The sequence below is a fragment of the Amphiura filiformis genome, chromosome 17 (genome assembly GCF_039555335.1).
Source record: "Amphiura filiformis chromosome 17, Afil_fr2py, whole genome shotgun sequence".
In the NCBI taxonomy this organism is placed as follows: domain Eukaryota; kingdom Metazoa; phylum Echinodermata; class Ophiuroidea; order Amphilepidida; family Amphiuridae; genus Amphiura; species Amphiura filiformis.
The window spans coordinates 26,925,825-27,040,331 of NC_092644.1; the positions used below are offsets into that span (position 1 = coordinate 26,925,825).

At 37.5% G+C, this 114,507-nt stretch overlaps 5 protein-coding genes across 8 annotated transcripts; 3 read left to right on the top strand and 2 right to left on the bottom strand.

Annotated features, from left to right (window-relative positions):
- Nucleotides 1-1,902: 1,902 nt before the first annotated feature.
- LOC140137550 (vacuolar protein sorting-associated protein 52 homolog) lies at nucleotides 1,903-25,802 on the bottom strand. Its single transcript, XM_072159260.1, has 16 exons — nucleotides 25,724-25,802; nucleotides 20,306-20,434; nucleotides 18,798-18,941; nucleotides 18,050-18,225; nucleotides 17,228-17,378; nucleotides 14,135-14,235; nucleotides 13,291-13,423; nucleotides 12,765-12,822; nucleotides 11,181-11,314; nucleotides 10,501-10,656; nucleotides 9,518-9,636; nucleotides 8,169-8,292; nucleotides 6,894-7,097; nucleotides 5,297-5,474; nucleotides 4,409-4,527; nucleotides 1,903-2,117 (listed from the first exon to the last, which is right to left on the bottom strand). Exons 1-16 carry the CDS (start codon nucleotides 25,772-25,774, stop codon nucleotides 1,971-1,973), a joined length of 2,124 nt encoding a protein of 707 aa, XP_072015361.1. The 5' UTR covers nucleotides 25,775-25,802; the 3' UTR covers nucleotides 1,903-1,970.
- Nucleotides 25,767-35,505, top strand: LOC140137549 (small ribosomal subunit protein uS13). Its single transcript, XM_072159259.1, has 5 exons — nucleotides 25,767-25,862; nucleotides 27,245-27,343; nucleotides 31,702-31,788; nucleotides 34,144-34,337; nucleotides 35,086-35,505. The coding sequence occupies exons 1-5, from the start codon at nucleotides 25,824-25,826 to the stop codon at nucleotides 35,159-35,161; spliced, it is 495 nt and encodes a 164-aa protein (XP_072015360.1). The 5' UTR covers nucleotides 25,767-25,823; the 3' UTR covers nucleotides 35,162-35,505.
- A 9,313-nt stretch (nucleotides 35,506-44,818) lies between these two features.
- LOC140137551 (FAD-dependent oxidoreductase domain-containing protein 1-like) lies at nucleotides 44,819-64,007 on the bottom strand. Of its 2 annotated transcripts, none has more exons than XM_072159261.1 (10): nucleotides 63,876-64,007; nucleotides 59,497-60,006; nucleotides 58,315-58,425; nucleotides 56,553-56,671; nucleotides 55,004-55,098; nucleotides 54,177-54,364; nucleotides 53,262-53,552; nucleotides 51,412-51,534; nucleotides 46,622-46,721; nucleotides 44,819-45,273 (listed from the first exon to the last, which is right to left on the bottom strand). In XM_072159261.1, exons 2-10 carry the CDS (start codon nucleotides 59,911-59,913, stop codon nucleotides 45,119-45,121), a joined length of 1,599 nt encoding a protein of 532 aa, XP_072015362.1. In that variant the 5' UTR covers nucleotides 59,914-60,006; nucleotides 63,876-64,007; the 3' UTR covers nucleotides 44,819-45,118. The 2 variants fall into 2 exon arrangements, with proteins under 2 accessions (XP_072015362.1, XP_072015364.1); XM_072159263.1 differs by having other exon boundaries at nucleotides 63,880-64,006.
- A 100-nt stretch (nucleotides 64,008-64,107) lies between these two features.
- On the top strand, nucleotides 64,108-85,621 carry LOC140137552 (uncharacterized). 3 transcript variants are annotated; one of them, XM_072159264.1, is made up of 8 exons: nucleotides 64,108-64,320; nucleotides 68,951-69,177; nucleotides 71,670-71,738; nucleotides 74,942-75,093; nucleotides 76,175-76,235; nucleotides 80,464-80,586; nucleotides 81,681-81,817; nucleotides 84,042-85,621. In XM_072159264.1, exons 2-8 carry the CDS (start codon nucleotides 69,019-69,021, stop codon nucleotides 84,526-84,528), a joined length of 1,188 nt encoding a protein of 395 aa, XP_072015365.1. In that variant the 5' UTR covers nucleotides 64,108-64,320; nucleotides 68,951-69,018; the 3' UTR covers nucleotides 84,529-85,621. The 3 variants fall into 3 exon arrangements, with proteins under 3 accessions (XP_072015365.1, XP_072015366.1, XP_072015367.1); XM_072159265.1 differs by having other exon boundaries at nucleotides 68,955-69,177; XM_072159266.1 differs by lacking the exon at nucleotides 64,108-64,320 and having other exon boundaries at nucleotides 69,056-69,190.
- Nucleotides 85,622-104,471: 18,850 nt separating this feature from the next.
- Nucleotides 104,472-113,644, top strand: LOC140138372 (isatin hydrolase-like). The gene is made up of 4 exons (XM_072160279.1): nucleotides 104,472-104,593; nucleotides 110,761-110,989; nucleotides 111,660-111,801; nucleotides 112,249-113,644. Exons 2-4 carry the CDS (start codon nucleotides 110,808-110,810, stop codon nucleotides 112,783-112,785), a joined length of 861 nt encoding a protein of 286 aa, XP_072016380.1. The 5' UTR covers nucleotides 104,472-104,593; nucleotides 110,761-110,807; the 3' UTR covers nucleotides 112,786-113,644.
- The last annotated feature ends 863 nt before the right edge of the window (nucleotides 113,645-114,507 follow it).

The following is a 114,507-nucleotide window of genomic DNA, read 5'->3' on the forward strand; positions in this document are numbered from 1 at the left end:
AGGAAATGAGTCAAGGAATCCCATGGTGACGTCAGATATGTTAAAAAATCTCGAGTTTTTGAAAAAATCACAAAAATTCACTTTTTTACCCCATTTTTTTTGTGACAACTTAGAAAAAAATCCGTTCGGAGTAAAAAAGAATCAGTTAGCTTTTCATGAAGAAGAGACATGAACTTAGGGAAGGTTTTTTATTTTTTTGAAATTCGTCTCTTTTTTCTATATTTTTTAATAAACATGTGAAAAAAGCAATTTTGTCACTCTATTAAGCTAATAATTGCACATAATGGTGTATATTTTTGTTTAAAACAAATATTTAGAAAAAATGAGAAAATCTTCCCTAGGCTTTGATGTACTCTAAACGATAGTGCAAAAAGTTTACCTTTTGCTTGCATATTTTTCGAGTTATCTTGTCACAAAAATCATGCAATATTGCCAAAAGTGAACTCTGAGAAATCGACGTTTTAGTAAAAAAATGTCAAAATTATGCACAAAACGTCCTTATATTTTAAAACGGTACGACTTTCATGCTTGGAAAAGCTGTATCTGGTGCATGGTCTAAATATGCATCTTTTTGCACCAATAAATCTATAATGTCTGCTTTCAGTGCGCCAAAATTCAAAATAATTAAAAAATCCAAGTGGCATTTTGACTGCAAATTGTTGTTTTGTTTACACCACATTTGCTGGCGTGAACAACATACCGAATGCGCCTTTTGACTGCGTTGGAAATACGCCGCAGAGAGTTAGCGTCAACAAGCGATGGCGCCGCTGAATCGCGCGCTAATCACAATATTTCGCATTCTCGCATTTCTGACTCATTATTTCCTGCCAAGTTACTAAGCTGTCTTGAGCCATGTGACTTTTTAGAGTTGAAAAGAGTGAAACAAATCAAGTAAAAATACGAGTAAATATTACAAGTTGTATTTTATCAGTTTCAAGTGAAAGAATACATGTTAGTGTTGATAAATATCAAGAAATCTCAAATTCGGGCGTGAACGAATGTGCCTTCCATTACTCTGGCCTTAAAAGATTGGTATGTAGAATTCACCAAAATTAAAACTTTCAGGTGTGTTCTTCATAAAAAAATACTGTTTGAGGAATATTAATTTAGCAACAATTAAGTTTGAGGCTAAATCTTAAACCAGTATTGTATAGCTCTGTATGTACAACGCATTGTCCATTTTAGTATAGAACTGTATGTGATATGACCGACGCATCAACATCATTATTTTGTCTAATCTATCTCCCAACAAGTAATATGTGTTCATTAAACTATAAATATAAAATTACACATGGAAGTTTTCCTGACTTGGGTATTTATTAAAATGAGCAATGACCATGAATGACTAGACCATGAAATGACTTGACTCGTCAAGACTGCAAAAGAGTACAATGCATGTCCCATTGTGACAACAAGGTCAATGGAAATGTATTCACATGGGACAAGGTATAGCAGTCAGTTGTTCGTTTCTCAAATGAAGCTACATCAAACAATATAATTATATTTATATTGTGTCTACTCCCAAAATTTAAAAATAAATAAATTGCCAAGTGCAAGAACATCTTACATGCACAGGTATGAAAATATTTTTAAAGAACCTACTTTTAGGTTAATAACTGCGCATTAGTTATTTGGAGAGCATTGTGAAAAATCTAAACATTTTGCCTTTGGAACCGAGGGATATTCCGAGGAGGTCATTGACCTTCGCGCCGGTGTACGTATATCATCTAACGAGCAATTTAATTGGAACGCACATATGGTGTGATACGCGGAGGTTATGAATTCCTTGTTATCACATATCAATAAAAAAATTTAAAAAGTTCAAATTGAAAAAAAAAAAATGGATTGGGTTTCCCAGGATACCATACAGTGCAAAAAAGTAGCTATTCAGTTTAATTTACACAAGATGTTCTTGCACTGGCTCATCGAAAAATGAAATTTACAAAATTCTGTCTTCTCTTCTCCAATTCTTAAAATGCTGGTTTATGTTTCTTGACCTCCACCATCAAATGATGAATATTAATGAGATCTCCTCTTATAGCCATATTTTTGAATGGTGCTTGTGAGAGGACCTTCTGGAAACGATGGTAGTACTGGATCAGTTGGGTAAGTGCCCCCTGCGAAGGAAAATAAAAGGTCAAGGGTTAAATACATTAGAGGTTTAAACATTTTACAGATCAAAAACATTCAGATGTCAATTAAAATATGATGCATTGTTACTGCAAATTGTTCAGGCCTATGGACGAGGTGATACGTGATGTTGCCCTAAACATTTTGTCAGCATTTGTCATTGTTCTTTGCCTTTGCATCCTATTTTATTGAGGATATGTGGTTATAAAACTTATACCTAAATCAGACAAAGGGTTAAAATGCTACTGAAAAGTGAAGTGGTCAAATGCTGTTCATTCTAAGTATATCAATAGACCAGTCAATTTGCCTTTGTTATAATAATATTTATTTGAATTACTTGCAAAATACAAAAGTACATTTCTTACACATCGTTATGAATACGGCAGACGGCCGAATCCGGATTCGGCTTTTGGTAAATTCATTTTACACATGCATTACATTTGAATTCGAGAACAAGGGATCAATGCTATATCTATAGAGGGCAGCATATCGATTTTTAACGGTTGCTGTCGGTGACCGTACTGTGATGCATGCACCGTCAACTAACCTTGTATGCCTTTCTGGGAACGTGAACTGTTGTTCAAATACATGCCTTCTTGTACATTTTACTCCGAATTTTACCCTCGAATTTTTTTGATCCCCCTCTATTAAGGACTGAATTTTTTTTTTTTTTTTTTTTTAGGATCCAAATCCTAGTTATTTTACATTAATTTAGTTCCAAAGATTTGAACTGTTGAAGTTTTTCCAAAACAATATGCAACAAAAAAATTATTTCCTTGGCAAATCAATGAAAAACCTGCTTTTCTGGGGAACGAATCCTACTTATGCTATATTCATTCCTGTCACTGGCGTTTAGTTTTATTTATCAGTTATCGTCGCAGAAAGTTCGCAGAAAATATTTCACGAGTGATCGTGTTCACAGAATATTTTCAGAGCTTCAGAAAAATGATATTCAAGATTATTTTTCCCGTCTTGATTTTTTTCTGCGACTCTGAATATTTTTCTGGGAACGCTGGTACCACGATACCGGTGATTTCGTAGCCCTGTATGCCGCCCTCTTTTGACTACTTATTGTGCTGTTATCATCTGATCTCCGTTAAAAAATGATATGCTGCCCTCTATCATGTACAGCATTGATCCCTTGTTCTCTAATTCAAATGTAATGCATTCGTAAAATAAATTTACCAAAAGACGAATCCGGATTCGGCCGTCTGCCGTATTCATAACGACATGACAAAAGCAAGTAATTTAGGATGAGTGAATGGGCTGAAAAGTCCAAACACAGAAGTGCCCACTCATCCTGTTTACACACACTGCTATTACCTCATCTATAGCAAAATTCATTTACTCCCATTTCTTCCATATGCCACTTCCTCCACTAGTCTGGAGGTGCACAATTCAGTTGCCATGTATACAGGGTTGCCAAACCCGGGATTTGGTAGCCCAATTGGGCAACTTTTGAAGATTTTTCCCGCGACTTTTGACAATTTCCTGTCCCATAAAAACCAATGGTTAAAAAAAAATATGGGCGACTTTTCACCATTGGCTCCTGCAACTTCCGATAGTTTCCTGCCCCATAGAAACCAATGGTAAAGAGAAAAATTGGGCGACTTTTCGATTATTTCACCAGCGATTCGGGCTGAAATCTTTTGGCAACCCTGCATGCATATTGGGCTATATACACCCCCAATGGATGACATGACTTAACTCTTCCACACAGGGAGTATGCATTTCAAATGAGTTTGCCTGAATGAGTAACTCCATTTGAAATCTGCCCCTCCTGTATAGGAGAAATACTCACTCTTCCTCCAGAAGTCTCTGAGTAATTAGAGAATAAAGCTATTGTTTTTAGCCACTGGAGTGCATCTATCGTCTCATATAACACGGGCGACATCATTATTTTAAGTAGAAGCCGAGTTGTTTTACGCCAAAAATAATGATGTCGCCCGTGTTATATGAGACGATAGACGCACGACAGCGGCTAAAAACAATACCTTTATTCTCATTCTTAAACACTTCAATTCAAATAAAACTATCATAAGTATTTCAAATTTTAATCAAATTAAATCCTACAGTTTGCAAGGAATTATACCTAGGGCTTAAAATCGATCAGTCCCGTTGTTGCTATGTGCCTCCGATTGGTTCAAATAGCGAGTACGCGTAGCGCGTCGATGCACATACGCTGACCCGTGTGATATCGTGTCATATCACACCGGTAAGAACCAATAAGATTGCAGGAACGACCTCAAGTGTTTAAGAATGTGTTTTATAGACTCACCTGTAATATACTGGTTCCATTCTTGAAATTAGTGAATGATCTCATGATTTCTTGGTTGATCTGCTCTATGGACTGCTTCCATGAGGTAGCAAACCCTCGAACTAACTTCTCAACATTACCTGAAAATAACGTAAAAGAAAAACCCATCAACAAAACTATCAAAAAGTAAACTTAACTGTTGTCAAAGCCACCTTTTCATATCTTGCTACATATTATAAAAGAGCAGGGGAAGCTATATATTTGAGTGTTGTTATTATAATCAGCTCAGAGAAAAATAATAATCAAGTAATTTCAAAGTACATTGTATGCTTGTTTGTTGTTGATGATTTTACATGATTTTGTCATAGTTGGTAATACTACACTTGCTGTAATCCAACCCTGATCTGGGGTAAGAGATGTAAAATTCATTTCCACTAAATATCCAGCACATCATGCCGTATCAAATATTACAATTGATTAAACTTTCCTACCTTGCTATGTATTGCTCAAAACTAGGATAGGGAAACAACAAAAGAGCTATTCCAGTTGAAATCCATACATCCCCTATGGGAAGCCATGGCCTTAAACTTCCACACAGGGAGTGTGAATTTTAAATGGGATACCTGAATGGGTGAATCAATTTGAAATCTACACTCCCTGTGTGGGAGATTAAGGTCATGTCTGTCATAGGGGGTGTATGGATTTCAACTGGAATAGCTCAATATGGGTCCCATTACACTGTCATTGGAAAATTCAAATATTTATTAAAGTACTAAAGATTACAATAGACACAAAAAACAAAAATGAGAATGAGAATACTAAAACTGACCAACAACATCCTGGTAAGATCAATTTTAAAATAGAATATATATTATGCACCCAAAACTTTTCTCCCCATCCTATTCGTACCTTCATAATGTTTCATTTGGTCGGCCTGCCCCCTTTCAATCCTTCCTTCTGCTTCCTTGACAAAGTTCATCATCCCTCCAAAGTGCGGTGCCAACACCTCCTCTATGAACTCCTGGGTGCGGGCCTCCAGGAGCTGACGGAAACTTTCTGATTCTCGGGAGTCTTCTGCTGTTTTTTCCTGCAATTAGGATTCAGGAAAAGGTGAGTAAATAAAATCAAATAAAATTGACAAAATATAGCAGGTTTAACTACCCTTCCTCCTATTACACCAAAATGTTATTTAACTTGTTTTGTGTAATAAGTGTTTGCAATTTAATTCAATTTATAATTCAGCTAAACACAAAACAAAAATGATTAAATACACAATTATTCAACTTCTGCAATGAATAGGTTATTCGGTTAAAATCCATACACCCCTTTAGAAGAGGAAGTGGGGTATGTGCGGGGTGTGTTGGGGTGTGGGGGTGTGTGTGTAAGGTGAGGAAAGCCAATCTCTTTGCATTTATTGTTTATCGTAGTATTAATTTTTACAATTGTAGGTCCTTTATTTATTGATGAGTGAGTGGGTGATGCTTGTGAGTGGGTGTGAATGAGTGAGCAAGGAAGGTTATTAGCATTTAAAGATATTTATATTTAGGCCTATATGTCATATATTGTTTTTAACTTATGTATTTTTATATGTGCAATGTATAGATGAGTTGACTTCGGACGTCAATGCCTGGCAGTATGTGCACGCATCATCACAATTTCCATTGTTTTTTTGCCTGGCAGTATGCGCGTGCATCATATTTTGTTCAGGGCTTGTGTTTTTAAAACTCCCGCCACATCACAATAAGACTATTGAACAGTGTAGTGGTTGCATGGGGTTTACTCAAGCAGAAAGATATACCGGCCCCTTTCCTTTGTTGATAAACATTGAGGTCAACTATAGATGAGTTACTCATCTATATATTTCAGCCTTTGTCTGCGAAATGCATTTTTCTAATAAACCTTGAATTGAAAAAATTGAAAAAAGACACACAGGGAGCATAAATTTCAAATGGGGTTACCTGACAGGGTGACTCTATTTGAGTGGAATATTAAGATCATGTCTTCCATAGGGGTGTATGCATTTCAACTGGAATAGCCCAATGTCATCCCACAAATCCAATACGATGAAGGAGAAACAGCTTTAAATAATTTGTTCAGATATGTGAAATCCCTAAATGCTTCTTACCAACATTCACAACGCAACATGTTTAGTAGAATTTGAAACCAACCGACTATAATAATTTTTAACAAACCTACTCTAACACCACAGTGTAGGCCCTATCATGGGACAGTCACAGTCCTGTGAGAGGGGGGGGGTCTTCCTGTCAGTCTGAAACACTGTCAATCCGAAACACCGTCAGTCAGAAAATCTAAATGAAGTTAGGGTCAGGGTTAGGATTAGGGTTAGGTTTAGGGCTAGGGTTAGGGTTAGGGTTATGTCTTTTTCAATTAGATTTTCGGACTGACAGGGTTCGGATTGACAGAGTTTCGGACTGACGGGGTGTACCCATGAGAGGTACCCAGGTACTATTGTGGTTTATATCTGCAGTAAATCCATTTTACTTACAGTGATAACATTCAACATCATATCATAGTTATTGATGAGGAAGATGAGTTGCTCTTTTCTTGGTGGAAACTCAGCTGCCATCCTGAGGATGAAATTCTGTACCTCCGTCTGTAACCTGGCTAACTGACGATTCACACGCTCATCTGGGAATGTCTCGTTTAAACTCACAAGCGCACCGGAAAATTCAGCGTACCTACGTGTGATCTGTGAAAGAAAAATAATGCCTTCTTTAATCCCTAATCTTAATTTATTCTAGTCCATTTGGCTTCATCTTCAAGAGAGTGACTTTGTCGGAGTTACTCTGCACTTGTACAGATACACTGTCTTTGATCGCATGTGTAAACACGCCAGTTCTTTGAGTCAATTTGCGCAATTTAATACTATGCCCACTGATGCACACACTAACGTCACTCATCTTGAGGAAGCCAAATGGACTATAGATAATCACTGAACATGCAGTAATTTAGGGAGTTTGTAAAAAAATCTAAAACCAAAATTTGTTAAACCTTAACATGGATCTTGACACAAAGTATTGATCTATATGTAGTCAATCTCAAATATAGAACTTTTGCCCATGAGAACTTATTGACACGGTCATGACACTGTTGATCTTATTAAGTTTTGGTAATTCCATGGACAAAATCTATGATTTACTGAATAATTTATTGATATTTACATCTTGATTTAAGTGTTCAAGAATAATATTTCACGGTACATATTTAGCATCCGCCTGCATATATCATCCCATAAAACGAGTCGTGATGAGTTTATAGAGTGCATAATTCTCTTGAATTAGCAAACAGGGGATCAGATATAATAGAGCCAGAGGACAGGGCTGTATGATCTCCTGATCTAATCATGAGAACTTATGTGTAACATGAATTCAACAAGAAGACAAATCAAATTACCATTTGATTCAAACACTTTGTCAAACTCATAACAATATTATACCTTTCTTTTTGCCATCATTGTTTCACTTAAAGATAATAAATGCACAACAGAGGCTGAAAACAATGCTTTTTTACTCTACCTATCACACAATTTAGGTGTAAAGTAGGTGTGACCATGGCTCGAATTTCAGGGAGGCCACAGAGGCCATTGCCTGCCCTTTTTCAGTTTTGACCCTAGTGCCCCAGATTTTTGTCAACTGACCAAGGCACTCTTCATCACCTTATTGGCCTTGGTGCACTTCTTTGTCTTTGCTCAGTGGCTTTGAAAATGGGTGCCCCAACAAATTGAAATTTGAGGCCAGGGTGTAACATTAAAAAAACTTACATAGTGTGGTCTGACATCAATGGAACCTAATCTCTGTGGGTCAGTCTCCTGTACACTGTGTATATTTAACTCCAGTATGTATTCAAATCTTGGCCATAGCATTTCTAATAAGGTCTCCCAATATCTGTGATTGAAAAAGGAAAAAATAATAAGTATTAAATGAATTGATAAATATACCGTATTTTGTCAAATAAATGCCCCCAGGGGCGTTACATTTTCCCAAGGGGGGGGGGCGTTTATTCAAGGTCAATTTTCGAACCATAATTCCCGTTAAAATCATTAGGTAAACTAAAAACACACGCTACAATGACGAACTTAGAACTAGAAACACTAACTTCTGGCTCACTTCCGGGTTTCTGATCCAGATTTTCGCCAATTACTGACGCTATTATCGACCATGTGCGCAACTTGGTAAGCTTACTACACAAGATAGCATGGAAATATCGGCATCTTTGAAACATCTTGGTTGAAAAAAGTGGTGGTGGGTGTTTATTTGAGGGGGGCGACTATTTGACGAAATCGGTAAGTATTATGGACAATCTTATGATATAGTTTTGCACTCCAATAGATGTTACATATTTGCTTCATTTAAGAAATACTGTAAATGTGATTTGTGTGACTAATTTTTTGCACTCTGCTGATTTCCTACATTTTAACTTGTTCCTAATTTCGTTAATTTTTGTGCCCACCAAACAAAGTTTGGAAAGGGAATTATAAAGCAAGCTCTGATGTATGACTGTGTGTGCAGAAAATGTTAACATATAGAGGCTGTCAGCTTTTCGCCATCTTGTGGGTACAAATGATCTGTGTGTTCATGCGTCGGACACTACGCGCAGGGCGCAGCTTGCCACGCAGCTGTTACCGCGCATCAACGCAATGATTTTGCTGTTCACGCATGGAGATCGAATGACCATCACAGCGTGTACCCACAAGATGGCGGCATATGACGTCACGCTGACGGCCTCTATTGCATTAACCCTGGCTTTTGTTAATTTTTCCCATATACTGATGGGTTTCAATGGAACTTGGACACGATGACCTTTGGGTGCATTGACATAGGCAATATCAACAGCTGTTAGGTCAAAAGGTCATCTAGGGATCACTTGAGTTTTTTTGCAAATATGTTAATTCCCCCCCCCATTTTTTTCCCTTTTTTTTTTTTTTTTTTCTTTATGAACCATGAAAGCCTGAGAAACACCCTTCTGGCTGGGACATATTTACGCACCGTGTAATTTACTAATCTACTTTTTCTATACATACACTTACAATACACACAAGTAAACAGTTATGTATGTTTATTATTTCGAGCAAGTTTAGGGTGAGCAAAAATGTTAGACAGTTTACCCTACCTGTCTAATGCTGGTACAGCTCTCTTATGCATGGTGAGTCTATAGCGCAAGATGATGTGAATACACAAGTACACAGCTATGGAATCATAACATTCACTCGTGTAGACATCCATATGTTTCTGCACATGAAGATACAAATAACAGATCATTAATAGGCTTACAGGCAAGGGGTGGGGTACTCTCAGCAAGCTCTTCCCCAGATTCCAGACCTCAAACAGAAAGCACACAAAGGTCTGGAGTTAGCCCATATAAACAAGTTTCATTTTTGGTGTAAAAATATCAGTTATTTATCTGACCTGAATTTTCAACCGATTCCTTGATCCAGGCTAATTTTCTGCTGCCCTGAGTGATCATTATCAAGATTTTCAACTTATTGTTGTGAAATACAGCCATGTGGAAAGAAGTAGACATTAAAGGGCATTTCGTGATCCACAGCCTCATCCCCCACTTTTCCCAAAAAAGTTGAGATTTTTACACCACTGGATACCTCTGGCTACATAATGTTTATGTACCAAATATTTCTTGCAGATTAATTCGTTTAGCAAAAATATCGCTAAATTTGAATTTCGTTCTGGTGCACCAGAACGAAATTACAACACATTGTCTATGGAGCAGTGTAATACACATAATCATGCATAACTCGCAAACGCAAAATCGGAATCAACTGAAATTGTGGAAATAAGCTTTTTTCATGGATAACTACTGAAAAATGTCATAAAAAGAGGATGCTAGGATCACGAAATCCTCCTTTAATGTTACATCCCTTGCCAATCCCCATAAATCACTGTCAAATCATTAAGAATTCTTGTGCTTTCAAGTGAGTTCCAAACATTCTGGTAGGAAGGTAAAGGGATTCCCAGTTAGGTGAGGTATCACACTTTCTGTCACAAATCAGTATATTATAATGGTTTCATTCTTAATATAATATGACCAAGTGTTATCTAATACTTCTGTTCTCACTCATTAAGAACTAGCAAACTTACCAGAAACATAGAGAGAGTCTTTCCTAAGATGGCATTAAACAGATCCTGAGCACTGTTTGAGCTGACCATGAAGAAATCACACACAAATAAGTACTCCCGGCAGCAATTATCTAGCAGAGCATAGTGCTGACTGCGGAACAAACTCTCAAATGTGTGCTGCCAGATGTAGGGGGAAAACAAGAGAAAACATTATGTAAAACCCATATATTATATAATATACATGGCTGGAAAAAATAGGGAATTCAGGAAGCTTATTCCTGAGAAGTTTTGTAGTATCTGGAGGGAAATTTTTCTTCCCTAATTAAAGCAATTCATACAGATCTGTGGGAAACTTTGTTTGCTTCCTGGGAAATAATTGTTTTTTTTCCAAGCCTGATTAGTGTATAACAAGCAATATTACATATAAACATGTGCAACAGAATATTTTTTAATCGCCAATTTGTGGTATGGTCTTCTCAAAAAGTTTTCTTGTTGTTAGCCAATGTTATAAAATGAACGTCAACCTACTTTCGTTTGCACAATACTATCGATTCAGAAAAAAATAATTGCCATAAGCAATTAATTTCTACAGGTATCTAATGGGGGACCAACAAAATTTATGATCAAAAGCTGTGTCCTTCCACCAATTCATGAAATGATCTTGCAAAAATAACTTATTATAAAAGATTGTAAATTCCTACCTTCTTTTCATCTTTCTGAGCTGTATGTGGTATAATGATAGGTGACTCCAGCTCTGTTGTAATGATAGAGCCTCTATTACCAAGAGTGAACACAGTGGAACGGTTCTTCAGGGACGGCTTAGCGGAAAAGAATCGTAAGTATCAGTTAAGGAAGGATAGCAATTAGAACAAGTAGACCGCCTAACGTATCGTACGCTATTTTGTGCGGTTTGTATTGCAAGGAGATCACTGGCTTGTGCAACGTTATTTTGTGTGGTTTGCATAATTCATTGACCTACAAATTACTCATAGACTAATTTGCAGTCGTTTATAACTCTCAATTTATTTACTCAGAGTATATTAGTCAAAGACATAACAAAAGGTGCTAATAACATGTACACACAGAGTGTGTACTCAATTGAAAAATCAGGAACAATTATATACAGTGTTTCTAAATCAATGGTATAGTTTTACAGTTTCTCTCTACTAAAAGAAACTTTAACCATTAAAACCAATTAACAAACATAACATCAAAAGTAAAACATAATCCGATATAATTTTTCTGTTGAACAAACTTATTGAGAAATAATTTTTCACAATGAAGGAAGGACGGACGGACGGATCTTCAGACGGAAGCGTTCTTATAATCTTTACTCTATTCCATGGCGTACGATAATAAAATATGTAGATTGGGGAGTCAGGATAAGTAACCACAAGGGGTGAAGAGGTACACCAGTGGAAGGGATTTAGACTTCTTCCCTAATATCAACTAAAATAAATTTCACAAGTTCTTCAGAGTTCCTGGTGTGCGATGATAATTATCATTGAGCGTGTAGAAGAGGTGAAATGCCCACCCCTACTACATGCTCAATGACTATTGGGTTAACCTTCTGGATGTCATGATTGTTAATCAACCAATCAGCGTGATTGTTTGAAACTTCTGCACGTATCGTTTAAGCTTGTATAAGCTTAAAACTCAAAATGGTCATAACCTTCTTCAGTATAGACCATTTGACATGTGACGTCATTGGCCGGCAGTATGCACGCAAATTATGGCAATTTCCATTGCTCTTTGCCCTGCAGTGTACGTACGCATCGTAGTTTGCTCAGGGCACATGCATTTTAAATCGCCCACCACATTTCATATAGTACAAGAAGGCCATTGAACAGTGTAGGGTTTGTTCAAGCATATCAATAGACCAGTCCCTCGCCATTGTTGATAAACAATGATGTCAAGTGGTCCATACCTTCATATGCCATATTCTTGATTAGGTATTGTGCAGTACAATCCCTGATACAGACCTGAATCAATGCTGTGCAGAAACAAGCAGGCGGTGTTCTTGTAAGAAACAAACTTTGACCTGAATTCTGATATTTTGAATTCAATATTTTGGTACATTTATAATATCTTAATGTGCTTGTAGTAAACAGGGATGGAAACAAGCACTGGCATAATTTCCTGAAACTGCTTTAACATTTTCTGAAAATGTGTATTTCCCTATACTTTGTACGGGGAAGCAAAATTTCCTGAAATCAGGAAATATCCTGAAGATTTACATCCCTGAGTAAATGAGTATCAAAAATCCACTATTTAGAAAAGGATATCTTTTTTGGCATTGTCTTCAATCCCCATCAAATCATCTTTGTCAGCAACTTCATCAAACTGAAAAAAAGAAGCAAAATGATGGAAATTATAATATGATATTGCTGCCAATAACCCTACCTCAACATGTATGCTTGGACAATCTACCTAAATATTTCTAAAAAGACCAATTCCAGTATATGCATTCTGATTTTGGCAGTCTTTTATAACCAATATTATTTTAACAAAAACAACAGTGAAGTGGTATTTTTTAGCCTTTATGCATGATTTAGAGAATTAAAGGACAGTTATTATTAAAAAAAATGTACAACATAATAATAATCTGAACTTTTTATTCTAAAATTGATTAAATATGGAAATTTTAACTTTTATTACCAAATTCGGTTGGGCTAAAGGGTCAGAATTGAGCTATGTTTCATCTGGCAAAATAAGATACTTCTTTTTAATAACCCCCCCCCAAAAAAAAAAAAGTACTTATTATTCTGGAATTGGGGGTAGGTCATACAGAGTAATATATTGTACACATACCTGTAATTTCATGAGCCTTCCTATATATCCCTTGAAATAGGAGTAATACACTTTACTCATTGTGTCCACGTATTCATCCCTAACCTCCTTGGCAACATGTCTCTCATTGGCCAATAGGAACTCAAAGAAAAACCTGCAACCAATCAGAGATAGTCTTGTATATTAAGTTTGTTTAAGTCCTCTTTAAGTTAATGCAGATAATGACCACTAATTCTTCACTACTGCTCCTCCCATTATCAGTGCCTCAACTCTCATCAATTAAATTGTTCATATACCTACTAATTTTATATTCTATTTCAGCTGAACACTATTTTAATATTTGTACACATATGAAAAGCTTGGTTCAAACCATGTTAAGTCCACAAAGACATGTTTCTGATCTACCTGTGCTATATTGCAATGGGTTGTGATGCTATAGGTATTATAATTTCAGTTGGATGTACCATTACAAAGTAAGCAGTTGATGCACTGTAACAATACTGTGCGAAACCTTTGTTTCCCAAATGAGAACAATAGTCTTTATATTGTTACGCAGCATTGTTGTGGTAAATAATGGCTTGTTGATGGTACAACTCATTGTTGCTAATGTCAAACTTGTTGAAGTAATTGTGATTGTATCACACAAGTAAATGAGAAACATGTGGTTGTGGACTTAACATGGTTTGGAAACAAGCTCTTCATATAGTGAAGAAATACTGAACTACTTAATCAAGTTACATGTGACAGAACGTTAGCTTCAATAGCAAATCAAAACCCATCTGATACTTTGTTTCTACATGTTTGTCTTTTCGTTTGTCTGTCTTTTCTTGCCTTATACATCACCTGATAACTATTTGCTACTCACCTATATTTAAGCATAGCATTTTGTTGTACTTGATAATTTGTCATGGGCTTCTTCATTTGATTCACTTTTTGTAGCAAGAACTCTCGGATTTTGGCTATAGACTGTACCAGGAGAGAAGAATACAAAGAGTAAGAGTTAGTGCTAATATCTTAACTTCAACTTGTTCTATTTATTTTGTTCAGGGTATAGGAAAAGAAACTCTTACTTAGACCATAAGGTAAAGCCACGAATTTTCTGCTTTACAAATGCTAAATTCCGCTTTTCTCCGCTTCGTAATTTTAGCACATTTCGGACATAATAAACTTTCACAAGAATCTTGTGACGATCATTGCGATTTGCAAAGTTGGGATGGGTGATTGGGTATCATGGCTGCAATGGGAGGTAGGACAGGCGTTGTATGCGGTAAATCTGTGACGGATTTTACTTTATTTTGATGAATTTTGAAGACCCATTTCATTTTTTTTTTTCATTTTTCTAGGTCATTTTTGCTTATATTTTTTATTTTTTTCTCAGAAATGCATTTTCCGCTTTACCTCCGAATTCCGCGATTTTCGCGGAATTTCCGCAACGCGGAAAATTCTTGGCTTTACCCTAAGGGTCATTTTGATATGCTACAAGCCTGGTAAAATAAATATTGCTAGCTGCTTTTAGCAATGGTAAAAGTTGAAGTAAGGTCTACGTAATAAGTGGTCAGCACTGAGTGGGAAAGGAGTTACCACTTATAACATGGTCCGTAGTGGACTTCTTAACATAGTAACTAAATCACAAATTTAATGCTAAATCAAGGATTACATCAAGACTGTCATTGTATGTGAAATGGAATAAAATTGTTTCTTTAAAACATAATAGTAGAAAAAGAAAAAATAATATAATCTTGTAATTTGTGGAATCAGGAGTACTTGTTAAAACACTGTGGAGTGATTGATGTACCAGTTTCTGATGATGGTTTCAGCAGTAAAGAGTATTAAATAAGAACATGCACATCAGAATGAACACAACCCCACAGAAAATGTTCAAATGTTGGGTTATGTAAAGGGTGTATAAAGGGTATAAAATGTTTCATAACATTCAAAAACATTTTTTTTAAACTAGCTGCCAAATATTCTACCATAATGTTATTTAAATGTTGACAAGGTATTTTGCAAAATATTTTGAAAATGTTTGCAAAAATATTTTTTCAATATCTGATTTGACAACATTTAAAACTAGAAACGTCGCGGTTTTCGACGCAAGGCGTCGACTGGGATGCCTCCACCATGGGGCGATTGGTAATTTGACCTCAGATGACCCCTGGATGACCTCCAATGACCCCGAAAAGACCTTCCAAAAATTTAACTCTGAATGTTGACTGTACTCACCAAGTTCCATGCCCATATGACAGTTTTCATTAATTTGACCTCAGATGACTCCTGGGTGACCCCAGATGACCCCAAAATGACCTTCCAAAAATTTGGCTCTAAATGTTGACTGTATCCACCAAGTTTCCTGCCCATATGATAGTTTGTACTCATTTGACCTCAGATGACCCCTGGATGACCTCCGATGACCCCGAATGACCTTCCAAAAATTTGGCCCTGAATGTTAACTGTACCCACCAAATTTCATGCCCATACGACAGTTTTTACTCATTTGACCTCAGATGACCCCTAGGTTACCCCAGATGACCCCAAAATTACCTTCCAAAAATTTGGCTCTAAATGTTGACTGTACCCACCAAGTGTCATGCCCATAGGATTTGAACTGTTCATATGAGACCAAATTTACAAGTTGACCTCAAATGACCTTTGACCTCAGTATATGACCTTCAACCCCACCCAATAAAAAGTATCCATGGTTTCTGACCATGACCCACCTATCCTGAAAATCTGAAGTCAATCCGCCCATCCATGCCCGAGATACAGCATCCGGACGGAAGCACGGAAGGAAGCGCGGAAGCACGGACATTGCAAAAACAGTATACAGTATGCCTCGCGGTGGAGGCATAAAAATGTTTTTGTACTGTTTTTTCATACAAAACCTTTCAAAACGTTTTCATGACCTTTATAAATCACAACATTTTAATATTATTTACACATTTTCACCAGGGACAGACTTAGGTTTCAGTTTTCTACTGGCCCTCCGGGCCAGTGAAACGGCAAATCTACTGGCCCTGCAATAAATTTACTGGCCCCACTTTTTCAATATCTTCTACATGTACTACAAAAAGTGCAAATAATGAAGCATGTTCCTATGCCCGTAACCAGGGGGCAGGTGGTGAACACCCCCCTCGCCAAATGACCCATTCACGAGCATAGTGAGCGAAAAAATAAAGGTTTTCAGTCCTTGTCGATCAAAAAAGGTCCACATTTTGAACAAAATTCCACTTTTTAAAAATCCTGGTTTGCCTGCACGTTCCAATGCGACTTTTAAAGTTATAGACTACCAATTAGACCTACCAAACTTGACACATGCATTGTGTGTTAACATTATTATATTCTGTGCCACTATGGACCCTAAAAATCTTTTTCCAGGATCTATGGTGCCACTTTAATTCAAGCAAACCTGAACATTTTAAATTGTTTTGTACGGTACTGAGCATAATATAGAGAGACTAGTCACAAACACAAGCTCAGTCAGTAGTCCTTCCTTAATCTATAGTTCCAAAGGTTTACAAAAGAAAAGGTTCAAGTATGAGGTATTTGCGATATCGCTATCATCATCAGATAGAGCATGAAAGAGCTTGGAAATAGTACGTAGGCCTACATCGCCGTAAAAAGCGGCCGTATATTTCCAACTTGCTTGCAACGCAAGGATAAGAATAAAGAGACAAAAAAAATCATGAAATAAAAATATAAATTACACACAGGTGACAAGTGGAGTAGAAACTGTGTCCATCACTGATTATATCTTGCCTCAGTCATATGAGTTATGTCAGGATCAAAAATCTAGTGGCCCGCCGGGCCAGCATTGTTGGAAGTTTACTGGCCGGAGGCAAAATCAACTGGCCCCGGGCCACCGGGCCACTGCTTAAATCCGTCCCTGATTTTCACCAAAACCAAAATCGAAAATATAACCTGTTTGAAAACTTTTTGTGTTTGCTGAGAACACACTCACCTTGAGTTTCAATTTCTCCAATATGTCCTCTACATCTTGACATGATATAGCATCTTTAAATGACTGCTCCTTCACAAATGTGATCTTGTGATTCAGTTCATGAAGTTGCTCTAAAAACTGACGCTCTGTAACTGGCGTATCTAGAATATGGCTGTAACGTTAAAATGTGTGGGAGGAAAAAAAAAGAATTATATTTGGGAATTTCCTCTTGAAGTAGCTGTTCCCCTATATATACAATAATTTACAGTAAAATTGTTGCAAAAGAAGGACAGTTGGAGCAGCAACACTTCATCATATATTCTACCAGGAAGCTCCAGAACTACCTTATCAACTGATGCCAAACACACAAACCCTTGATCCTGGGCTTCACTGATCTGTATGATCCCAGAACCACAATCAAACATTGACGGTCATCAAAGATCTATAGCCCACGTGTGGAATGCTCTCCAGGTGTATATCCGGGTTATCAGACCTCAGGCCAGGTTTAGCAAGGAGGTTAATAGCCAACTGTCAGAAGTCTCTATAATTGAAGACCAAATTAAAAAGACTAGTTTGCCTATGACGTCCTGTCAACAAGACCAATCACGTTGCGCCTTTGCCCTGACGTAAGATGCAAACTAGTCTTTTTAATTCGGTCTTCAATTATATAAGATGTAACAATAATTATGAAATAACCTGTAATTCTTTCACTCTGTCATTAATTTGACAAATCTCATCAAACCTTTACTAAATAACATTTCACATGGCTTCAAGGTCACCTACTGGATCACAGACTCTGACACAGCCATCAAACTAAATTCACATAGCTTCAAGATCACTTACTTGATCATAGACTCCGGCACAGCCATCTCATCCACAAATTGGCTGAGTTCACCCCGGACAGCCTGTCTGTTCTTCAGTTTGACATTCATAGCTATGGATTGTTCCTGTAGGGTTTGAATCTCGGCACTGAGACTTCCAAGATCAGACTGGAATCCACTCAACATCTGCTCCATTCTCTGATGAAGGAAACAAGAAGTGATTTTACCACATTACGACATCTCAAAGTTGACAGTTTTCAAATTCACCTGCATTTTAAACATCCTCAAAAAGCCATCGATCGTGGCATTGTAGGCCTACTTTCTACCTGTAGCTATCAAAAATATTAAGTCCCCATGAACAGATTTAACATTCATTTTATTATCCTTTGGGAGATTGATTTATTTTAAAACTTCCAATGGGTTTTATATACCATTGTTTGAATGTACCTCTGTCATCCACATTTGACTATACCAAAGTTCATCGTGGTGATGATGCCTGTTACACATTGGAACTTCACACTAGACATAATGCTGAAGAGGTACTTTTTTGGTGCACGCGTTTGAGGAAACTATTTCATGCTTTTTCTTTAAAACTCAGTTTGAAAAGGTCTATATACCTGAAGTCCCAAGTCTTAAGGGGTTTAATCTATTCATTTGTCACACAGATTCTATTCAGGTCGTCAAATGCACATTTTTGGCTTTTATATGTAAAGGGATTGAAATACCAGCATGTAGAATATTAAAGATTATTATCAGAAATTAACTCCTACCTCTAGAATAGTATCACATGCTGCTATTTGATTGTGCAGACTAGCTATATTCTGGCTTTCTTTGATGTAATCCTGAATAGAAGCATTCTCTACCTGTTGAAGCTCTGCTTCCACTTGTTTGGAGTACTGCCGCAGGTCTACTCCCTGAAATATGACATCAACAAATACTCATTTTAATATGTTAGTGCAAGGAATGCCAACCCTTATTAAAAGCCGCAGAGCCACATTGATATTGTCAATCTTCTCAGTTCGAATGTACATTACAGATAGACATGCAGCCATTTGTATCAAAGCTGTATCTCTCTCAATGACCCCGTTTTTTGTATTTGTATTTCCAATTTCCTGTTTCATGTTATATATTGACACATTTAGAAGGATTTGCTCACTCAGTCCTGGCCTTTCTTGTTTGAGTCAATTTGCATATTTCTAACATGCTATTCAGGAATGGACTCTTATCAGTAACTAAATAAAATTACAATCTATTTCAAATTTCAATCAATCAATCAATCAGTCATATTTTTTAAGTGCTTTCAAAATATCTTAATACATATTTTAATTACCATACTAATCAATCAACAAACACAAAAACTTAATTTTGAACCATAATATGCACTACCAACAAAACAATAGTCTTTGTTTGGACTTGATTTATGAACAACAATCCTTCACAGGTCTACCAGTGGTATTGATTTCTTGTTGACATGGGGGTGGGGTTGGGGTGGAAAAATATTCTTGAAGTATAGTGAATACATTGTCAACAGAATAAGTTTTATAGTACAAATGTGCACAAAAATTTTGCCATGAAGCTATAAATGGTGAAATATGGTGTTAAAGTTGAACAAAAATAAAATATGAGAGAAGAGCGCAAATATTGGCACTTTTTATGCTGAAATGGCCAAATATGAGGTTAATATGGTCAGAAAGAAGTATCACCATTGGAGGATTGTATGGACCATGCTACTTTAGGCGTATGTAATGAAATTATTAGTTTCCCGTCACCCGCCCTCATAACTTTTTTTATTTGACCAAAACTTTCATTATTTTCATATAAAAGTCAATTATCTGAAAATTGAGATGGAAATAATCAAAATTGAAACTCTCAAAATGTCTTGACATCCCCTGCTGATCATAATCAGCAGTTTTTCTTATTTGTAGGTGTAGAGGAATTTGGAAAATAATGGAAATTTAAGGATTTACCTCATCATGTTTCTAGTGATTATCACAAAAATTGAAAATTTCTTTTCAAAATAAAAACAAAATCAAATCTTTTCTCAATCTGTTGCAAAATGTCTGTAATGATGATCTTAGCAATAATACCTGGTCTTTTATCAACAATATAGATAATAGCCATATAAATGAATAATGAAATCACAACCTCATATTTCACTGAAAAAAAATGTGATGGGAAACTAATTTCATTTCATTAGCCTTATCAAAATATTGGAGGGATTTACCCTTCCCCACCCACCCCCTGGGATTTACACCTACATGTACGACTCGACACCTACCGATTCTAAAGCTGCCTTGACTACTTCATCTTCCAAATTTTGTTGAATATGGACATCCACTTCATCCAGAATGAACTCATCAGATGTAAGGTCCAGAACACCAAGATTCAAATTGGCTAGATCCAATCCCTGTTAAAAAAATTCAAAAATGATTCAACAAACCAATGCAAAATAATTGCAAAGTACAAAATACTGAACTTGCATAAATCAGCTCATACTTACGGTAATACTTCTGTGACTTCCGTGTTTCTGATTGGTTAAGAGCTGGGCTTAAACAACGTTCATGCCCGGTGACCCGGTAGGGAAGATGAAGGTAAATCACTTTAAAAATTTTTATTTTATTTTTTTGATGATATACAATGTAAGAATTACAAAATGTTCTGGTAAGCATAAACAGGTTTCATTTGTCTATTTTCATGACTTACATGTAACTTTGCTCAAGTGCCCTCAGGCCACAAGGGGCCCTTAGGTATAAATTAGGGGTTCATTCATATATTTTCATGACAAAATGGTTGTTTATGCCCGAGGGGCTGCTTGCGGCCCGAGGGCATTTATAAACAACCGTTTAGTCATGAAAATATAAAATAATACTAGTTTCTCGAATCTCGATCATGAGAGCTCAATAGGCACGCAATGACAATTGCGTCAGCGTACAACGCCTACCACCACACACACTTTGGGTAGCGCTGCCTACATTTCCTGTGCGTGCACAATCGATCGCGCGTGCTTTAGTATCATGTCATTCCACTAACTTGCGACATTACACAGTGCACGCAGTACATTCATACTCTCATGATCAGAAATTATTATTTTAACTATAATAATAGTTCCATGGGAATGGGTGTGTACCGGGGTGTGTAGTTCAGCACGTAAACTTTGTTCGAAAATTTCTAACTTTCGTATGAACAACCGATAGCTTGTGATACGAAAGTTAGAACGTGGAAGGATTTGCGCTCATGTAACGTACCTTGTTTGGTACATGTACAGTTGTACACGGTTGGCATGCAGGTCCCAATATCATGCATATGAATAAAAACTTCTTCCTCAAGTTAATTATTGTCTCAAAAATATGAGGATATTATTCTTGACAATTAGTGACACCATGTGCTATATTCCTTCATCAATTCATCATGACTTTACTCACGAAAAACGTCATTTTGTGCCAATTTTTCTCGAGTGATCGCCAGACATCGCACAGTCCCCATTGTAAATAGGTGATCAACATGTGTAGTGCTGGGCTCACATGTTCAAGAACCGGAAGGGTATCACCATCAGTTTGCAATGACAAGTCAACCTTTGCAAATCGGGAGATGGATTGATTTGCCCAGTCACTGGATTTTCTCAAATCTTTAATCACCGACGCAGTTGGCAGTTGTCAAAACATCTTTGATCAAGCAAGGTTGCAGAATTAAACAGACTCATAATATGGTCGGAATATGTACTTTACAGCACCTGTGTTTCCGGTTAAAAGTAAGCAAACACTTCAGCCAAGATACATAAATGTTAGCCAAGCTAAATTGAAGCCAAACTGGACAATCTAAAAAATTGTTTTGCTGCGTTTTAAAACTGAAGACGCTACGATGACTGACCGTGTTATACTAGCAATCTCTATCTTCTATTCACACATTAACTATCGTGTCGTCGTGGATAGAAGATAGATTTCTCGATCAACGTAAACTTGTATGGCTCAAAATTCAGACCGCTCACCATTAAGTTTACTGATTTCTGTGTTTTGAAATTTGTTGATGTTTTAATGATCCCCGATTTCCGGTCGATTATTTTAGCCCGGTATTTTAGCTGTGTCGCGTCACATGCATGACACTGGTGGGTACCAGCCAAACTTCAGAAGAAAAAAACATGATCGGCGATAACGATGTGATGTGGGACTTACATAGGATTACAGTCATTACACAGAGATATTTCTTGCCAAAATTTGACCATTTCTAGGCAAGTTGGCCCTACTTTGTCTGTGTTATGAAAAAACAGTCTTAAGTAAGTATACGTGCAACTATGTTCAGCGAGGTCATGTCACACTTCCGTGTGACATGTCCAGAACTCAATACATTTTCGGAGCGACAGACAAATTGCAGAACAGCGTGCAAATTTAAGCTTCCTGTAATATCTATTGCACATAACATACGAAGTCACAAACTTACAAACTTCAATATGAACTTCAAATACACCAGACCAGCTGTTAATCATTACCGATCCTTCAGAACGTTTTACTCATGCAGCTGTTTGATGTAAAATGCGACTTCGCTATCTCCATTTTCCCTATCGAAACGTCAGGTGTTGTTTACAATTTTGCGGAAATGTGGGAAATCGCCAGGCCTTCTTCTGGAAATGCGCAAGGCATTGTGGGAAATTGTCAGATCTGTGCACGTTGTGTAGCCTAAGTTCCTTGGCCCCGATCTCGAAACAATAAACATGGTGGAATAAAATGACAGTGCGTAAGCAGTAAAGGGGAATGGTGGATCAAACCTATGTAACTCATCGGTCTGACAAGGTCAGGTCATTACGTATGCCTGGTCGAGCACCCTCACAGACCCGAACGTAGTGAGGGTGCTTGGTATGTCCGCCATGTTTCAAATCCATGGATGGCCAGCATAATGGCCTGCAAATTTAAGCTTTATGAGAAGCCTGTTTTAGTTGCAAAATGAGAACACAGAGTGGCTTATCTTTAACCCACATTCTCAATCTTTCATGCCAGAGGTTTAAATAAAACGATCCCTAACTAATTATCAAAAGATCGTAAATGTAATTTCTTGAAACGTGCCGGCGAAACGATTTGTTTACAAGTAACAATCCTTGTTCCGACACCGATACCGTTCATTCGGCAAACCACGTGATCACTCAGGTGAACTAGGATTGGACGATCGATTGCGTGAAATTTTATCCAGGTTACCGGGCCACGCTTAATGGCGATACTCGCGTCGCGCTTGGAAATATTTTTCAACCACGCTTGCAAAATGATCGGAAATACACCATCAAGGCGACTTCGATCGGTAAGCATCATTAAAACTAAGCAATATTTAGTATTTCTTCTTTTGATTTTTCCGATAAAATTGTAGTTTACAGTTTTGATTAGTTTGATGAGAGTGGATTTAAACACCAGTCCACTAGTAGACGTTGTAATTGACAGTTTGACAGTTCCGCCGGAGGATAATGTGAATCCATAAGATGTGGCGATCAATTTCACGATTAAAATCTTTCCTTTGGGGCGATTTCCATTTCTTGCTATCATTTTTAAAGCCTGAAAGCATCAATACTAAAGATAGGCTATCAGTCACTTGTGCAGATGTATGTTAACATTGGATTCCATTTCTTGTTTATTTTTCACTGATGGAAACGCCTGTTCTGTTGTATCTTGTATTGGTAGTATTTCCCACATATAGTCATTACGCATCATCAGAGTTGGTAAATACATCATCTGCTTAATTTAATATTCATAGCTACGCTTGAACCACTGGAATACATGGATTACGCCATTGTTGTAGCCGAGAGAGCAAGCGTGAGGTCTGGACACTTTTTGTGTTCTGGACACAAATTTGTCATAAATATATCGGCGATGTCCAGTATTTAGGTACCGTATGCTAGGTGAATTCAAATTTGCCATCAAACTGCATCATTTTATATATCAAATCAAAGCCCTTGAGTAAACAAAGCCAAAACTGAAAACCATTTGTTCATAGCACTTTCCGTAGCAAAGTTACATCTTGTCAAAGATTGACTTTCATCAAAAAGTTTCAGCTAGCAAAATTCCCCAAACGGCATTTCGGGGGTGTTTCTAGATCTTAGTCTCATTATGATAGCAGCTTTTTTTAATGGAACTGCTATCCAAATCCCTCTAAAATTACATGTGCGAGTGACTTATCACCATAAAAAATCATATATTTGGGTCAAGTGAAGTATAGAAAACATATTTATGTAATCGTTTCCTTCTTCGACCAGTTGTTTTAAATTTCTATGTAAATATGCATTGACATTGTCGGCGAATTTGGCTGACTAGAAAATGTGTTAACTAAGGTTTGCCTGGGTTACCTACAGTATTTAAGGGCACTTTTTACATACAGGTAAGTTTGCTTGTGATAGTGTAGATTCGATAGCTGTACAAATTGTACAAAATATCAATTTCATACTGACCTCAAATTGTTTACAAAAATATTTTGGCCCACACGTTGTGCTTGTATTCCGTTGTTTGACGTTTAATGTGCAACGGCCAATTGCAACGGCAACGGCCAACGCTTTTGATGTTTTGGGAGACTGTGAGGGATCCGAATAAAAAAATGACGGAGCCTATTCTTGAGTAATATTCCTTCAACACGCTGCTGTACGGTAACAGTCTTATATGATGGACAGATAGTATCAGTTTGAGAATGAGGACATCGTATAAGTTCCTTGCACTGCAATACCGGTAGTCACGATTATCGCACTTTCAGTTTCCCACGCGTTTGAACGGGAATTGGATTGCATACTTTTTCGATGTCTAGTGAGCAAATTTTTTCAATATTTTGAGAAAATGATGTCAAATTTTCTATTCTGTATTGTTTGGTAATAATGTCTTTTGCCAATAGTATGTTTAAAGTTGTAATTTAGTGTTTTTGATCGCAAAGATCGGATATTTTCGTTCGATTCAATTCTGAACCCTTCGCAAGGGTGCCGATTTCGCAGAACTTTGACGATAATTTTGCCTTTTGGACACTAAAATGCTTTCGATCCTTAATTTTGTTTCAACCGAGTCTTAAATTAGAAAGCACAATACGGTTGGTACCACTTTTATATACATTGATGAAATTTTAAAGATTTTTTTTCAAGTTTCTAACCGGCGCAAATCGTTAAGTGTGTATTTCCCATTGACATCCAAAATGGCGTAAGCCAGTCCTCAATATACATAGGTACGGCGTATATAGGACTCGCAAGCGAGTCTAACTACCGGGGTGTGTTACAACCACAGAGGAGTAAGATAAGACAGAGCGTGTACCACCAGTTAAAGTCTCTGCCTCATCCGATAATGAGGGCCGATTGTTCCATGAAATGCGACAGGCGAGACTGCTACGCAATTACCGCGTATTTTCATGGTCTATCGCGTAATTGTGTAGCAGTCTCGAAGGCACGCAGCGCTGGCGTGATTGTTAGACACTGCAAGATCGAACAATCGGCCCTCATGAATATGCGAGAACTTACCGTATACAATACACGGGGACTTTGACTGATGGTACGCGCTCTGTCTTATCTTACTCCTCTGTGGTTACAACTTACAAGTAAACATGAACTGAGTGACAGTCTTCCGAATTTTGATACCCCACAAAATTGTGATCTGTAGCTGCTGTAATGACTGCAGATTCAAACAGAATGAATCAGTAGATGGTCATCTTCCTATTCTTTTCATATACCCTTTTCAATTTATGCCAAATTTACCTCATCTGCATCAGCAGAAGCTGAATCTGCCACTCCTCCACTCGTCGCCATCTCACGAAAATTTAAACCGGAAGTGTCTACAATCACTTATCTCTGTTGCATGCTGGGACGGGCCTCTTTCGCTGAACCTACCAAAATGGTGAGATACGGTTACGGTAGTAGTCAAATAAATCTTGAATTATCAACACCATCGCTCAAGAAAAATCACACTTTAAAAGCTATATGATACAATGAGTAATTATTTTATGTATTTGTAGTAATTTAAAAAGAAAATGGTTGGTAAGCGTCCTGGAAATATGATAATTGGGGCTACGTTTTTCTCTGTTCAACCTGTGAATGGGATGATGGGTACTTGTCAAGCCATTGCATTGGTGAAGTATACCTGGTCTCATGTACCCATACCTAGTGTATGGGTACATGGTATAACCAGGCATTCAAACAGGCACGGAGAGAGCTGTCAAAGAGTGTATATTTCAAAACATGATAACTGCACCAGTTATAAAAATTCACACAAACCCATCAATCATTTTCAAAATACACTGAAACCCTGTTAGTGTTACTGTAATCCATTTTTGAAAAATATGATCCCTAATCAGGCTAATGTTTACTTACTTTTGTTCAGCAAAACCCCATTTCCAGTACAAGTAAGTCAAATTCTGTAACTGTACATGTCTCCATGTTTACATTTTGTGGACTAAAAAAAAAATAAATACCTGTTTCCAAATATTCCACCCAAAGCATGAAAGTGTTAAGTGCCAGACACATGTGTTTGGGCAAATAATATTAGAAGTCAAATCGCTATTTCCGTGATAAGTATAAATGCAAAAGCGACGGGCGATGCATCGCAAAATACGGCGATTGCTCATTGCTTTTCAAAAGCGTTTAATCGCAATCGCTCGGCGATCGAGTATAAATTCAGCTTTAGATAGGAAAAGTATACATTTTTGGAAAGCTTTTTACCCCAGGAATCCAAATATGCAGTTAAAATAAATGTAGGATACACTCTAAAGAAAATATCTTCAAAAATGTAATCAACATTTTGTGTGTGAAGTTACGTATATTTTCACACCCTGTATCACCACTTTGGTCAATCATAGCATAGCAAAAGTATACATTTTATTTAAGCTCATAGATAGTGTTGCCTGCCACAAAATTAGATAACATTTGAGGTATTCCTTATCAGCAGCAAATGCAATAAATTATGAATTTACTACTACTAGTAACTTTTTTTTTCTTTTTCATGATATCACCCTATATATTTTCTTACACACCCTGTATACCAACTTCATTTTTGCATAGTTGGATTCCTTGGAACATAAGCTTTCCAAAAATGTATAGTTTTGTTGATGTGAGATGTATAGTTTTAGAGATGTAACAATTTAAGTGAAAGGAGGACAAATGATCAAAATCAGTAACGCAAATGTGCCCCACCATATGACACATGACCAAAAACAAATCTGATAAATGTTTATCATTCCGTTTTAGTAACTACCTGTGAAATTCTCAAATGTTATCTTTCAGAGTCTTGTGATTCCAGAGAAGTTTCAGCACATCTTGCGTGTGCTCAACACCAACATTGATGGGCGAATCAAGATCATGTTTGCCCTCACCGCCATTAAGGTAAACAAATGGTTAGGGTTAGGGGTAGGGTTGGGGTTACATTTTTAGTTAAATTAAAGAACAAAAGAAAGACTTGTATTTTTCTAGGTTACTTCTATTTTAGGCATTGTAAAGTGCTACGTAATATCAACATAATTATGCCGATTCTAAGTAACATTTTTGGCTCTTAGCGGAGCTAGTGAGCCTTAGTCATTGTAGTCAGTGAGGACTGTATTTTTGCTACAAATTTTGGCCACTTGCGTTCTTGCTTTTTATGCTAAGGTTTCTTTTGTTAATGATATTTGGCTTTGAAATTACATTCCAAGGTTTGCTTAGTTATTTAGCAATCGATTGCACTCCTTTAGAAGTGAATTTGGGGTGGGGAAAGTACTTATTTTGAAGTGAGAAAAGTCAAAAGTCGTCATGAGAAACAAGTCATTTCTATCGTTTTGCTTGGTTCCCTGTATGCGCTAGAGATTATTTTGGTCTGAGTAATTTAAGTTGTGAGATCATGGCGGGAATTGACGGATTGCACTATTTTTCTTTGGGAAAGTGACCTTTTATCATGAATTTTTGCGGTGATCTCACATGGATAGAAACGTGATTGGATGATTCCTTTGTCCAGATTGTTTATTGAGTTCTCGGGAGTTTTGTTACCATGGGACAACACTTCAAAATATTTAGAGACCAGCGGCGTAGTAATTTAATTAAATGAACGCTAAATAACCAGGGTTGCCAAAAAAATTCAGCCCGAATCGCAGGTCAAATAATCGAAAAGTCGCCCAATTTTTTTCTTTACCCTTTGTATTCTATGGGGCAGGAAATTGTCCCGGGGAAAATCTTCAAAAGTCGCCTAATTGGGTTACCAAATCGCGGGTTTGACAACCCTGAAAACAACGTCTCGACAGCGAAGGTCACATCTGGCTATTCATTATCATTGTTTGTCTGGCACGCTTTCTACAGCGTGGGTTGGGAATTCTGAAAATCTGTAAAAATTACAATTTTGCGGAATATAGGGTGGGTTTCTAAAAAGCGTGTGAGCAATATATAATTATAAAGCGTAGGGGTAACGCTACCAATTGAAAAAAAATATAATAAAGTAATTTGATGATCTGTTGAAAAACATTCATATTTTCTTCATAAATCTGGAAAGAAAATGTCAAAAATAATTTGCTGATGTTTTCAATTCATACGACGTCACCTGTAGTAGAATCGACGCGCCGTGAGTTTTATGAATGAATATAATTTTCAGTCTCTACATCAGCCGCTTTGGCCCGCTTTCGCTCACACTAGAAGTGGAGCGATCCGAACCACAGCGGCCGTGTAGAGAGTATAGACTGACGTATTCATGTATTCAGGATCTCACAGGTATCTCAGCCTTTTGCCCATTTGCCCATGTGTTACTTTATGATAAACAATCTAAAGTCGTATCTTTTCGATGCAGTTGCAATGATGCAGTTTTGCCAACATTTAATATGTCGCAAATGTTTCAGATGAATAAGAAAATCATGAGTGTTTGATAGATGAGGATAAATTCTGCATCAATTCGGATTCTGAAATGGATTGATGGCGCAGATAATGATAAAATGGATCCGGAAGTGACTGTATGAAACGCCGATGTTCAGTCTTCCGAATTTGATAAAGTAATGCTGTAAACAATCTAAAGTCGTATCTTTTCGAAAGATGATTGCAGTTTTGCCAATATTATGTCGCAAATGTTTCAGATGAATAAGAAAATCATGAGTGTTTGATAGATGAGGATAAATTCTGCATCAATTTGGATTCTGAAATGGATTGATGGCGCAGATAGTGATAAAATGGACCCGGAAGTGACTGTATAAAACGGCGATAGCGCCTATGTTCAGTCTTCCGAATTTGTCACAAACACTGCATAAGGGTGGGGGTTCAATTTTTGATAAAAAGGGTGTCTGTCTAAAAAGTGTGGGGAAATATAAATGGAGGGGTTTGACCCCTGACAAACGCTCAAATTTGTAGCTGCTACAACTGATCATCACTATTTAATTCACTAGAATCTGTTTGTTTGTCTGTGTCTGCCTCTTCTCTCAGAGACTAGTGTAGTAGTAGCTCGCTTCACGTAGTGATTCCGTTGTCCCACTGGCCTACAAAACTTAGATTGCATGGCGATCGGAGTGTTATCGTCAGAGCACTAGCATAGTAGGGGAAGCATGTTCCTCAAACTTGGTGGGTGGATGCATCTTTTAATAGTACAACAAGTCACACATACAATATTTTCTCAATTCGAATTTTATCCTTTCTGGGTATGACTGATTTTGTTACCGTAAAATTTGTGTCAATTCCCGATATCACATAATAGTACCGTACACTATAAATGCACCACATTTTGTAGGCTCCAATTGCTGATTACATAAATGAGAACAACTGGTAACCAGCGGCACTGTGCAGTACCGGTCTGTTATTCAATTGCGTTGTGTGTGGGTTATGTGTATTTTATGTGTAAAATGCCTATGCGGCGCGGTGATCCACCCAAAAACAAAATCATCGTATAGATCCCTGGTACTAGGTGCATCTTGACCCCAGCATAAGTTTGTATTGGTTAGTGGGTCAAGGTCACCTGAGGTCATCCAGGGGTCATCTGAGGTCAAATTTGCAAAAACTGTTGTAGGGGCATGAAACCGTGGGTACAGTCAACATTTGGAGTCAAATTTCGGGAAGGTCATCCGGGGTCACCCAGGGGTCATCTGAGGTCAAATTACTAAAAACTTCAGTATGGGCATGAAACTTGGTGGGTACAGTCAACATTTAAAGTCAAATTTTGGGAAGATACTAAAAATGTCGTATGGGCATGAAACTAGGTGGGTACAGTCAACATTTGGAGTCAAATTTTGGGAAGGTCATTTTGAGGTCATCCGGGGTCACCTGAGGTCAAATTACTAAACTGTCGTATGGACATGAAACTTGGTGGGTACAGTCAACATTTGGAATCAACATTTTGGGAAGGTCATTTTGGGGTCACCCAGGGGTCATCTTAGGTCATATTACTAAAAAACTGTTGTATGAACATGAAACTGGATACAGTCAACATTTGGAGCCAAATTTTGTGGGGTCGCATGTTCCTCGAACTTGGTGGGTGCATCTTGACCCCAGGCAGAACAAGTTTGTATTGGTTAGTGGGTCAAGGTCACCTGAGGTCATCCAGGGTCATCTGAGGTCAAATTAGCAAAAACTGTCATATGGGCATGAAACTTGGTGGGTACAGTCAACATTTGGAGTCAAATTTTTGGAAGGTCATTTCAGGGTCAACCGGTGTCACCCAGGGGTCATCTGAGGTAAAATTGCTAAAAATGTTGTATGGGCATTGGTGGGCACGGCCAACATTTGGAGCCTAATTTTGTAGGGTCACACAGAACAAGTTTGTATTGGATAGTGGGTCACGGTCACCAGAGGTCATCCAGGGGTCATCTGAAGTCAAATTAGCAAAAACTGTCGTATGGGCATGAAACTTGGTGGGTACAGTCAACATTTAGAACCAAATTTTTGGTTTCTCTTTTCGGCGTCAGCCAGGGGTCACCTGAGGTCAAATTACTAAAACTGTCGTATGGGCATGAAACTTGGTGGGTACAGTCAACATTTGAAGTCAAATTTTTAGAAGGTCATTTCGGGGTCATCTGAGGTCACCATTTAGAGCAAAATTTTTGGGAGGTCATTTCGGGTCGTCTGAGGTCAATTTAGTTGAATTCTAATAGTTGCCAAGGCTTTCTATAGTTGTTGAAAGCTTCAAATACTAAAAAAGGGATTTTAAAATTTTGCAGAACAAATTATTCTTGCTGGTTCAGTAGTAATTTGCACAATAATGAATTATTTTCAGATTTTGCAACTAATAGTAATGCGGCAAAAAATAATAATGCGGAGGAGGAAGATTGACCACTGCATCGAGTTTCAAGGACCGTATTGAATATTTGTGGGGAATTTTTTCAAACTGAAGGTTTAAAAAATTGACAGACCTACCAACCTGTTGCGCATACAACTCCAAGAACAAGTGCTTACCCACAAAAAAAGCGTAGAGCCACAGCGCCATTGGTGCTCTTGTTATAACTTCGAAAGAAAAAGATGAAGACATTTAGTCACCATATAATTAAAGTTTTAAAAATTTGTGTTACCAAAAGGTGCTCACAAATTCAAGTTACATATATTTTCATGTACATGTATGATGCAAACTTGTAAATTTAATTAAAATTCAAGTGTTTTGACGGTGCCTTTGTGAAAATAAACTTGAAATTTGAAAGGGAAAGTAAATTTTTCAAATTTGATCACTTTTGTAGTCAAAAACCAAAAAATTTAATGAAGACTGGCCAGGGTTATGTAAATTTGATTAAATTTGAATTTGTTTTATTCCCCAGGGTGTAGGGCGCAGATATGCCAATATCTGTTGTCGCAAGGCAGACATTGATCTCAAGAAGCGTGCTGGTGAACTGACTGAAGAGGAGGTAAGATTGTACTTATTTGGAAAAAAATCATGTTTTTTAAAGTTGACAATAAGCTTGTATTTAGACTAAAATAGGCGGCAAAGTTGTAGAAATATTCATGAGACTAAAATGTATTCTTTACTAGGTAGTGTACACCAGATGTTCCAAATCTTTCCAAACTGGGGATCCCCAAAGATGTGTCCATAATCGCAAACTAATTATTCTTGGCTTCCGCCGTCTGTATTCCTGTCTATCACTTACAAAATATTTGCTTGCCCAAAATGTACTCTGTATAGTTTAAAAATCAGGTGTTACAAATAAAAAGGATCCTGGAAAAGGTGATTAACTAAGGTGCAACCTTGAAATTGTATTGCATGATTAATTTGATTTTACTCCAGGCCTAGGTTCTTCTTTGTCTTTTCTCTTTAAAAATAAATGACAACAGAACTTACACTAAAGCCTCCATTTCTCCGTTTTACAAAATCAAAATTCCGTTTTGCAATTTTGCCATTTTCCGTGATTTTCTGTTTTACTCATAAATCCCTATAAAAACACCTTACAAAGCAAAATGACAACATGAACTTGTTAGTTATTTGTCCTACCTTACTGAAGCCGACCTTCAACATCGCCATTGAAGTATAACATAAGTAATTCCTTGGTATGTTTTTCTGTGAGGCTCTCTCGTCGATCATCTGCTCTGTATTTTGCTGACAAAGTAGCACCTCCAAGTTTAGCACTACCGGTACCCCGACCACTAGCCGCCATTTTCATACAGAATAAATTTTAAAATTCCTGATAAAAACTTCCTACCAATCAGCGAATTGACTAAGAATGTTACACAAACAAATCGCACATGGCATGCATTCAGTCAATCACTACTGAAAGCGCACATTCCGTGATCCAGTTTCAGCCAGTTCACTGCTAATTATATGCACCACGAGGAGGTCATACGTAAAGCACGGTACGCTCGCACAGTAAACCAGTACAGCCAGGCCTGGAAATAAGTCGGTCTGAACCAGGAGCCAAACATTTGGAAAAGCGGCTCCTGGTCCTGTAATTTTCTAGTGAACCAGGAGCCATTTTTAAAGAGCCAGGAGTCGTTTTTCTGAAAGTATCAAAATGCTTATTTTTGTTATTTCTACAGCTTTCGATGCTCACCTGAGATGTTATCTGAACAGACTTTTATTTTATTTTATTTTATTTTATTTTATTTTATTTTATTTTATTTTATTTTATTTTATTTTATTTTATTTTATTTTATTTTATTTTATTTATTTTTTATTTATTTATTTGTTTTTTTATTTTATTTTTTTAAATATTTTTTTAAATTTAATTTTGTTTAATTTGATTTGATTTGATTTGATTTGATTTTCAATTTGGCTGTTTAATTTTATTTTATTTTATTTTATTTTCAATTTGGCTGTCTTTTTTTTCATGATTTTAGGAAAAACAATATTTTATTTTATTTTATTTTATTTTCAATTTGGCTGTTTAATTTAATTTTATTTTATTTTATTTTATTTTATTTTATTTTCAATTTGGCTGTCTTTTTTTTCATGATTCTAGGAAAAACAATATCTAGAAACACATCGGCAAAATTAAAGATGGCCGCCTTCATGATCGCGATCATCGTGATCACCTAACCAGAAAACAAGGCAAAATACTGCCAAAATTATGAGCCCTGAAGGCAAATATCAAGGAAAATTGGCAAAATATTAGGTAAAAGATAAGATTTGGCACTGCATTTTGTTGAAAATACATTGGAAATGGCCAATATTTTGAGTGGAAATGAGCTTGCCTGACGAAGTTTTACTGGGCCATTTCCTGAGCACTGAACTTGTCAAAATGGAGCAATAATGGTCATATATACCGGGCGCAAAATTCAGATTTTCTGTGGCGCCTGGGCGTGTAATTCTGGTTGGACCCAGGCGTCAAAACTCGGTAACCGTAGGGTAAAAATCGCTCGGCACCTGCTTGTTTCCAGGCTTGAGTACAGCACATGTACAATGTACATGTACAGTGTAGTACACAGTGTAGTGTTTGCGGTCATGAGCTGTCATGATCGACCTGGCCCATTTATTTTCCAACCATGTGATGCAACATCAACAGCGCACATGTACTGAGACAAGGGGTTGTATTGGGTGATTTAAAGTGAGTTGTTATGCTTGGAAATTGTATTTTTAGTTCAGCTATTTCATGTTTGACAAATTTTTGGATAGTTTTAAATATTTTTTCAAGAAAATTCTTACTTTTTTGTCAATTTTAAGCTTACTTTTTCCAAAATTCCGAAATTCCAATTTCCGTGATTTTTTCCCGTTTTCCGTATAGCGGAGGAATGGAGGCTTTAACTTACACTGATCATATTTATTCCCGCAGGTTGAAAAGGTGGTGACCATCCTGGGTAACCCACGCCAGTACAAGATCCCTGACTGGTTCCTCAACAGACAGAAGGACGTCAAGGATGGTAAATACAGCCAGGTGATGGCCAACACCCTAGACAACAAACTCCGTGAAGATTTGGAGCGTCTGAAGAAGATCAGAGCACACAGAGGTCTTAGACACTACTGGGGGTAGGTCTCTTGATTAACACTATTTTTAGACAATTGGATCGAAATTAATGGTTTGTTTTTGATATCACTAAAAATGTTGGGAATGATCACTGTCAGAGAATCTCCAGATGTCTTTCATATTGGTGGCACTAAGGTTCTGAAACAAAGGGTCAAAAATTTAAAATTTTGTGAAACTATGGATCTAAAATAATAGAAATAAAGGGTTCAAATGACACTTTAGCAACCACTAAATGGTAATTTTGTGCGCTAAAAGAATGTACCTATGACCCCATGACGCAAGTTAGCGCTACCCCTGTATTAAGAATGAAGTGATACAATGTTAAAACTTGAAGCAAAATCATTATTGCATATTATTACTTTAACTAATTTATTGTTGGAAAGAAAAAGAGGAAGGTACACCAACTTAATTTATTGTTGACAAACTGCTGCAATTTAATTTAAAATATGATTGTTTTCATGTTGCTTGAAACAAGATACGAGTTCATCATTTCATTTGGCTATAATCCATCAAAATTAATTGTGCCGCCAAATGAATCTTCTGCCGAGTGGTGTCATGATCTGACAGTATGATTCTGTCAACTGTACAGACAAACAAGAACAAAGTTCTAGTTTCTATAGTTCATTACTTTGTACACTCGCGAAAGGATGCTTCAAAGCTTTGGATTCAGTTCTTATTTACTAATGCATGATACCAAAATTTATGACCAGCAACTTATGCAAATTGCATGTTTTTTATTGCTTGTTTCAGCCTGCGTGTGAGAGGTCAACATACCAAGACAACTGGCAGGAGAGGTCGCACTGTGGGTGTGTCCAAGAAGAAGTAGACATCCACCTGTTCCATTCTACCAATACAACTACTATCATCATCACACAGCTATAGTTACCTTCACTACCGTACTGGACTTTTTGCTGAAGAACTCGGTTCAAAAGAAGCCAATGACTTGGTTACGTTCGGAAACAGTCCAAATGTTACAACAACTTGGTATACAAACTTTTTATGGACTGAAAGTTATCACCTTCTCATGGACAATTACCAACTTCATTTTGAGTTCTTCAGAAAAGTTTTTACTCAAAATGTCATCGCAAGAATCCACAATGATCTGTCAAAAAATATTTTGAGTAGAGATCTATTTAAATAAACCTGCTAAACACTAGCAGAGGACAAAAATACTGCTTTTGGTATTGTTTATTTTGTGTCAATATGATATTATGTGACCTAAAGATGGGCCCTAGGAAATGGTTATTTTTTCAAAGGTATTCAGGGGTCAATTAAACTAACATTTAGTGGTATCTTCAGTAAATCATCAAGTTATGAGTATCTTTTATTAGGGGTCGGTTATAGAGGGGTAAAAAAAGGGTGATGTTCCAGATTCCTTAGGGCTCAAGCTTATTTGATGCAGGATGATCTCCTGAGCATTTTGACACCTTTTTTACTGAAATCGGCCAAAAAATGAGAAGGTGCCGGCCAAAAAAGTTATTCGGACAGGGGGTCTGAAAATTGTAATTTTTCATCAAAAATACTATTCTATGCCTTATTCTATTGATATTGGTGTTGTTTTATAATGTTATTGGTGCCAAAGAATCCATTTTTTAAAGTTGTACAAGATTTGGAGCATCCATGTTCTCGGAAAGAGTCATTTTATGTCAAAATTAGGGTATGAGGGCGCTTTGCATTAAATTCGAATTTGCTCTTCCAATTGAAATTTTTGTTGACATAACTATAAAGATAATCATAGGTGGAACCTCCACAAGAAATTTGGGCCTTCAGCTTTTTTTCGTTTGACCATGGCACCGTTTTTTGTAATTTCATGAAGCCCTCCATTGAAATGTACACGGTATGAAAGTGCATTGACCCCTGTACACTTCAATGACAGTGTTCCATGAAATGTTCAAATGGGTGTTAAAGTCAAACCGTATCATGTAAAAAGTTCAAATTTCTTGATCAGGTGCCACTTATGATTATCTTCATAGTCACGACACTAAAATTTACAGCGTGCTAAGAGCAAAGCGCCCTCATACCCCAATTTTGACATAAAACGGTAGTTAGCAAGAATACGGATGCCCTGAATCTTATGCAACTTTCAAAAATGGATTCCTTGGCACCAATAACATATAAAACAACACCAATATCAATAGAATAAGGCATAGAATAACAATTTTGATGCAAAATGACAATTCTCAGACCCCCCTGTCCGAATAAGTTTTTTGGCCGGCACCTTCTCATTTTTTGGCCGATTTCAGTAAAAAAGGTGTCAAAATGCTCAGGAGATCATCCTGCATCAAATAAGCTTGAGCCCTAAGGAATCTGGCACATCATGGTTGTATAACCCAGTACTACTTTTATGGTTGTATGTACCCACTATAACTTGACAATGAGTTCCTCTTATAAATCCCTATTTGGGAACAACCCAAAAGTTTGACGATGTCCTATAAACGAAAGTGCTTTTGTTAGGAGGCTGACCCTTCTCTCCCTCAGTGTAACATTTAAGTGTAACCTCAAAAGATCAACTGACAGATATTTTAATTAGTATTTTACAAACATAATCAGACTTGTTGACCATCCTCCTCCTAATGAAAGGACTTTCGTTTACAAGATGTCATCAAACTTTTAGTTTCTTCCCTTAGGATGTGTGTCAATCAATCAAATTTACGATATATTATAACTTTTTATGGTTTAAATGACATTTTAAATGTTAGTTAAATCCACCCCAGGTCTCCCCTGTATCTACACTCCTCAAAAGGCTTAGAGGATCATTTGAATATAATCAGCATTTTTGAAAACATTGGATATGATGATGATGTTATTGATAATTGTGCTTGATCGTTCGTTATATCACTTGTTCCCTAAGGATGCAGACAAAATTCATTCATTACAAATATCTGCCATCACCCACATTGTGAGGGGGAGGGGGTAAATGGAGGCAAAATTTTCGATTTTAAAGCCATTTTCCAAAGTCACATTGGGGTGGGGTTGTGTATGTGACATGTGTGTGGGTCTATGCGTCACATTAGTGGGTATAAGATGTCCTCAATGTATCCCTGGGGTGGGGAAAGTCATTAATGTAACCATACAAAAGATGATCATCCGGTCCCCTCCTTGTTTCTCTTGAGGGTAGGGGTCTTAATCGTGATCATAAAATGGTACAGAACGACAGAACATAGAGAATTAATTTATGCATTATGTTGCACTACTAAAGGAGCTCAATTATGACCCCTACTCTCAGATATGTGAGGAGGGGGCCGGGAGATCATCTTTTGTGCGGTTACATTAATGTATTTCCCCACACTAATGTGACGTATAGACCCAAACACACATCACATACACAAACCCATCTCAATATGTGGTTTGACCTTGACCGTGGTGACGTTTGGAAAAATGGCTTAAAAATTTTAGCCTCCATTTTCCCCCCTCCCCTCAAGATGTGGGTGATAGCGGGTATTTGTAATGAGTGAATTTTGTTTACCACTTAAGGAACAAGTTATGTAATGAAAGATCAAGCACAATAATATTATCATCATATCCAATGTTTTTTTCACAATTGCTGATTATATTCAACTGGAGTGTATTATACAAACACTCCCAGAAAAGTCACTACTTTTGTCTTTGCGTGACCACAACTTAGAGCACACTTTATAGTTAGACAAAATGTGTACAAAAAAGATAACAGGATTGAATGGAATATAAATTAGTGTTGTTTACTCTAGAAGAGGGTAGGCAGCAATGGTTAGCAATCGTTTTTTGCTCTCAGAATTGAATAGACCATGGTCAGGGCTGCCTCGTGCTGATCAATCACCAGCCAATGTATAAAAGCTATGCAATTTCTTACTGCATAGTCTGTTTAGATTTGCAACTTCGCACTGTGTCGGCAAATTTCATTCATTCTTGATTATTTTGGTATAAAAGAGTTTAGTATCAAACTTTAAACGTCAATATTAATTTCATTTGGTGCTCAAAATAGTATTGGGGACTTTCCTCTCTGCAGGGTCCGAATTTTGGTGTGAATCAGAGAAGCAGAGATTCTCGTAAACAGATTTGCGTGAATCAAAGTTGATTCCTGCAAACGTTTGTATTTTACACAGAAGTTGATTTATGAGAATCAAATCATTCCAAAATTTATTCTGCAAGAATCAAGATTGATTCTCGCACTGTAAAACAAAATTATGACCCTGTTCTTGGATGCATTAACATTGTTGAATAATCCTTGAAAGACCAGCTTGGGCTGGATGCTTTTCAGTAAATGTTCTTGGGAAACATAAGCTTAATGATTCATGTGAGTGACTACTCCCCGTATCTGGAAATTCTGGGACTAAACTATATATAATTCAAATAAAATATCCTAATCCTTCAGTTAAAATTCAATCTAACTGGGAGCATGGAAATATAGAAATTATTGTGGGAGTGAGTTTGATTTGGGCCTTTCTTCCACTCCGGTATTCAGGAATAGAAAACGGGACTACATGAAATTCAGAGGCACAGAGCCATAATGATGAACATCAGGGGTCGATTTAGCCGCTGGCCCTGGCCAGTAGTTTTCTCGTAGGGCCAGGAGATAATTTTGGGTTTTTACTGGGGAGGCTGGCAAGAGTTCTGACTGGGGAAACATTTGACCCCCCCCTGGCAACGCCACTGCTAATTGACTGCTGTATTGAATGCTTGGACAGGATTGAAAACAAACTGCTATCAAGTTTTTAAATTTCAAGAACAGGGCAAAGAACAAAATTCAAAAATTTAGGTTAACAAATCAAGTAAACTACTCATGTCTTTTGCTTTCGCCATCTCGGATGATGGCTTTCTCAAAAGTGACTTAGTTCACTGATTCTGCCGCGGAAACCGACTGTAGCCTCATTCCCAGCGTGTGATGGTACAAGCAGTGAGTCATATGTGAGTGTATGAGCCTATGTCCAGGTTCATGGTGGCGGCCCCCTTTCTCCTGATCCATATGGCCTCCCTGACTTTTCTTTTGAACTGGTTTGCTTCCCTGTCAAGTATTGTAGCTCCCTCCCAATCTATAACATGAGCTAACATGGTTTAACGGCAGCGACATGGTCCGTAATTGCTGATTTGTTGAATTCTGTGGTAGATTCTTTCCATCTTGAACCAAGTCACTTTTGAGAATGCCATCATCCAAGATGGCGAAAGCTAAAGACGTGAGTAGTTTACTGGATTTGTTTACCTAAATTTACTTTGATAACCAAACCAATCCTACAGATGAAACTGTTCAGAAAATTCAAAAAGTGTATGATAGATGTTTTATTAATTAAATCATTTCATAAATTATTTAATCTTGTTTGGTTCAGGAATTAAAATACAAAAAATATTCTGATCATTTATTTCCGAGACACCATGACAGAGGCTGTTAAACAGTCCATATTTCCCATGTTGTAGAAAATGTGTCTGCTCACTGAGCAGTGCTTGGTATATGAATGAACCCTGGGGTGCAGATAAACATATGATTCTCCCTTCCAAGCAAATTAAAACACCAGTAGGTCAAACAATTCTTTGTTAACTATTCTATTTTAATTCAAAAATATTATTATTATATGGCACATATAGCAGCTGCTAAGGGACCGTTCACAAACACCTGTAAGGGGGAAAGGGGGGGCTGAAAAAAATGATTACAAATTTTTGAGGTCTGTAAAGGGGGGGCCCGAAAAAATTTTGCGATTACATTTTTTTTGCCTCGGGCAAATGTTTGTGAACGGTCCCTAAATATACATATAATGCTGGAAATTGAATACATCTTGAGTACCTCTGGAGACACTTGGGGTGTGTTTCACTATTAAACATAACGGTAAGTACAGCCAGATGCAGTTCGTCAAAAAATAGTGGTGCAAAAATTAACAAGAGGCAGTCTGTATTGGGTAAGCAGTCTTCATGATTTGATTGATTTCAGCAATGCAACCTCTTATGTGCATCATTTCTATACTGCGCCAAGAAAGTATCCTTACACTTGGAAAAATAATCACAATATCAAAACTGAACCATATTGGGGTGAATTTGTTTTTGTAATAGATGCACCATCTAATCCTGCACATTATGACACCACATTGAATCCCGGGCATTGAATCCACTGTGACCTCAAGTAGTAAAGTTACAAGCAATTGAATAGACAAAGGTCCAGTTCTAAAAGTGACAAACTGGCCTATACAAGGCGCAAAAAGATTCCAACAGGTGCAACAAAGAGACAACACAGTTTCTTCAATGAAGCAGTATTTATTTCAGCTCTGAACTTTTCATAACTTCCATTTTATTTGTCAGCTCTTTTGTTTCAGTCTTCTTTTGTTCCTTTTGTTTTAGATTAAGGGGGTACTACACCCCTCGATAAATGTGTGTCTATTTTTGCATTTTTCAAAAACTAATAACACAGTGGTAACAAAAGTTATGTATATTATAGGGGCAAGGAATCCAATTACTACACTGGAATTTCAGTGACCCAAGACAAGCGGTTTGTTATTTATGATCAGAAATAAGGTACCGCTAGGATGTACCTCGCTTCCTATCATATATACTGAACCGCTTGTCTTGAGTCACTGAAATTTCAGTGTAGTAATTGGATTCCTTGCCCCAATAATATACATAACTTTTTGTTACCAGTGTGTAATTATTTTTTGAGAAAAATGCAAAAATAGTCACAAATTTACCACATGGGTGTAGTACCCCCTTAAAGGCACATACAAATTAGCCATTTACCACTCTCAAACCAGTCCGTGGAGTTTTGAATAGGCCAGTTTGTCACTTTTAAAACTGGACCTTTGTCCAATCAAATGCTTGTAACTTTGCTTCTTGAAGTCACATTGGATTCAATGAGGTGTCATAATGTGCCGGATTAAATAGTGCATCTATTAAAAAAACAAATTTACCCCAATATGGTTCAGTTTTGAAATTGTGATTATTTTTCCAAGTGTAAGGATACTTTTCTGGAGCAGTATATTAATCATGTTCATTTAATTATGCACATTTCTGTTAATCATGTTCATTCAATTGTGTCAATGTCGTTGAGGACAAGACACGACAGTAACAAACACAATGTCACTCCTGATGACTGGATCTATTGAATTAACTTGCTCAACATTTTTGACAGAATTGGCACGTTATACTAATTTTAAGGGTGGTCTTAACCCTGGAATGATGGAAACTTATGGGCCTCATAAGTTCATTTTCATTCAAAATGACCACCAATTTAGAAGTTATGAATGAGGCCCAATAGTGTCCAAATTTCCAGGCTTAAGACCACCCTTAATGACCAATACATTTATATTTTTGACACATACAAATCATTTGCTGTGTACATTTAACATTTTTGCCCCTCGGGCTTCAACATTCTTCCAACTTCCATTGAACTTGAGATTTGCCGTTCTGAGATGAGAATATGTTAATCATGATACAGGAAACAGTTCAACACTTCTCTTGGCCATATCTTGCACCTTTTAGCATCATTATAGTCAGCAGCTAAATCAGAGGTTCTCCACTGCATTTACTGGGGCCAGGCGTGAAGTAAAGTGTAATTCTCAAGCACAGAGGGCGAGAATAATGGGAGGGAAAGCTCTCGACTAACCACATTTAGCCTCGCTTGAAAATTAATCCATAAGAAATTATTTTGTCACCACACAGAGGCTTCTGATTGATTTAACCTTTTTTTCTTGAAAATACTTTGGGCCATTTGAAATGTACTCGCGGGCCAGATTTGGCCCACAGACCGCCTGTCGAGAACCCCTGATCTAGGTTGATCGTATCACATTTTAAAATACCTTGCACACCAAATTTTAAAAGAAAATTAATACTACCTGTAACAGCACCAAACAATGAAAAAATACAAACTAGAATTATTTTTAGCAAAACTAAACCTGCACAGTACAACCAAATAAGTGACATTTGGTACAATGTTACCTTCAATTCTAAAGAACTGGAATGAATGATAAAATGAATGAAAAAATAATCTTGAGTAAAATCAGAATACATACATGCACATTGTATCAACTATCTAAAAATTAAAATACATCAAATTGATTATAATTTCTTCATATTTGTAAAATTGCTATATATGTTATATTGCTATATAGTATTCGATATATGTTCGTTTGTTACAAATATGATACACATACATACAATAAAATATTCCTGTTGCTATATTCTACCACATTTGTTCGAGTCGATAGCAACTCCGGGGGGGGCACATCAAAAAATTTTGGTGGGTATGCTCCCCCGGAATTTTGAGGTGGTGGGTCTTTGGGAGCTGATGGCGTACCGGTAAAACGGTCTTTCGGAGCTGGAAACCGGGCTGTGAACAAGTAAAATGGGGTCTTTTGGAGCTGTGAAAAGTCAAAATCAAGGGTCTTTCTTGGCTTTTTGGTTGAAAATCGCCTGAAAAAACAAGAAATATGAGGAATGAGCAATTTTTGGGTCTTTTAGAGCTGAAATTATCAAAATCAAGGGTCTTTCGGAGCTGTATTTTGGTCAAATATAGGGGTCTTTCGAGCTGCGAAACCCAAAAGGGGGGGGTCTTTCCGGGGAGCATATCCGTATGGTCATTTGTGTTGAGTGCCCCCGGTAGCAACTATTTCATGTCACACACATGGCCCAAGCTGCATGTTAGAATTCTTAGCAGCATATTTCAATATTAAACATAAAAGTAACTACTGTAGGTATTTATTATGCACCAATTAGTTTTAGGCAACAAAAAACATCGTTTTAAGGGCAGACAGACTTTTCAAGTAGGGTCGGTCACTTCTTTTTTTTCTTTCTGAAGGCCAAAATATCTCTTTTTGAAAAATCTGACAAAAAAATTTATCATTGTTTGCAAACATATTTTGAAAATGTTCTGATTATTTTTCTCATCAATATTCGGTCAAAATCAATAACATGTTTTTTGGCCAAAAAATGACTGATTTTATTTAACATGATTTTAACCAAATTTCAAAAACTATTCAAAATCTGGGATGATTGGGCATATAAAACGGTGTGTTTTTTTTGTCGCCTTATCCACATTATTCAAAATAAAAGGTTTACAAAAACTTCATTACGTAATCAAGGTACGTATATATAATGTACAATACCTAGATATAAAATTAAAAAAACACTACAAATAGACTGATTCATCCTTTTTACAACTTCGGCTGACGTCTATACTTATTCAAAAGAAATTTTACGAAAAACAATGATCATGTGTAACTATCAAAACACAAGCAATCAATTTCTGGTGATTTGAATGTGTATTTGACCAGGCAGTGGACACCACATTCAATAAGCTGCATCAAGTACAAGTAAAACTTTGCATAATTGGTGTGAACAAGAATACCCATACCACATACTCATCGAACACACTGTCGCCAGTGTGTGATTGGTTGTGGTGTTTTTGTTTACTGCACAATGCATCTTTGTGAACTTATTTTCAAAGATTTCTGATCAGCTGCTAAAAAGGTGTATTAAGTCACCAGCTAATAAGGCCAATCTAAACAAAAATGTGTCATCCATGGTGAGGTGATTTTAAAAGAGACCGCAAATATCAAGTTTTCTGGTCATTGTATCTCTCTTAATGTTATTGCTTCGTATGTTTTTGTCTTCATGATCACGTACATAATGCTGCCGCTAAATACAATACAATATACACACACCAAAATATACAAATCTAAACATTAATGCAAACATAGCTAAAATATAATTGTTACGTACTGTTTCACATCAAATGACCATGATCAATCTCATCACACAACGTAATTGATACAGTTAAGACAAATACCATTTATCGGCATCTAGGTGTCATTTTTGTAAGTAGCACTTATAAATTCATTGTTTCAAGGTGTTTGTGTGTAAACATCAAAGAGATTTGATGTAAGAGTCAGGACGCACAATGACTACACGCACTTTAAAATCGATGTTTGCTGATGCATAACAAAATAATCTGGAGAAGCCCTACTTTCCTCTTCATCTGGGACACACAAACATGACAGAGTCCAGGACCTCTAAGTCTAATAATCTCTTTGGTAAACAGACTGAAAGAACTGAATAGTCACATCTTATTATACCATATTTACCTTGTAATTATAGTTTCATGTCTTTTTGATACTGTCCCAATGAACTCCACCACCCTTCTGGACTATGAAATTTTTACACTAGAAATCACACTGAAAATGACAGGGTTCCACTGAAAATGATTATAACAAAAGAAAACATTAGACTGAGATTGTTTTCAGTGTCATTTTCAGTGGTTTATCACATGGCTACTGTCTGCAATTATGAGTAATGATCCAGCTCATTTCAGTGTGATTAGGCAAAAAAAACAAAAGAAGGTTTGTCTCAAAGCTCGCGCGCGCATTTGTAAAAATTTCAATTTTTTTTTTTTTTTTAGTTTTTCCGGAAAAAATTCGGCGAAAATCAGATTTTTTTCTCCAAATACCATGAAAAAAGTCGGGAATAAAAAAAATCAAAAAAAAAAAAAAAATCGCATTTCACATTTGTTTTCAAACCACTTGTGAGCTTTGAGACAAACCATTATTTTTTTTTGGCCTTAAATCTATTTCAGTGGGATTAACAGAGGCATTTCAGTCCATTTTTCAGTGTGGTTGGACAATGGTTATTTGCATACAGAATAACAAAAGAACTATTTCAGTTTTCTTTTCAGTGGCATTTTCTATTGTGTAAATTTTCAGCGTTCATTTTTTAAGATATCAGTGTGATTGTCAGTGCATTAATTTCATAGTAAAAATTGCTTTGTTTGTTCAATTGTTAACACTTATCGTTGTTCTGACTTCAAATGCTGTTGGATATTATTTCAATTGGCAGCTTACACCACATTTGCTTCTTTGAGAGGCGTTTTGTAGATGAATCTTTCGAAACCAAATCTGGATAAATCCAGATCTTGCGGTTCACCATCAAATATGAGATCACGAATGTAGCGTCCAACTGCAGGGGCTTGCTGAATACCATGTCCTGTGAATCCTATTTAGAGGGGGAAATGAAAATGAACATATATGGAAAAATTAATTATAATTTCTTTGTACACTAATTTAGGACATTTGCTAAACAATTCTGAGTTGAAAATCACCCTCCTATCTTCCAAACAATAGAGGTACTGGTAACATTAAGACAGAAAGCCTGCAGTAGCGTGTGCGCTGGTGTGCTATCTTGTACCCACCATCCACTTTGGCACCAAGACACTTCATCTTAATTGACAGCCATATCTTTCAGATTAGTGACCTTTCACAATAGTCACTGTACACCACTCTCATTATATTTGTCAGTTTTTTTTAACTTAGAGTAACCACCACCATGTTGGATATACACTTAGTCAAGTTCAAGTGTCTAGTTCGCGGGTCTAGTTGGTCCTAGTCGAGTCACTAACATGTTATCTGTTATAACCAATTATCAAAATTAACATAAAATATTACAATTAGGAGCAAACTTATCCCGGGAAACTAATTACCATATTTCGTCAAATAAACGCCCCCGGGATGTTACATTTTCCCAAGGGGGGCGTTTATTCAAGGTCAATTTTAGAACAATAATTCCCGTTAAAATCATTAGGTAAACTTAAAACTCACGCTAAAATGACGAACTATGAACTAGAAACACTGACTTCTGGTTCAATTCCGGGTTTCCAATCCAGATTTTCGCCAATTATTGACGCTATTATCAACTATGTGGGCAACTTGGTAAGCTTACTACACAAGATAGCATGGAAATATCAGCATTTTTGAAACATCTTGGTTGAAAAAAGTGGTGGGGGCATTTATTTGAGGGGGGGGGCAACTATTTGACGAAATACGGTATATAGCCTACTAGATACTCAAAATTTTGAATGCACAGACTTGTGCCAAGTATATGAATTTTGTGACTGCAATTGTTAATAAAACATGCAAAATTGCATGATTTGGCCCATTTTCCCCTCAAATTGCAAAAATATTAAAATTCAATTTGAATGTCGGTCAGTAATAAAAGATTATGATGTACGAGTAGCTATGTTTCATTTGGCAAAACAGGATCATTTTTTGTATCCAAACAAATTAGTGCTGTATTCTGCTGGAATCTGGATATTATAGTACCTATACTAGGAAAAAGGACAATAAAATAATTTCAAGTGGTCATTGGTACAATACACAAAATTGGTGATAATGAAAGGGTCAAATCAGTGCTCAAATGGAGTCACCCATTCAGGTAATCCTATTTTAACTCCCTGTGTGGAAGATCAAGGTCATTGTCTACCGTATAGGGGGTCACTCGGTGTATGAATTTCAATTGGAATAACCCAATTTAAAGGCACCCCAAACCAAAACCATTGACAGCTTACCTGTTGCAACATACACATTAGGAAACCCTGGGTGCATTCCAATGATGGCATTTTGATCCACTGTATTGTAATCATAATATCCAGCCCAGGCACTCTTGACCTATTGAAAAATAGACAAAATAACAGACATATAAAATAATTATTGGCTATGAGTTTAGATCTGACATAAGCTTGGATATTCCTGTCTAAATATTCAGTTTAGCTTGGCACAGTGTCGACAGCCAGTGTTATAAATATAAACTTAATACTCCGTTGGTGAGCGAAGGGCGCAAGAAAAGGAGGCCTACCGTATCTGATTGGCTAGAAATTGATCGCTTGAACGCTCAGAGGTGTAGTACAAACTCAAAATGGAGACATGTATTCAATTCGATTGAAATCGATATTCTATTATTGACGCAGATAAATAAAGTCGGTAATGTACATTGTATTATAGATACAGCAGCTGGATCTTACACAGGTTCCTTTGTATAATTCATTTCTCAAACAGTTGAAAATATCACAATTTTTATTTGGATTTCAAAATCTTTACTTATAAAATGCAGTAAAATATATCCACAGCAAACAGTAAGGCCCCACTAATTAGTGTATTGCTTTTCGAGTTAGTGTACTGGAAACAAAACCTGCGTTTTACCTGACCACAAATCGAATTTTCTATAATGGCAACACCATATGTGGTACTGATCATCATGCACAAATCGTAGAATAGAAACTATGCGGCAGGCTCTGTGTGATATCTCATATCATGTAAATGGTATGCTTAGCCTGAGTCACTCGGCCTATCTCGAACAAAATCGCCATGCGTAGCTTTTGAAAAACGAGAGGATTCGCCATACTATCACGGCAATTTTTGACACAAAGATATAGGGATGATGACGATGTGCTTGGTGTAGATTAGTCATCCAGTAAATAACATTAAAGGTAAAGTTAAATTGAATTCTGGAAATAAAATTTGCGACAGTTGCGTCCGGTAACTCCGAACTTCATCAGGCATCTGATTGGTCACGGGACAAATGATGAGGACGATTTTGCAAAGCTTGGTGCTGTGACCAAACAGATGCCTGATAAAGTTCGGAGTTATCGAACGCACCTGTCGCATGTACTTGCAAATTTTATTTCCAGAATTCAATTTAACTTTACCTTATATGTTACCCAAGTAGAAAACCTAATGTGGAATGCAGTTTTTTAGGGTTTGTTTTTTAACTTTAATTTTTATTTAAATCTGTGGGACAAGCTTTTTAACAAGAATGAACCACCTTTTCATATAACATACTCGGCAGTGGGGTTTGACTCCCACCCTTTTTATTTTACCCCCACCCTTTTTATTGAGGCACCCTTTATACTGAAAATTCCTGACCCCACGCTTTTTTACTGAGGCACCCTTTATACTGAAAATTCTTGACCCCACCACTTTTTGCTTTTTCCGCTATTTGTAAACTGACAAAGTCGCACGCATAATTTGGTTCAAGTATCAAGTACGCCGAATTCTGCACCTATTTCACATGTGCGAGTCCGATGTTTTTCTCTCCAATAAGTTAATTGATACATTACGTGAACAATGCAAATTATATGTGAAAAACTACTACTGCACTGTAAAATAAGCATTTTAATGAATAACTGTACTTTTATGGTGTTCAAATGTTGTTCTTGTCATGAAACTTGACGTGCGCTGTGTTCAGCGACTATATCCTACTTCTTCCGTGGTACTTCGCTCAATCAATTATGCATGCTAATGACGTCACTCATATAAGATCAATGTAAAGAAAAATAACACGTCATGGAAAATCGGACATTTGCATATGACGTAGGTGTTTTGGCAGCGCTTCCGGGGGAGGATATTGTGTACATTGCACTGGATTCACGTAAACAAGCGCGAGCCTGCATCAAATGGAATTTTATCTTGCGACATAGTGTGCAAGTTTTGGTGATTTTTCTTGGAACTATGATTATTTTATCATTCAATAAAAATATACTGTAAGTTGGAAGAAGCCCCACGCTTTTTATTTTAATCCCACGCTTTATATCAGTCCACGCTTTTTACCCAAAAAGTTTAAACCCCCACGCTTTCACCAATTTTCAGAATTTCGAACCGGCACGCATTATAAAGCGTGGACTGCCGAGTGTGTATAAGGAGTTTTCACTGTGGTCAAGATGAAGAATTTTATTCACATTTACGATTTATGCTATTTTGACGACTGAGGATGTCTAACGTGATATTTTTGTGTGGTGCATTTGAAAAACAATAATATAACAGTGGAAAAAAAACAAAATTTACTCAATCCAGCAGGAATAGCGGGTGATTTTACTAATGCGTACGGGGGCTTTGAGACAAACTATGGCCTTGTCATCAAGGTTAGCTAATTAGAATTTAATCACGGTGCACCTTATGTTAGGCATGGTCAGAATTGATTAGAATAAGGGTACGTGTAAGGATTAGGACTACGGTTAGAGTTACAATTAGGGTACATCTAAGGATTAAAGTAAGTTAAGTTTAGGGTCAGGGTTAGTGTTAGGTTTAAGGTTAGAGTTCGGATATGTTCTAAAGTATTATAGTTTGACTTACGAATCTGATATAATTATGGTTAAAGTGTCAAGATTTAGGGTCAGGGTCAAGGTTAGATTTATATATACCCGGGTATAAGCACACCTTCAGGTATAAGCCCACCCCCTATTTTTCAAAACATTCTAGGAACAAGGGTGCACTCGGCTATAAGCCCAGTACTAAATTTTGGCCAAGTTCTTAAATCAAATCAATGCTTTCTTTCACATTTCAGAACAAATTTAAAAAAAATATCAGTTGATAATTAACATTCCACACTTAGAATTTTAAGAAATTGACATAGATGATAGAAATTACTGGTACATTCGGCATATACAGGGTGTCCCAGAATGATTTATACCGGAAAAGATGGAATTTTTTAGGTATGAACGGCATTTCTACTGGTCATATTGTTTTACATTTTAAGTTTTACATATATTAAGCTTTCTCAGATTTTTTAGATTTTAAAAATTGGACGTTTCTAGTAGAAGTTAGAGAGGATTGCGTAAAAATGGTGAATTCCAAGTTTGAAAAAGCAACCTATTTTGAAAATCTGTAAAATTACTAACCGTTCAGCACAAAGTTATTTGGAAAATAGTCGATATCTATTGTTTATTTATGATTTTACGAAGCAAAAGGATTTGCTACGCTTGAGTGACCTTAAACTATTCTTTCTTTGGCGGCAGTTTTGGAGCTAATTATTGCGGTGTGTGAGTTTCTTCATTCGAAATGCCGGCAGAGATGGATTTTTCATAAATGTATAGAGAAGGTTCGTCCTTAGTGTCCCAGCATGCATTTATGTCCACAGTATATTGCCAAACCCACAGCTACGTGACGAAGAAGATTAAAATTTACTGCGGAGGGTGCTTAAGGAAGTTATATCCTCTGTAATGATGCCATTTTTTGGTAAAAATTGGGGTAAAAATCACATGAAAAGGTTTTTTTTCAACCTAAATACCGGATGTCATATTGAAATGTTTCACTTAATCCCATATCAAAAATTATTTTGCATTGTAAGCTCTACATCTGTGTCAAATTTGATGTATTTCCTATATAAGAATGTAGGATTTCTCCAATATATTGCACAGTGCAGCTGGACGATGGTGATAAAGGATCCATGTGTTATGATGCCTTTGCACTGTAAATTACACACATGCCGTTTTCGTCCATTTTCAGTAATAGCAATGTTACGCAAAAACGAATCAAGCTATTTCCATGAAAGTCACAGAATAAATAGGAGACATGTGTGGCATTGTATTGCACTTATTAAGATTAGATACACTGTTGACTATATATTTTTGATATTTTGTTCAAACACGGTATAAATCATTCTGGGACACCTTGTACAAATGGGGATGATTGTTCTTATTTATAAATTCAAGTACTAGCCCCTCCCTGGTTATAAGCCCACCCCCATTTTTGAAGTGAAATCTGCCATCTAGGGGGTGGGCTTATACCTGAGTGGGTAACCACTCGGCTATAAGCCCAGTACTAAATTTTGGCCAAGTTCTTAAATCAAATCAATGCTTTTCTCTCACATTTACAAACAGACAAAAAAAAATATATCAGCTGATAATTAACATTCCACACTTAGAATGTCAAGAAATTGACATAGATGATAGAAATTACTGGTACATTGGGCATATACAAATGGGGATGATTCCCGGGGATGATTTTTCTTATTTCTAAATTCAAGTACTAGCCCCTCCTCGGTGCATAAGCCCACCCCCATTTTGAAGTGAAATCAGCCATCTAGGGGTGGGCTTATACCCGAGTGGTTACGGTAATAACAATAGAGTAAATAAGAGTTGGGGTTAAGGTACACTCTGAATTTAGCCATTTCCATCTTTCACCAAGTTAATTCTCTGATGATGAAGCTGTAACACAACAATGTAACTGAAGAATTTCTCATCCCCGCTAAGAGATATATGTGACCATCCACCACAACTGAGCCCGGATATCGCGGATGTCTTCAGTACCACTATTGAGATATGCTCCATTGAACTTAACAATAAACAATAGGAAACAAAGGATTTATTAACTGTTTTATTGATTTTTCACTACTTAAATGTCAAGTACTATAGACATGATATACATCATTTTAAAGATAATTTCAAGCAGAATATTTTGGTTGAATATCTCAAAAATGATGATTGGCGACTTCAGGGCTCAGTTGTGCTGGATGGTCACATATCAGAAACAAATAAACAGACAGACTAAAAAACAATTAACAAATATGATTTCTATATTTTACCTTGAGGTTATTAAACGCTGGCACTCTGTGAGCTAATTTTGGCCAGAGTTTCTCATCAAACCAATCATAGTCAACAGCCAAGTCATCCATTGAAGTAACATCTACTGGAGGCTCTTCCGAATCCTATGGAATAGAACAAAATTATATGACAATTGATTTCAGCAATCCACACTGCCAGTTTGCATCCGTAAAAAAAAATATTCCCAGACATTTTCCTGCCCATAAATAGTCATAGTGTCATGATTCAAAATAGACTATTTGCTGATCGCCATCGCACCGTCATCTCAAAACAAATTTCTACCTGCAAAGTGTGTGTGACATGTGTGTACGCCTGTCAAACGTGTGCTTTATTTGCTGCGTACACTTTGCAAAAGCCTTCTGGCGCACTGCTAGGAAAGCGAGTGAAACAAAAAAGCACTTTTTGCGCATTTGTTTCAGGGAGAACATTGTTTTGGTAGCAAGATGGCAGATCTGTGCAGGGCGAATAATAAGACTAGTTCTTTTATGCAAATATGTGCTCATATAGCGGCAAGCAGCAAGTTCTCGTAAAAGCTGGCAACCAAATTATTTTGGTTAATTAGGGTGTGCTGATTTCAAATATTTTTTCTGCCAAGCTGTATTTGAACCATGTGACCCTAACAAAAACACCCCTAAATCAATATAGGATCATGTGGGGCAAAATTCAACATGCTCCAAATTCACTAAAAACATTATACAAATATATACTGCCATGAGAGGTTCTGGTTAAAACTATGGGCCCGAGGTGAGATCAATAGTACTATTTTCCTGAACAATAGTATTAATTCATCTCAACGAGGGAACATAGTTTTAACCAGAACTTCGCATAAAGGCAGTATATATTTGTTTTATATACTTCATTAATATGTTCTTTGTTCATTGATTGGTTAAAAGAAAATTATTTGACGTTTTGACTTCCAGCTTCTATCCCAATTTAAGCACAACCTATATTTTGCCCTTCAAAAAAATTGAATAGGCTAAAATCGGGCTAACCAATTACAGCAGCGAAATCACGCTATGGCAGTTTCAAGCGTGCGTGAACTGTTCCGTCGCATCGAATGCGCCAAGCATACGCTTGAAGGCATGGTCAAAAGTACTATTTACGGATTGGAAGTACTATTTACGGCTCATCTGGGACATTGAAAATACTATTTACGGCTTAGAGGTACTATTTACGGATAGGAGTACTGATGGTAGAACTAATGGGAAATTTACACAGAGCAATGTGCCTTGCATGTGTAATAAAATTTTGATAAATGACTTGCCTTGGTCAGCTCAAATATGCACATTGACATTTTTATATGCAATATGACCGCACTTGACACCACTTCCCTAAATAAAAGGCTCCTTGGCCCACTTCTAGAAACGAGTAAAGGATAGTCAATATTCAGAATACTTTGGTAAAACCACTCAGAAATATGGTCAGGCTGTAGGCCTAACTAGGAGGAAAAATATTGTTAGTTAGTTACAGGGTTGTAGCTAGGATATTTTTAGTGCTGGGTGGCATTTGATGAAAATCTTGCAAATTTGGCAATTTTTTGCTAAAATTGACCAAATTCTTGTCTAAGTTAGTAAAATGGTGTAATTTTGGCCTCTGAGTGATGGGCTGCAGTGCTAAAATTGCAGCTGAGTGTTGGGCTCCAAAACTGTCGCCCACCACCGTCCACTGTAGCTACAACCCTGTTAGTTACAAATATTTAAACAAGGAAAAAAGATTGAGCACCTTGTGGACTAGACCATGGATCAAGACAAGAAGTCAGCAAGCTGCATTGCTTTGTCATCAATGTATGATTCAGTAGGTTCAACATGAAAAAAAAAATAGCCATACTTACAACTTCAGGACTGATGCCACACACATAGTTTCCCCCAAATCCTTCTCGTCTGATATATGCTCCAGATGGATCAACTATAAACGGACAATCTATACTGGGTCCATCAGGTGCATGGACTACATACACATAGCGCTTTCTTGGCTCTACTGGAATAGGCACATCCATCCATTCAGAAGCGGAGCCTTCTCCGATACCCATCAGACGACCCATCCGGCCGGATTCCCAACCGGAAGCCAGGACTAGTATTGCGCAATTGACGTCCATGACATCATCATAGCCTTCTGCTTTTACCTGTAATTAAGGGATTATCAATTCAACATTTGTTAATGATTTCAGGAGGTTTGGTGTTAGACAAGTATTGTTAAAGTAAAAAGATTTGCACTAAATTATTTTATAAATAGGCAAATAGGTTCATCTAGTGCAGGGTACCGGGCTCCATGATCTGTTTTGGAACACAACTCATCACTGAAATTGGACTACTTGGAACCAGCGTTCCTTCTGAGAATTTCCAGTTTGGGTCAATCACTGTATTTCATGGAAAATATTATCAGTGGCCCAGTAAGTAATTTAAAACTTTTATTTGATTATTATTTTCCCCAATTCTTCAGGGCCAATATTTCTCAACTGCCAGGGTCACTTTCGGGCCATATAGCCTTTAGCGGGAACACTGCTCAAGGCCTTACGGACCCAAAACAACAAACCACCTAGAACAGTAGTAACAATGGCAGCCATGATGGTTGTTGCATGTGTTGCTATATTTCAAAGATATAAAAGATTATGTTCTATGTAGTGTTATGTTCTATGTAGTGTTATGTTTTAAAACATTACTGAAAAAAACCTTTTGAATCATTAATTTCATCGTTACTTTATTACATCATGGTGGCAAAAAAAACCATTCAGTTCCACGACAATTACCTTGACACCACGCACTCTCCTTCCATCCCCTGCAAAATGCTGCTCTAGTGGAACGTCCTTCTTCCCTGGTTGGAGAACATTGAAATCCAACACCTCGCCATTTATGAAGCGACATCCGTGGGCTACTGCCTTTTGGCGTAAACCTTTCAGAAGAGACCATGGATCAAACCAGCCTTCATTTTCCAAACCTATGGATTAAAAGATGAATTATATTATACTTAGAGACCTCAGTTCATAAGTGTTTGAAGTGAATTTCAGAAGGGACCCTGGATCAAACCAGCCTTCATTTCTAAACATATAGATTAAAAGATGAATAATATTTCAGATCCCGACAGTGAATTATTTTTTGACATTTTGAATTCTAAAAGCATTTGAACATCAAGAGGATTGTAGTTACAAAATTGTTTCTGTTTTGAAAAAACGACAAAAGAAAAGGGCAGTGAAATAGTGCGCTACGCACAAGCACATTGCCTAGATGTTGATCCACAAGCCTCAACACACTTTACTACAAGTTGTCTCTGACCACTACAGCCCATATCACAACATGATAAACCATTAAACAACAACACTGGGACTTGCAGGTAAGAAGTGCACCCCTAGACATTCCACAATTGGCCTTCGCAGCCAGGATCAGCTCCCTGAGTTTTAAACTGGTTACAATGCGACAATTAGCAGTAAGCTCCTTGTCCAGGTGAAATTCAGGCTAACTCAATTGTTACTCAAGAGTGTAGTAACCACCACTACACACCCCACCCCACACACAAATGTACATAACATACAAGAACACCCCCTCCCCCTACACATATTTTGGACTACTTTGTACATACCATAAGAACCTAATGCAACACCATCTGTGTTTATCCATGGGAATTTTGCCTTGATTTGCCTGGGTGTCAACAACTCAACGCTTGCACCACAGTCCCTGTAGAACAAAGAAAATATCACTTTTTAAATGTGGAAAAGAAAGACATACTCACAACTTACTTTTGTACTTTGTGATTCTTTTCCATGATTTCAACATCAGCCTCCATAGCAAGGAATAAATAACCCTGATGACTGAACCTCTCCCCTGCCTTCTCCTCCCCCCTCCTATCCTCTTCCCCACTTACTTTTGTACTTTGTGGTTCTTTTCCATGATTTCAACACCAGCCTCCGTAGCAAGGAATAAATAACCCTGATGGACTGAAGCCCTCCCTGCCCTCCTCTCCTCCCCTCCTATCCTCTTCCCCACTTACTTTTGTACTTTGTGGTTCTTTTCCATGATTTCAACACCAGCCTCTGTAGCAAGGAATAAATAACCCTGATGACTAAACCCCTCCCCTGCCCTCTCCTCCCCCTCCTATCCTCTTCCCCACTTACTTTTGTACTTTGTGGTTCTTTTCCATGATTTCAACACCAGCCTCCATAGCAAGGAATAAATGATTGAACCCCTCCCCTGCCCTTCCCTCCTCTTGCTCACTTACTTCATGGTTCTTTTCCATGATTTCAACATCAGCCTCCATAGCAAGGAATAAATAAACCTGATGACTAAACCCTCTCCTCCCCCTCCTATCCTCTTTCCCACTTACTTTTGTACTTTGTGGTTCTTTTCCATGGTTTCAACACCAGCCTCCGTAGCAAGGAATACATAACCCTGATGACTACACCCTCCCCTGCCCTCCTCTCCCCTCCTATCCTCTTCCCCACTTACTTTTGTATTTTATGGTCCTTTTCCATGCTTTCAACACCAGCCTCTGAAGCAAGGAATAAATAACCTTGATGATTGAACCCCTCCCCTGCCCTTCCCTCCTCTTGCTCACTTACTTCATGGTTCTTTTCCATGATTTCAACATCAGCCTCCATAGCAAGGAATAAATAAACCTGATGACTAAACCCTCTCCTCCCCCCTCCTATCCTCTTTCCCACTTACTTTTGTACTTTGTGGTTCTTTTCCATGGTTTCAACACCAGCCTCCGTAGCAAGGAATACATAACCCTGATGACTACACCTCCCTGCCCTCCTCTCCCTCCTATCCTCTTCCCCACTTACTTTTTTGTATTTTATGGTCCTTTTCCATGCTTTCAACACCAGCCTCTGAAGCAAGGAATAAATAACCTTGATGATTGAACCCCTCCCCCGCCCTTCCCTCCTCTTGCTCACTTACTTCATGGTTCTTTTCCATGATTTCAACATCAGCCTCCATAGCAAGGAATAAATAAACCTGATGACTAAACCCTCTCCTCCCCCCTCCTATCCTCTTTCCCACTTACTTTTGTACTTTGTGGTTCTTTTCCATGATTTCAACACCAGCCTCCGTAGCAAGGAATAAATAACCCTGATGACTGTACCCCTCCCCTGCCCCCTCTCCTCCCCCCTCCTATCCTCTTCCCCACTTACTTTTGTACTTTGTGGTTCTTTTCCATGGTTTCAACACCAGCCTCCGTAGCAAGGAATAAATAACCTTGATGATTGAACTGCACATCAGTGAGGTCCTTACCATCAACTGTCAATAAATACTGATGAGAAAGATTAATGAGAGATCTATCACTATGGACCACAATGGCCTCATTCAGTGGCATAGTTCAATAACCTCAATTAAACAATCATAGTGCAAAATTTGACCTCAAGTCGCAGAGTATGCGTTTCTGTACTTAAATTTTCGAAGGTCATTCAAAGAATGTACAAATATATTAGGGTTAAAGAAATGTGCCATGATAGATGAGCATGTTGTGGATCCTAGTATATGATACGAATTCAATTTTGAATTGTACCATATTCATTCCATTAACCGCCCAGAGTGCTTAACAATGTTATTTTGGGTGGGTGCTTATTTTTTACATTGGTTAGACCTACAATACATAAAAAAGGCCCAAAGTTCACTTGTTGTAAAGTCACTGAGTGGGCGCTTATTGTAGCATGGGCGGTTAATGAAACAAATACGGTAGGTCCTTTTTAATATGGTAATAAATCTATTGAATAGATCCACTTTGTATCAAGTACATGCAGGTACTACATGTACATTGTAAGTCACACTTTTTGAAACAAGCACACCCATCCTTATGTAACCACCGCCCAATGGTTTCACTATCAAACTCAGGACACACAAATGTTCAAGTTTTGTTCAGTTTCAATGGATGTGGTGAAATATTCACTATCAGCATGCAAACTGACCCTATAGTATACTATAAGCTACTATACTGGCAACTGTGGACAATGTCTTTAATGCAATCTTTTGCTGTTTTAGAGGGAAATTAGAGTTAGAAACACATCCAGAAAGTGTGCACGGTCACAGTTATTAAGTGACTGCAGTTACACAGAGATTTCTAATGTGTGTCCTCAACTCCTCATTTGCCAGTGTTTACAATATTCATCCCACACACAATCAAATAATCTTTCAAAATTTTTGGGGTCTCCCTGTCAATCCGAAACACCATCAGTCCGAAACACTGTCAACATTAGGAACCTTAACCCTAAAAATTCGGACTGACAGTGGTTCGGACTGATGGTGTATCGGACTGATGGTGTTTCGTCGTTTTGGACCAAAGATGTTTTACTTTAGTAAAACCTAGATACGCTGATGCATATACTGATGCACGGCAGTGAACGTAAAAGTCCCGGTAGTAATCCAGAACTGGCGTCCTTTCTTGTGGTGCTGCCACCTCCGTGGAACGCGGGAGACGAACATGCCTTTTGCAAACAAAATGGCCGACATGTCCCAGCACCTTTCCAGCGAAAATACAGCTTATTTAGCCAATGTGAACATGGGGTCATCGCCAGAAATATTTTCCTATCATATTGGACTAACACGTCAGGTACATGTATATGGTATTTCACAATATAACAGTAATAGAAAGAAAAGTGGAAGTGTTTGTTTGTCGGATCTTTGACGAAACGACCAGTTCTAATGACGTCACTATATAAACAACGTAGCGGTATTAATAATTAATTAGGTAATACCAAATATGGAAACCTCCAAAAGTATGCTAATTTGAAGTTCAACGAATCAGAATACGATCCGCTACCTCCAAAACTATGCAAATGAGTTGAAGGAGGTTACGTGAACATGTAGAGTATTTATTCTCTTGTTTATAGTGGTCCTCTGTGTTTTGGACTGACAGGGTGTACCGACAATTTCACATGCATACATGTTATGTCATACCTTTGATTCACGAAGAAACTGGGAACTATACATGGACATCTTGACATTCTCAGGAATGGAAAACTGCTGTCTTATTCCTCCGACTGAAAGAACTGTGGATGCTCTAGTATACTAAAATGAAGAAGCAGATCAAAATGGAGCAATGTTATGTATGTGTGGTATCTATAATGTTGACTTACTCAGGCTAGTTTGAAGCTTCTATAAAACTGTCCTCAATGTATTCCCTAGCATAATGCAAGCCATGTGGTTTGTTACTCCAAGCCAAATAAGTATCATGCGCATGCATATGTAATTATACATGGCCAAACCTGAGACGATGTTAGGTATTATTATATAATATGAAGCTTTTAGCTATACCACCAAAATTTAATACTGCAAGGTAACACTGTGCAAGATATTTTGATACTGAACAGGCGTGCAAATTTTGCGTTGTCGTTGGCAACTCGAGCGCGCTGCGCGGCATACCTTGAGCGCGGAGAGACCAAAGTAGTTGAGTTACGCAGTTTGTTGTTTTGTACCGCCGGCAAACATGATGAAAATGATTACACTAAACGACTGGATTACAAATGTTCAGTTTGATACTTTGGTAATCAAAACGCATAGAAAAAGCTTCATATTATATTATATAATAATAATAATAATATTGGATGGCTTTATTTCGGGTTGTATGAGAATATACTGCACTTGCCATGAATGATATATTCAACTCGCCGTACCGGCTTGTTGAATATCATTCATGGCGCGTGCAGTTTATTCTCATACAACCCTCAATGCCATACACAATATTATAATTATCGTCTCAGGGCCAAACAGTAGTCTGTGCTCACATACTGTTACCCCAGGGAGTCAAGCTACTGGGTATCACATTCTTGGACACCATAGTGGTTACTTCCCGGGTTACTCGATGCTCATCTCCCCCTCGATCGTGAATAGACTAGACAAACAGCAAATAATGGAGCGACATCTCTTTGCCGCTGAGCCATTGACTTCTACATTATGCACATTTTTTACACAACATGCTATTTAAATGGTGAAATGTTTTCCTTTTGACTTGAAAAGTAAAGCATATAAAAATCAAAATTTTAATGACAAACAGTACTTTAACAAGTTAGTAATTCTTCCAGAAGTGATGAATTACCATAACCTTCAAACAATTTGACAAAAAGTGTGTTTCATACTTACACATGGGTCCCTTTCAATGACAAGAACCTTGGCTCCTATAAGATTTTCTTCCCTACACAGATGATATGCAATACTACACCCCATAATACCCCCACCAACTATAACAATGTCAACCGCCCTAGGAGGCAGCTGAGCTTCAAACAACGTCGGTTGCGCCGTCTGGTTCAACGGATCGTACAAATCAAATTTCCGTTTCGCTTCCTTTATTTTCGATGCAACGTCTTTGGCCTTCTCCAGTGCCGTTTTCGGTTTTGCAGTCTCTTCTGTTGTTGGAGTGAGAGAGTCTGATTTCTTGGAGTAGTCTCTGGATGCATGATTGATGTTTGGCTGAAGGAGTTTGTTAGCTATGGAGGTGAAACATCTAAGATGGTTTTGTCCTGCGCATCTGACTAGCATATTGCCCACTTGGAGGGCCATGATGGTAGGCTTGATTGATTGCCTGATGATTTTGATGCGTAAAACACTTTTAACAAGCCACAATCATATTGAATCTTCTTGCATAGACCACACCTGCAACCAAAAGTGGAAATCATAATTCATTGTTAATTTAAATTAACCGTTCCATTAACCGCCCATGCCCTATAAGCGCCCACCCAGCGACTTTACTACACACGATATCCTCTGTCATTATGTGCAGGATTAATGCATGCAACTACTTATATCAAACAAGAACCATCTACACATCAAGTCCATATTTTGGGCAATTTTTATGCAGTTGTGTAAACAATTCAAGAAAATAAGCGCCCACCCAAAATGACTTTGTTAAGCGCCCTGGGCAGTTAATGGAATGACTATGGTACGGTACTTATGAAAATAAAAATTATTACACAAAAAAGGGGGGAAGGGAGCATCCTCCACCACCTGCCCCATTTTTTCTTTGCCCCCCCCCCCCCTAGTCAGAACAAAAAAATCCAACTTGCCTTATTTTGGGCAAAATTATCCTATTTTGGGCCAAAATCGACACATTTTTAAAAAAATTGTCAGATTTTTACCCCAAAATTTCAAAAAATAATTCCTGGCACCATCACTGAACAAGATCCCTTTGTCAATATAGTAGAGGAAGAGACCTAATGTGTGGTGACCAAATCTTTGGAACAAAGATTTGAAAGTGTTTTTGGCATGTCAGAACGGTACTGGAAAGTACTGAACAAATATAATTACGGCTTGGGCTGCCCTCTTCATAGTGTCGACAGGCATTTTTGGTAGGGTACAATTAAAGCCATATTATAACATTTGCTGAGGAAGACGCCCTCACTGAATTTTTAAAATTCCTTTTTTACACGATTAAATTGTACTTTATTAAACCAATATACCCTGCAAAAATCAAGATTCTAAGTGCTGTAGTTTTGTCAAAATCCGTGATTTTGAATAAAACGCCGAACCGGCGCTTTATTATTACGATGGAATTATTAGTCGAACGCATACACGATGTTCATAACACACAGTACGTCACGGCGTGTGGGACGGTGCTATACACAACAAAGGGTCGTACCACAACATGGCCGAAGGAGTGGTACGTATTGGCGACATGTACGCTGGCAGTAAATTCCAATTTTCTTTGCTTTGCCGTAGTTGTTCGGCTCAAAAATAAAAGGGGATATATCTGACAGTAAAACCTAATATTTTATGGCAAAGAAATGCTAATCTATTTTGTTTGAAAATGTTATAATATTGCTTTAAAGTAAAACAGGGGGTCAAAATGATAAATTGTCCCAATTCTTTTAAAAAGTATGTTTACTTGCCTGGTCATAAAGGTGTAGTTTGCCCTAATTGGATACGGAACTATGGTCAGAAACGTGACAATTAAGGGGGTACTACACCCCTGGCCAATTTTGTGCCTATTTTTGCATTTTTCTCAAAAATTATAGCGCATTGGTGACAAGTAAGATATGTATATTATAGGGGCAAGGACTACAACTACTGCCCTGCAACTCAAGGCAAGTAGTTATTGATTTATTGATCAAATATTGGTTTTCCTCATTTTTGACTGTAACTCCACAACTGTTGTCTGTGCTGAAATAAAATTTCCAGTGCAGTAGTTGTAGTCCTTGCCCCTATAATATACATATCTTACTTGCCACCAATGCGCTATGATTTTTGAGAAAAATGCAAAAATAGGCACAAAATTGAGGAGGGGTGTAGTAACCCCTTAAGGTCAACACAAGTGAGTAAGAATTGAATAGACTGTGTGTTTGTCACAGTAGAAATGAACACAATAGAAAGTAGCATGTCATGAATGCACAACAAATCTAAATAAGACTGACCCGCTTTTAGATGTAAGATGGTGATTTACGCTCGTGTATCATGCATTTTTAAGCTTCGTTTGACAGTTTTTACTGCATGATGCAATTTTGCATTTATCCAAGATGGTGAATTTCTCGAAAAACACAATGTATTTTTCTTTTAAAAAATTCCCTCATTTTACAAATTCTTTGCCTCTTTCCACTCATCTGATCACCTTTTAAAGTGACGGAAGTGATGCTGATTTTATGAAGTTATGTTTCTTGCTTTTCCGATAATTCTTAAATTCCAAGCAGAATAGCCGTTTAAAAAAAAATGTTTTAAATTTGTTACCCCATAATTTCCCTCATTTATCATAGCCCTGCCCTCCTTCCAATACATTAAACCTTGACTTCAAAGTGGCAACTGTTTAACCATGATGTAAAAGTAAACCTTGATGCAAATTAATACTTAATATTTTAGTCCCTATGCGAGGGTGGTCTAAAGGAAAAGATCGCCATCATAACGCATAAAATTTGCATTTAATTTTAATGAAAATGACGATGTGTGTGGTCATCTTGTGAATGCGGACCCTGTTCATTTTGGTCATCAAAAATTTTATGACCCCCATCCCTATTTTTTCTTTCCAAAATTTATGACCCCCCTTCCGAAGAAAATGATAGCCCCTAAAGCATTTTATGTGACGTCAGTGCGCATTTGGGCACAGCTAAGCTCAGTTACAAATCGCGATCGCTAGTGTTCGCTCAACAAAGTGCTGGCCATATAGCTTTAAATATACAGCTCTATGGTGCTGACGTACACAGTACACACGCAGACACCGCATGTGCCCGGGATATGTGCTCGCGAAACAGCTGCCTCAGCAATGCTTTGATGTCACTGCCACATGACATCAGGATGGAAAATACTTTAGACTCTTTAGAGCTGCACTATTCTCTTGGTCAGGGCCATGTCACATCCAGTCATGCATTGGAGTGAAAACAACTTATCGCATATTTTTATTTGCAGAGAGTCAAACCTGGCACAATAGTGTGATATAGTAGCTTGTAATACACTCCAGAGTTCAGTGAATGCGAATGTTGTTTTCACTCATGCTCTTGTCAGCCGGTTCATGCCCGGATCATGTCCGACCGACAGAATACCATGACTACACGGTACACGCTGCTACCTACAGTAATAACCAGATATTCATCCCCCGGCCCCATACTCATTCACTGCATTTATAGCTAAAATAATAGTTTCTCGATCATGTGAGTATGAATGTTCTGCGTGCACTGCGTAATGTCGCAAGTTTAGTGGAATGACATGAAGGTGATGAATAGCGCGATCGATTGTACAGTGCACGCACAGGAAATGCAGCGCTACCTAGTCACGATTATCGCACTTTCAGTTTCCCACAGCGTTTGGGCGGGAATTGGATTGCGTGACTTTTTCGATGTCTAGTGAGCAAATTTTTTCAATATTTTGAGAAAATGATGTCAAATTTTCTATTCTGTATTGTTTGGTAATAATGTCTTTTGCCAATAGTATGTTTAAAGTTGTAATTTTGTGTTTTTGATCGCAAAGATCGGATATTTTCGCTCCCGATTCAATTCTGAACCCTTCGCAAGGGTGCCGATTTCGCAGAACTTTGACGATAATTTTGCCTTTTTGGACACTAAAATGCTTTCGATCCTCAATTTTGTTTCAACCGAGTCTTAAATTAGCAAGCACAATACGGTTGGTACCACTTTTTATATACATTGATGAAATTTTAAAGATTTTTTTTCAAGATTCTAACCGGCGCAAATCGTTAAGTGTGTATTTCCCATTGACATCCAAAATGGGAAATAGGAGTCTGATGGATAGGAACGGCGTCCATGAGACTCAGCGAGTCTAGCGCTACCCAAAGCGTGTGTGGTAGGCGTGCCGTTGTACGGTTGAGCTCTCATGATCGAGAAACTATTATTTTAGCTACTATAGTACTGCCGTGATTATTCATAATTGATGGCGTGACTGCAGAATTCGACCATCCAGGGCCCATCTGAAAAGCAACTTTCACTGCACCTGATCATCAGGCTGATGTTTGATTGAAACTGTGTCCTGTGACACATGACAAACTATTAACTAGATTTTATTTTTCCGAAATTATTCAAACATACCTACTTATGCATAGATCAGAACGTTCGATCAATGAAATCTAACGATGACAACACCTGATTTTGGCAAAACATCACCAGTATTTGCTTTTGATCTCCCACGCTGTTTGCAGGTTACGTCACTGGTTGTTTTGATTGATTCAACCAGATTGAGCCAGTCAGCCAGAAATTGACGACCTGCATGACCTGCCTCCTCTGACAAGACATTTAATTTTCCTTATTTGAACTATAGAGGGCGCTCTTTCATTCGCCATTTTGTAATTTTCGAAAAAAAGTAACGAGAGAAACAAGAAAACGATGGGCCAACGTACTCACTTAAAATAAAACTGAACAGTATTTTGAGTCATCCGATAGGTGATACTGATCTTCAGGTCGAAAACTGCGGTGGACAAAGTTTATAGTTGATTGATTTCTTCGTCAATTTTCCATTTCTTGTCGCCGGCGTGAGGTAAGCTTAAAAATTTCCTAAAAAATAAAATATAATTCAAAATCTAAAATTTCACACTGTACGTGTACATCAGTACAAAAAATATTTTTTATTATTATTTTAAAGTTAATCAAGAAAGGTACTGGTAAAATTAAATAAGCAAAATAATATCCAGTTGGTTGGAAATTTATGACAGTTTGCGAAAGCGACCTCAGCAATCAGCTATCAGCTTGTATGGATTGATCGGCTTGACTCTCTGAAAACGGAAGTAAACACTGAGCATGTGTGTGAGAATCCTTCTAAATTAAAAAAACCAAAAAGCGGCCGTAAGCGCTGAAAGCTCCACGCTCTGCTTCACAATACAGCCACCTGGCTAGGCATGTTCACAAAATTTTCAAGTAGGATATTTCACATGGAAATTATTTTGTTTAAAAAGGTGATTATTTAACTTAAAAAATGAGGGGTCAACCATGTCTGTAGGTCAAAAACTAGCGAATTTAGGGGAAATGTCTGTTTTTAAAAAACTGCACTTTTCTGCGACCATCATTGATAATGCCTTACAATGACTTACTCAGTGTTCGATTTACCACCTGCATACCTGCACCAGTGCATGTAACATTCCCTCTGTGCATGCAGCTTTTCACTACCTGCCTGCACGCGTGCATGTACGATTTTAGCGCTAGCGATATGACAAGGCAATATACAAAAGTAAACAAGCAGTCAGTCCGATTTGGAAAAACCCAATCTATTTTTAGCGCAACATCCTGACTTCATTAGAAGGGCTGGGGCAAATCGCGCAATTGACAATTCCCGATACCCCTATCACGTGAGAACTGTCACTTTTTTCATTGACTTCCCTAGTCTCCTACACAGGCCAGTTTAGCGTCGGTCTGATACTTGTCGATCCTAACGCACATTCGAGATAGCCACATACAGTCTGGTCCGAGACTATGACTTCCCTTAGAGGGGCTAGCGTAATGTGATGTCATCCACCAATTCCCGATACCCTCGCACATGTAGAAGCTGTCATTTTCATTTCATTGAAAAAAAAAGAACCGAATTTAAACCGTGGGAAATATTTGTTTACATACGGAAAATAATCATGTAATTAATGTCCAGCAAAAAGGAAATAGCTCAAAAACACTTGCATCATTCTGGAAATCGTGCACCTCGTCAATCGGCGACTAGTTTTAGAACAGATGAAGCCACAGCATCCAGTGTTTTGGCTAAGAAATCGGCGAGTGATCGGCATAAAAATGACAATGACAGTGGAGCCGGGAATATTATTACAAGCTTAACTGACAATGATTGTGATTCAATGTGATTTTATGTTTGCTTTAATTTTGGTGCATGCACACTTTTTGCTGTGCATGTAGAAATTTTGGGCTACATGCACCAGTGCAGGTAGGAAAAAATTTGTAAATCCGACACTGGACTTACTGTACAAAAAAAGCATGTAATGCATCATTTTTTACCACGATGATCCATTTTAAACAAAGGCGATTTTATTTTATAAAATCTAACTTTCACTGCATGCTGACGTCTGTATCAAGAATAAAGTACCAGCACTTTTTAGACTACGTCGTCAAGTTTCTGGTGTCGAAATTTCAAATTTTTATATTTCCCTATGGGGATTACACAGTTAAGCCATTGACTGTGAGCTACTGTGGTCCAAACTTTTTGGATTGAATGTCGCCCTCTATAATAAGCAATGTGGACATGTCTAACCTGGCATAGAAATTGGCCTAGCCTAGCTACAAGTTAAGGGCTGGGGTATGAACGTTTGGACAGCATTTATTGTGGGAAATTAGAGCACATCAGACATATCGAATTGCATTCTGAATACGAAGAATGTCATTCTGATATCAAATAATTTTGATTTTTTGAAATTCGCAATTTAATACACATTTTATGGCAAATCATTAAAATTGATATTTTTGATATTTAACAGTAGGGGAGAGTGGGGTAAGTTGAGCCACTTTTTACATTTACTTTCACTACGCTCAAATAAATAAAGCAGGACCCAAATGCAGTGTTACAAATGAAACATATGTATGTTTACTTGGTTATGATACCACAAAATTGTAATCCATATTTTGCACTTTCTCACAGTGAGACGCCAAAAATCATTTGCAAATTGGCTCAACTTACCCCAACGGTGGGGTAAGTTGAGTCAGTCGCGGGGGTAAGTTGAGCCACCATAGAAATGCACAGTATATGCCATAGCTGTGAAATTCAATTTTGCCTTTTTTTAAATTGTTGTTTTCAGGCCTTTATTTAGAAAAATAGTTTGATATAGAACTAGTTTGATCTAAATATCGCATACAAGTAATTTCTGACAAGATTTTACTTTGAATAAAAAAATCGGGTTTTTCCTATGCTCAACTTGCCCCATGGCCTGTGGCTCAACTTACCCCATGTGACCCTTTTTGTCGACAACCAACCCTCCCACCTGACTAAATCTTGTTACAGTTGTAAATAGTTTTCTAAAATAGTGTTTTCATCACATCCTCAATACCCAGAATGCTATCATTTTAGCCTTTTTCTTTCTGGGTGAAACATGAAAAAAATTGGTTTTTGCCAAAAGTTCAACAAAAGTGCGAAAAATGAACTTTCTAATGCAGCTTTCTTACCCTATGTGCAAGTGATTCCATATTACACTTGAGAAGCCTCTGTTATGTCATATGGTCATGTGTCATATGGTGGGACCCCAAAATAGTGGGAGGCGTTACATTTTTCTCTCCTCTTTCAGATTTAACTTGTTGGTACAGAGCTATTCTTTGTCCAATTGCATAAAGTTTGGGCTCATTATACAGCTTGATTATTCTACTTTTCAAATATGTTTCACAATTTGAAATTATCATTTGTTTAATTAGTGAAAAATATTAAAATGTTAATGAGGATAAACCTGGAGGATAAGCGGTGGAGGATAAGCGGTGGAGGAGTACATGTATGTGCAATCTCTATGAGAAATGTTGTGGAAACATGATATCTTTTTGAATTTTAAATTTTATCATTGCCAAATTCTGTGCTATACATGCAAATCGTATCTCAAATCAAAGCTTGTTTATTCATTATTCATATTCAACTATTAGTTTGATCTATTTCATGTTTACAAGTATTTACTGAGAACCGCAAGTCACAATACCCACAATTGATCACTACACACAAATGCCAAGATTTTCAGTCACAACATGCATTTTGGCTTTAAATTGTTGTATCTTGAGAATTATACACCCTAAGATAGGAAAAGTATACATTTTTGGAAAGCATTTTACCTCAGGAATCCAAATATGCAGTTAAAATAAATGTAGGATACACTCTAAAGAAAATATTTTCAAAAATGTAATCAACATTTGGTGCGTAAAGTTACGTACATTTTTACACCCTGTATCACCACTTTGGTCAATCATAACATAGCAAAAGTATACATTTTATTAAAGCTCATAGTGTTGCCTGCCACAAAATTAGATTACATTAGAGATATTCTATATCAGTAGCAAATGCAATAAATTATCAATTTTCTAGTAAAATTAATTTTTTTCATGATATCACCCTATATATTTTCTTACACACCATGTATACCAACATCAATTTTGCATTGTTGGATTCCTTGGAACATAAGCTTTCCAAAAATGTATAGTTTTGTTGGTGTGAGATGTATAGTTTTAGACATGTATCAATTTAAGTGAAAATGAGGACAAATGATCAAAATCAGTGCTTGTAACGCAAATGTGCCCCACCATATGACACATGACCATATACAAATAAGTGGAACTGCAAAGTAAGATAAGTTTTTAATTTTCTTTCTAGAGGGGGTGGCTCAACTTACCCCCTGGCTCAACTTACCCCACTCTCCTCTTATTATATCAAAAATCATAATTAAAACATGGATTTTGGAATAAAATAAATATTGGCTCAACAAAATTAAAGGTAATTTTAAACAAACATGTTTGTTTAAATTTAATTTGATAAATTTGTAGTTTTAACCGGGTGGTCTAAAAGAAAAGATCGTCTATGAAGTGGTGTTCTGCATAGTTGTAGTAACTACAAATTTCGAACGTTTTTAGAACTTGTTCTCAAGTTGTAGATACCCCAGTAGGGTGCCTCCAGGGTTTTATTTTGACAAGATTGCATTAGTATATCTAGTAAAATACTCACTTTAGAAACCTGTGTCACTGATGTATGTCATAGTGATTGCTGAACTTATACTACACATCAGCTTTTGTCCAAAGAAATATTTAAAAAGATGATTTTTAAGTGATTTTTATGAGCAGCGAAAAGTCCACTCCACGACTACAATGTATGTACATGTAAATATGGTGATGAATGCACGCTAAATCGCGGCGGCACATACACATAGCTCCTTGGAACTCACGGTCGGAGCTGTGAGTTCCAAATCTTGGAACTAGGTTCTGCATCTGATTGGCTACTTAAATTCACCTGTGTTCGCCAAAAAATCAGGTTTGAAAAAAATTAACCAATATCATTATCGGCAGAAAAACAGGTGTCGGGGAATCCTCATAATTTTTGAATGAAAAATCATCAGTTTATTCTAGTACCATTGTGTTTTTGTCAATAGATGTCTCAAACTTCCATGGCCTATTACTTTATTTTACACTGTATAAATTATTTCTCTCTTGTTTTTCAGACAGATAGATAGTGTTGCGTCAAAAGGTGATTAGATTGCGGTCTTTTTGAGGACCCGACGGTATTATCATGCCGCCTAAAAGTAACACCCTTCCAATATGGGGTAATGAGTCCTCAATGAATCTGAACCCTCTGATCTTGACCAACATTCAGTCGTCACCGTATTTCAAGAACGAGCTGTTTAAACTGAAGACATACCATGAAGTCATTGATGAGATATACTACAAGGTAAGGGATGAAGGTGAGACCCTGGTTTCTTTGCTCTTTTTTAGTCTGACTAGCACATTATATCATGCCGTACACATTAAATAATAAGTATATGTGCCTACTAACGAGTTGCTTGGACAAGAACAAATTTTTAGGGTAGTTTAATTTGTTCACCCTTTTCATTTTTTACACAGCCGTGACGTTAGTCACGGCTGTGTCTTTTTTCTTACAGGTTCTTTCTTCTTCTTCTTCTTCTTCTTCTGTCAATTTTTACATTGCTCTAGCACTCACATGCTTACATCGATTTTGACCTAACTTAGTCACAATGATCATTCACCGTGCACCTACAAGTTACATGAAACTCATGGGGTCAAAGGTCACGCAGAGGTCATAGGGGTCAAAAACGTGATTTCAACTAAAAATGCATCTTCTCCCACAACTTACGTAGGACAGCGACGCCACTAGCACACATGCATTAATATTACCCAGTGTCTACGTGGTGTACACAGATTTGGGGTCAAAGGTCATTAAGGGGTCACTTCCGGTATAAAACGAAATACCTTCAAAAAATTTTATTAGCTAAACAAACTATAGGGCAGTAACGGTATGTTCACATCTGAGTTGCAGTTACCTAGTGTATATGTGATTTTTTTTTATATGGGTCAAAGGTCATTAAGGGGTTACTTCGGTATAAAACGAAATAACCTTTAAAATGCATCTTCTCCCACAAATTACGTAGGACAGTGACGCCACTTGCACACATGTATTGTAATTACCTAGTGTCTATAGGGTGTACACAGATTTGGGGTCAAAGGTCATTAAAGGGTCACTTCCGGTATAAAACGAAATATCTTCAAAATCTTTTATTAGCTAAGAAAAACGTAGGACAGTAACGGTATATGCACACATAAATTGTGGTTGCCCAGTGTATATGTGGTATTTTTTAATTTTGGGTCAAAGGTCATTAAGGGGTCACTTCCGGTATAAAAGCGAAATACTTATAAAATGCATCTTCTTCCACAAATTACGTGGACAGTGATACCACTTGCACACATGCATTGGTGTTACCCAGTGTATATGGGGTGTACACAGATTTGGGGTCAAAGGTCATTAAGGGTCACTTCGGTATAAAACGAAATATCTTCAAAAAATGTTATTAGCTAAGAAAAAGCGTGGACAGTAACGGTATATGCACACATAAATTGCGGTTACCCAGTGTATATGTGGTATTTTTTAATTTGGGGTCAAAGGTCATTAAGGGGTCACTTCCGGTATAAAACGAAATACTTATAAAATGCATCTTATTCCACAAATTACGTAGCACAGTGATACCACTTGCACACATGCATTGGTGTTACCCAGTGTATATGGGGTGTACACAGATTTGGGTCAAAGGTCATTAAGGGGTCACTTCCGCTATAAAACGAAAAACCTTCAAAAAAATTTTATTAGCTAAGAAAAACAAAGGTCAGTAACGGTATGTTCATATATGAATTGTGGTTACCCAGTGTATATGTGGTATTTTTTTATTTTGGGTCAAAGGTCATCAAGGGGTCACTTCCGGTATAAAACGAAATACCTTCAAAATGCCCCTACTGCCACAAGTAACATGGCATAGTGATGCCACATGCAAATGTACATTGACACTAGCCAATGTCTATGGGACTTTCATATATCTTGGGGTGGGGTCAAAGGTCAATAAGGGGTCACAGCACGGCTGTGTTCGTGGTCTTAGACCACAGCTAAGTCTAGTTTCTTTTAATTTACAAATTTCTATAATGTAAATTAGAAGAAAATGTGTTCTTGTCCGAGCAACTCATTAGTAGGCACATATGCTTGTTAACAAATTTTTACGATATGTGTGTTCAAACTTCTTATAGTGCACATGTTACACATATGATTTCCAATATATAGCCATTTATACTTGATGTAGTAATACATAGAATCTTAGCAGTACCGGTATGTGTGATGGTGCAATTTCATATTCAATCTAATATTGATAACATCATTAAGCTCTGTCCAGTAGTATAGCAAGTTAGAAAAACCTTGTGACACACACACACAGACACCCCTACATGTTTTTGCCGGCAGATGGGGACCCTGTACTGGACCGGCAAACTGGGTCGTATTTTTGCTGATTTTCTGCACCTAAGCGGGGACGTTGACCCCATTAATCTGTTATACAAACATTATACACAATTTTGTTGGATTTTGCCAATCTTTTTAACTTTTGTTGGATCAACCGGGGACTAATTCTTATATCAACTATTATTAATAGGGGACACACTCTCAAATACATTTTGATGCTGTTTGCAGTCAATTGCACATCTTAAGCGAGGACGGTCCCCGGTTGCAGTCACAGTTGAAATGTCACGTTTCATAAAAACATCTGCGTTTGTATGCACACCCCATCCAACACACTTTTAAAAACATGCAACAATTGATTGCAACAACTACCTATCATATCTATGGTTATTAAAACTTTGAAGATGAATTACTTTTTGTTGTCACAGGTTGGTCATTTAGAGCCGTGGGAGAGAGGAAGCCGTCAAACCTCTGGACAGATTGGAATGTGTGGAGGGGTGAGTAGATGGAATATAATATCAAGTTTTAAAACAAGTCTTCAACACTCATGTTTTTCATTCATGTCATCGTGGTGTTGCCGTTGGTAGCTAAATAAGTTGACTGGTTGATCCACTACTTATTGTGGACATTGCCTGAGGACGTCGGTGGTGTCCTAGGTGATTCATTTCCAGCAGAGAATCTGTTCCAAACTTAAAGAGTGCTTTAGGCTGTCTCGTCTCATGTTGAGAGTAATGCCATGTTGGATGTCTCAGTGGCTGATTTGAATCGGGTGCTAACTAATCCTGCAGGGCGTACTCGCATGTAAAGAAGGGTGATTTGTCCGCACGCTTGCGACGCAATCGCATAAACGCACTGATTTGGATCTGCCACTTCGAAATCCAACATGGCGTTACTCTCAACTTGAGATGAAACACACTATAGAGTCTAGAAGTTAAGACTTTTTTGAACAAACTGTTGTATTTTTAGTATGAACTTGTATCCAGATATTTATTCATCTCCAACTTTGTTCCTGCTATCAGAGTGCCTGTCTGAGTTCGGTTTACTTTGCTAATTCAAAAGCATTTTATAATTGGGTAAGTTTTGAGTGGCAAGGGTTGCTCGCACTCTACTTGTGGCACATATCCTCTCCTGCCGATTTTCTTGTTAAAGTGCAACTCCAATAAGTACTTGTACAACTTTTACAGTAGTATTTAAGTTGTTATTTTCAGTGGCACAGTATACACTTGTTCAAATTGATGGTTTATGCCAAACAACTGTAAGGAATACTTCATGCATTCTTGAAACAAAGTGTTATCAAATACTAACTATCAAAATTGTGTTACTGACTTGCTATGTTGTTGTTGTAACTTAAAATCCCTCCTCCAAAGGAGCACTGTGTATTACTTGTTGACGTGTCACAGCTCTCCAACACCTCAATCTGCTCCTCTTACAGCACATCAAAAAATAAATCATGTAAAAGTTCAGTTCATATAATAGTCGGCACACAGAATAATCCGGCCAAAAATAAATCTGGCATCTACAGCAAGCTGAAATGGTAACATTTGTTACTGCTGCACATGTCTAAGTTTTTGTGACCTGCTGCACGCGTCCATCTTGTGATGGATTCTACTTCCACCATAAGTACTGCGACTTGGTGGAGGGGACAAACAGATATTCACATTTGGAGCAGTCAAGAATGTGTATGGTACTGCTGCACTTCTTAAAATATATGAAAGTTTTAATAAACAATACAGTTGATGATCTTATGGAGTGTTTCTTACATTTTGTTTGGCATATATATTTTTTTCTTCAATTAAAGAAAAGGGGAACTTACATTGTAGTTGTACTATACCCAATACAGATTATCACAAAATTGTTAATTTGTAAAATCAAAGAGTCACAGTACTTCAACCTGTTGTACTTTATTCAGCTAAAAGAAAAATGAGCCTCAATTATAGGTTAATAAATGCCTATTTGGGAGTGAAATTATACAAAAGAATGCATGCGTGTTGATGTGTCCAATGCACAAGCCCTGGAGGGGGAGACACATCGACATCTCAGTACAAGTGCATTATTTTGTATAGTTTCTTGAGCAACAAGTGATAAGCATTAATCTATTTCATACATGATAAAAATCCTGTGATTTTTGGCACTTTGATGCTGTGGCTCTGAAAGTTTTCTGGAATTTGTATGTTTTTTAAACTGTTATTTTAGTAAATTACACTGCAAGCATTGCACGTAGATCTACAAACATGTGCAGTAGGTGTGCACAATTGTGTAGCATTTTATTTGATCAATTTGCACGGTGTATATTTGTTGTCACTGGTGGTATAAAGTAGAATTTAAATTTGTCCATTTCATCTATAAAGCATTTGACAGATGAAGGAAACAAGTTTGTGAAGGGATGAAATAAAAAGTTTTCTTTGTTTTTCTTCAATTCCATATATGAAGCAAGACTTGTGTAAATATTGATTGATACATGTTCATTCTTAAAAGTTCTTGTAGACAAGTAAGTTAAAGCACAATTGAGAATATGCGTACAGGGTGTCAAAAAAATAATGTTTAGTAGTAAGCCATTGAGAGGGTACTACACCAATTGCATTTTTTTTTTGCAGTAGTAATATAACTACCAAAAAGTGTACCACTTTTTGGCTTCTACCTTTAAAAGCATGTAAGCTACATTGATACCGATGCCAACAATAGAGCAAGAAGATTTGCCCCTTCATTTTGCATACCACTTTTTCCAATTTTTTTTTCGTCACAAAATGCAAAAAACAAAGAAAGAAAATTGCAATGGGTGTAGTACCACCTTAAATTAAGATTACATTTTTCGTAAGATTTATCAACATTGAACTTTAATTATGTTAATTTTGTATTACTGCTGCAATATTTTTGAAAAAGTTGTAGATCATGTTTTTTTTAATGTGTTGGTGCTATCTATTTTTAGACACGCTGTATAATCACAACAAATTTTGTAATATTGTTAGTCTGCTTAGTGTTCACTGACACTTGGTGCACATTGTTTAAATTCCTTGATGTTTCCAAGTGTGTCACTCTTTTGAAACAATGTCACCATAAAACACCATTTATAGTTCCTCCGTATACTTGTTATTAATGAGGTATGTAGAATGTAGATGCAGCTCAATTTGAGCAGTTGTGGTACCTTAACCAATCCCTCTGTCATTTGTTGTTTCTGCCATTTTCAAGGTGTTGACAGTGCACATCTCAGCAAACCCAAGTTGGGTCAATCAAAGTACTTCGCATTTGCAGTCCATTTGTTACCAGAAAATGATATGAACATTAAATTAAACCATACATTTAGTAACTGGGTTGTAACTTGCTAAAACATTAATAAACAATTAATAAACAAACAAAGTTTGTTTTAGCTGATCCAGAAAATGCACTTAATTGTATACGTTTCAGCAAACACTGTTACCTTTGTCAACACTTGATGATGAGTATATCTACAGTACAGGTCTTGGTTTTACCAGTTGATTTTCCTTATGGGGATCAAGAAACTGGGATCAAGAAAATCCCCAGATGGAAAATCAACTGACTGCACCAACTTTGTTTACTGAGTTTACTCCACCGATCCTGATGAATTTGTTTAACCAAGTAGTTTGTTTTGTCATAAGTTTATTATTAGCTGGTTATCCAAGGAGCAATTCAGTGTTGAATTGAATGCCTTTACCAATAGCTTGTATTTCTCTGTACATTATAGGTTCGAGGAGTAGGAGCAGGTGGTATTGTTTCCTCAGCATACTGTCTATTGTATAAGCTGTACACACTGAAATTAACACGTAAGCAGATCAATGGACTGCTGACACACACAGACTCGCCATATATACGTGGATTGGGATTCATGTACCTCAGGTAGGTTTGATATCACAAGAGTCACTGTTGAGCTTCAATTGAACGAGTGTAGTATTCGGCAAGGTCCTTCAGCAGTGGCTGACTGCTCTTCCTGATTATTCCTGTGTAAAAAGTAGGCCGGACTGCTATAATCCAAGATCAATTTAAAAAAGACTCATTTGAGTAAACATGACGTCCTGTCACCCAGGCCAAAAATGCCGTACTGCGCAGGTTAGCAACCAATCACACCATGCCTTTGTCCTGACGTCAGATAAAAACTTACTCTTTTTAATTCGGGCTTGGATTATATGCAAGTTGATCGGCGACTGTGATGCGATGGTGACATGATTAGTATTCAGAATCCCACTTCTGTGTTTACGCTGTAAACTGTGCCAAATCAGCAGACTGCTGAAAGACCTTGCCGAGTTTAGACTCGGAGACTTTAGACATGGAATTAGAAAATGGTGTACCTCCAAAATATTTTGCTATGTGCTCAACAAACTCTGATTTTATATGTGTGTCTGTGTTTTGTGGATTATGCGTGCTTACTGCTTAGCTCATAACAAAGTGATTGTCGTTCAATATCAGGTTTTTACCAGCAAACAAAAAATATAACAGTTCTCTCTTTCTGGGTGGTATCCATCCTACAGCCACTTTTTTGTTCATACCATCTAAAAATGAAACTTCTTTCAAACATTGGGGTAATGAGAAATATGACCTTTCAATATCTCAATTTTGATTAGGTGAGGTGGAGGAATGAGACTGTCAATGGGCTATTCCATTTATTAAAAATCCACACTGCCCCTTTGGAAGATTTAGCTAAAGTATTCTACAGAGGGAGTAGAAGTTTTGAATAGAATAGGTAATTGGGTAACTTCCATTTGAAATACTCACTCCAATTGTGGAAGATATAGATAAAGCCATAATACAGGGGAAGTATGGGTTTCAAAATGATTAGCTCTGACCAATTACATTTGAAAAACATACTCCCCATGTGCAAGATATTTCCAAAATCTTCCACAGGGGTAGTGGGGATTTCAACTGGAATAGCCCAATCAGGTCACCCACCATTAATTGGTGACGTTATCTGGTTTGTTTCTAGGTATACACAACCTCCTCAAGATCTGTGGGAGTGGTACGAGGAATACTTGGAAGACGAGGAGGTAAGATTCACTCCATTTGACCCAGTAATCTATAAACGATGACATTTAGTGTCAAAAAGCATAATTGATTGATAACACAACTTTGTATTTGGTCGGCTTTCAAACGATGACATTTGGTGTCATAAAAAGCATAATTGATTGATAACACAACTTTGTATTTGGTCGGCTATCAAACGATGGAATTTTGTGTCATGAAAAGTATATTTGATTAATGCTCAAATTTTTATTTGGTCCCTTCGCATTATGTGGAAGATTTATGGTGTATGTTGAATACGACATGTTGAATAGACCATTCCTGTAATTGGCCCCTTCCTGCCGTCGATGGGGGAAATATTAACATCACATTGATATCACATACTATAAAACAGCGAAAACAATGTCAAGAATGATATCGCATGATTATAAAATAACCAAAAATGATACTCTTCTTGACCTTGCTTCGCTACCCAGTAATATGTGATATCGGTGTTTACCCCATCCACGGCAGGAAAGTGCCAGTTATGGGAATGGTCTATAAGAGAATAGATTAGTTAAGTTGAAATAAGGTTAAACTGATTTCACAGCAAAGAAAGTTCAGATTTACTCACCATTATCCATCATAGGACGCAACAAGAATGGTAAATAGGAGCAAGATTGGCGATTAGCAATTAATCTTTCATTTGCAATATAATCAAAGTTTAATGTTGATTAACGAATCCACCGATCATCATTTAGTATGGACAGGGGCATATTTCAACAGATATTAAAGCAGGAGTTTTAGGAATTTAGATATTTTACAAATTGATGGTTTTAACTGAGTCTTTACCAAAATAGTTTTTGATCAAGCATATTTGTAGAATATAGCGCTCTGTTTCTATGTTAACACAGTTTCATTTTCAGCAAGCAGATAAAATAATTTTTCACGGTGAGTACCATGTCAACAATTTTACTTAATATGTAATGTTTATACCTCTAGACATTTAACCCATTATTAGAATATGAATACGTTTTGGACAACAAAAAGTCTTAGTGATATACATACTTTTTGAACACTGATATAAATTGATAAAGACAAAGAATCGACAGTTTAAAGTGCTTAATATGGAAAGAATGCATGCAAAGACAAAAGTATTAATACCGTAAAATTAGCTTTGTTAAAAACCACTTTTATAAACTTTTTAAAAGTCTACATTACCGTTACCATCCCCAATGATTGGAAAATGTATGTGCTGCTTTTCATCATATCTCCTTTAAAGTGTGTAAATAATTAAGTATCGAAATTGTAGCTCCTGAATGTCATTTAAAGTTAAAATTTTGCTCTTCCACACATATTACATACCCCTTGATAAAGTCCCCCCTATTCCATCTATTAATCGTACTCCCCAGTGACACTTACACTGTTGTCTTATGACTCCACTTGTAGGTACGTTACCATGGTTACATCCATGTACACTAGATCTGGACCAACAAGGTTACCATGCAAATAACCGTTGCCAAGCAGCAGTACAACCGGTGTGGACTGGTGCGAGCTTGTTGGGCCTACCCCGCCCTCTTTGAATGAGGTTAAAACCTACAACTTTACACAATCAGTCCTAAGTACTGTTTGTGGGGTGCAATATATATTTTATTTATTATTATTGTTATTATTTTTTATTTTTTGATATTTTTGATATACATCTACAAAGAGATATTTATATATATACTTAGCAAAATTCAATCCAAAAATTGGAATTTTTGTATGATGGGCAATTTGAGAGAAAACAATTCTAATGCTTCTTAAAAAATTATGCATGGAAATGAATCTTGCAGCCACCCACTGTTTCAAGAGAAAGATAATGGCCAAGTTACGGCATCAATCAAAAGACTTGAAATCTTTGTTGAGAAAGATCTGGTTTTCTTTAGCTAGGATGTATTTCAAAAGGCTTGGGACCAGGTTTCACAAAGATCAATTGAAATGGAGAAGTTGTAGATCTTTATGGCAGTTTCCAAAACAATAGCCACTTGTACTGCTTGGTCTAAGGCTTGTCTTTAAAGTTTCAGTTACTTTTGAAACCAGGTACAGATGTTTATTCACTAAAGATTTCAATTTTTTTGTTCCATGCACTTACTTGACCATGACCTTTCTTTATGTCCAGTCTTAGCTGGATCATGGATGGTACAGGATTGTATTTCTGTCTTTTTAAAATAAGTGCTGAAAACAGAATTGTTTGTTTCAATTATTACGATTACTGCATATTTTTCAGTTACCAAGTGAATTGATGTTTAGATGAAATTTGAAAGGCCAAAGTGCATTTGCACATCGTCAGCCTGCTACGCTAAATGCCTAAGACATTTTTACATGTTTCTCATTTGTAATTTCCAGTCGCATTTTTCATTAACTTGTGGAATACATCTCTTTTGATGTATTCCACAAGTAAATGAAGAATGCGGCTGGAAATTTGATTAATTATGGGTTTATTACTCAGAAAATCAAAATTGCTAATGAGAAACATGTAAAAATGACTTAGGCAATTAGCGTAGCAGGCTGACGATATGCAGAAATACTTCTGTGATTTTTTTAAATTTAGTTGTATAAGTTACTATGTTTATTTGCTTATTCAGGAATATTACTCTGATTTTTTTATTGTTGTAAATTTGATAAAAAATATGTGTGATGTTCAGTAAATGGGTGTTATGCTGGTTTGATAGTGTCATGCCATTTGCCCCCTTACAGTTTGTTCAGCTTATATAAGGCGGAAATTATTCAGCTTTTGTTACTGCGCATGTCAATAAAGTCTCAACTCACGCTCATGTAAATTTACATAAGCGTGTGCCATTCGCGCATTGCGCAACGCACAACTAGCATAAGCATTGCACCCAATTGCGTGCATGCCATTCTATATCAATACACAGTGTTATGAGTCTTGTTTTTCTGCCTTATATAAGTTTTAGTTGCCTGTTAACTTTTTCTGGAAGCGACAGTCACCAAGCAGCAGCGGCATGACTCTTAAATGCAAGCCTTGTCGCTCTTTCCTCATTAGAAAAAAATGATATCCTGCGCCATAAGCCACTTTTAGCAAGGCGATGGAATGATTGATATCAGCTTACCGCTGGCATTTCTGACCTGATTGCGTACTGACGTAATGATGATGCGTACTGACGTAAAAATCATCATTAAAGCTGCAAGCTGCATGACACTCTGAAACCAGCATTACTGCTTCAAACAAATACAGAGTTTTGTATTTTATATCTATGGAAAACTCAAATCAGAAAATTAATTACCAGATACTTTGTATAGGTCATTATGATCAAAACTATTATTCAAAACATTTGGTTACAGGATGTAACTTTTCAGGCATTTGCATTTGTTAGTCTAAATTTCCACACTTTTCTATATTTTCAGCCCGTTTGAGGCTTTATAGGCCCAATTCACACACTTTTCCCCTGCCTGGAAAGTCACTTCAGCCCACTTACATCTATGTGGTTCTTTTACAAGCCATACACTGCATAAGATCCAGTTTGTGAAGTTACAAAACATTCAAGAGATTTGAAGGCTGATGCTATTTAAAATTAAAAACTTGTTTCGCTTTAAATTCTAAGAAAACCAATCTTTTTTGAAGCCATTTTCAAAACCATTATTATTTTCTGTTTAACATTGCAAATATTGATCAGTGATGTATTCTCCTTTACCAAATATAGTATTCATCAATGCTGTATTCTCCCTTAACCTTGCTGTATAGTGGGAAATTTGTGTGCAGTTTAAATTTCACTGCTCCTCCCTGTTAATTTCAGATAGATCTGAGCATTATTACCTAAATACAATCATTAGGATATCATATACTGAAAACACCAAAGGTCTAGCACACTTGGTTCTAAAGTTATGAAGTATTGTGATGCTTATTTTTGTACATATTTTGTGTTTCACTCCATATTTTTGCCAATTTCAAATTTGCCGTCTTTGGCCCCCATGGACCAGATCGTGTCACATATATTCTTGTCCCTAAATCATTAATATGCAGCTTTTTGAAACTTTAACTGTTTCTGTCGTAGCATTGGAAAAACTACCAAAACAAACACTGCCAAAATTTCTTGCTATACAGTTGAGTACTTGTTAACCTTGTAGAGATTTCTTTGCAGCTGGACCAGCATGTTGTAAATATGAACTCCCAATACCAACATTTTCCATCCAATCTTATAATGTTGCAATTACTAATATACATTTCTTCCCTTTTTTTTCCCTTCCTTCCTTCTTTTATTGTTTAAATCACAGGAAATTGATTGCAAAGCGGGTGGTGGGTCTACCATGACTATTGGTGAAATGCTGCGCAGTCTTCTCACCAAATTAGAGTGGTACTCAACTCTGTTTCCTCGCATTCCGGTGCCAATTATGAAGGTATGAAACTGTACTTTTCTCTTCACATCAAGATTCTTGTGCTTTTTTAGCCACATGTTTATTCAATTGGCTATTCCATTTAAAATCCACACTACCCTGTGGAAAATTTTTGATATATCTTCCACAGGGGGAGTATGAATTTCAAATGGAATAAACACATTAACCATCTCTATTTGAAACACACCCTCCCTCTGTGGAAGATTCAGGTTGAATCTTTCTCAGAGGGTGTATAAAGTCCAAATGGAGCTGCGTAATTTGTTAATTCCATTTGAAAATGAAATTCATACTCCCCCTAGATGGAAGATATTTCTAAAATCTTCCACAGGGGTAGTGTGGATTTTAAATGGAATAGCTCAATATTTGAATCAAGAGTAGGAGCCAGATTAATAATGTTCTGTTCACAGAAGATGAAAGTTTTGTTTTCAGAAATGAGAGAAACAAAATAATGCATGTGTAGTCTTTACGTTAGTAACTCATTTCTGATCTTAGCCTAGCCTCTTATTGTCTGTGTGATGCAACATTGTTATACAAACCAGTCTGCGCTTGATTTGGAGGTTAATAACTGCGCATCGGTTATTTGGAGGACATTGTGAAAAATCTAAACATTTTGCCTTTGGAACCGAGGGATATTCCAAGGTCCAAAGCAAAATGTTTAGATTTTTCACAATGCCCGACATATTACCGATGAAAAGTTATTAACCTCATTCATAACCGTCACTTTAATCTCTTCACCTTACAAAATAACACAAAATGTTGCTCAAAAGTTTATAAAAATAGATGATTTTTACATCTTCCCTTTCCAAAAATCGATCAGGCTAAAACAGGACGACCAATAGCAAAAGTGCGTATCACAATCTGTGCAAATATGGTAGCGCGCAATCCAAATACGGCAGCCAGCACACGCGCAGTTTGTTCGATGCACATCAACACCAAATGCCGGTCAATTGTGTGCGATATTGGAACTATTACACATTTTGTGGTCAATTGTGAGATATTAATGACCTCGATTTGCATTCACGTTTTCACAAATAACTAAATGTAATTGGATCGCATGCATCGCGTTTATTAATGAGGTTATGAATTGTTATTGACAGGACATAGAACGCAAGATGACGGTTTGGAGGGCACAGCACTTGAAAGCAGCATTGGAAATTAAAGCAGCAGAGGAAGCAGCACAACAAGCTGAAACATCTGAGAGACAGGCCAGCAGAGAGAGGGCGATACCTCGCAGGTAAGTCCCTGGCGACCAGAAGGCCTTAGATCAATCATGATTAATTTACCACAAGTAATTGCAAGATTGATTGGAAGTCTTTAACCCTATGAGAACTACCTGCCGATTGGCCAAAAAGAAGTTTTCATTATCAATTGGCCAATCAGCAACATTGTTAGAATAATTTCACCACGCAAAAAAATTGGGGTGAATTATTTGCAAAGCTCTATTCTGATTGGTGATTAAAGTGAAGATATCATGTAATTGACCAATCAGAGGCAATGTTAGATAGGCAGGTAGTGCTCAGGGGGTTAAGGAACAGACCCCTGGATTAAATATTTGTTGGCCTATGCGGGGATACCTTATGGCATGATTTGTGAGGCTAGCAAGTTAGACCCAATGATTTGTGAAAGTTACTGGCTTGCAGGCCTGGAAAAAAATGTTAATTTCCTGGGAATATGAGCCAAATTTCACAAACATTTCCTGTGGTTTTCTTTATTTGGGAAAGCAGACTTTCCCTTGAAATACTAAGAAGACCCAAGTATGGGTTATTCCAGTTGAAATAAATACACTCCCTATGGAAGACATTCATGACCTTAATCTTCCACACAGGGAGTGTGAATTGTGACACGATCTGGTCCATGGGGCCAAAGGCGGCAAATTTGAAACTGAGATAAAGGTAAAAATATGGAGTAAAAAACAATAAAATACATAAGAAAATAGACATCAAAAACTTAATAATAATAATAAATAAGCATTTATAATGCGCCATTTATCTAGAAAATTAAATCTAATCCAAGGCGCAAACTCATAACTTTAGAACCAAGTATGCTAGACATTTGGTGTTTTCAGTAAATGATAGACTATTTTATGTACAGGGTGTCCCAGAATGATTTGTACCGTGTTTGCAAAAATAACTAAAAATGGAAGACGGGCAGTGTATCTATTTTTGATACCAGCATTATAATGTTGGATATGTCTGCTACCTATTCTGTTAATTTCAGCACGCTACCTTTATTTGTTTTGGCGTGGCATGCAATAATGTAAAATCGATGAAAAACGACTCGCATACCTTTGAAAAATGGCACGATACGATGAAATGAAGAACGTGGGATGTTTGGCACAGCATTTCGACGACAACTACTGTTGGGGTTGCGCCTTAAAGCTTGCCGGACAGCTGCAATGTTCGCTCTAGTTCTTACAGTCTTACGAGCACCTGAAGCTTCACTCTGCCGATTCCTGACAGTTCCGTGCTCGTCAAAGTTCTTTACGTTATACACTATCGCCTAATGAATCTTCTTTGCGCCTCAATATAGCTGCCGGTTTGCCAGTAAGTTTTTGAAAGAAATCCACGCTGCTGTACAGTAAATTGAGGAGCCGACTTTTCTGTACCACAACCAATTCGATCTCTGCAAGCATTTCAAATGACATGGACCTCACACCACAATAACTATATTTAAAACTACCGCCAAAGAGAGAATTGGATTAGGCCACAAATCCTTAATTCCATATAATGATTGCTTCAGTAACGTCATAAATAATAGATAGATATCGGCTATTTAGTGGAAATATGAACAGGGCACAACTAAAATACCTGCATAACTTTTTCCAAATAACTTTGTGCTGAACGGTTAGTAATGTTACAGATTTTCAAAATAGGTTGCGTTGTCAAAACTTAGAATTCATCATTTTTACGCAATCTTCTATAACTTCTACTAGAAACGTCAAATTTTTAAAAACTAAAAAATCTGAGAAAGCTAACTATATGTAGAACTTAAAATGCAAAACAATATAACCATTCAACATGCCCTTCATACCTAAAAAATTCCATCTTTCCCGGTACAGATCATTCTGGGACACCCTGTATAATGTAAAAATTGCAGTAACTCAATTTTCAAAAATGCCTCCTTTGGCCCCCACGGACCAGATCGTGTCACATTTTCAAATGGAGTCATTTGAAATTCACACTTCCTGTGTGGAAGAATAATGCATATCTTCCATAGGGGGTGTATGGATTTCAACTGGAATGGCCCAATGAGCTTCACTTTTTCCACTACAAGAACCACCAGCCCAAAACATGATTGCTCAGTGATTTGTATTCAATGTTTGGATAGTTGGCAGTTTCATAATTTTACAATAGTTGTATGTTATCCTCTTCATATCTGTTATACAAAGGGGGGAAATTATCTTATTTATTTTGTTATCTTTGATCACTTTATGTGTAATTATTATTTTTGCCATGCAGAACACCTAGTCCACATCGTAATCATCGCAGTCAGAGCAAAGAGCAAGGAGAGAGAAAACGACATAGAAGTCGAAGTAAAGAACGCAGACCCAGTCCGGACAGGGAACACAGACACGGTAAAGACCGCAACAGGGAACGTAGGCACAGTAGAGATCGCGATAGAAGGCAGCGTAGTCGTAGCAGAGATAGAAATCACAGAGACCATCGGGATCGTAGGGAAAGGAGACGAAGCAGGAGTAGAGAGCGAAGACGAAGCAGGGAGCGACACCGCCCAAGTCCATCATCACACAATCATCGTCAGAGAAGCCGCGAACGCGAGAGAGGCGGTGAGGGTGGCGACGATTTCGCAAGGGCACTACAGAGGGAGCGGGATAGGCAACAAAGAGAAAGAGATAGGAAGGATCGGAGAAGCAGGAGTCGAGATCGTAAACATAGGTCTCGTAGTAGGAGTAGGGAAGCAAGCCACAAGAGCAGCAAAGAGAGGTAATGCTACGGAAAGCTGTTATTGTGTGTATATATACGGACTACTTAGTTCAATTTTTGCTATGAGCTAAAAGTTACATATTCTGATACATAAAGACACTTTTTAAAAGACATTTTTGTGTTTGGTTGGCACTCTTTGGAAATGGCATTATCCATTATGACATAGCAAAAACAGTAAGTTATTAGCATTTTTATCGAAGGTGAGCCTTTTGAGACTTTACATGTACCAGGACGTTAGATTTAGTATGAAGTTACTGTCTGATATAACACTTGAAGTAACACTTCATCGCTGGGGTTTTTTTCCTCCCCAACAACTATTTTCACTTGTGAAATGTTAAGGTAGCATTTTGAATATTGAAATTGGAAACCTTGTAATCACCAAACACATTTGTTCTGTACACCTTAAATGTTTTGAAGACTGTAAAAATAGATTCTGTATAAAGCATACAACACACTTAACAAAATAAGCTAAGTTAAAAGCAAGCAGGTTGTTGAAGTAACCAAAGCAGCAACAAAAAAAAACCAGATGTGTATTGCATGTCAAACTCGAGGGGGGACTTTTGGCTGAAATTTCTTCCAAATATTCCAATTTTAGCTTCATATTTAATTGGGCATCTTTTGTGTCTAGCTCAATGACATCCTATTCCAATAAATCCTGGTTAAAGATATGGTAAACCTGCTTAAAGATATGGTAAACCTGGTTAAAGACATGGTAAACCTGGTTAAAGATATGGTAAACCTGGTTAATGATATGGTAAACCTGCTTAAAGATATGGTAAACCTGGTTAAAGATATGGTAAACCTGGATAAAGATATGGTAAACCTAGATAAAGGTATATATCTATCTTATTAGAGAGTCACTAGCCTATGCTAACATAATTCAGTTTTATGTAAAAATTGTAAATTGTGCCTACAGATAAAAACCAATGGAAATAATAATCATAAAATTTGTAAATACCATGCTATTTTTGTATGGAGTCACATAGCATAGAATATAAAGCAGGGTTTGGTGCTAACTGGACCTTTGGGGAGTATTAGGACCTCTATTATGGATGTCACTGCTTACATACTAAAGAGAGTGTGGAGCCGTAACTGGACCCAAACGTAGCACAATAGTATTTTTATTCATGGTGAATCAGTGCTTATTTCATTGGGTGTTTGCTCAAAGCGCTGCATTTAAAGATGCCACACAGATGCATGTGTGAAACAGCTGCCTTAACATGTTGATGTCACTGACTTGTTGAGAGTAAAAATACTGTTCACATTGTGTCAAGCCAATTTCAACAACTCTTGTTGTTAAACGGTGATGAATCCACAGTAGTGGATATGCGAACGCAAGTTAATGGAAACGCACATACGCATTATGCGTAAAATTTGTGTGGAACTTGTGTGTGCATACACGCTTACACTTTTTTTTTTTTTTTTAATCTATATAATACTGGAACTAAAATTTGCAACTCGCTTTGCTACGTGATACCAAAATTCACCAGGCATATGATTGATGATGGTGTGACGTCAGTACAGCCCTCGAATTAAGGATCTGAAGGGGCACGGCAACTTTTTTCATGTTTTTAGGGCAAGTTGATAATTGCCGTGGATTTTCACTGAAAAGGCAAGGCAGCACAGCAATTTGTAATATTTCAAAAGGGCATCAAGGCAACTGTTGAAAATTTGAGAAGGGCACCAAGGCAATTTTTCAAAAGCGAATAGATGCATTACCGTCAGCTGAATTCGACACCAAAAGTAAAATTCGACTCTCAACTTTACACTTAAACTAACCTGATTGCTTAAAAAACCTGCTTTATAATAAAAAGCAATCAAAAATCAACAGTTTAATTTTGCGATCCCTAGTTCTGAGCTGCAAAACTGACTCGAAACAGCGATGAAACAGCTGTAACTTTGGTAATAATATTGATCAAATTCGCCGGGATAAAAACTATTTCGTGCAAAACATATCTAGAGATGGGCTCACATGTACATGATAAGACGTTACCGGAAGGTTATCGCCATCGGTTTGCAATGGGAAGTCAATGTTTGATAAGATCATGATAAGATTTGCCCAGCGCTCAGATTTTGTTCATGACACGAGGTCGAGGAAGCTTTAGTTACTAACAGCGTTTCTGATTGGTCGATAGTACGTTGAAGGTATTTCTCTGACCAATCGAGTAAATGAATAGCAACCAGATAATGTATAAAAGCCGATGTGATTGGCTGAATATGTAAGCTTACGTAGGGGTAATGAATATTAATTCACAACAAACTATTGTGTATACTGTGATTGATAGCTGGGTTACGATGCTCAAAATAGCGATCATGTTCAAGATTTTCGATTTAATTTTCCACAATTTTGCGGGGATTTAACCAGTACTTGTTAATGATTTTATAATGAAAGGGCAGGGCTGGCCGGCTAGGGCACCCACGGCAACATCATTTAGGGGCACGGCAAGTGACTGCCGTCGGTAAAGGACATATTTTGAGGGCATTACGGCAATGGGGGTGGGCACCCACGGCAATATGCCGTCGGTGCCGTGGGTTAATTCGAGGGCTGCGTCAGTAGTAGATTAATTTTTAAAATAAATGTTTTAAACTACTGGATAAAAAGTCTACACCATATATACATGCTTACATGTTGAATTCATTATTTTAAGGGAAGCAGCTAAACATTGCCATTTTATTCTGTAGTGTTTATTGCTAATATTAAGAGAAACCAACTTGACCCTGATCGATCTGTTATAATGTTGAGTAGCAATGACTAACTGACATTCCTCATGTAATAATCATGTGAATTGGACGATCTTTAGCTTGTTTTCATTGTTGAAAGGGATTCAATCATGTTACACAGTGGTCCATTCGAAATTAACAGCTCTGCACAAAACGCATAGCTACAACTCATAGCTGCCCTTGCGATAAAAAGATGTGTGTGTTGTTTATTTATAATGAACCACTGTGTACCATTGAATCCGTAAGTGAATTTGAATGTTTATATAATTAAATGTGTGCATGTTTTGAACTCATCCTGAAGATGAACATTGGGCTATTCCATTTAAAATCCACACTACCCTGTGGAAAATTTTGGAAATATCTGCCACAGAGGGAGTAAGAATTTCAAATGGAATGAACACATTAGGCAGCTCCATTTGAAACTTGCCCTTCCCTCTGTGAAAGATTCAGATTGAATCTTTCTCAGAGGGTGTATGAAATCCAAATGGAGTTGCCTAATGTGTTCATTCCATTTGAAATCATACTCCCTCTGTGGAAGATATTTCCAAAATCTTCCACAGGGGTAGTGTGGATTTTAAATGGAATAGCCCATTATTTGAAGAGCACAAGGATGATACGATGACACTATTACTAGCAGATTTTGTCTGCATGTTCTTATCTATGATTGTATATTTAAGTACCACTTAAACAATTTTGTAATGAAGGTATTTTAGAGTTCACATCTCTGTAAGTTAACAATATTGTGTGTGTTTGTAAAGTTTTTATATTCAATGGATGAAGGTACTTGGAGATTGGTGTTATTCTGAAGTAAATATAATGTATTAGCTAAAGATATAAATGTGGTATTTATGTCTATGGGTGCATTTCTGCAAAGAGATAAAGCACTAAGCTATGATGAAATATATGATGGATGAAGTATGTTTGGTTCTTGATTCCAACCAATGGTAACTAAAACACCCTGTCTCGAAAAGTAAAGTTGCTTGAGTTCCCAACTGACCTGAGTTTAGACATCTGACTCAACATTTAGGAGTATTACCGGACCCGTAGTTTCCTGTCAATTTAAATAACAAATTGTTGCAATTTTGAATCAATAGTAAGCTGAAATATCCCTTTTGAAACCTGAACCATTACACAGACACCATTGGAAGGTACACAACCGGATTCCTATTGCAGCTGACTCCAGAGGGACACTGCTGCACAGCTACTTTGCAGCCACTCTAGTAGCAGTGTAGCACCAATCTGGAACCAGTGCGTGTACTGTATGTGTGATTCCGATGTGTGTACTCTAGAACCCACCCAGGTACTCTATAAGAGTACCAATGAATTTCTGCTTAAAGGGGTTGTTTTTGCTCACTGAACCTGTTAAAAGCAATCTAAACTTGCCATTTCACTTATTACCTGTACCCACAGAATTAGAGAAGGAGAACCGGGACTCTCTATTCGCCACTTGCACGGTTCCGCCATTATGCACTATATGCGGGGAGAGCCTCGAACTGGCAGCATACATGAAATGAAGAATTACGTAACCTTACACAGAATGTTATATGACTGGTTCAATTCCCATTCATGTATGCTGCCAGTTCGAGGCTCTCCCCGCATATAGTGCATAATGGCGGAACCGTGCAAGTGGCGAATACCGCAACGGACAATCGCGCTGTCAGCTATGGGGAGAAATTTGTGGGTATTCGGGTCCTTGCCAACGGTGCGCGGAGACGAACAAAAACAATTCTGCGTCACATCTGAAGTGTCTTGGTACTCGCGTACAGGTCACATCAAGTGCGTCTCTCAAATGCGCCCTTCATCCATGTCGCGCTTGCATGACAACAAAGGCCTCGGGTTCATTCCGTGTGAAACCGTATACCCCAAATTTTTGCTCCATGCCTGCATCAAGATGGCGGTCAAGTCCCGATTCTCTGTCTTTAATTCTGTGCCTGTACCAGAAAATTTAAGATATTTATGTTTTTATTATTATGTTTTTGTTATCCAGGTTATGTATGGAGGGCTTGTTTCAACACTATATCATCTCTATTTTTGGCCATTGAAGAATTTTGGCCTCATAGGCCTTTGCATAAGGCTATGTTTCACTGATCTATGGCTTTATTGGGGTTGGATATATTGACATCAATCTGTTTTGTCACTAGACATGCTAGTATTTTCTGAAAATAACAAAATCTCATTTCGCCAAAAATAGAGATGGGGCATTGTTGCACGGAGCCCTCTATTTCACCTAGTTCAGGACGCTTGTATTATAGTTCATGACTCTTATAAATGTAAATAATGTAATGTAATGGGCTATTCCAATTGATATCCATACACCCCCTATGGAAAACAGGACCTTAATCTCCCACATAGGGAATGTGAATTTCAAATGCGGTTTCCTGAATGGGCGATTCCGTTTGAAATTCACACCCCCTGTGTGTGTGGTAGATTAAAGGTTATGTCTTCTATAGGGTGTATGGATTTCAACAGCCCAATGTAACTAAATTTCAGTTGAAACACTTTTGTACTTTTCTGTAGTATTCTGCAGATAACTGTTCTTATATCATCAGTTATTTGCCTTATTTAAAAGTTATTCCAAGTTTTTTATTCATTGCACGTTTTGATTTTCTATGTGACCATTCAATATTCTAACAATTTGGCTGCTTGTCGACAATTAAGTAACCTTCATAGTTTTATGTTGTACAAACTCAATAGTTGGTTCAGTATGAGGTGGAACATGACCTATACCAAAATGCATGAATCTTACAAAAAGGGGGGTAAAGGTCATGTTTGCAACGCCTGGGGATACTCAAGTTTATGCAAGCATAAGTAGAACATACTGTAAGTGTTAGGTATCATTTATAGAAAGATGGAACATGATTTTGGACAGGGTGCAAAAATGGTAATAGATGGGGTCATGATGCCACTGATGCTGGAATTTGATATGATGATATACTTTATCTTTGGTGATGCATGGTAAGTTTGATTTCAAACGCCGTACGCTGGACCTGAGATAAACATCTCAGGTATAAACCAACCCCATATATATTTTGATGTGTGCAATCTAAACCTGACCTGACAATACCAGGTCTGACAGAAACTATAGAATTAACCCAAAATTCAAAATTGAGTTCTGATCACTCGGGCAGGTTTGGGTACCTGCCGCACCTATCCTTACTGCTGTGATCCTTACCGTGCACCAACTTTGATTAGGCAATGCAAAATATAAATGTTTTTTTACTATATTTAAATCTATTGTGTTGTTAACACTGTATTTCATGTTGACTTCATAGTAAATGTTCAGAAGATGGTGCGCTAGGCTGTATTTCTTTTTTAAGTTAAATCAAACTATGAAATGACACGCCACTAATTGCAACAGAATCATTTCACATGCATCCATCTCCCAAAAGCTCACATAAAAAGTCTTGGAAAGTAGTAGAACAGTCGGTGCCTAATAAATCTAAAATGGCCGCTTCTGCAGCATTAGTAAAAATGTAGTGTATAATTTATAGTCGGTAATTGAAGACTGTAATGAAAGAAGTGCACAAGTGCTTAGAAATAACTTTACGAATAAAATAGCCAATCTTTTTGTTTTATTTATCAGTCCCAAACATACTTATTGGCAAAAATTTAACAATAATAACTTTTAAATAAATAAGGTGAAGTTTCTGATTCACAATATTTAATAGTCTACATTTTCTTTTGCACTTCTTCTACCATGGTCTTCAGCAGGCAGAGAACATATCTGACCCTTCCCAGAATCCTTTGCAACATGACGCATCACCTCACTACATCAAGTGACACTACTATTACTATGTACACGTTTCCTTTGTTTTCATGTTAAGAATAGACTGGCTAAAGATGGGTTGATAGTCAAGAAATAACATATTTTGCAAGATGAAGTACTTTTTGTCACTATCGACCCATGTTGCAATAGATAGCAAATCAGTACAGAGAATTAAAATGGAAGAATTGCATTGTGGGAAGTGTAAGATATCTTCTCTGGGGTTTCAGTCACAAATTGACAATCAGGGAGTGATTAACCTGACAGGATTACTCCCTATACAAAGACCAAGAATATTGGAATAATAAAATTATTATGGAATTTGCTATAGAAGTGACGTAATAATTACCATAGTAATATATGAATACAATTTTTGAATATATCGCCCTGCACTACAAGCAGGTTGCACTCATCACCCGTGTATGTCTGCAATCATAGATTTAATAAAATACCACTCTTTTCAAAGATACTAATCTTACAGGTGCGACTGATCAGCATGATGTGAAAATTCTATAGAATTATGAGCCAGGTCTTTATCGCTGTTCTTTGACATCTATGGTTCAATGCATAGGTACCGTGTGAACGTTGTAGTGCAGGACAATGTATTCAAAAATTGTATTCTTCTATTTGCTATGGTAGTTAATTGGATTGTAACATCACTTCTACGGCGAATAGTAGCAAGTGGTTTTTAACCAAATTGAGTGTGAAACTGATGCTGCAACATTCAATGTCTTTGTCAAGAACACATGGACTACACAGAAGGTCACCAATAAATAAGTCAAACTTCACATTGTGTATGTGTGAATTTTTTTTCTGAGTATCAGTTTTAGTTAGAGTTACTCCCTATTCCAGAAAAATACAGTACTAATTTTTTGGGATAAAAAAAATATTATCCTGTTTTGCCAAACGAAACATAGCTAAATCCTAATCCTTTAGTTAGTCCTAACTGGCAGTAAAAGAAAAAAATTAATATTTAGCCAATTTTTGGAATTAAGTGCCAAAAACATGCGTTTTTAGAGTGTTTTTTGTATGCTGTGACAATCAAGCCTAAAGACTTGTACTAAGACTAATTTCAGTATATGCATTCTAGTTTTTGGAAAAGACATATTTCATTTTTATTACCAATTATTTAATTATAGTAACACAAAAAAGTGGGAATTAGAGCAAAATTGCGGCATCTACTCTAGATTTTGAATGCTTAGACAAGTCTTTGATTTTTGTGAGTCGATTGTCAGAAAACATGCCCAAAATGCATGTTTTTGGCTCTTTTTTCAAGAAATTGGCCAAATATTAAAATTTTACTTTTATTGCCAGTTAGGACTAACTAAAGGATTAGGATTTAGCTATGTTTTATTTTGCAGAACTTGATCATATTTTTTTAATCTCAAAAAATTAGTACTGTATTTATCTGGAATGGGGAGTAGGTTCATTCTCTTTTCAAATATTCAGCCTGATCCATTGAAAACCATAGAAGCCCACTAAGAAAGATTTGGAATTCCAATCAATCCCTTCACCTTCATGAAGGGATGCATTGAAAATTGTAGTGAGGGAAGATATATACTCAAATGTAAACTCGTGCAGCAATTTTCCAGGGATACCATCTGGTCCACTTGCTTTAGCTAGATCCACTGAACTTGGCACTTCAGAAACATTTCACTTTTGACCAAAAACCTCCATTTTAAAAGGAAAAATCTTCAAAATTAGTTTTTTTTTATCATTTCGCCAGTATTTGGCAATATAAGCTATTGATATCTTTTTGTTGTCAAGTCATGTAACTGTTCAACTGTTCAATTTGTAATCTTTTCATATGAAGTGCCCATTTTAAACCATTTTCGTCAAAGCTTGCCCACCTCGAAATTTGCCTTGCCCCTCGCCCAAGCCTACTTATCTGATTATTTTAGGTATTCCTTGAAGTCGGGTTCTCAGTTTTAAAAGTGCAGGCCCGCCGATTCGCAGGGCCCGCCACATTTTTTCATCGAAGTCAGTATTAAGACGCACACAATGCTAACTTCAACGTAACCTATGCATGATTTAGTAGGCCCTAATGCGAGTGTCAGTCGGGACCAGTATAATATTTAAAATTTTGCAAATTGAGTTCGGGCCCTTTTTTTGTTTTAAGCAATGAAAATAGTGTAAAAATAATGCACCAAATGGCTTAAGGGCTGGGGTATGAACGTTTGGACAGTATTTATTGTGGGACATTAGAGCACATCAGACATATCGAATTGCATTCTGAATACGAAGAATGTCATTCTGATATCAAATAATTTTGATTTTTGAAATTCGCAATTTAATACACATTTTATGGCAAATCATTAAAAATTGATATTTTAATATTTAACAGTACTTGAAGTAAACTTTATAAATCTGATGATTTATACTTAAAGTGTATGTAGGTGGGATAAAAAGCCGACGATCAATTGAACATTTTGACCTTTCGTATTGAAGATATGGATTTTTTTTCCCAAAACACCAAAAAAAATTAGGTCTTTTTGGAAAAAATCCATATCTTCAATATGAAAGGTCAAAATTTTCAATTGACCGTCGGCTTTTCCTCCCTGCTACATACACTTTAAGAATATGTCATTAGATTTATATAATTTACTTCGAGGACTGTTATATATCAAAAATTTGAAAAATATCAAATTTTTATAATTTGTCATAAAATTTGTATTAGGCCTATATTGTGATTTTCAAAAAATGAAAATTATTTGATATCAGAAAGACATGCTTCGTATTCAGAATGCAAATCGATAGGTCTGAGGTGCTCTCATGTCCCACAAAAAATACTGTCGAAACGCAATAAACGCTCATTTTAGATCCCTTAAATTGGGCCCTCATTTAATAAATTTTCGGCTTTCTCAAATTAAAATTTAACACAATAATAGTGCCAAAATGGTTCACCAAATGGCTTCAATTTGCAAAAGTTTCTCACTTTTGAGGGGCATATCCCCCCACACACACACACTCCCTGCCTATGCATACTGTAGTTGCTTGTTTTGCTTCTGGTTTGGACATCCGATACTTTCTGTTGAGCAGTAATTTTCACAATAATAGTAAAAACTCTGTTCACAAATGACTTCAATTGGGCCGTCATTTCACAAATTTTCGGCTTTTTTCAATTAAAAATTGTACACAAAAATAGTGTCAAAATGGTCCACCAAATGGCTTCAATTAGTGCACAGGTTTCTCACTTCTGAGGGGGCACGTCCCCGGCCCTCAGTCACTCCCTGCGTATGCATAAAGAAGTTTGGCGTTTTGCTTCTGGTTTGGACACCCAATACTTTATGTTGAGCAGTAATTTTCACAATAATAGTAACAAGGCGGTTCTCGAACCACGAGTCTCGCCTGCTTTTGTGACCGCCTGCTTTTGCGATAACTGTTGGTAGAGAGGTAAATGAATTTGGCGGTTATCGGCTGGGCACGATTATCTGGCCGATGGTAACTGTACCCACCAAGTTTCATGCCCATGCAACAGTTTTTACTAATATGACCTCAGATGACCCTGGTGGCCCTGAAATGACCTTCTAAAATTTTGGCTCTAAATGTTGACTGTACCCCTCGTGCTGAGTTTCATGCCCATACGACAGTTTTTACTAATTTGACCTCAGATGACCCCTGGTGGCCTCGAAATGACCTTCTAAAAATTTGGCTTTAAATGTTGACTGTACCCACCAAGTTCCATGTCCATACGACAGTTTTTACTAATTTGACCTCAGATGACCCCTGGTGACCCCAAAATGACCTTCCAAAAATTTGGCTTTAAATGATGACTGTACCCACCAAGTTTCATGCCCATACGAGATTTTAATAACTTGACCTCAGATGACCCCTGAGTGACCTCGGATGACCCCGTAATGACCTTCCAAAAATTTGGCAAAACCAAAGAACTATTTCATCAAAGTAATAAATCAAAACAGAAAGATGCTTCCTTTACGAGTTATCACTCATTGAAAGTGCTACTTTGCTATACTTTACATGGAAAGCGACTATCTTAAAGTCGTCATATTTCCTTAATTACATGACCGATCAAGCTGTTATTGGGATATGTGATGCACAGTTGAAAATTAATTATTAAAAGATTTGGTGACCTCCGTTGACCTTTGACCTTGTATGTGACCTATGACCTCACGAAATTGGAAAAAGTATGTTGCGCTGAAAAATCAAATTTGGCAATACCAAAGAACTATTTCATCAAATAAATCAAAACAGAAAGATGCTTCCTTTACGAGTTATCACTCATTGAAAGTGCTACTTTGCTATACTTTACAAAGAAAGCGACTATCTTAAAGTCGTCATATTTCCTTAATTACATGACCGATCAAGCTGTTATTGGGATATGTGATGCACAGTTGAAAATTAATTATTAAAAGATTTGGTGACCTCAGTTGACCTTTGACCTTGTATGTGACCTTTGACCTCATGAAAATCTAATCAGGTCGAGTACCTCTGGCCACGCAACTCCCCACCAAGTTACGTCACTGTACCCCATACGGATCTCCAGATAATCTGTTCACAAGGTATTTTGCTTATTACGCATATATTATGCAAATTAGGTACTTAATTACCATATTTTACGCTGAAAATCTAATCAGGTCGAGAACATCTGGCCACGCTACTCCCCACCAAGTTACGTCACTGTACCCCATACGGATCTCCAGATAAGCTGTTCACAAGGTTTTTTTGCTTGATACGCATCAAATACGCATAAATTATGCAAATTAGGTACTTAATTAGCATATTTTGCGCTGAAAATCTAATCAGGTCGAGAACATCTGGCCACGCTACTCCCCACCAAGTTACGTCACTGTACCCCATACGGATCTCCAGATAATCTGTTCACAAGGTATTTTGCTTATTACGCATAAATTATGCAAATTAGGTACTTAATTACCATATTTTGCGCTCAAAATCTAATCAGGTCGACACCCTCTGGTCATGCTACCCCTATAAAGTTTCATCATCATAGCACTTACGGTTCTCAAGATAACGCGTTCACAAGCTTTTTCCGAACACACACACGCACACACGCACACACACACACGGACACACACACACCATAGTGATTACTAAGTCTCTCCCTGAACATTCAGGCGAGACAAAAACTTGTCCACGAATGACTTCAATTAGGCCGTCATTTCACAAAATGTCGGCTTTTTCAAATAAAAATTGTACACAATACAATAATAGTGCCAAAATGGTCCACCAAACGGTTTCAATTATGTCTTTTGCAACAGTTTCTTGACTTCTGAGCCCCGCCCTCCCCCCCCTCAGACACCCCCTGAAGTTTCCCTTTTCGCTTCTGCTTTGGGTACCCGATACTAAAACAATAATTTACACAATATTAGTGAATGTCCACAAATGGCCCGGGGGCCGTCATTTCACAAATGGCTCGGGTTTTTTTTTCAAAAATTTTACACAATAATAGTGCCAAAATGGTCCACCAAATGGCTTCAATTAGGTCTTCATTTTGCAAAAGTTTCTCACTACTGTCGGATGATTCTCCTTTTGGATCCTGGATTCGCGTTTGTGGTATCGTGTCCATTTCAGGGGTCCATTTTCGGGCATCCTCTCTGATTTGTGCATTTTACTTTCAAATTTCGCCCCAAACCGCACACTCCTCCTACATGTCCAATTTTTTCTCCCGGATTTTCTCAGGCCTATCTGCAGTATAAAATTCAAAACTGCATCAGACGGTGTCCGCTGGCGTCACTGCCGTAACTTCAGTGTTGCTAATCACTTCCAATGGCAAGAAACACTAAAGATGTTCGAAAAAGCCGCCCAATCTTTCCTCACTCGTTTGCTTTGATATAGGTTGAATCATTCAAATCAACTATCAAAGGAGCCCAAACGGGTGAAAAGTTCGCGATCGACCTGTTGCTATCTCGTTTACGAGCTAATTTTGATATAGGGAAAATGCGTGGCGATGAGAAATAAGCAAGTTGGTTGTTCCTGGCGTCAACAAGACGAATGGCGGCGTATACGATTTCCCCAGTTTGATCCCTGGCGCACAGTGACATCGCCCCGATATCTTCATAGTAGAAATCGCCATGGTAGGTTGAATCCACAGCCACCTATGACCATTTTATTCGGACCTTATGAGATGCATATTATTAGCGAAGTGACTTGACTAAGGCTACTGTATAGACGGGGTAATTGATTTCTCGCTCTGTGAGCAAGCTTGTATACGACATTGCGGTCAATGGTTATACTCTCTCCACTTGAGTGAGTGCCACTATTATAGCCTGCTGCGCGCTGTAGTCCATATAGGACCAACGCAATATAAAATTGAGAGTTTTGGTCAAATTTTGACTTCAAAGCGCACGGCCAATTTTCAAAGCGCACGCTAACGACTAAATATCTGTTCAACACGTATTTTCAAGTGTATGAGACCACATCTGGTTTCTTGAGAAAAATTCATTTACGGGAGATATTCATCATTTTGTAACCCAGTATCCGAAGATTTTCGTCTGATATCAAAATCGTGCATAGCAATTCACGTGTATGGATCCCGTGTATTCATTTTAATGTCTCTGCTGCACCAAATAATTATTAGCCAGGCGATGTCGGTGTGTGGCGGAAGGTTTTCATTTGTTTTTTAGAGCGTTCAGATGGTCAATTTTAATTATTAATGTCATATATTGAAGGCCCATCCCCGGGGATATGACTGCCTCATGTCATCATTAGGGGGAATACTGCCCGGGGGTACTGAGTATACGAGGACCGTTCATGGGGGTAAATAGTCAGGTTGGTGCAATAAATATGTGTACCTGGGATGAATTATAGGGGGGGCACGGATTTTTTGGCATGGGGGAAAGCATTTATTGACAGTTCGGACAAGGGGCAAGCGATTTTTGGGAGATTTGACACGGATGTTTTGGGCACTATTTCTAATAGCTTTCTATATTACGCCCTAGGAAGATGTCGAAAATGTCAGGAACACTAACAAATAGTCATATGCAAAAACTGCTCGCTCAATGCGCTCGCATTTTATTTGATAGGACAATAAGGTTTTAGGTTAAATCATCTTGCATCTGTAAAGATTTTTTCAATCAAAAGGAGTGATTCTCAATCTTTTACAATCTTTTAGCGATTAAAGTTAGGGGCAAATCTTTTTCGATTGAATTGTCAGTAGAAAGGATTGATTTTCATTGTTTTTCAATCTTTCGCCGTCCCAAATTAGGGACAAGTCCTTTTCAGTTGAAAGATTGAACTTGAAATGTTCAATCTAAAACAGTTTGAAATCTCATTCCAAACATATGCAACACATGTCATTTGGCAGTACATTAGACACTTGATTAGAAAGGGAAATCAGTCTACAAAGAGAATAGAAACAAAAAACCATTTGAATATATTTTTCAATCTATTTTTTTTTTTTTTAAATCATATTTATCCAGGGTAGCCCAATTCAGCCAAATAGCTGGTCTAACATGGGGCCCTGCTACACATATATACAATAATTTAAAAGCAACAATTTTCAACATACAATTTATATAGTATATACAACTCTTAGACAAATTTAAAATACAAAAATACATACAATTTTCAAAGTAAATAAAAACACATCATTTACAAGTATATGCACAAAATTTTAGGACTTGAAAGTCTGCATATGTGTTGAGCTTCTTAATTCATTACTCAGCTTGTTCCAAACTTCAACCCCACTGTATGAAAAAGATGATTTAAAATATTCAGTATCATAACCATTCATGCAAGGCGGAAGAGCCAATACATTTGTCGCAGCTTGTCTGGTGTTAACATTATGCTTTTCGTGTATATACATGTAAGAAAACCTGTTGATTAGGTACTGTGGAGCCATATCGTTTAGACATTTAAACATTAACAAAGATTTGAAATACATTGCACGATTTGGAAGTGATTCCCATCCTAATATAGGAAACATTATATCAGAAGACGTAAGGTAATTGGCACGTAATATGATTCTTGCACATCGCTTCTGTAACACACTTAATTTACGCATATCTTCATTGAAGCGACCAAACCACACTACACTACAATAGTCGAACTGCGGTTGAATAAGAGCTTTGTATAAAACATTAAGAGTGCGTACGTCAAGATATGTTTTAAGACGTCTTAAGAGTCCTATTTTACAAAAAAGCTTCTGTATAACAGAGTTAACATGATTGTGCCAGAGTAATTTAGAATCTATCTTTACACCAAGACATTTGGCACTATGAACTCTTTCAAGTTGACGATCATCAATGGTAACTGAAAAAGCAGAACATTTATCATTACGTAACTTAGGCTCACTACCAATGAGCATAACGTTTGTCTTTTCAGCATTAAGAAACAACTTGTTAACATTTAACCATGCCTTAATTGCAGAAAGATCTTCAGTGAGCTTTTTAGAAATAATATCAGTATCAGTACCATTTACAGACAGCGTGGTATCATCTGCGTACATGGATATTTTCCCATGTGATACTACATTTGGCATATCATTGATAAAATGAGAAATAATAATGGGCCCAATATACTGCCTTGGGGAACACCAACTTTCATTTCAAGTGAATCAGAAACAATACCCTTAAAAGTAACTCTTTGCTTTCTACATGACAAATATGAAGCAAACCATTTAACTGTATCTTCAGATGCTCCAATATCGTGGAGCTTTCTTAGCAAAATATCATGATTTACGGTGTCGAACGCTTTTCTAAGGTCGATAAAGGCAACACCGGTCATTTTACCATTGTTGATGCCCGCAAGCCAATCGTCAACCATATCAACAAGAGCAGTTTCGGTAGAATGACCAGGACGAAAGCCTGATTGATGAACATTCAAAATACCATTTCGATTTAAAAAGAGTAAACATGGTTATGCATAGCCCTTTCAATGATCTTACTTATTACAGGCAGGATGGAAATAGGCCTGTAATTATTGGTGTTATCAAGATCACCTCCTTTATGCAAAGGGATTACTTTGGCTTCTTTCCACAAAGTAGGAAAAATACCCTTTGACAAAGAGAGATTCATAATATAAACTAAACTTTTTACAATGACTGGGCGAGCCAGTTTTAGTATCTTACAACTGACATCATCCAGACCTGTAGCCTTTTTATTGCTCATGGAGCGAATTTCTCTGTCAACAAAATCATATGAAATACATGGCATATTAAGAACAGGTTTAACTTGAAGATCTTCGCATGTTGGTAACACATTAACATCAGCAATATTATTAACATTGTTTACATCATTAATTCTTTCATCACTTTCATTAAGTAAATTAGTTGCAACACTAGCAAAATGGCTGTTGAACACATTTGATATATCAATGTCAGATGTAACTACATTATCTCCAAACCCAACAGATGATGGAGTTGGGGAAACTTTGGATGGAATGACCTTTTACGTGTTTGCCATAGCTTACCAGAATCATTACAACTCTCATCTATTAGGCCCTTATAATAATTACATTTTGCAGATCTTATCATACTAGTAACTTGATTACGAACAAGTTTATAGGCTTTCCAATCACTTACACTATTAGAACGAGTTGCAATACGATGGAGGCTATCCCTATGATGCATACACTGCTTAATTTCCCTACCTAACCAAGGCGATGGAGTTGATTTAACACGCTTGGTCTTTTTAGGTAAATGAAAGTTAACAACATCAAATAACATTGAATTCCACATGCTTACCGCATCATCAACATTGTCAATTTGTTCAATGTCACTCCATGGTTGTTCAGAGAGATCATTAATGAAACTTTGATCATTAAAACGTTTAAAACAGCGATAATCAATGGTTTTATGTTGACCCTTAATTGGCTTGGTTTTTCTTATAGCATAAATTAGATAGTGATCACTGATTGAAGTTTGAATCACACCACTTTCACTAAAAAGCTCATCCTTTGATGTAAAAAACAAATCAATAATCGTCTTGCTGTGAGATGTCACACGAGTTGGAAGGTTTATTAATTGCTGCAACTGATACAAATCACACACAAATTTTAAATCTCTAACTTGCTTACAGTTGACGTGAGGAGAAAAATCACAGTTAAAGTCGCCAAGTAAAATTAACTCTTTATCTTCATTTGCAGCTTTTGACAACATTGTACACAATATATTTGAAAAACCATTATCATTTCCATCAGGATTATATGCAGCACATACAAGAAGTGTGTTAGTATGAGGTGGTGAAATTTCGACCCAAATACATTCAAGAGAATCATCACATAGACCCTTCTCTTAAAATCGAACATACTATTAACTAAAATTGCCACACCACCGCCACCCCTATTACGATCTTTCCTGAGTATATTAAAACCATCAAAATTAACCTCGTTAGATTGATTCCTATCATCAATAGTTAAAAGATTGACATATTTCAATCGGACAATTTAAGAGAGTAGGTGCAAAGATTTGTTGGCACGGGCAAAAGGAGGGGCCGAGCGATTTTTGGCAGACAATATTGCATATTAGAAGAATTCACCTTCTATATAGCATGTAAATGATTGCAGTAATATCGCACACCCCGATATTGGCATACGCCGCCATTCGTCTGGTTAACGCCAGGAACGATCAACTTGCTTATTTCTCATCGCCACGCATTTTCCCTATACCAAAATTAGCTCGTAAACGAGATAGCAACAGGTCGATCGCGGATTTTCCACCCGTTTGGGCTCTTTTGATAGTCTTTTGATGATTCAACCTATATCAAAGCAACCTGGTGACGAAAGATTGGGTGCCCTTTTAGGATATCTTTAGTGTTTCTTGCCATTGGAGGTGATTAGCAACACCGAAGTCACGGCAGGGACCCGGTCCCCGCACTCCGTGCATCCGCGTGTATTCATGCTTGTCGGTGAACTTTAAAAACACCCCCTTTTGCATCTCATTTCGCGAAGTTTTTAGGGGAAAATCACCCCTTTTTTTAGCGATTTCGCGAATTATTTGCCCTTCGAAAATACCCCTATTTTCGCTAAAACACGAACGATATTTCTAATATGCCCTTTTCTGGCAAAAACGCGTAGGCTGCTCGATGAAAATACCCTTTTTTTTTAATTTCGCGAACACGTGGTTTGAAAAAACACCCCTTTTTTGTGTGTTTCGCGAATCGCGTTTCTTCATCTGAAAACACCCCTTATTTCGCGAAATTTTCGACGAGCATAAATACCCGCGGATGCACGGAGAGCTGGGACCGGGGGCAGGGACGACAGCGGACACCGTCTGATACAGTTTTGAATTATAATAGGACTATGCGTACATGTAGGCCTGAGAAATATGGGAGAGGGTCATGAATTTAAAAGGAAATAAGTTTGAAAGTTAAAAATATAATGATGGCAGTGTTTAAGCTCCCAGACGAGACATTGTTCTTTTAGTCACAACCCTTCATATTTCGCAACGTAGGCCTAGCGATTTTCAACAACAAAAATTACTAACGCTCAACCTGACCCTGGGACCACGGGGTTTGTTCAAGGGGGGTGTAGGCCAGCAACAAACATTAACATATGGAGTGGGGTGGGCGTGATATTTAACAGTCCTCGAAGAAAACTTTCTAAATCTAATGATATGTACAGTCAAGTTAAAGTGTAGTTTGTAGCTGGGATGAAAAGCCGACCATCAATTGAAACTGTAGACCTTCAGTCATATTGAAGAAATACATTCTTTCCTCAAAAGACCTAATTTTGTTTTGGTGTTTTGGGGAAAATTCCATATCTTCAATACGAAAGGTCCAAATTTTCAATTGATGGTCGGCTTTTTAACCCAGCTACATACACTTTAAGTACATATTATTAGATTTAGAATGTTACTCCTCGGACTGTTAAATATCAAAAATATCAATTTTTGATCATTTGCCTTAAAATGTTAAAGGCCCATTCAGTAATTTGCTCATCCGGACGATCATAAAAATGATCCAAATTCAGATTTTGGTACCTTTGTCATAGATGTGCTAACATAGCCTGGTAGTGCAGTGGTCCAGCCAAAATGAGTGTATTTAAGACAAAATAAGGCATTTACATATGAATTTGTAATTTACATACTGACAGTATATAAATTAGCTACATGTATTTGAATGGGGCTTCAGCTTTGTCAATATTGCTGTTTTCTTCGTTTTAAGCAATTTATAAACAATTTGATTTTTTTTACACTTGCGCTGGGATCACTGAATGGTTCTTTTTATATGTGTATTATATCACGAAAATCGTGAAACCCCATATTACCTTCGGACTTTTTTGCCAAATATTTCATTTAAAAAAAACCAAATGACAATTTGAATGACCCATCCTTCACTTTTAAGCAATCTATGAACAATTTGATTTTTTTACACTTGCGCTGGGATCACTGAATGGGTCTTTTTATATGTGTATTATATCACGAAAATCGTGAAACCCCATATTACCTTCGGACTTGGAGATTAAAAAATCTCAAATCTTAATAATATTCAAGCAGGGGCGTAGCAAGCGGGGGGACAGGGTGGACGAAGTCCATGGGCCCCAAGGGTTCAAGCGAAAATTAAAAAAGGGCTGATAATGGAGAGCAGGAGCAGGGGAGGATTTACCATTGGGCCAGATGGGCCCGGGTCCGCATGCATTCAAATAGCAACATTCGTGTTGATCTGGGGCTAATATAGTCTGAAATTGAATCATTTCACGTGCCTTGCCCTCAAATGTCCTAGTAACATCGGAACAAAATATGTTAGTCCCCCTCTATAGTCATACGTAAACCAAAACTTGGCCACTGACATTAGTGCACATGCCTTCCTCGGCACGTGAGTTCAGGGCCTCCAAATTTTGGCTTGGCCCAGGGCCCCCACAAGGTAAATCCCGCCCTGGTTAAAAGGGCCCGTACTGCTACTTGTCCATGGGCCCCTGATACTCTTGCTACGCCCCTGTATTCAAGGATTTGAGATGCAATTATACATTGAATATCAATAGTAAATACACATAATTATATGTTACTCTTTTTTCATTATAGCTAGGAATACATACCAGAAATGATTTCAAGTGGCTGTCACTCAATTCATCTCAATGTAACTATGTGGTTGAGGAATGTACTCCGATTGTCACTGAGTTTTCAATTATATACAGACAAGCTTTATTTTCCGACGTGCAAACAAAATGATTTTGCCTGGCTATATTGAAAGACAACTCATATGAATTCATTAAATCGCTGAGCTATAGCGTTTGTTTTTAGCCAATGAGATAGAACTCTGGGAAAAGCGAGCTACCTTATTGGTCAAATACCGCGCGTGGAGTATAGCTTATTTTGGGTTTAGCCGCTCTCAGCAGCCGGTGGTGCTGTGCTATGAGCCAGGTGCTTTGCTGCAGGTCGTATTTCTATTGGTTAGTTTACTGCCTGTACACAATAATTATTGACCTGGTGTGGACGATGTGTTCCGTGTTGTTCACACGGTCCGTGCGTATGGCAAGTTGCTACGAGTGAACAGTTTTGCCGTCTCTGTTTATCATGCCGCTCGCCGCATGAGTACATGTACTATTTTCCTTCGGACTGACGCCCTCATGAAAATAGCCTTGATGTCACCTCGGACCAGCTCAGACCAATGTTAACCAGTGCCTCTCACGGCAGTATTAAACCAGGGATCACAGCGCACCCTTTCCACAGGTATGTCAGATTGTCAAGTTTATTTAATCTTATCTTTATGATTATATAGTTAGTTATTTGTAATATCCTTAATACTAAACTCTTCTTCTTTCATACCTTATATATGAACTTGCGCTTATACCGCAGAAATATGATACCAGCCTACTCGCCACTAGTACCGCCAAAACCGCCGTAGACACTCACTCACTCACTCACCCCAACTAGATAAAATAAATACTAATGCTTTGCTATACATCAGTCTATATTCGTATTCATTTCTACTCAAATGACTAATCTAAAATATATCGTTTGACACCCACAAGAGGATGAACAATTCGTCAAATGAACGATTCATATGGAATATCATGACGCAGGGGGGGGGGTGCGGGGGGTGCGACCGCACCTCCCCAAATTTGCAAAAGTATACAAAAAGTCCCAAAATTTAAGAATTTGCGAGCGTAGCGAGCAAAAAAAATCAGTTTTGTACGGTTTTTGGTCCAAAAGGACCACATTTTTGGGGAAAAGTCCACTTTTACAAAATCGCCCCCCTTTGGAAAAAAGTCCACTTTTTCAAAATCAGCACCCCCAAAAAAATCCTGCGTACGGGCCTGTGAGATAGACATCTTGACTTTGATTTTTATGCTACTGGAAATTTGCAACGCAGGAATTTTGCCTAGTCTGCCCCTCAGGCCTCAGATACAATTGCAACGCGCTGGGACAAATGGATGGCAAATTACGAAAGAGTCATGATCGGTTTTCAAAATGATCGATGATGGGCAAAAGCGAGCAACTACTCCTCCATTTTGCCGGCGGTTAAAGAAGTCACAGATAAATATGAATCATTAGCCAATACAGGCGAGGATAAGAAGTACACAATAGCAAAAACTAAGCTATCTGAACAAATTACAAACCCACTAAGAATTCAAACTGTGATTTTGGAGACACGGACAGAGAACTTGAAATCTAAATCATCGACGGGTGTTATTCAAAAGCATTTCGCAAAAGGGGATGGAGAAATCTATGACCATCGATGAACTACTAGATCTTGCGCGATCTATGCAACTCTCAGTGTCCAGATCAGAGGCAATTGTTAGTCGTTAACCAAATATGTAAATGTTCAACCAATGCAACGTAGACAGCCGATCAAGAAGACGATGAGCTACAATGGAATAATCCCAGAACTGGATCTCCAAATAGAGGTTATCCGTGTTCTATAAGCTGCATATCCTATCAGCGACTGCCATACCTTGTTAGGATGTTCAAAAGAAGTACCTGCATGTGCAACCATGACTTTTTCAAATTAGCCCGCCAAAGTCATGCAAGTAACTCCGAGGTCGTGCATTGAATTAGTTTGAATGAGGAACACTACGGGAACCAGTGCCTTTTGTTGGAAGTCACACATGAGTAAAGTGGATAACCTGTATACAGGTAACTCAAACACTTACTCTACAAGAACTGGTAATAACGCATACAATAACTCGATAAGACTGAATCACTGTGGTGTAGACTATCCCCATGCAGGCAAATACCATGCAGGAGCAAACAGTGTAATTACTGTGGCACTTTAATAAAATTACTTTGCCAAGGTATGCCGATATTAGAGAGAGAAGGGTCAAAGACCACAGAATTGCTCTGGTACAAGGGATTACTCTAGTGACGAAAGGCAAACAAACAGGTGAAAGCCGGAGGTGAACGCTGTTTCTGAGCAAAATGCTGGTACTGAGCAACGAACCTAGTGATACATATTGCTACAATTCACCTCAAACTAAGTATTAAACTCTGGACACAACCAGGTCAACTCAGTTTCAGTTGACAATATTCGAACACCGACTATTGAAAATATACCCAATTGTAAGTATGCTGTGATTCAGGGTGTAAAGAAAATATCATAACACATACAATATGTACAAGAGAATCAAGGAAAGAAATAACACACAACTACAACACACTGACATCAAATTATACCCTTACTTTTCTGAAACACCACTTCCGATAATAGGAAGTCAATACAATTACGCAACACACCTGATATGTTATCGATCAATTTCCAGAAGGTACCAGCGGAATAGGCAAACTTTGATAAGGACACTAAAGTAAAGCTCCATGTCGATGAGACTGTGCCACCAGTTGCCCAGTCAAATCGACGAACACCTCTACACCTTCGGAGTAAAATTGAGGATAAGCTCCGTGAACTTCAAGAGAATGACATTATCGAAGACGGTACTGGACGTACCTACACCATGAGTGTCTCCCATTGTGGTACTCCCCTGATGATATACGTATAATGTGTTGGCATGCGCGAAGCGAACAAAGCTGTGAAACGCGAACGCCATGATACTCCAACCATAGATGAACTCATTGCTGAACTTGATTCAACGGCTCCAAAGTCTTCTCAAAACTAGGCTTGAAATACGGATACCACCAGAGTTGGAACCCGAAAGTCTGTCCAACGACGTTGGGTTAAAAAGATGCAAACGCCTGAACTTTGGAATTACCTCCGCAAGCGAAATCTTCCAAAATACAATCCGACAAGACCTAAATGGATTACAAAGTGTAATCCATGCGCGTATTTTGAGGGTAGGGCTTTGGGGGCGCTAGCCCCCCGGGGTAAAAGTAGGCGGCAGCCAAAACGAAGGGGACACTCAAAGACAGAGTCATCGCACTGTACTAGCACATGTCGGACACCAAGGCATTTCAAAAACCAAAGCACTCCTACGCACTAAAGAATGGTTTCCTAGCATTGACAAGAAAACAGAATACACTATCAGAGACTACATACCATGTCAAGCGACTAAACTAGTCAACAACAAAGAGAACCGTTAGTTATGTTAGCGCTACCAAAACGGGCATGTCAGAAAGTCAGCATCGACTCCCGGGCATCGACTTCGCTGGACCATTCCCTTTAGGACTTTACCTACTAGTTGTATATGACTGATTGCTCGCGCTTTGCAGAAGCTAGAAGTAGATATCATAACATCAACTTCAGCAAGAGCTACCATTCGCAAGTTGGACAAGATCGTTGCTACGCACGGCATTCCGGAGACAGTCAAATCCGACAATGGCCCTCCATTTCAAAGCAAAGATTTTCAAGACTTCTCCAACTATTTAGGATTCAGACATCATAGGATAACGCCCATATGGCCCGAAGCCAATGGAACTGTTGAACGTTTCATGTGAACACTAAATAAGACCAATACAAACTGCACACATAGAAGGAAAGGTATGGCAACAGGAGTGGTGGCCCTTCTTTAAGCAATTATTACAGAGTGACCCCTCATTCTCCAACTGGAATTACTCCAGCAGAAGCACTATGTGGACATCAGATACGCAAAACATGTCCGTTTGACACCACTCGGGCGGGGGGGGTATACCTTCGTGGCATTTTAAAATATGTCCTTTTAAGACCAGTAAGTTAGTAAGTAAGCAAGTAACATATACTTCTAGGGTGTACATGCGGTTGCCAAAGACACACAATGCAATTCCAAGACAAATAAGAGGGTGCCCTAAAAACCTATGACTACCCCGGACGGGGACTGCTCTATAATCCGAAGGTTCTATAATCCGAAGGTTCTTTAGTCCGAAGGTTCGCTAGTCCGAACACGTGTTCATAGCATTCGTTAGTCCGAATTTTAAAAGAGGTTCTATAGTCCGAAAAAAAATTGAAAAGAGGTTCTTTATTCCGACGATTCTTTATTTCGAAGGTTCTATAGTCCGAATTTTAAAAACGGTTCTCTAGTCCGAATATGAAAATAGTCTCTATAGTCCGAATTTAAAAAAGGGTTCTATAGTCCGAATATGAAAATAGTCTCTATAGTCCGAATTTTAAAAAGGGTTCTATAGTCCGAATATAGAAATAGGCTCTATAATCCGAATTCAAAAAAGGGTTCTATAGTCCGAAATTGTAAAACGGTTCTATAGTCCGAAACGGATACCGTGTTCTTTAGTCCGAATCAGTAAAAAGGTTCCATAGTCCGAATATTTAAAACATTAACATATACTGCGCCCTCTAGCTAGATAATACTAAACGGGATATGACGCTACTGCTATTAAAAGGGCGCACACCACCAAATCACGATGTAATGACGATGTAATGTAGATGGATTCCGGTAAAAACACAAATCTTTTTAGAGATATTTTGGCCTTTCTGTGGGAAAAAGAGACATGTTATAGCTTAAGGAAATATTTGAGATCTACACATGAACTTGGATCGCCCAACAAGTTGCATAACACAATTTTTAGGCCCTCGGATTGAAAAATGGCCAGAAACGGGTATTCAGGGTCTACCCTGAACGGGTCGAAAATGAAAAACGGATAAAAATGAAGAAAATATCACCAGAATAAAGGTGAACGTTAATGTATGCTACGAAAAATATCCAGAGAAACCAACCATGTTAAACTTCAGCGGATTTATATTTAACAAGTGATGATTTGACACTGAAACAAATGATAAAAATAAAATTCGGACTATAGAACCCGTTTACCAATTCGGACTAAAGAAGACGGTATCCGTTTCGGACTATAGAACCGTTTTGCAATTTCGGACTATAGAACCTTTTTTTAAATTCGGACTATAGAGCCTATTTCCATATTCGGACTATAGAACCCTTTTTACAATTCGGACTATAGAGCCTATTTTCATATTCGGACTAGAGAACCGCTTTTAAAATTCGGATTAAATAACCTCTTTTATTATTCGGATTAAGGAACCTTTTTTGAAATTCGGACTATAGAACCTTCGAAATAAAGAACCGTCGGAATAAAGAACCTTCGTAATAAAGAACCGTCGGATTAAAGAACCTTCGGACTAAAGAACCGTCGGACTAAAGAACCTTCGGACTATAGAGCTTCCACCCCCGGACATCAAACATTTTAAATGTAAAATAAAAAATTTCCCAATGAAACGTAAAAGCCGGGCGGACAAATTTGCCTAGAAATCAAGGGGTTTGCCATTAATATAATAATGGATGATATTAAATTAACAAAATACACTTGCTCTGTCAAAGAAGGTCAACATGTCAGACATACAGGCTGAGTCAAAAAGAAGTAAACTCATGTTTGAGGGGCTGTAACTCAAGATCTGTAGGGAATCTGCTAAAAATGAAAATACCACTGGAAAGAGCAAATTCGACACGTCTAATTTAAAAAAGAAATTGTTGGAATTGCTCACAGCAAACTCAAGTTATACTCATTTGAATACAACCACCCATTTTTGTAGCTGCACACGGTTTCACTTCCCAAGTAGGGGCCTACCTATTATATTGATTGGTAAGGCGCGACATTCAAATGCAAAAGTTCTGTGACAGGTGTGGTTTTGATCAATAATTCCTACATGTTAAAGGGCTCTTTTGAATATGAATTTTACCTCATTGCACTACATTATAATAAAACGGGCCAAATGACAACATGGCACCACAATTTAACGCACGGGAGAGCACGTTTCTGTCGACGAAGTATCATGAAACTAAGAGTCCCACTGAAGTTCAGCGTCTTTTTCGTCTCCAATTTCCTACAGCTAACCGGGTTTCATGTAAGGCGGAAATATATAAGAAAGTAAACAAGCTTAATGTGCATGGGACACTAAGGAACAGACAGCCGGAAGCTTCAGGCAGACCACGAACTGCTAGATCACAAGTGAACATTGCTAGAGTTAGACATGCGTTACAGCAAGTCCAAAGATCAGCTCAATCCTTTACCCAACATTCACCAATCAAGCTTCTGCCGGATCGTTCGTAAAGACTTGAATTGGTATCCCTACAAACTATAGTACCGTCATGGACTTTGTTGAATATTAATTAAAAGCAAAAGTTGTCTTTTCAACAATAAATCCTGTTAGCAGTTTGCTGATTCGTCGAAATTGAAATGGATGAAAATCAATCAGCCGTGTGCAGCTACAAAAATGGGTGGTCGTATTCAAATGAGGATAACTTTAGTTTCCTGTAAGCAATTGCAACAATTCTTTTTTTTTATTTAGACGTGTAGAATTTGCTCTTTCCAGTGGTATTTTTATATTTAGCAGATTCCTTGCAGATCTCGAGTTACAGCCCCTCAAACATGAGTTTACTTCTTTTTGACTCAGCCTGTAGGTCTACATTTTGAAGTTGCTGTTGTTGTTGTTGTTGCTTTTGTTGTTGTTGTGAATGTTCTTCGGATTTATTTTTATTTCATTCTTGTTTGTTTTCCTTATACAGCTTCGACAAAGCATAGTTTATGAAATACTACAAACAAGCTGTACAAAATGTTGAGAATGGTTGCTATTACGATGTTCTCCATTATTCTGTTTTCTGAGGCGATTCGTGCGTCGGACCTCCGCGTTGTTGACCTTACTCACGCGCATGGCCCGGACGCAGTTGCTTGGCCGGGCAATCCTAAGTATAACTTCACGATACTTTACCGAGGAAGACGGCCAGGGGGTATTTGGTAGGTTAACTTTTAAATTCGTATGATGGACAATAGTCTCGGCCCCAGCCGATTTGTGCTTCTTCATCACTAAACATAGTCTCGGTCCCAGCCGATTTGTGATCCTTCGTCACTAAACAAACCCTCTGGCAACAACCTTATAGTACATCTTTCCTGATTGGCTGAATTAACTCAGTAAGGCAAGTTGATGGACAGCCATGCGGTGATATAAATCATACAAATGAGATCAGACGTATCGAATTGCATACTGAATACGAAGAATGTCATTCTGATATCAAATAATTTTGATTTTTTTTTTTTTTTTTACACTCGGGAAGTCTGCCGCTTTCTGGAAAAATATGTGACTGTCAGTCGGTATTGAATTTTATTTTTTTAAATCTACTGCAAAACATTTCCAAAACACAAGAAAATATCTCTGAATTTTGCCATACGTAAGACGGTAAACGATGACTTTATGTGATTGATAAGAGGCAAAATACGAAAAACAAGCTGAAGATGTGATCAAATATCGAGCTTTTCAGGTAGAAAGCTAAATACTAGTCAGGCGAAGACAATAAAACACATTGTCGCTAATATATGGAAGAGATTACGTTTACAATAATTGTACAATTATTTAATATTATTTTATTTCATTTCATTTTATTTTATAATGGTCGTGTCGTTTTTCTAGGTACGAGTCCAATTCTTTTCAAACGGCAGAACATATTGGTACACATATAGATGCTCCGTCTCATTTCGTCGAAGGTGCTCTCAGGGTGCACCAAATCCCGATTGAGAAGCTTATTGGGCCAGGAGTCATAATTAATGTGAAGGTAACTTGATAGTAGCAACCTAGGAACTAAGTAACAAAAGACCAGGTTGTGGCGGATGCGATATCGCCATTTTTGACGTCGCCATTCGATTAACACTTAAACATGAAATCTTCACAAACAATTCTAAATGTGTTATATGGTGTCAACGAAAAATTATGTTATGCTAAAACCGTTGGGGTACGTCAAAGTACCCCACTCTAAGTATGTTGTTTTTTCAATTTTATTTTGCTGTGCAGTGGAACATTGTAACGTCTAGTGCAGGGCAATACATTCAAAATAGTGTGGATCGGTCGCTATGGTAATTAATCATATAACCTCTTTGGCGAATTCGCAGTATTCATGCCATTTGTGCTACTTTTTGCATTTTTAAAACATCACTGTGGATTGTCGCCCATTATTCACATTATTTGAAACCTTTTTGTTCTTTATATATTACCATCTTTACAGTCGAAGGTCGCAGCAAACATCGACTACAGAGTCACCTTAGATGATATCAAAGACTGGGAAACCAAGTACAACAAAATTCCTGACGGTGCGGTCGTTATAATGAACTCGGGATGGTCCCAGAGATATCCTAACAAGACACTCCTATTTGGGAGCGAAGACTATATGGATACCGCTACCATCCATTTTCCTAGTTGGCATGAGGACACCGTTGATTGGTTGTTGAAAAACCGAAATATACACGTCATTGGTGTGGACACGCCTTCGAATGACTACGGGCAGTCGACAACCTTTCCGGTTCATCAACTGCTCGGTGCAAATAATATTCCGGGTATGGAAAATGCTGCCAACTTGGACTCCATCCCAGAGAGTGGTACAATCATATATGCTGCTGCTTTTAAGTTATACGAAGGAAGTGGCAGTCAATCTCGAGTTTTTGCGACACATACGGTTTCTTCTGCTTCAATACTGTACACAGCGCCCTGTTGGACAATCTCGGTACAAGTTTTGGTCATGTGGGTAGCAGCAATTAAATTTTAAAATGGGCACGGGTAACCATAGAGAAATTCCTGTCGAGGGCTTTGCTAATTAGCATGAGGCGCATTGATATGTAAATAGCTCATTGTTATTCAAATGTTTTAAGTTCATAATATGATAATGTTTAAATCGGTACCTTTTACAAATGGGACCTAGTTTCAAAAAGTGATCCGAGGTGGGGGCTTTTTGTTCACGAAGTGAACTTTAATCCCAGTTTCACCCACATTTCATATGCACAGTTTATCCCTTATATACCATGTGTCTTGAATAGCTATTGTAGCCCACCAACCCTGTGGTTAAGAGGCTAGGAAATAACTCCAAATATCTCATACCTTCGTTTGTATGCCTTTTCCTAATCCTGCCCAACATGACAAGGACTATTTAGCCCATTTAATCTTGCAATGAGACTGTACAGTGTATGAAAATTTCAGCCTCTTATTTTAAAATCATGTTTGCTATTTTGGTTACCTGATTATAACAGGCTTTACTGATTGGTGAACAATTTTTAACAAGTGATAAAGCTGGGGCCAAATAAAACAGTTCATATTCTTGAACATGATTTAAGCAGTAACCTCCATGCTTCATAGACTTTGAATATATATCTACTAGTGAGAAACATCCCACCGTCGCGTTCTTTAACATATGGGTGTCTAATCGCACTACGGTGGGAATAAGCCCAACCGGCATTGGAAGTTTGCAATGCATTGTAGGACAGTTTTTGCAGTTTTAGGACACTTTGTCCTTTGACCTTTCAGAAAATTCAGAAATATTGGGTTTTTGTACGTTGAAAATATAATCTAAAATGTTTTACACTATTTAAAACAAGTATAAAAAATATTAGTGTTTTATAATTAATTATTTGGTATTTTTAATGATCAAAATTGTGACAATATTAAGAAAACTAATAATAATTACGTAAATTTTCCCGATATGTCAGAGGTCAAAGTGTCCCAAAACTGCTCTCAAAAACCGGAAGTTAGAATGGCGATTGGGCTTATTTATTGTGTACATTTCCCGGGTACATTTCACAATTAGCCAGTGCAGTCCACACAAATTCAATGGAACCCGAACAAAACTCGCGGGTTCGTCGTGTCAAGTTGGCTCCAGTCAATAGTCATAGCATGCTGTGCGGATAAACTTAATGGAACCATCACGATCTTCTGCTACGTGTTTCACGACTGCTTATTGTCCAAATTAGTGAAGAGTAATATAGTTAATCCGATTATTACGTCACTTCTACGGCGAATAAGACCAAAGAGGATTAATAATCGATATTGTTACGTAATAATGGTGCTAAGCTGGATGCTAGTAGCTGGTAGTCAAGCCACGCCTGATAACAGCTATTGATGATACTCAGCCAAGCGGATTGGCTAAATATCATTAGTAGCTGTCAATAGGCGTGGCTGGTCATTTTGACATTTCCATCGACTTTCCAGGTCAGAATATGTCGAATCTAGAAGTACCCACGCCCGACGGCGTGGATTATTGTACTGTAATAGCGTAGTCCTTCTTCACGGACTACTCTCAGCAGCCTGCGCGGCGGTGCTTTGCATAGCGCCACGTGCTTTGCTACAAGTCGTATTTCTATTGGTTCGTTTACTGCCTGTACACAATAATTATGTACCTGGTGTGGACGATGTGTTCCGTGTTCCCACGGTCCGAGCGTATCATACTGCAGTTACTGTCCGTTTTCCTATACACAATACACAGTGCTCTCACCATTGA

What these genes read in the sequence shown, in the direction of transcription:
- LOC140137550 (XM_072159260.1), bottom strand. Translation starts at nt 25,774, where the DNA reads ATGGCGACGAGTGGAGGAGTGGCAGATTCAGCTTCTGCTGATGCAGAT. An exon ending in TGGAGAAATTGAAACTCAAG is followed by an intron (nt 14,236 to 17,227) that starts GTGAGTGTGTTC and finishes CTCCTGGTACAG; the next exon opens with TCTATAGCCAAAATCCGAGA. An exon ending in TGATGTTGAATGTTATCACT is followed by an intron (nt 5,475 to 6,893) that starts GTAAGTAAAATG and finishes TCCTAATTGCAG; the next exon opens with GAAAAAACAGCAGAAGACTC.
- LOC140137549 (XM_072159259.1), top strand. Translation starts at nt 25,824, where the DNA reads ATGCTGGGACGGGCCTCTTTCGCTGAACCTACCAAAATG. An exon ending in TCGCTGAACCTACCAAAATG is followed by an intron (nt 25,863 to 27,244) that starts GTGAGATACGGT and finishes GTTATCTTTCAG; the next exon opens with AGTCTTGTGATTCCAGAGAA. An exon ending in GTGAACTGACTGAAGAGGAG is followed by an intron (nt 31,789 to 34,143) that starts GTAAGATTGTAC and finishes TTATTCCCGCAG; the next exon opens with GTTGAAAAGGTGGTGACCAT.
- LOC140137551 (XM_072159261.1), bottom strand. Translation starts at nt 59,913, where the DNA reads ATGGCCCTCCAAGTGGGCAATATGCTAGTCAGATGCGCAGGACAAAAC. An exon ending in AAGAACCACAAAGTACAAAA is followed by an intron (nt 55,099 to 56,552) that starts GTAAGTGGGGAA and finishes TTTGTTCTACAG; the next exon opens with GGACTGTGGTGCAAGCGTTG. An exon ending in TAATGTGTATGTTGCAACAG is followed by an intron (nt 45,274 to 46,621) that starts GTAAGCTGTCAA and finishes CCCTCTAAATAG; the next exon opens with GATTCACAGGACATGGTATT.
- LOC140137552 (XM_072159264.1), top strand. Translation starts at nt 69,019, where the DNA reads ATGCCGCCTAAAAGTAACACCCTTCCAATATGGGGTAATGAGTCCTCA. An exon ending in AGATTGGAATGTGTGGAGGG is followed by an intron (nt 71,739 to 74,941) that starts GTGAGTAGATGG and finishes TGTACATTATAG; the next exon opens with GTTCGAGGAGTAGGAGCAGG. An exon ending in TTGGGATTCATGTACCTCAG is followed by an intron (nt 75,094 to 76,174) that starts GTAGGTTTGATA and finishes GTTTGTTTCTAG; the next exon opens with GTATACACAACCTCCTCAAG.
- LOC140138372 (XM_072160279.1), top strand. Translation starts at nt 110,808, where the DNA reads ATGTTGAGAATGGTTGCTATTACGATGTTCTCCATTATTCTGTTTTCT. An exon ending in AGACGGCCAGGGGGTATTTG is followed by an intron (nt 110,990 to 111,659) that starts GTAGGTTAACTT and finishes TCGTTTTTCTAG; the next exon opens with GTACGAGTCCAATTCTTTTC. An exon ending in GAGTCATAATTAATGTGAAG is followed by an intron (nt 111,802 to 112,248) that starts GTAACTTGATAG and finishes CCATCTTTACAG; the next exon opens with TCGAAGGTCGCAGCAAACAT.